The sequence below is a fragment of the Podarcis bocagei genome (assembly GCF_964188305.1).
Source record: "Podarcis bocagei genome assembly, chromosome: 15".
Classification (NCBI taxonomy): domain Eukaryota; kingdom Metazoa; phylum Chordata; class Lepidosauria; order Squamata; family Lacertidae; genus Podarcis; species Podarcis bocagei.
The window spans coordinates 21861982-22004353 of NC_138141.1; the positions used below are offsets into that span (position 1 = coordinate 21861982).

General features: G+C 47.9%; 3 protein-coding genes across 11 annotated transcripts; all 3 read right to left on the reverse strand.

Annotated features, from left to right (window-relative positions):
* Nucleotides 1–958: 958 nt before the first annotated feature.
* MFRP (membrane frizzled-related protein) lies at nucleotides 959–26290 on the reverse strand. 3 transcript variants are annotated; one of them, XM_081172563.1, is made up of 14 exons: nucleotides 26273–26290; nucleotides 25223–25603; nucleotides 17322–17472; nucleotides 15502–15633; nucleotides 14178–14342; nucleotides 13411–13639; nucleotides 13085–13215; nucleotides 12304–12429; nucleotides 10646–10722; nucleotides 8990–9138; nucleotides 7478–7608; nucleotides 4734–4868; nucleotides 4246–4373; nucleotides 960–2192 (listed from the first exon to the last, which is right to left on the reverse strand). In XM_081172563.1, the coding sequence occupies exons 2-14, from the start codon at nucleotides 25355–25357 to the stop codon at nucleotides 1968–1970; spliced, it is 1914 nt and encodes a 637-aa protein (XP_081028689.1). In that variant the 5' UTR covers nucleotides 25358–25603; nucleotides 26273–26290; the 3' UTR covers nucleotides 960–1967. The 3 variants fall into 3 exon arrangements, with proteins under 3 accessions (XP_081028691.1, XP_081028689.1, XP_081028690.1); XM_081172564.1 differs by lacking the exon at nucleotides 26273–26290 and having other exon boundaries at nucleotides 961–2192; nucleotides 14178–14339; nucleotides 25223–25797; XM_081172565.1 differs by lacking the exons at nucleotides 17322–17472; nucleotides 26273–26290 and having other exon boundaries at nucleotides 959–2192; nucleotides 25223–25799.
* A 1643-nt stretch (nucleotides 26291–27933) lies between these two features.
* USP2 (ubiquitin specific peptidase 2) lies at nucleotides 27934–106111 on the reverse strand. Of its 7 annotated transcripts, none has more exons than XM_081172581.1 (15): nucleotides 105966–106110; nucleotides 102711–102782; nucleotides 94471–94554; nucleotides 77426–78183; nucleotides 45286–45336; nucleotides 39673–39796; nucleotides 38080–38191; nucleotides 37139–37249; nucleotides 36216–36280; nucleotides 33816–33919; nucleotides 33590–33670; nucleotides 32942–33020; nucleotides 32047–32154; nucleotides 31003–31123; nucleotides 27934–30307 (listed from the first exon to the last, which is right to left on the reverse strand). In XM_081172581.1, the coding sequence occupies exons 4-15, from the start codon at nucleotides 78140–78142 to the stop codon at nucleotides 30220–30222; spliced, it is 1761 nt and encodes a 586-aa protein (XP_081028707.1). In that variant the 5' UTR covers nucleotides 78143–78183; nucleotides 94471–94554; nucleotides 102711–102782; nucleotides 105966–106110; the 3' UTR covers nucleotides 27934–30219. The 7 variants fall into 7 exon arrangements, with proteins under 7 accessions (XP_081028707.1, XP_081028708.1, XP_081028706.1 ...); XM_081172582.1 differs by lacking the exon at nucleotides 105966–106110 and adding an exon at nucleotides 105807–105959; XM_081172580.1 differs by lacking the exon at nucleotides 94471–94554 and having other exon boundaries at nucleotides 105966–106111.
* An 11298-nt stretch (nucleotides 106112–117409) lies between these two features.
* THY1 (Thy-1 cell surface antigen) lies at nucleotides 117410–128704 on the reverse strand. Its single transcript, XM_081172800.1, has 4 exons — nucleotides 128579–128704; nucleotides 120627–120700; nucleotides 119480–119818; nucleotides 117410–118352 (listed from the first exon to the last, which is right to left on the reverse strand). Exons 2-4 carry the CDS (start codon nucleotides 120661–120663, stop codon nucleotides 118240–118242), a joined length of 489 nt encoding a protein of 162 aa, XP_081028926.1. The 5' UTR covers nucleotides 120664–120700; nucleotides 128579–128704; the 3' UTR covers nucleotides 117410–118239.
* Nucleotides 128705–142372: the final 13668 nt, after the last annotated feature.

Here is a 142372-nt window from a genome sequence, read left to right on the forward strand (position 1 = left end):
ACCTCTACGCCACACTGTTGGCAGTGGAAGAGAAATCAAGTGGTTAAAGCTAATAATCCCATTTCAGAGAGCAGGTGGAGGGATAGCATGTATGTAGGAAAGTCCTTGCATTAAAAATTCCTTTTAACTGGAAAGCTAGCATAGGAAGACATGAAGCTCTTTCCCTTACACACTAGCTTTCTTGTGGGTTGTTTTCCACTCCTCTTTTGCTCGGGGATTATTTTTTTAAGGGGATCAGCCGCCACTTGCAGTCTGAAGTAGGGCAGTCTTTTCTACCACATTACCACTTCATTCCACTAAGATCAAACAAATAAATTGTGCAGTCCTGTCAATTATTGGGGGTGTTGGAGGGGCAAGCCAGAGTAATTCCATATCACCCGCAGGTCTGAAGCATCTGCTTTCAGCTACAAGGAACACTGGAAGCTCCCAGAAGTTTTGTCTGTGTTGTTTCAATCACTCCTTAGCTGCTATAATAGCTCGATCTCTAAATGAGGCATCTCTGAAGTCTTCATAATCTTTGCATAATCATAATTAAACCAGATGTATTCTGGAAAGGAATACTTTCAGCAGGGCTTTGCCGCAAGGGCTGGGAGCATTTGACAATTACATGCAAGCACAGAAAACTCACAGGATGTGGTCTGGGATGGAGGATTCAGCTTCCTGAGAATGGCAGCTTTCATTAAACAACAGCAACAAGCGCCTAGTCCTTAAGATATATAAAAGCCCACTGAAATCTCATAAGTCACGTGGGTGGCTGAATAAGATTTGCAATGTTCCAGGAACAGGAATTCAGGGCTCTGCATGTCTCTGCCCACACCCGCTCATGATGAGCACAGACGGAATGCATTTTGCAAAATAAGGAAAAGTCTTGCTTGATTTGCATGGTTTATAGAGGATGCTAAATTCAGCTGTCTTTGACAAATAATTCTGAAGGGTGGTTTTTTTTTGCTTTTTTAAAAAAATGCATGCACAGTTAACTCATGAGCGCAGGGCAGAGCTGAAATGGGAGATTAATGTAAAATCACAATCCATTAAACTACAATCTGAAGCTGTGTTAACTGGAACAAGAAGATGTCCTTCTTTGCTGGTATATAATCAAGAATTATTAGGGTTGTCACTCAGAGAAAGGAACTTTTTGTGGATGAATTGTATGACTTTTAATCAGCGAATCAATCAACTTCATTGCAGGGGGCTGGACTACATGACCCCTGGGATCCTTTCCAACCCTAAAGTTCTATGATCTGAATGAATTAGCATTTTAACAACATAATCCTGGTAGGCAAATCTTCCTTCTCCTTCCTTCCTTCCTTCCTTCCTTCCTTCCTTCCTTCCTTCCTTCCTTCCTTCCTTCCTTCCTTCCTTCTTTCCTTCCTTCCTCACATGTGCTGCTGTAGGCATAATCTCACAGGAGGCTTTTGCTCCCACGTAAGAGAGAAGAAAGAACTCCCCTTCTAAGAAAGGGCTCACAAGCCATGGACTTGTCATTATGTACAGTAAAAACCATTTACATTAATCTTTTCTTTTTTAAAAAATGCCTTTTAAAACCAACCACAAAGACTTAAAAACAAATCAGCTAAATATTACAGCTCTAATTATGATGGAAGCCCCCTGCAGCCTCTGATGTATCATTATCCAAGTTATTTATATGGGCACCATCAAGGCGCATAGAACTTTATGAAGGGTACGAGGACAGGCCTCTGACCCAAGGTGCTTACAATCTAAAGACTCAACCCCAAACTGCAAATTGTCCTCCTGTTGCTCAGATTCCACCGATTCATTGGAGAGACGTCAGTGGATGGCCTACAAAGCATTGCAGCTCAGATCCTGAGGCCTTCTGGTGGGGGATTTCTTCTGATGGGAAACTTCTGCTCGGGAACTGGCAGCCTCCAAAGGGTCTCCCACCAAGCTGGGCAGTGAGAGGAGCGTTCAGCTACACGGCACGTGAAGTAGAGGTTGCGGCAGCCCCTTTATGGCAGGAAGCACTCCAAAGGGTTGTTGGAATCTAGCAGGACGTTGCAGTTCAGGGGCCACGGGAGACCCAGAAGGCTGAGGGATTGCTGGCAGCTCTGCTCGGCTGCCAGGCACACGGAGCGGCACGGCTGCAGGATGCCCCCATCCGGGGTGCACTTGGGTACAAAGAGGCTGCACAGGAGCAAGCGCAGAGATGGGTAGCAAGAGAAGTCCTTCAGCATCTGAAAAAAGAACGAGCAAGGGGCAGCAGGGAAAGGCAGTTGTCAGGTGTTGGATTAGCCCTTCTCTCACTACTCCTGGAAAAAAGTGAATGGTTTACTGCAGGCTTCCTCAGCCTTGGCCCTCCAGATGTTTTGAGACTACAATTCCCATCATCCCTGACCACTGGTCCTGCTAGCTAGGGATCATGGGAGTTGTAGGCCAGAAACATCTGGAGGGTCGAGGTTGAGGAAGCCTGGTTTACTGTACCTAATACTGCGTTTGATGGCCCATCCCTGGAAGTATCCCATGCAGAGATGGTGGTCTCTTGCCCTAGCTCAGTGGTTCCCAAAGGGGGCGCTAATGCCCACTGTGGGGCAGTGGAGCTGTAAGTGAGCATCAGACTTTGAGAAGCTGGTAACATAGAGTTATGGAATTTGAAGCGGTCCCAAGTATCATCTCGTCCAACTTCCTGCAATGCAGGAATCTCAATATCACAGGATCAAGTGGAATACTGTGTCAAGTTCTGGGCACCACTATTTAAGAAGGATGTTGGCAAGCTGGAACATGTGCAGAGGAGGGCAATCAAGATGATCAAGGGTCTGGAAACTAAGCCTTTATGGGGAACGCTTGAAGGAGCTGTGTATGTTTAGCCTGGAAAAGAAGAGACTGAGAGGAGATATGATAGCCACCTTTAAATATCTTAAGGGCTGTCACGTGGAGGAGGGAGCAATGGCTTCATGTTTCAAGAAAGGAGATTCCGACTAAACATTCAGTAAAACTTTCTGACAGTAAGAGCTGTTCAGCAGTGGAACAACTCCCACGAGATGTGGTGGACTTTCTTGGAGGTTTTTAGACAGAGGTTGGAGGAAGAGGAGGAGGAGTTTGGACTTGATATCTCACCTTTCACTCCCCTTAAGGAGTCTCAAAGCGGCTAACAATCTCCTTTCCCTTCCTTCCCCACAACAAACACTCTGTGAGGTGAGTGGGGCTGAGAGACGTCAGAGAAGTGTGACTAGCCCAAGGTCACCCAGCAGCTACATGTGGAGGAGCAGAGACGCGAACCCGGTTCCCCAGATTACGAGTCTATCGCTCTTAACCACTACACCACACTGGCTGGCCATCTGTAATGGATGCTTTAGCTGAGATTCCTGCATTGCAGGGGGTTGGACTAGACGACTTTTTCCAACTCTAAGATTCTATGATTCTAAGTGCATCAGTTTTGCTGAATCAAGAAAACTGAATAGTTGTAATTGGGTTTTGAATAAATGTGTAATTAATTGCTACTGCTTCGAATTTTTACTGTGTTATCTTCCTTAGCGGATTGTGCAAACTGCTGTTCTGAACAATGTGTTATAGGGCAGGAGGCACTGAGAATGAGTTTATAGGGTGGGGAAAGTCTGGGAACTACTTGCCCTAGCTGAAAAGCGTCTGCAAAGAAAAACGCCAATGACGGGTGAAAGCAGGAGGGACAAATCTGAAGATCTGTGGGACCCCTTGTCACGTGACCTGTCAGAGAGCTGCAATACAACCGCTGCTTCTCCAAAAATTATTTCAGTTAGGTTTATTACTGAGACACCTCTTTGGCTAAGCACTCCTGATGGTCGTTGTTAAGTGGATGCATTTAGTGCATTTGCGAATTTTCTCTTTTAACACATAGAAAATGGCTGTGCACTGTGTGGATTATGGTTAAGTCAAACTTCTTTTCTATAATTGTTGTATGATGTTGTGATGTCATTGATTTATAAATAATTTTTTAAAGAATGATCCAAGGGCAGAAAGGGAGTTATTTTCCTGGTTCTGGCTCCAGCTGGCCTAGAACCAAGGACAGGCAGTGGCCAACAGGCTTGGTGGGGGGCATTTTTCAGGGCTCCACATGCCTAGGAACCAATCTATCAATTTTTCTAAAGTGGTGGGAGGGGTGTTGTCCTGCTGGGCCAGATCTTTCTCTCCTGCTCCCCACTCCATGGCAAGGTGCTTTCTGTTGATGTTCCCTGCCTTCCTCCCAAGCCAAGGGTCCAGTGCCCCCCCCATCGCTCTCCCTCACCCCTTTCCCCCTTCCTCCTCCAGGCTCACCATATAGTCTTCGAGATGCTCTTCTGCTTCTTGCTGATCCATAATGGTCAGCCAGATGTTGGGGAAAGAGGTGGTATTGTAACTGAGACCCAAACACATCTCCACCTCAATCGGCTCACAGGACGGCTCTGTAGGTAGAAGGAAAATGTGCAGGTATATGCGTGTTTGTGTGGCAATGTTTCAGATTCAGCTCAGGTACATATTAGACAAAATTGCATACAAAAACAGGTATATTGGGATAAATGTGCAAGGAAATGCTAACAATTTAATGTAAGGGTGTTTGTTTTAAAATTGCAAACTAATGCAGAAATCTAAAGTGCTGAACTTTAGGTTAGGGGAAATGAGAAACTTTGGGGCACCACAATGGGCAAATTTGCCCATCCTTATTTATGACTCAGTCTGACATGAGAGGGCAGCCCTTTTACAACAACTGGTGCAGGACCTCAACTTTGGGAATCTTGTTTCACGAGGAAAGAATTGCTGCTCACCAAAAGATGCATAGGTGAGGCTGGTGCAGTTGAATTCGTCGCTCCCATCCGGGCAGTTGTGCCAGCCATCGCACACCAACGCCTGAGACAGGCACTCGCCATTTCTGCAGGAGAAATCCAGGGGGCTGCACGTTTCTGGAGAGGGGTTGAGAAAGGCGAGAGAGAGGACAGCAGAAGTATTAGGCAGATAACACCCTGCTAAATGGCAGCGTCAGCCTTAAGGGATGGGGAACTTCTAAAGCAGAATGCGACTGCTTTAACACAAACTTATTTTAATTAACCTCTGCAAGGCTCATTCTTTCCCCCCTTAATCTACATGTCAGCACAGATAGCATCATTATATAGTTTTGTCACGAAGTGGCCACTAAATCTGGGTAGGGGAGCCTGGAATTCCCAGTTGCTTTTCTTCTTTCAGGGAAACTTGAAAATTCTTCCAAAGAGTAAAGGAAATCATTTGGCCCAAGAGAAGCACTTGGATGGTACTCTGTCCTGGAACGCCTCATCATTTGATGAGGTAGCAAGGAACTTTTGGGGGGGGGATTAGATTTTGTTTGTCTCTTAATGAGAAACTACCTGATTTGCACTTCCTGAAGCAATGCACAAAATGAAACACAGCTATCCTGTGAAATTCACCCTTCTCCGAATCTTGCGATGCAGCTCTCCAACCAAAAATGTGTCCAAAAATGAATATATTAAAGGAAAGTGTTCATAAAAGACACGCCTTTATGAAGACATTTAATTGCATTAGGAAAAATTGCTTGCAAAAATGTGCACGTTAGTCAAAACCGCATTTATTGGGGGAAATTCGCACTAAAATACTGATAAATTTCCACGAGCTTTTTGTTCTTTTAGTGCAAATTGCTGTGGAAATGTGGTGACCTTTGCATAAGATTATAAGAACGAGAAAGTGAAATTGACAGATTCATCCATGCCTAGTGTGTGCAGTTCTACAGTTTAGCAGTTCATAAGTTTGGCCTGGAGTCAGATGTGAGTTTTCCTCTAATCACATGAGAACGAAAGCTTTGAGGTCAGTGGCATTCCCGCTTAGAGATTTCTCTCTCCCCCCCCGGACGGAATTTTCCTGCTGTAAGGCTAAGTAGTAATTATGGAAAACAACAAACACACACAGAAAAACCCGAACTGCCAAAATGTATGTAATCCCAGGAGGACTAGAGCTTGAGAACAAACAAATGTAGTCCTTCCCAAGAGGTGACCCCCCCGCCCCCGCCCCCAGATCCAGCACCATCAGTGCCACCTCGAGGCTTTTATGAATGAGGCCCCTCCTCAAAGCTCCATGGATGATGTGGCAGAAAGCAGGAGTTTTTCTGCTATTGGGGAAGTAGCTGTTATGAGTGGCAGCTGGCCCCCTTCATAACCCTCTGCCCGAATCTTCCTTCTTTCATCCACACCCCCCACCTTGTTTTCATTTTAAGAAAAGGCATGCTTTTGGTCCTTTTCGTTAGCAGAGGCAGAAGAGAAAATGTGTGGATAGCAGTGCAGTGCGGACTGGTCCCATTAGGGCAAATGGGAGACGACCCTATCGGCCTCAATCTGACCTCAGCTAGCCCCTACCCTATGCTGGTGAGCCAGCGTGGTTAGTGGTTCAGAGCGGTGGACTCGTAATCTGGTGAACCGGGTTCGATTCCTCGCTCCTCCACATGCAGCTGCTGGGTGACCTTGGGCTAGTCTCACTTCTCTGAAGTCTCTCAGCCCCACTCACCTCACAGAGTGTTTGTTGTGGGGGAGGAAGGGAAAGGAGATTGTTAGCCGCTTTGAGACTCCTTAGGGTAGTGATAAAGCGGGATATCAAATCCAAACTCTTCTTCTTCTTCTACCTGCCTGCCTTCTTACTTACAAGCAGTCCTGTCAACCTCCTCCTTAGTCTCAGTGCTGCCCTTGTAGAACTCAGCAGAGAGGAGGATACAGACAAGACTAGAATGAGCTGGATCTGCTCTGTCTCTTATCCGTCATTGGCTCTGGCGCCACCAACTGTTGGCCTCCTTTATTGCTGCCCTACCAGTCACAGTGGGGACCAGCCACTGTGACTTCTAACACTTTCTGTTAACAGAGACAGAAGGGAAGGTATGTGGCCAGCAGTCATTCGGGGGAGCAGGGATGACGTCCCACCCCCACTTATTCAACAGCAAGGAAAACATTTCCCGACCCTCCTCTTGCCAAATCAATTGGATTTTCTGAGAGAAAAAGCCCACCCAATATGCTGTTAAGGAGAGGAAGAGTGGGAGGTTATGCCAGCATTCACAGCTAAGGGTCAAGCTACCATTCTTAATTCGAAAGATACCAAAGTCCCTTTACTGCAAACAACCATAATGTTACAGAAGAGTGTGCAAGCTTCTGAGTGCACCAGAATGCTTCACCAGGCTGGATATCAAGGCTGGGACTGGTGGTGAGGTAGGGGGGGGGGGGGAAACATGGCTTAGTTTTAAAACCACAATGTCTTTATAGTTCAACCTCCCCCCAAATTTAAGGAAGTTTGGCTGGAATCCCAGAGCTCTGGAAAGGTGTCTTCTCTTTGTAATGGGAGGTAACAATTTTAAAAGGAGAGGGTGCCTCTGAGGATGGGCAGAGTGCTGCCCCTTTCTGAGGCCCATGCGGGGAGGGGGGAAGCTCCAGGAGATAATGTGTAAGCAGGGGCTAGTGGTAAACAAATGTTGAAGAGAGAGCTGGCTGGCCCATTCTACCTCAGCTGGCGGTAGACAAAGGTGCCAGGAGCCACCATCACCTACTTTCCGTGGCGTTGTGGGCATGGTAAGTGGCAAAGAACCCGTTGTCAGCTATTCCTTCATCCGCCACAAAGAGGACTGTCATGACGTGCTGTGAGGAGGTCAGGACAGGGGGCAAGTTAGAGCTGCAGAACCTGCAAAAAGAGGAAGGGGAAACTGACTTTTAACAAAGCACCCAATTCTAAATACAGGGACACACACACACAAACACACCTGCTGTTGTTTGGGGCTGGTTATCTGGAGGCAAAGCAAGCACTGACTGAGCAGACAGACTATGGATGCCCAGCCAGAGAGAGAAGTCTGGCTTTGCATGAAGTGATGAATCACTCCAACTAAGGACCGGATCAGAGGCTTTACAACTGGGGTCTGTAGTAAAATGTTGCTGCGTGAAATGCTCCTGCTCAGGGTTCCAAATATAACACGTTCTAGAGTACTCTATTCCATTCCCCTTCCACCTGGTTTTCCATTCCTGTCCATACTCAGCATTCTGTTCCCACTGAGCATGCTCAGTATTCTTGAGTGTGTTTTATTTTGGAGGGGTTCTCCTTTAATTTCCTCTCACCCCTTTAAATACATCACACCCTGCAAGTGCCCTGGAAAAACTAGGACATCCTAGGTTTCCCCATGAGAGCTTGGTGGCCATTTTGGGTGCTGTGATATCACACAATTTCACACAGAGATATTGGCCCGAAAAAATGCTTTTATTGGGGTTATGATCTCAATGTGGCATCTTTTGGCCTCCGTGATCTCGCACGGATCACATGACTTGGTGTGGAAGCACAGATGGGAAGATGTGCATCCCAGTTTGAGGACTCAAGATGCTGGAGGGATATATATGGCAATTCTGTGCACCTTGGGGTTTCCCCCCGAAAGACCTGATCACCCGCTCTTGAGAGCAGATGGTGCCATTGGGACTACAAAAGGATCAACACTCAGAAAATGAGTTTGCTATTTGCATATAGGATAGAGAAAGGAAGACCTGATTGGTCCCTTTGTGTCACCTGAGAGCTGCCACACTGTGCTAGTGGTTTCTGGCTTGCAGCATAGACCTAGGCCAGAGGCTCCCTCTTCTGGTGAAAACCTTCCATTGAAATGTGTATACATTATTCACAGTGGACAGGGAATGGCATTGTGGGGAAAGCAGAGAGGAAAAAAAGCATTTCTCCCTCAGTCAAAATATTAGAACCTGTGGAAATCTGATGAAGTCAAAGGTTGGAAGACTCAGGACAGGCAGAAGGAAGGACTTCGTCACATGGTGCAGGGCTAAATCACAGAATTCACGGTGACAAGATGTAGTGATGGCCATCAATCTGGATGGCTTTAAAAGAGGACTTCTCATCTGGTTGACCATGGAAATAGGACACTGGATTGGACTGGCCCCCTTTGGCCCGATTCTGCAGTCAGGCTCTCCATATATTTTCATGAAACTTCTGGGAATTGTTGGGTTCTGACCATGGTAACAGTTTGAATTCGCTAGTGTTACTGGGGGGTGGGTGGGATGAAAGACCACCATACCTGCCCATGACGCTGGTTGCTCCCATCCCAGCGCTGTCGTACACCTCCACAAAGTCATAGTTGCACTCCTCCTGGGACTCGAGGCTGAAGTTGTGGAAATGCAAGTCCACCACGTGGCCCACGGGCACTGAGATATGCCAGAGGCAGAGCTGGAAGAGAAAGGAAGGTCTGGGAAGTCTACTGTACATGATAGGGGAGCTCCTAGCGTGGCTCAGCATGGCAGTATAAGAGCTGGACTATGGAGGGTTTCTTTCTACTCAGATCTCAGGTTCCTAGGAAGCCATCTTATTCTGAGTCGGAGCACTGGACCATTTAGCTCAGTATTGTCTGCTCTGGCTGGCAGCAGCTCTCCTGGGACATCTCCTGTGTTCTCAGAGACATGCAGGAAACTGCCTTATCCTGAGCTCAGTGTTGTCTGCAATGATTGGAAGCTACTCTCCAGGGTTTCAGGCAGGGAGTTCTCTCCCAGACCTTCCTGGGGATGCTGGGGAGACCACCAATGGCTGGGGCTCATCGATTCTGGTGGGGAAGGTGGCAGAGTCTGTGAGAGGCACAGACAACTATTCTCTAGTTCTGCCTCCATCCTCCCTGCTGCTGACTTTCAAAACTGAAGCCAATCATCAGTGAGAAAGATGGGGAGCTCATCCCATCAGCTTTGCTGTAAGACCAGCTGTATCAGGCACCTCCTGCTGCTAAACTGTGCCAGCAGGTCATTACAGAGCAACCAGAATCAGTGCTTGAGTTTTAGTTTTTCTTGTTCCTTCCCTGTCCCTTTCTCTTTTGTGTCATGTTTTGTTTTGTTTTAAGATTGTAAGCTTGCAGGCAGGGACTGTCTTGCTTTAATAGGCTGTATGTAAGCCACTCTAGGTGTGCCTTTGGCTAAAGAATGGGGCACAAATGCTCTAAATAAAATAAAACAAAAAATAAACAAACAGTGAGACTAAATAGGAGGAAGCTGATAGTCCGTGCTGTTCACTGGGCTGGAAGTAAGTAAGAAGAGAGGAATATGGGGGTTCATAAGGAGCAGGCTGAGGTTGTTAGGACAATGCCCCATTTGCCCCAATGGACAAACCTCCATTGCTGGGGGCTGAACCTACCGGGGAACTTCTACATGCAAGGCTGAAGCTCTGCTAATGAGCTACAGTCCTTTCCCCCAAGCACAAATTTAGGTTCTGGAACTTTGCTACATTTTGAACTTGTGTGCAAATGTCTTCCAGCCCAAGGGCTGGGTCGAGATTCTTTTACATGTGACTCTTCCCCTCTCAGCAGTGCAATAAGCCTCTAACAATACAGAGGTGGAGAATCTTTTTCAGCATTCCCATGCAAACATTCTTCCAGGAGCTACATTCTGGCACTAGGGTGGGCCAAAGCCACATTTACACATCCATCCCCCCACATGCCCACATTTATTATTAGAGGATTGCAGGGTCTGAACTACCACACGCTCTCTACTGAAAATTTCTCAAAAGTCCCACAGTTGCAGCGGCTTTCCAAGAACTGACACTGGACTGCTTCAGATTCTGCCACTTATTAGGGCATTGAATTGCTGCAAGGTAAAAGCATCACTGCCCAGCTCTGTTGGGTGCATGCAAGGTAGTGTGGGGCAAGATGCGTCCCCCTGCTCTGGTCCACAATACATCTCAAGTCGCCACTCACCTGCAGGTGTGGGTATGGCTGTGGGTAATTTGGGGAGAATAATTGCCCTTCCATGCTGGTGAGGGTCCCTCCACAACCTGTAAGGAAAAACACATATTGCGGTGATGGATGGGCTTGCATTATTGGCACCAGAGAGAAGGATATCCAAGTGATTTTTCCCTCTGCACTCTCTCTCTCTCTCCTTCTCTCCCCCCTCCTTTTCTCTTTTCCTATTGTACTTTCCTTCTTCTCACAATGAGAGGCAAATTCTTTGCAACTCCCATCGCTATTTCAGATGAAAAACAGGATAGCGGTCCTACACTCTTAATAGCTGTGCAGCGATACTGCTGAACTAATAATAATAATAATAATAATAATAATAATAATAATAATAATAATTTATTTATACCCCGCCCATCTGGCTGAGTCTCCCCAGTCACTCTGGGTGGCTCCCAATCAAATGTTAAAAACAATACAGTATTAAATATTAAAAACTTCCCTAAACAGGGCTGTCTTCAGATGTCTTTTAAAGATAGGATAGCTGCTTATTTCCTTCACATCTGAAGGGAGGGTGTTCCACAGGGTGGGCGCCACTACCGAGAAGGCCCTCTGTCTGGTTCCCTGTAACCTCACTTCTTGCAATGAGGGAACCGCCAGAAGGCCCTCGGCGCTGGATCTCAGTGTCCGGGCTGAATGATGGGGGTGGAGACGCTCCTTCAGGTATACAGGACCGGTGCCGTTTAGGGCTTTAAAGGTCAGCACCAACACTTTGAATTGTGCTCGGAAATGTACTGGGAGCCAATGCAGATCTCTCAGGACCGGTGTTATGTGGTCCCGGCGGCCACTCCCAGTCACCAGTCTAGCTGCCGCATTCTGGATTAATTGCAGTTTCTGGGTCACCTTCAAAGGTAGTCCTACATAGAGCGCATTGCAGTAGTCCAAGCGGGAGATAACCCCTCATTTCCAGCATGTCCACTCCGATTCCAGTAACAGATTTGGGAACCTGGCCAAACCACTTCACATAGAAGCCCCCTCCCCAGATCTATTCTGAAACAGACAGTGCTAAGCCCCCCCCCCCCGTGTCTGAACTACTCTTTTAGAGTAGTATCATATCACTTTAAACTGCTGTCATGCCTTCCCCAAGAGAATCCCAAGAACTGTAGTATGGTAAGAGCGCTGAGAGTTAAGCAACCCCCTATTTCCCTCGCAGAGCTACCATTTCCAAAGTGGTTTAACAGTCAATCGCTCTTCTGAAGGAACGCTGGAAATGGTAGCTCTGAGAGGGTTAGAATTAGTTGGAATGCCCTTTCAGTAATGGAAGCAGTGGGGTAGATAGAGCGCCCCCTCTTGTACTTCCGCTGCCTGAGGTGGCTGCTTCACTTTGTGTCCTGGGTGGGCCGGCTCTGGTTGGAGATTAGCCCTGGGGACAATCTCATGCATTTACCTAAGAGGTGCAAATTAGGTCAGCTCCAGTAAAAACGTGGACCAGAATAAAGAGAAATTCTGGATGTTCTTAACTGCTCCACCCATAGAAAGGGAAGTTCACAATAAGGTTTGGAGCTCATTTCTCCAGTATTGGCATTCGCCTCCCCTTTGCAATGCCTTCCCACCAATAATTCTTCTGCCACTGCCCCACAGCAACATTTGGGGTCAGCTGCGCTGGCTGTTGCAGACTGTACCTTTGTGCTTTGTGCTACAGTTGGCTTCATCTCTCTTGTCATGGCAGTCGTGATAACCATCACACACGTAGGCCGAGTGGAGGCAGAGCCCCTGGTCACAGAGAAACTCATCCCAGGAACAGTTCTCTGGAACAGACAAAGACGCCTGGAGGACAAGAAGCTAAGGATTCCAACTGGCTTGAAACTTGTTTTGGAACTGGTCGAAAGCGCCATGGCTTCTCCCATCTCCTTGAAATGAATGAGCCTAACTTAGGTTAGGTTCATCACACTGAAACGAACAAAGCTAATTTAGTCTTCTCCATTAGCTTCAATGGGTCTAGGTAAAGGTAATGGGAACCCTGACCATTAGGTCCAGTTGTGGCCGACTCTGGGGTTGCGGCGCTCATCTCGCTTTATTGGCCAAGGGAGCCGGCGTACAGCTTCCGGGTCATGTGGCCAGCATGACTAAGCCGCTTCTGGCGAACCAGAGCAGTGCACGGAAATGCCGTTTACCTTCCCGCTGGAGCAGTACCTATTTATCTACTTGCACTTTGACGTGCTTTCGAACTGCTAGGTTGGCAGGAGCAGGGACCGAGCAACGGGAGCTCACCCCATCGTGGGGTTCGAACCGCCGACCTTCTGACCGGCAAGTCAATGGGTCTAGCAACCAAGTAATAATACATTCCCCAAATCACCAGCACTACCCACTACGTGGAATAAAACGTTTGGAAGGATCTCTTTCAACCCCCTAAGAGAAATGCTCTCTGCCCATGCCCTCTCCACACCACCTGGATTCACTTACTTTCACTGGGCAGAATGGCCCGATACCAGGCAGTGAAGCCCGAGGGAGCAATGTTGTCATCTGAGACAAAGATGACCTGAAGCTGGCTGGAGTTGGTGTTGATCGTTGCCGGTGCCACGGAGCCACAGTACCTGCAAAAGCCACCTGTTTAAAAAGGGAGCCAAGGGAAAAATAGCTAGCTCTTTCCCATGGCCCCCTGGGAGGGAAAAGGGGTGGGAATGGTCAGAGGATATATCCTGCCCTTCCTCCCAAAGGACAGAGTAGCAAAACAGTGCACTTTAAAAAAAAGTCAATTCGAAATAAACCATAGGATGATTGCACTTTACCTGGTACTCCCATCCCACAATGAGGAAGCGTCCTGCTCCTTGAATATCTCCAGCCGGTCGTACAGGCAGGAGGCAGAACTCTCAATGTCTAGCTCCTCCACCTTCAGCTGGATCGCCATCCCTGCCGTCACCCGGATGTGCCACTTGCACAAGATGTTTGGGGGGTAGGGGGCTGGGTAGTTGGGGGAGCTGAAGGTGCCCTTGGGGCCAAGCAGGATCCCTCCACATACTGCACGTGGGGAAAACAACAACAACAACAACGATGACGCTGTTAAGTTGTGGGTGAACATATCAGACGACACAGCGATTCTTCAAGCAGCTCTTGTTTATTCACAGACCCAGAACAGAACTGAACTGAAGGGTTCAGCCAGCCTGCTTATATAGAGCTCCACTACAATGCAACAGTAACAACTTTCTGTAACTATCCAATCACTGAATGTCACTTTCAATTCCTTATTTGTATATGTGGACCCGAGTGAAAATTATCTACAGTATCCCCCTGCTGGCCCAGGGTGAGAACTTCAGTATGTAACAGACATGTCGAGTGGATTTACAGTAGGAATGAGTAATCCTTTGAAGGCTGAGGGCCACATTCCCTTCTGGGCAACTTTCCAGGGGCCACCTGTCAGGGGTGGGTAACAGAGTCTCAACTCTGTGGCTGTTCATTGTACCAAATGGAAAGCAGGTACCCCCCCCCCCACAATGGGTAGGGCTCATGCTTCTAAAGGCAGGCGGGAAAACAACTCTGGCATCAGCTGTCTACTCACGAGGTGCTGGCATGGTGGTAACAGGTGACTCTCCTCCCAGGGACAGCGTCCCTGTGGGCTGGGGGCTTGGTGAGGTCCTGGTGATGGGAGCTGAGGTAGCGGTGATGGTGTGGGCATGAGAAGCCCCGAGCGAGGGTTTGACGGGATGGTGGGACTTCAGCTCTGCTGCCATAGAAAGAGAATTTACAAGGGATGAGAGTGGCTGAGGTTTCCCTCTCCACCCTCAAGCAGCTTTATTCAGAACCAGACCTTTGGCCCATCTTCTGTGGACCAAATAAACATTCAAAGCACATCCAACATGCATTTGAAGCACATTGCTTCCCCTACAAAGAACCCAGGGAACTGTAGCTTGTTAAAGATGTTGAGAACTGCAGCTCTGTAAAGGGGGAAACTACACTTCACTGGGGGGTGGGGAGCAGTGTGAGTCATTATATCCCTGTCCAATCACTGAAGACTTCAGGACAGCCACCATGGCCCTGCCTGTGCTATAAATTTAAAATGGTATTATACCACTTGGAACAACCACGGCGTCCCCTAGATAATCCTGGGAATTGCGGTTTGTTATGGGTGCTGAGAATTGGAAGAGACCCACAATATGGCTCAGACACACAGCTTATATCCAATGTTGTGGGCCTACTTTTGTGAACCTCCTTTCTAGCTGAGCTCAGACAGACCCCCTCTCCCTGTTGAATCTACAGTGCCTACTGAAGACTTCCTTAAAAACCCCAGAAGGCATTTTAATTGAATTTCATATTTGTGTTTTTTTTAATTTTAAAATTTTATTGGAAATTTTACTTACAACATAACATAACCCCGCCACCCCCCCAATACAGAAATCCTCCCTCATTAAACGTGAACATAACATACAATAAGCATAACACACAACAATACAAACAACCAAATAAAAGACTTCCTTCATCATGTATCTGGCTATTTAAGTTATATTTAGAAAAATCTTAATAATTATTCATAAAGGAAACAGGAAATAAGAAGTAAATAAGGAGGCCAGATACTGAATTTCATAGTTTTAGCTGATTTTCATCTTGCACTGAGTCCTTGTACACGACTTAGAAACTGCCGCAACTAAACAGGATGTGAATTGCCAAGACAAATGTGAATTGCCAAGACAAATGCAAAACATCTGCAGGGCACCATGTTGACTACCCCTGCTTCTATTAGATCTTCCAGCTCTGCCTTAAAAGGTGTGTGTGTTGGGGGGGGGGAGCTGGTTGGTTAGGGCGGAAAGAAGTACTTTCTGGGGAAAGCAGGAGGGGCCCACCCCCTCTGGAGGAATTCCGGACAGGTCTTGGTGCCTGGAACTTACGGGATGCGATGATGATGCCCACCAATAAGGCCAGGAGGAGGAGAAGCACCGTGCTGAGAATGGCCACGCAGAGCCAGGAGAACTTGCAGTCTGGCTTGAACTTCCTGCTTGCCATGTCCCGGACCTGTTGGGCTGCAGGCACAGAAGCAGAGAGTCACAGTCATGGCACAGAAACCTCCCAGCATCCTCCCCTGTACCACCACCACCACCACCACACTACCCTGAAACAGGAACATAGGAAGTGGCCTCAGACAAGTGAAGCTATTTGGCCATCTAGCTTATTTATTTATTACTTATTCATTCATTGCATTGCTATGCACCCAAGGCAGTTTGCAGTTTTTAAAGTGGTCAGATGCTAAATGGTAGTGGTGGGTGAGGAGCAGGCAACAGTTCTGACTGGAGCAGTCCCTGATGTTATCTATGACTGCATCCTGCACACGCTGCTTCTGTAGCTTTGTGCTGCCATCTGCCTTACTGCAGGGCAGATTTGAGGCGAAATCATACGCAAAATGAGTCTGCCCCTGCCCCTTGATGGGGGCAGAAACTGCCTTTCATGCCTTGTTTTGCTGCCGTTTCTACGGGGATATACGCTCGGTATTTATTACCCCTGCTATGCAAAAATCTCCAAATGAATCCAAACTTCAATGTCTAAAATCCCTGGTAGAGGACAAGGATCCTGAGATCACGTTAAGGGGAGCCAAATTCTGTGCAACTGCCATAAAACGTAGGGGACAAGCTGTGCTATCATAATGATTAAGGCCTCAAATGATAATTTTAGTGACTAAGTTTTAATTTATATATTTTTAACTGTTGCTATATCTGTATTGTCCCTGTTATACCTAATTGAAAATTCAAATGTATCCCTATCATGTTTTATGATTCCTTGATATGGTATGTGGGCTGGAAGTGGTCTGTGACCGAAATTATAAATTCATTCTTCTGTAGCTTAGCAGCAATGCTTGCTACTCTCAGTCAGCAGTTTCTCTATCATCGACTGTCCCCTGGGAATCTCCCCAGACACACCCCTTGTCCTCAGACCACATCCTTCATTGTCCCTGCCTTGCACCCTCCTTAAGTGCTTCTGCCTGGCTGGAATGTGTCCTTGAACTCTGATGGTGATTCTTGCTTGCTTTGATGTTGGAGGATGTAAAGGTAAAGGTAAAAGGAACCCTGACCATTAGGTCCAGTCTTGACCGAATCTGGGGTTGTGTGCTCATCTCGCTCTATAGGCCGAGGGAGCCAGCGTTTGTCCGCAGACAGCTTCCGGGTCATGTGGCCAGCATGACTAAGCCGCTTCTGGTGTACCAGAACAGCACACGGAAATGCCGTTTACCTTCCCACTGGAGCGGTCCCTATTTATCTACTTGCACTTTGATGTGCTTTCGAACTGCTAGGTTGGCAGGAGCAGGGACCGAGCAATGGGAGCTCACCCCGTCATGGGGATTCGAACTGCCGACCTTCTGATCAGCAAGTCCTAGGCTCTGTGGTTTAACCCACAGCGCCACCCGCGTCCCGCGGAGGATGTAGAGGAGTGCTAATCTACAGCACAAAGGTAAAATTCACACCTGAGCCTCTAGCCCTTCCAGCTATTAGCATGTAGCCCCTGAAAGTTTGCCCAGAAGGGAATGTGCTCCCCCCCCAGCTGAAAAAAATAATCCTCTATTCCTAGCCTCCCCAATCACCTTTGCCCTGAAAGGATTCCCCCACTGGACCACTTGGCTCTGTTTCACTCATGCTAACACCCTCAAACACAGATCTGCCTAGTGGGGCCTTGCCAATGTCTTCACCCGCTCCCTCCCTCCTTCCCCAGTTGGTGATACCAAAGCCGTTGGCGGAGAGTTTGGTGCTGTTTCTGTTCTCAACGTCCGGCTGACTCTGGGCTGGTGCCTCGCCGTCCTCCTCAAACACGGGGTTGGAGAATTCTGTTAGCAAGAACCGCGGCAAAGGTGGAGCCAGGGAGCTGGCATTTTCCTGGGGGAAACCAAGCACCAGTGAGATGTACATATATATTGCTGCAAGCCACACCCCAACCTGCAAGCGGAGGAAGAGAAAAGGATAGCGTCCTTCCTTCTTGTCTTCTTCTAAGATCCCAGTAATGATCAGCTGCCCCCATCTAATATGATTTGCATTTTTTTTAAAAAAACAAACAAATGAACAAACACCTGCACAGTTAAGAGCAAAGACAAATTTATTAACATCATCTCCAACTTGGGTCTCAATTGCTTTTCTTCCACCTGCATTCACCTAAGACACCTCTAGTAGTAAGTGGTGGAGCAAAGAAGAATAAGATGATTTTGTGAAGCCTAGATTACACAGCGCCTTATTTAGGAACATAGAAATATGCCTTTAATACCGAGTCAGACCACTGGCCTACTGAATCCTGTGAGTGGCAGTGCCTCTCTGGTGCTTCCACAAGATTAATTTATACTTTTATGATCAACATTAGGAAGTGGAGACCGCAATGACCATTTGCCACATGGGATTTGTTGACGATTAAGCCTCACTGAATAAGTTTGATAAAGTTGTAATAGTGTATATGAATGTAGATGGGGAATACTTAACATATTAGATTTCCATCGGTTGGGTATCATTGCGATTAGGTCTCTTTAAGAATATTTAATTCTAACTGCCTGCACCTGCCCCATTGCAGGGATTGCTCCTATATAACTTAGTTTCAATGATCATTGATACGGAGCGTCTCTGACTGGCAACTTCTGCCTTCCTGTGGACTATTTCAGCTGAAAACACCTACTGAAAAATCTCCTGGAAACTTTGTCGCTGAAGAAGCCCAATGTGCGAAACAAGGGTGTATCCTGAGAAGTGGTCTATCACCAGCTGCCTTATTGCCAGTAAGTAGTTCTGTTTGTTACACTCTCAAGACATAGGACTATGTAGAAGGCAAGTTCGTTTGTTACACTTTTAAGACATAGGATGATGCAGAAGGAAGATATCAGTATGAAATGGCATTGCCAACAGGAACTGTACATTGTAATTGTTGGTCTTGACAATCTTTGGACTTGACTATCCTTGGACTTTATGACAATAAAAACATTGTTGTTGTTTAGTCGTTTAGTCCTCTGTTGTCCCCTTCTCTTTGTGCCCTCCATCTTTCCCAACATCAGGGTCTTTCCCAGGGAGTCTTCTCTTCTCGTGAGGTGGCCAAAGTACTGGAGCCTCAGCTTCACAATCTGTCCTTCCAGTGAGCACTCAGGGCTGATTTCCTTAAGAAGAGAGGTTTGATCTTCTTGCAGTCCATGGGACTCTCAAGAGTCTCCTCCAGCACCATAATTCAAAAGCATCAATTGTTCGGCTATCAGCCGGAAGGTTAATAGTAATATGATATGTATTGCCACCAGGAACTGTGCTTTACAATTTTTTGATATGACAATTATAGTTTTATTATATATGTTATGTTACTTTACAGCCAGTTATGTGTGTGTTGTGGTATTCTCTGGTGTTTCAGGCATGAGTTTTCTCCAGTCCTACCTGGAGGCATCGAGGATGGCACATGAGACCTTTTGCATGCTCTTCCACTAAGCTGCCGCAGGGGATTGGGGCCTCCTCATCTTCACTATGCCAGCTTCTTTAACATCGCATAGCCTAAGGGTGGGCTGATTTTAGTCTTTTATGATCCAGGTGCTTCAAGGCTGTGTTTGGGGTGGGGCTTAATACTGTAAACAGTTCATGCAGGTATCACAAACAGGATCTTGATGAAAGGTTTTTCATTTATCTGATCTCCTCCAGAGAAGGTAAATCTGGATTAAATGGGGGCAGTAATAGAGGCTGGCATTTTGATGCCAACTGTTTTTTGTGGGTACTGCAAAAATAAAAATAAAATAAAAATGGCATAGGTGGGGAGCACCTTTTCCATAATAAGCACCTACCTGTCTGGAAGGCCCTCTACACTGTTTTGACTCTAGAATCCAGCTATATGTCTGCATACTTAAAACACACAACCCTTTCCCAAGAATTTTTGGGAAAGCAGTTTTTAAGGCTATTGGGTGCATATGCCTGTCTTAATTTCTGTTCAATCAGTTCAGATCCTCTGCTGCAGCCCTCTGGTTGCATTATAAGTGACCCCTTATTGGTAATAAAAATATTTGTCCTTCAACCAATCAGTCTCTGTGGTGCTGGATTTCCATCCAAATCTTGTGAAGGTTATTTCTGGTGGTCCAGGATAGTTAGATTTGCATCAGCCCCTGCTTTTCTGGCTTTGGTCAAAATTATCTTAGCTATTTTGATGGCTGATTCAGTTTTCCCCTTGCTCTGGGGATAGGCAGGTGAAGATGTCAGATGATCAAATTCCCACTTCTTTTGGAATGCCCTGAAACGTCCCAAGACAAACTGTGGTCCATTCCCAAAAATCTTTGGACTCAACATCCATAGGTCTTGGCATCATCCAGATTGCTTCTACTTTTGCTGTGTCCTCTTTCTAACCCTCTGCTGTCAACAGGTGGCCAATAAAAGGCTCTTCCTTTAGTCCTAACCTGACTTTACCAGGGTTTGGTTTCATATTTCTTTTTCTGCCCCTCTCCAAAACACATGCTTAACTTTTTTGTCATGGTTTTTTGTCACCGCCTTTCCATTATCTCCTTCTCCCACAATTAGTATGTCATCAGCAATTACTTTCAGTCGACACAGAAATAGTTCAGGGGCGAAGTTGATGCCCATTGGCATTCACAGCCAACAATATATGCCAAAAGGAGTTGCCAAAATGGTCAAATAGCTTGACTCTGTGTCAAGCTCTACATGCCAGAATCCATTTTTTACATAAAACCTTGGCTCAGGATAGGTCACATACTGCAGCATCAATGGCTGGTAGCGGGTAATGGCTGTGATTTAGTGCTCTGTTCAGAGGTTTAGGATTGATACAAATGCACAGCTTTCTTGAGGGTTTCCAGATAATAACTAGGCTGCTGATCCAAGCTTTATGTACATCAAATTGGGGCTACTCCTCCGAGGTCACCATTTGGGTGGGTGCTATGCTTAAGGTGGGTGGGGAAGCCAGCGTCTACTGAGGCTGGGTCCTGGGTGCAGCTGGCTTTTACAGCCAGGGAGTGGAATAGAGGGAATAAGTTTTCCCTCTGGTCCACTCCACCATGCCACGCCCCTGGGCTCACCTACGATTGGCTGCAACCAGGGGCGAGCCCCAGCAGCCAACACAGCCGGTGGAGGAGGAAGTGATGTCCTCTCCTGGCCACGCTGAAGTCAGAAAAGACCACCAGACACTGACACGGCTGTGCTGGACTGCAGCCACTGCTCCTCTCCAGCTGTCATTAAGTGGTCCTTATGCTTGTCTTCCTCTCTCTCCAAGGCAAGATCCAGATCGAATTCAAACTGTTCTCTCCAGCGCCTCCATGCCTGGGCTAGATTAAATGCAGTGAAATTCAGTGGTGCTGGAGGTTTCAGGCTTCTCCCCATGATCTAAAAATCCTTGCTTTTTTCTGTTTATTTTCTTTGCTGCTTCAACTGGCTTCTATTTCTAAACCGCTGCCATCATGTTTCAGTTGGTGTTGATTATCGTTAAGGATCAGGCAGGAGTATTACAAAACAAAGAACTTTATTTAAATAAGCTTTCTTTAATTCCAAACTCGCTCTGAGCCTCCTGCTCAATGCTGAATCACTGTCTCACTGAGTTTCTTGCCCCGACTGCTGTTCTAATCCTCTTAATTAGTTCCACGTACATTGATAATGACAGCAGTAGAAGACCCTGGTTGGATCACACCAAAGCCCAGCTAGACCAAGGTCTTTGGTGAGAATTCTGGCATTAGGCAGCCATTGGCCACTGTCTGACTTCAGCTGATGTAGTAGACAGAATGTCAAACTCAGATCAGGGCAGACCTGGGTTCGAATTCTTACTCAGCTATGTATCGTACTGGCAGCATATCCTTGTTTATGTGTCCTTGGGGTTCAGGCCCACTGAGTTCAATGGGACTTACTCCCAGGAAATTTGCACTTGTACTTAGGCTTGCAATCTGGGTGACGTTGGGATGGTTATTCCTACTTCATAGGGTTGTTGTGCTGCTAAAACAGGGCAAAGGGAGAAAACAGACACCCTTCGAGGAAAGGTAGAGCAATTTTGTTTTTAAAAAATGTAACTAAGAGTAAAACAGCTGTAAATACTTAAACAAAAATGCGGCTCTGAGCATTTTTCCGTGTCTGATGCAAAACCAAAATATAGCTCAGAATTTCCCTCCCGAAGTTTGGAATCTCTGGTTACAAAGCAAGCCAGTCTGGCCTTGTGAATAGAATACAGTGGTACCTTGGGTTACAGACGCTTCAGGTTACAGACTCTGCTAACCCAGAAATAGTACCTCGGGTTAAGAACTTTGCTTCAGGATGAGAACAGAAATCGTGCTCCGGCAGCACGGCGGCAGCAGGAGGCCCCATTAGCTAAAGTGGTGCTTCAGGTTAAGAACAGTTCCAGGTTAAGAACGGACCTCCGGAACGAATTAAGTACTTAACCCGAGGCACCACTGTACAGTTGGAGTGTGTTGATGCTAAACTACACCTCCATCTCACTTTCTCTTCTTTGCTGGCAGATGTTCTTCAAACCGAGGGATTGTGGCTTTCATCAGGGAAGGAACGCACTGGATCCCTTCCTGCATGCTTTCACAATGTGATAATTGGGTTTATTTTGGGGAATCAGAATGAGAGCAAGCAAGCGCTTTTACATAAGCCTAGCCCATAAGGAATAATAATGTTGCTATATCAGCTATATCCACAGGCACAATCCCCTCCAACCAGTAACAGCACTTGTAAGTCAGATTTCTGAGTTGTTCAAAGAACTAAGCCTCCATGATCTCAGTGGTCCTTACAACCGCTTTGCAAGGAGGGTCAGTATTGGCACAATCATGTCACAGGTCGGGGGGGGGGGGGCTGAGGCTAGGAAACCATGAACTGAGGTATAAACTAGGCTCTTTCCAGTCCACTTTTAGGAGCTATGCTAGTCTGGCATATGCTAGTGTGTACACCAGCCTACTTGTGTGCATAATAGGAATGGGTGATTCTGTCAATTTAATCTTATCTTGGTTTCTCATTTATCCAATTTTAAATTCAGCTTTTCACATTTCCACATCAGTTGGCAATATATATTATATATATATATATACTGTATATATAGAAAAGTCCTTCTGAAAGTTAATCAGCATTTCAGTGCAAATTTCTTCTAATATATAAATTTTTGCATGCAATTTTGCTTCATATACACATTTATGCAGAACAATCTTAACACAATGCATTTTTGTATGTTAATTTCATAAATATATGCATTTCTATGCACACTTTACTCCAATATATGTCTTTTTGTATGCATTACTTGGCTGGAGAACTGCACTGCCAACCTAGCAGTTCGAAAGCACGTCAAAGTGCAAGTAGATAAATAGGTACCACTCCGGCGGGAAGGTAAACGGCGTTTCCGTGCGCTGCTCTGGTTTGCCAGAAGTGGCTTAGTCATGCTGGCCACATGACCCGGAAGCTGTATGCCGGCTCCCTCAGCCAATAAAGCGAGAAGAGTGCTGCAACCCCAGAGTCAGCCACAACTGGACCTAATGGTCAGAGGTCCCTTTACCTTTACCTACAAATTTCAAAGGATGACTGTGTTTCAGTTGTGCATTAGGCAGGTTTGTTTTAAATGCAAACTGAATCAAATTTATCCCTATCCCTAAGTATAATGCAATGAGTAATGTCCTCGCTCCAATAAATTGTTATGATCCCACTGAATTCCAAAAGACTTTAAACTCCCTTTAAATTGCCTACCCCACAACTCCTGAGAATGCATAATTAGGAAATTTATTTGTTAATTAGTTCACAATATTTATATACTACTTGATTGTAATCAATCCTCAAAGCAGTTTACAAAAAACACTAAAATTATCAGAGAAAAGAAGTCAAGAACAACTACTTAAAATATCCAAACAATAATTAAAATCAAGTTATGAGCTACAAACCAGATTAAAGCATGTGCCAACATTCTATGCATCTGGACAGGCTTGGTTAAACAAAAAATGGTTTTAGTAGGTTCTCAAAAGTGTACAGTGAAGGCACCTGCCTGATGTCAATAGGCAGGGAGTTCCAAAGTGTGGGTGCTGCCCCAATAGAAGACTGATTTCTTAACCAATGCAGAATGGGCATTACAAGGCACCTGTAACAGAACCAGTTATGCAGATCGAAGTGTTCAAGTAAACTGATCCCAAGCTGTTAAGGTGAGTCATAAGAGCATAGGAGTCCCTGTTAGACCAGACCAATGGTCTATCTAGTCCAAAATCCTGTTTTCTGGAGTGTCCAACCAGATATTTCTGGGAAGCCCAGTGTGGGAAGGCTGAGTGGGAAACCAGAGCCCGCTTCCTACTATTATTTCCCAGCAACTGGAGCACAGTCTTCCAAATATCTTTAACCTATTTCGTCTAATATTCCACAGACGTAAACAGGGATGTACTTGTTAACTTCCCAATTCACCTGCAGCTAGACCGTTTTGTACCCTGGACTTACTGGTCTCATGCCCCTCACCCTTTAGATCAGAGTTCCCCAAACTTGGGTCTCCAGCTGTTTTTGGACTACAATTCCCATCATCCCTGGCCACTGGTCCTGCTAGCTAGGGAGGATGGGAATTGTAATCCAAAAACAGCTGGAGAACCAGGTTTGGGAAACACTGCTTTAGATGGTCAGGTGTGTTACTTCAGTTGGGAAATAAACATTTAACATGTATCTTTTCCCACCACTTCCCACATTCATGTTTCACATCTGCAGGGTTAGCCAATGTGGTGCCCTCCAGATATTATTGGACCTCCATTTCCATCAGTACAGCCAGCAGAGCCATTGATCGGGGTAATGGGAGATGTCATGCAACAATATCTGCAGCCATAGTGTTAGTTATCCTTGTGTTAGAGAAACATACACACACACCCTCCAACACTTGATTCATCTACATCTTGCACAGATTCAAAAACACAAAGGGGATTTGCTTTTGATCTAAAGATCTAGAAAATAAAAATAGAATTTTAGAGTTTGAAAGGATCCTGGAGGTCATCCGTTCCAACTCTCTAGTCCATGCAAGAGCCATGATCTACATTTTCAAAATGGACCTCACAAGCACCAGTGTGCAACACTGCACCTCTTGCACTACACAATGCCTTCGTGCTCATGTGTGTACTCTTTAGAGACCCAGGTAGTGGGGAGGAGGGGGAACTGAAAGCGGGAATCAAGGCAGCTTCAACAACTCATGCACTAGCAAAAGCATGTTCTTCATGAATGGCAAGAACAAGAGCACAGAAAAATATAGTGTTTTTTTTTTACTAGGCACAGAGACCAACTCTGTATACCTGAGGGAGCATCTCTACTCCCATCATTCAGCCTGGACACTGATATCCAGCTTCGAGGGCCTTCCGGCTGTTCCCATGTTGCGAAAAGTGAAGTTACAGGGAACCAGGTAGAGGGCCTTCTCGGTAGTGGCACCCACCCCGTGGAACGCCCTTGCATCAGATGTCGAGGAGATAAAAGAACTATACAACTTTTAGAAGACATCTGAAGGCAGGGAGGTTTTTTTTTAATGTTTGAGAGTTTTTGTGTTTTAATATATTGTTGCCCAGAGCAGCTGGGGCACCCTAGTCGGATGGGAGGCAATAAATTATATATATAAGGGTGATGTCCTTGGTAAATAAGAGCTATTGGTGTCACTGGCAGTTCCCATAACAGTGATGCTCTGACCTCCCTTTGTACATACCTGGCTCTGATCCAGCGCCTCTGGCTGGAAGATGACCTCTGTGTAGTCCTTCATGGTTGTGGGAGAAGGCGTGGGGAACGTGGACAGGATCCCTGCCCGTCCTAGGCTGCTGCATCCCCCGACCTCTTGCGGCATCCGGTTCGTGGCTGCACACCAGCTCCCCTTATTTTGGCCTTCTGATATTCACATTTGCAAGGAGAGGACAGTGGTGAGGTTTCCCTTCCAGGACCACAGTGGGGACTGTGCCGAAGGCTTGATTTTTCTAACACAGAGAGCCTGACAGGGCACTTGAACCAACGGCGCTTGTCGTAGCCTCCACCACCAGCAAATACCATTGGCTTCCTGGCAGGCAGGCTCATGGGACAAGAAGCCTGCCAGCTCCTGGGAAGTGAAAGAATTTACAAGCATTAAAGTCACCAACCTCCCCCCCCCGCCCCCCACTTCTTAATCCAACTCAGCTGAGGAGGACGAGGTCAGAGGCCCTGGCATGGACAACTTCAGTTTTAAAGGCACAGGATTGCCAAACTCTTTCTCTCTGTCCAAGGCAGCCTGGAACTGAACAGCGAGAGTCTGAAAGGGTCACTACCCAAAAGCAGGCTCTCTCGCTTTCCAAAACAGCAGCTGTGTTAAAAGTGGCAGCGGTTGTGCTCCGTTCCAGAAGCGGTTGCATCCCTGCTCCTGCAATGTACATTACGGGTGCAAGACACAAGCACAGTTATTGAAGCAGCTGTCTGCTGAGTGCCAGCAGAAAGGACTGAGCACTGGCTTCTTTCTCCTGCTGTTCAGAGGTCTCCACTTTTATTCCCTTGGTGTCCTGCCCTGCAGTGACCTCTGCAAAGTCCTTTCCAAACAGCAAAGCCAGAGAGCAACCACTCTGAGCATGCAGTGCTCATTCCCAGCACACTCCCCCCTGGAGATGTCTATCCTCTATCACAGAAGTAGACAGAAGATCAGGATCTGCTGGAAGATCTCTAGGTGACTTGTAGAAGATGGACTTCCAGTTCCTTAGCAGCAATGACAACTTGATTTTTGCCACCTAAATTTGCCTACCGGAAGCAAGGAAGATGAAGAGTGGACTTGCAGATATCTCTCGCGTCTCTCCCATACTCTCCCCAATAACGGCAACACTACAGCCGGCTTTTGTGGAGTCTCTAGGCCCATTGCTAAGTCGTGTACATTCCAGGACACTCTTAGCGCAAAATCTCTTTACCCTGTTACTAAAGCAGAGGAGAAAGGGGGCATTGTTTGAGCGCTGGGTTGCTGGGGAGGCAGGGAGGGACTTGGGCCTCTCGGCAGCCAGAGAAGTGTGTTTTTTGAGGGATTACTCGGAAGCCTTGTGGCACATTCCCCCCGCGGCCTTAGAGGCAGCCTTGGGGATCTTTCATAACATGGAAAGTGGCGCAGTGCGCCACTGAAAGAGATCAGCTGCGCTGCAGGAAAGAGAAGCAGCTCATGGTGGCTTGTGGAAGTGAGCCAGGCTACATTTAGCAAAGACAATACAATAGGGCGTCACCAATGTGGTGACCGTGGAGGCTGTGGCGCCCTCAAAGTCTTCCCTTGGCACCCACACACCCTGCCCTCTCAGGTGTTGAGGGTAGTTAACTTTTTTCTCCACTAAAAAAGGAGGAAGTTGGAAGCTCTTTCCCGCTTGCCAATCTATGTGCTCTTTGAGGCTCAAGACTTATTTTGCTGGATCCAAGTTTTACCCAGAAAAATCAAAATATGTACATGCACAGTTTCTCTTTTTGTCTGTTAGGGGAACAGGGACCTGACCAGGGGGAGGGAGAAGCGACCAGACGAGGGTGGCACCTAGGGCACTGCGTCTATGGGCCTTAAAATGTTGGCAGCTGCTTCAATACAGCCTCCAGCTGGGTCATTGCCACTAGGTCTGGCCCAAGGAAAGGCAAGACAGCCCACGTCGGAGGTCAGATTTCAGGCTAAACTTGGACCTCATTTATTTATTTTTGGCCTTTTCTGTGTGCAATAAACACGTGAGCCCAGGACCCTGTGGACGATTATGCTAGCTCTGCACTCCAAATTAGCATCCACGTTTCCTTACACAAGTTGGATAGAGGCTCCCCTCGCATTGCGCCCCCCCCATGTGTTTACCTTACAGTTAGGTGACATGTTTAGAGAGCTATTATAGTATTACGGTCACCTTACTATATTTTTTATCAACACTGGGGGGTGGGTGCAATTTGGATTCTCTGTCTCAAGCTTCCAAATGTCTTTGAGCCATGCGTTCTACCAGCCTTACTTGGAAAATGAGTCAAGTTTGCTTGTGTATGAACTCCAAACTGCATTTAAAAATATATATACAGTGGTACCTCGGGTTACATATGCTTCAGGTTACATACTTCGCTAACCCAGAAATAGTACCTCGGGTTAAGAACTTTGCTTCAGGATGAGAACAGAAATCGTGCTCCGTCAGCGTGGCAGCAGCAGGAGGCCCCATTAGCTAAAGTGGTGCCTCAGGTTAAGAACAGTTTCAGGTTAAGAACGGACCTCTGGAACGAATTAAGTACTTAACCCGAGGTACCACTGTATATGGAGAAATGTGCACTTAAATGCTGATGGAGTTACATGTGGATTTCTTTAAAAAATATCTGCTGAAATGTGGAGAACTGAAGCTAAGGCAGGAAGAACATGGATGCAAGATTCGTCCACCCCGAGTCACCCACGCGTACACAAACATAAAGAATCCATGGAAGTGTTCATCAAGCTACAATTTTTATTTCTGTACAAGTCTCCCTTATGAGTCACAGGAAGTCCCTCCCCTATCATTGCTTACACAGTAAACAAGCCATTAAGTCAAACTGGGGGGGGGGGGGGAAAGCACACACAAAACAACAAGAAAGTCCTCCTCACACGAACCATTTACATCTTGCATTGCCCATCCAGCCCCCTCCCCACTTTGGGGCCTTAGCGTCAGCCATCTTGAAATGGAGTGAAAATTGCTACGAGTTTTTAAAAAAATGTTTTTTTAAAAAAGGAGCTTCCCTTTGAATGTTATGTGGGGTGTGACTGTGTGCGATTCTGAGGGAGGACTTCATAGGAAAAAGGAAGGGTAAAGGGATTTTCAATGCTACAAGCCATTTGTGGTTTGGCATGGCCAATAATTTCATTCGGTATGCCTGGTTAGGCATCTAATACTCTGCCTGATTCAGTATTGTGGGGTGGGGTGTTAGGTTGCCTCCTTACTTTCCTGACCAAGATTTGTTGCCTTTAAAGGCTTCATGATAGGAGAAACTAAAAATAAAGTGCAGGTCCAACACTCAGACACAACAAAGAGCACACCCCACTGAATTTCTGCCTCTCGTGAAGGTGTTAAAAGGGCCCCTTTCGGTTCCTCTCATGTACATCATATTTTGAACATGGGTTGAAACACCTGTGCATGTGTGTGTGCATGTGAGAGAAAGAGTGTGTGAGGAGATAATAAATAAAAGTTTAAATAAGGTTATTAACATCTGTAGGCTGACCAAAGGCTGTTATCCAGTCCTTTGCCTCCTTGTGAGAAACACATTGCTGGCAGGAGAAGCCGCTGCCTTCACGCAGCCTGTGCCGGGGGCTTGTTACCTCAGAAAACCAAAAAAACTTAAGCAACCGCGTTCCTGGAAACGCAGCACTAACTTCCCAAAGCATTTCTGAACAGGCCTCACTCTGACCCAGGACAGGAGAGAGGGGTACGCGTGTGTGTTTGCACGTGGGCGTTTTGTGGAGGGGAACTGCAAAGAAAGCATTACACCTCACGCTCCTTCGAAAAGGGAGTTTGTTTGTTTTCCGTCCACATAAAAACACCTCACGTTTCACCCGGAAGGTTTTAAGGCACTGTTGTGAGAACGGATAGGCAGGAATCTACCACCCATCGCCCTTTGCTGGAGCCCGTCAAATCCAGCCGGAAGTGCCCCTGGGTTTTATTAGGAAGAAAAGAAAGCTCGTTTCAAAATAAAACAAAAACGGAACCAAGAAGCGTCCCTCCAAACGAGAGCCGGGAGCGAAGGAAGAGTCACTCGAGGTCCTTGGTTGCAGCAGGAAACCAACTCCCGTGCGCCGTGTGGGCTTGCGATGAGCTGCAGAGCTGCCCTCTGTGGTGAGCTTGCGTGGCATGAGCGCACAGTCCCAGGCAGCAGGCATCTCAAGTGGTTAACCAGTCATTTTGTTCACAGCTTTGGAAGAACGGCCTCCTTTGCCTCACACCTCCAACAGGGTAGACAATACGGTGCTGGGAGGCGGGTGGGTGCAGAAACGCCAAGGCTGGGTTCCATAACCGTAGTGCAATTAAACAGTTCCCCGAGGTGCAATGCCTGTCTCCGGGTAGCGCCGTTTCACGGGGAGGAGAGAAAACAGGGGCGCCTCCTTCCGTTGCCCAGGTCCAGCACTTGAGATCCCTTCCCATCACACTTTTGAACCCGGCGAAGGGGTGCAAGCCGTGGGGGGTTGTGTGGATAAAACGGGACAGACAGATTTCTGCCCCATCAAGAGCTGCTGTTCACGGTTTATTATTAAAGCGGGGAAAGGTGGAAATGAAAGAGAGAATCACACACACGGGAAAGGGAGACAGAGAGGCAGGAAGAGAGGGAAAAAAGGAAAACGTTAAAAACCACCCCTGACAACACTAGGGGAGTGATGGAGCTGTGGGGTGCCCCCTGGCCCTCCATTTCCGGCGTTCTCTCCCCGGCGTCTGTGAGGCTGAAGGGCACGCTACTCTTCGACGACAGCCCAGGAGCAGGAGAAAGGCCTTCCCGTAAAAGTCGGCAGCTTTAGTCAATGCTTTATTAGGACTTTCTTTCTCCCCCTTTTTTGTTTGGTTTTGGGTTTTTTTTTAAGAAAAAAAAAACAAAAAAACACCCCGGCTTTAAAAAATCCCTGGAGTCACCATTGTCCTGGGTTCTGTCCCTCCCTCCTTTTTTTCTTTTCTTTTTTGCATCAGAGAGCTGGTGCTCGGCTCTCTTCCTTTTTTCCTCAAGGGTTTGTGATGGGGGGGGGGCATGTGGAAGCTACATGCGCGAAGACGGGCTGGCCAGCTCGTAGAAAAGCAGGTAGGCGTCGCTGCTCCGGACGTGGCTCGAGGAGAGCGGTGTCACGCTGCAGGGGGAAAGAGAGGAGAAAGCAGTTAGGGGGCTGAGGTCTGGCACTGGGGTGGAACCCCAGGGAATGTATATAATAAAAGAACGTAAAGGAGGGTTCTGCTAGACCAAGGAACATCGAGTCCAGCACCCCGTTTTCCAGTACGGGCAACTCCCCGTTTATGCGGGGATTACGTTCCGAGGCACCACACGCTTAAGTGAAATCGCAAAAATTGGGATCACCATTGAGAAAGCCTGCAAATGCCCCCAAAACCTCTGGAAACCCTTGGGAAACCCTTTAAAAAACAAAAACATCTGCCCACCAAACTCCACCACAATCGCTTCTCCAGAGGCCTCAAAGGTTGGTGCAAAGGCTCCTGGGATGGCACTTGCAAAGGTTTGTAGGATTGCTAGATGCTACTTTTGCACTATTTTTTGCCATTTTTGTGCTCCTTTTCATGTGCCTTCTGGGTTTCTAGAGATTGCGCATGCGTGCATAAGAAGCATATGCTCTGCCACTAAGCATGGATGTCCACCGGTGGTGTGGGCAAGGGAGAACCATAATGCTCGGATTCCCAGTTTTCATTTTTTTAAAAAAGACAATGTTTCTAGCATTTGTAGAACCTAAGATTTGAGATACAGGCGATGCTAATCTCCTGCGGGCCCCCATGTGAAAGCTGCAGCCCCCTTCCAATAGAGAAGAACTAGACATACCGTGAGTCATTGAAGGCATGCCACTCTCCGGACACAGGGTTTTTGCAGTAGGCTGTGTAGTGACCTCCCATTGTGGTCCCGCTGTGATTGGAGACGGCGTACAGGTTGTAAATAGCATGATCTGCAAGGTGAGAACAAAACAGACACACACGCCGTCACTTTCATGTTCTGTGCTCTACACATTACTTATCAATTGTGTAAAAAAGGGAAGAAACACAGGCATCAGGACTTCATGAATAACATAGGCAAGCCCTGGTGAAATTTTGCTATAGTCTTATTGAAACACCTCCTTTTTGCTACTCTCAAAATTCTTTTGGTGCTGGCTCGAAATTTCACTTTTGCAGAAGTTTGGTAGGGGGTTAGCTCTTCGCCACCTCTGCATTTTCAACTGGACATCCAGAACGGATGAGAGGTGGCTGCAGGGAGCCTGCAGCATTTTACAGTGGTACCTCGGGTTAAGTACTTAATTCGTTCCAGAGGTCTGTTCTTAACCTGAAACTGTTCTTAACCTGAAGCACCACTTTAGCTAATGGGGCCTCCTGCTGCCGCTGGAGCACAATTTCTGTTCCCATCCTGAAGCAAAGTTCTTAACCTGAAGCACTATTTCTGGGTTAGTGGAGTCTGTAACCTGAAGTGTATGTAACCTGAAGTGTATGAAACCTGAGGTACCACTGTATACATAAAATGCTACTCACTTAGCGCAGCAATAAAGATTTGATTTACAGTGTATACAAGAGGACTAAGAACTGCTTTGCTAGAATGGACCAAAGTCTATCTAGTCCACACTTCTGCTTTGAACAGCTGCTGCCAAGTCTTTGGATGCTTTCACACAGGGCATGGTGGTGATGGCTATCTTGTTTGTTTGTCTCCAGCATCTGGCACTCGGAGATGGACTGCCCTTGTATATGGAGGTTCCATTTAGCTGCAGTTGATAATGTGAAGTCCTATTGTTGATGAAACCTTCCCACCAGTGCCCACCTTGCTCCTCTCAGGCTCCTCCCACCCATTCTAGTTTCTGCAAGGAAAAAACAAAAAACCACTCACTGCAGTTTTGGGATGCAAATTCCCTCAGGTCCAAGTCCTTGAGTGGGAAATTAACGAACGTGGTGAGCTTGCTGGATCGCATCCTTGCTTCAGAGAAACGCTTCAGGTCTGGGATAGGAAGTTAAGGAAGAAGAGCAGACGAACTAACAGGACAGATATATTATGGGAAAGAAAGGAGGCTATTGGGCAACTTGTCCGACTTGTTTCTCATTGTTGGAGCAAAGGGTCTGGGCTCCCTGGAAGCTCTCTGCTGAGGCAACCTGCTACCCACAGAAAATGGGCTACTCCATCATGCATAATCAGGGCTGTGCGTATGCCTTACTGTATTTTAAATCAAAGTTCTAACAAAGCTGGATTCTGTGACCTACACGGCCTATTCCAATCAAGTGCATTTGCTTAGTTTTGAATTTATTCCAGTGCTGTTATTAAAAATTTAATGGCACATTTTTATCCTGCCCTTGTTCCAAGTTGCTCAGGGTGGTGTACAAAGTTTGCTTCCTCTCACAACAACCCTGAGAAGTAGGTTAAGGGGCTGGAGAGAGACTTGCAAAGGTCACACAAGAAGCCTCCCAGCCAACTGGGCATTCGAACCCGGGTGCCCTCATTTGATAGATCCAACAAACTGGATTTCAAGATACAGGAAGCAGCACTGGAACTCCATCCCCCTTCACCACCCCAGCTCAAACTTCCTTGCTCTAGCATGAGGGCTAGAATCTTGCACATTTAAAATCAAAACATTAAAAGCTGAGATCCTGAGATGCTGAATTCTATGCCCAATACAAAACCCCTGTGTGATGTTATTGCAGAACAGTTGCCCCCACCCCCACCTGTGATTCACTTGCCGTCTATATGCTCTCTAGAATAAGGACACAGCCACAGGGAAGGCAAAGGATACGCAACACTAAAATCTTTGGGAACCTCTGGATGCTGAATTTTTTCATGCATTTTGTTCTGGCTTTGCAGCGGCAGCAGGTCTGGAAAATAAAGGGACTCCTGATTAGTGGGAAGATATCATTAGAGTGCTGTGTCACAGGGATAAGGCTGGGCTAGCTCCTCTTCCTCTCCCTTCTGGTGGCCAGGGCTCCTACCCCTTGAGGTGGCAGCTGCCTGCATTCCAGTCCACCTACGCCTATATGCACACAGGAGTGCAGTAGAACCACTAGGAAACATGATCAACAAGTCTGGGGGCACCAACAGGCACCAAGAGCTAGGGAGAAAGGGAGAGCTAAAGAGCAGCAAATGGCTGGATTTGCTTGGAGTAGGAAGTGGGTGGCAGGATTCATTCAGTTTGCCTTTTAAAGAAAACCTACCAAATTTGCACTTCCTTAGCCAGTAAATTAAAAACAAGGGGAAAAACCCCCACAGTTGCTGCTCAAAATTCACTCCTCTGAATTTTTGTGATGCAGTTCTCCAACCAAATATTGTGTATTAAGGTGCATATATTAGCAAAAATCATGTACAAACCCGCGTAAGGTTCAGGGAAACTGCTTGGGAGAAATGCAAAAAAAGAAAAGAAAGGGGGGGGCACATGAATATCCCTTACTGGTTTCTCATCTCCGTCTAGGATGTCCTCCTTGGTGAAGAGATACATGCAGTCAATCAAATTCACCTCCCCGTAGCTCTTCTGCAAAAAGAGGGAAGACACACCAAAGAGGTGGGAGTTAAGAGCGTTCTGCCAGAGCTGGCATGCCGGGGATGGGGAAGGGTGGGGGTGCGGGAGACAAAACAGCACCAAGGTGGCCAGGAAGTAATGGAGAGCACATGGTTACCTTAGCAATGGGTAGTGACAGGTCCCAGAAGGGATCGAAGGCTGTTGAGCAGTAGCCACACTCACTGCACGTCAGAGAACTCTTGAGCTGCCCAACAAAGAGATCTGAAGAGGCAAAAAGTTGGGGAAAATGAAGAGCGGGGGACACACAAAGGAGGGATGGTTCACCGTTGTTGGCTGGACCCAATCAGCGAAGGCTAGCCAAACACTCAACCTCTTTCCCAAACAAGACCTGGCAACTGGTAGCCTGAATGCTACACCTGTCCCAGAATCCCATTCTGCGTGACACTTGGCATCTCTACCAACTCATCTGCCTTACTCACAGCAGAGGACTGGTATTCTGTGTTGGCCTCTGGGTGGAATCTTGCTAGTCATGTGACTACTGCCTCAGGTGGTAGATGCAGTGGCGTAGCGTGGGGGGTGCAGGGGGGGCCGGCCGCAACATCTGGGGGGGCGTGCTCGCACTCGCAGCTCTCTGCCCCCTGCTAAAATCCACGGGTTAGGGGGCGCAAATTACTTGCCTTGCCCCGGGTGCTGACAACCCACGCTACGTCACTGGGTAGATGCAAAGGGGTAGGGAGAGCTGTGTGTGTCACAGGGCCTGTTCTGCCCACCTGCCTGCCAAGCTATCCTGCTGCCTTCTGGGAGCGGTAGAGGTCCACGTCCTGTTGCCAGTTCCAAAGTAAGATTTAACTGCCAGCCTGGTAGAGGCACTATCTAGTCCTTCGCCTCAGGCAGAAACATATCTTGGATCCACCTGGCAGCTAATCTGTGGCTTTCTAGCCAGGTGGAATCCAAATTTATGGGGTTCCATTTTGCACTTCAGATGCCAGCCTGGGGAGAGGGCTTCTCCCACATGCCTCTTAACGGCTGAGGTTTTGATCCAGCCTCCCCAATTAGCTTTAATGACTCAGAAAGCCTTCTGGGCTCTATGATGGACCATCAAAGCCTTCTCAACTCCTGGGCCTGAATCAGGTCACCTTATCTTTCTATGCAAGCTTTGAAATCCAAGGCCTTCTCAAGCTGCTCTGATAAAACAGCCCCACTAAGCCAAATCACTACGGATCAAGATGAAACCGTAAGCCAGCCTTTGTTCTCTGTGTGCAAATTTTAAATAACCACATCAAGGCTCAATTTTGCGCAAAACTGTACTTGAAAGGGCCTCTTAAGGGACAAACTAGATGCTGAGTACAGTTAACCTATCTTACTTTTAGCATTTAAATAGCAAATGTGTGTGTGAGAGAATGAGAGAGCGTGATAGTTGTGAGATCATTTTTTTAAAATTTGGCACAAAATGAAGCTTTCCTCTTAGGCTAAGATCAGCTTCATTGGAATGGGAGAACGGCAGGTAAATTTATTGATTGCAGTGAAGGTGGAAGGGTTAACTCCCCACCCCCTGCTACTTACATACCATCTCCTGTGGCCTGCTATCTGAGGCCACATCTGCACCAGACATTTAAAGCAGCACCATTTGTTAATGGCACCGAGAGTTGTTAGGAGACCAATTTCTGCCCCAGAGAGCTACAATTCCCAGAATTGTTTAACCATCGACCTCTCCCCCTGGGCAACTCTGGAATTATACCTCGGCAAGTGGATTAGCAGCCTCCTAACAGTGCTCAGAGGGACTCGGGTGGCGCTGTGAGTTAAACCACAGAGCCTAGGACTTTCTGATAAGAAGGTTGGCGGTTCGAATCCCCACAACGGGGTGAGCTCCCGCTGCTCGGTCCCTGCTCCTGCCAACCTAGCAGTTCGAAAGCACGTCAAAGTGCAAGTAGATAAATAGGTACCGCTCCGGCAGGAAGGTAAACGGCGTTTCCATGTGCTGCTCTGGTTCACCAGAAGCGGCTTAGTCATGCTGGTCACATGACCCAGAAGCTGTACGCCGGCTCCCTCGGCCAATAAAGCGAGATAAGTGCCGCAACCCCAGAGTCGGTCACGAGTGGACCTAATGGTCAGGGGTCCCTTTACCTTTAACAATGCTCAGAACCCTCAAAAAACTACAGTTCCCAGGATTCTCTAGGGAAGCCAAGACTGCTTAAAGTGGTAGGATGCTGCTTTGAATGCATGGTGCAGAGATGTGGTGTAAGATCTAAAAATAATTAAAAATGTTAACTGAAATCAGAGTTAGTGCAATGCTTGATGCTGTGGGGAATGTGCTGAGTCATGGAATGCCAGGACAAGGCTCCTGTCTCATTCAGAACTCTGAGCTGAAATCACCACCACCTCTACCTGGGATCCTGATGCCTTCTCCTAACTCCCAATTCATCCTGTGGTGGCTCTGGAGTCTCACAGGCTGCACTTTAAATCACAGGTGGGGAACCTTTCGGCCCTTCAGATGCTGGGAGCGGCTGCTGGAGGCCCACAGGTTCCCCCCTGCCCATCTCTCCTGGCAAAGACTTACCCCCAATCCGGCTGTCTTCTCTTGCCAGGTATTTCATCCACATCTGCCTGCCCTTTTCATCATCGCTGCAAAACAGGAGATAGAAAAAGTCCATCCAAGGCTCTTCCAGGGTCAAAGGGAACTCATATGAGAGATTGAAGGGGTGTGTGGAGATCTGGATTACAACTGGGGAAGCTTAAACCCCCAAAGCTCATGGGGCGACCTTGGGCTAAGTCACTCTCACCCGACCCTAACCTACAGGACTGGTGTAAATATACATTTAGGAGGTGTGGGGGCAACTGTGTACAGTGATACTTTTGGTTAAGAACTTAATTCGTTCCAGAGGTCTGTTCTTAACATGAAACTGTTCTTAACCTGAGGTACCACTTTAGTTAATGGGGTCTCCTGCTGCCGCCGCACGATTTCTGTTCTCATCCTGAAGCAAAGTTCTTAAGCCAAGGTACTATTTCTGGGTTAGCGGAGTCTGTAACCTGAAGCGTATGTAACCCGAGGTACCGCTGTATCTTAAAGTATAATTTTATCCTGCTCTTTGGCAAAAACAAACAAACAGCCAACTGCTCCCAGAGCACTTCACAAGTGTCCATAATAAGACATTCCCTGCCTTCAAGCTTACTATCTAATAGGCACAACACAAAATGAAAAAAGGGATTGCGATGGAGAAAAAGCAAAGCAAAGCCAGGCACCATATCCTAGTTACAATTTCTCATTTTTCCAATCTGAAGCCACATTTCCCACATCAGTTGGCAGCTTTTATTTTCTTTTAAAAGCCCTTTTGCACATAGTTTTGATCAATATATACATTTCTGCAAGCAACTTTCCCTAATAATATAATTCATTTTAGGAGCCAGTGCCATCCGCAATCCAATGCCCACCCCCTTCTCTGCCTGCTCTTCCCAGTTCCTTCACACTCTACTGCAACTCACGTGAGATGGTCTAGGTTGTCTTGGTTGCCTTTGGGCCTCACCAGCACTCGGTTCACCTCACTGTGGAGCCCATCAAGGAGAAACCGCAGGAACTCCTGTGCATCTTGCTGGCTGCAAAGAAGAAAATGGTAAGCGTTAACTGATCCCCATCAGAGATGAAGGTAAGGTCTTCCAGATAGGATCATGAGAGCTGGAAACCTAACTCCCACTTGGCTAGTCAGCTTCCTAGCCAGCTTTTGAGACCAAATTCAGGGGAAACGGAGGACTTTTTCAGGAAGAACTGGTGGGTGCAGGCAGGGTTAAATGCCATGGTTCCTAAGCTTGTGATCCTACCTTGCAAACACCCACCCGCTGCCTTTCACATCAGCTGACACTAGCTATGTCTGCATTGAAGCAATTCCTACTATGGTAAATGAATCTTACTCCAACTCTGCACCAGGTTATTTTGGGTGGGTGGATATAAAGGAACCCAAAGCTCAGTGCAAACTAAAAGCATATTTGAGGTTGGGTTTTTTTGCAGGTGTATTCTGCAACATGCCATTGACACATTAATACTGCATTAGTGGTCAATTTATACTGGAATGTCTGCACATCATTCCGCTTTATTATTTAATGCGTTTCCCCAATGCTTATGTATTATTGGCACAATAAAAAGTAGGAACATTTGTGGTAGGTCCCAGGATTTCAGCCAGAAGTAACGGGACACGCACCAATTGGAAATGAACCAGGATAGCCGCTCGAAAACCTTTTGCAGGCACAGACAGTATTGAAAGTGGGATTATGTATAACTACCCTGATACCATCACGTGCACAAAGCATCACAAATGCACAACAAAAAGGACCAGAGGAGCTACATCTGGAGACCACTAATTAACCATCCCCCTGCAACCCAACAAATAATTTTGTCCATTGGAAAATGAGCAGGGGGTAACATTTCTTACTTGTAACCCACAAAGCGGGGCGCGTATCTTTGAATCTGTGTCTTGAATTCAGAAGGACTCACGGATTCATTGGGGGATGATGTCCACAATGCCTGGATGAGCTTGGCAAACTCTGGACAGTGGAGGGGAGAGGGCGATTGGGGAGGTGGGGGCAGAAAGAGAGAAAATACTTGAAGGTTAGGCTTGTCAGAGAAGGGCAATGGCTTTGCCATGGAATCTATTTCACCAAATGTATCTGAAAGACCCTAAAGTCTAGTCTGAACAACTATGCCAACAACAATTTCCCTATGCCAAAACTGGATGGACAATTCCAGCTGGGAGCGTGAAAACAGAGGCAGGTGGTGAATTGGAAAACAAACAAACCAAGAGGTCATATAATATGGATAAGTGGTTCCCAAGTTGTGCAGTACTATAGGTGCAATGATATGGAGAGACAGTGTGGTGTAGTGGTTAGAGGGCTGGGAAACCAGGGTTCAAATTCCCACTCGACCATGAACTTGATTGGGTGACCTTGGGCTGCCTCTCTCAGCCCAGCCTACCTCGCAGGATGGTTGTGGGGGTTAAATGGAGAGCAAAGGGGGGAGGGAGCTCTTTGGAGAAAAAGGCTGGGATATAAATGCAATATATTATAAATATATAGGCTGCCTCCGGACTATTTTGTGGAAGAGAATCAAGTGCACGCTGGAAATTTAGGTTTGCACAATTAAAGTAGATTAAAATGGCCTCTCTTTCTCTTGGTCAAGTATAACAAATTCACTTTGCAAAAAAAGGATCAGACTGCTGTTTGGAAGGTGAGAGGGGAAAGTGCGAGATGAACAAATGACTCATGGGAAGATGCATAAAACCCTACAAACAAATCAGGATGAATGTGGGACAAAGGCTCATTGCAATATACCGCCCGTAATCCCGCAAACAAATTAGAGCGAATGCGTAATACATCAGGATATAGTCTAACCTCAGTGTAAGCTTTGTGCAAGCAAATCAAGATGACTGGCCAGTGAATAGGTCATCTGGGAGGAGACCATAGATAAACAGAGGTCCAACTATTGGTCCACTGAGTTCACTATTGTCTACTCTGGCTGGCAACAGCTCTCCTGGGTCTGAGATGGAGATCCCACATTAGCGAGAGATGCCCCCCGTCAGATGCCTGGCTGTCCACCCCCATTTTGGCACTCCTGGGTAGGCAGGAAATGCATTCCGGAGACTCATCAAGTCCACCACACATGACTGGAGTTTATCTCCTGCTGCAGAGGAGACAGAAAAACGAAGAGGGTAAAACTGAAACCCAGAAAAGCCATTTAGCTTTTCATCAGAGTTCCTTATTGTTGTATTTCTGTATCGTTTTGAGGCTTGCTTCTCCTTTTGGTCAGCTGCGGAGGAAGCACTGAATTTCCTTCTGCCTCAAGAACCAACCCACCCTTCTCGGGGGTTCGGGGGCCTTGAAGTCAAATCTGCCCCTGTGAAAGACCCTGGTTTGAAACTTCTGGGGAGAGGGCAGCTGCCAGTCAGTGTTGACAATATGGGGCCGAGCGGACCAAGGGCCTAATTGGTGTAAGGCTGCTCGCCCTGTGTGTGAAGTGTCACGGTCCTTACCAGCCATGAGGGCCATCTGCATGCGGCTTTTGTTGTTCAGGTCATGGGCGTACTGGTTCTGCAAGCAGTAATCTCGGAGATCTTTGGTGTTGCTCAGACACTGCAGGATTGAGTTCATAAAACACTACAGGAGGCAAACAAATGAACATGCATGAAGTGTAAGGACAAATAGGTCAACTTTCTTTTCCTTTCCCCTTTTTCTAATTTCAAATTCAGCCGGCCACATTTCTGCATCAGATCGTGCCCCCCCCTCCCCGGAAATATCATAAATATCTGTCCGCATTTTAGTGCCCATTCATTCTAACGTGCGCATTCTGGTATGCAATTTTGCCTACTATACACATATTTGCAAGCGATTTTCCCTACTAAGAACTTTATTTAGGTATGTAAAACATTTATACGTCTTGCCGTTCATCACCAAGGGCTCTGTTAGGTGGCTAACAGAAACGAAACCATAAATTAAACCTTTTTAACGTATCGCTTGCAATTTTACAAGCCAAAGCACCGAAACAGAAGGCAGGAACTGGCATAATCCAGCAGCAGTAAGAACCATAAGAAAATACAAGAGAATGTTAGAATCAGGTCAGTAAAGGAACCCCAGCTGTTTGCAGTCTAAATGTCTTCCCCAAAAGGAAAGAGTTCTTTTTAATATATATATATATATATATATATATATATATATATATATATATATACACACACACACACACACACACACACACACACACAGGCCATTAAAGAGATGGTGGGAGCGATGAGCTTGCTTCTCTCAGGAGAGAGCTCCCAAGCATAGACAATGTATGTTTTATTATTGCTAAAGCTCCCTTGGGGCCAGGGTCCTTTAATGGCTGAAAAGTATGCTACGAATAATTTCATATAATTCTCTGGAGTCTTTTTTTTTTTTTGCAATGTGTGTGTCTTTCAACCAAGATTCCTCTTTCTGGGGTGAGGAGATACAAATCTGCATTGCTTTTAAATGCAAATAGTGGCTGAGGCTGACCTGGTCATTAACCAGACTGATAACTTAATTCTTCCTCCCTCCACTTGCTGTGATCCTGGCTAATAAAAACCCTCTTCTGCAGGTGCTGTATGAATGGAAAAGAAAGCTATCATCTCTCCTAGTAGTTGGATTCTGTCTCCTGCTCCCAGTGTAGCAAACAGCAGCTTCAGATGAGGTGTGTCCCCCCCCCCGGACTGCAGCGGGGGGGGGGGAAGGGTTAAAACTCCCCTCCATGTCTGCTGTGATTCTGTTAGCAGTCAGCCTTGCCCCTCTACCCCTATCCTCTATTACCACCACCCTCTCTGAGTTTGAGGCCAGCACCAAAATCTGTATAAGTCCACCTGTACTGTGATGACATCTATACCATAAAAGTAAAGGTAAAGGAACCCCTGACCATTAGGTCCAGTCGTGGCCGACTCTGGGGTTGCGGCGCTCATCTGAATGGAAAAGAAAGCTATCATCTCTCCTAGTAGTTGGATTCTGTCTCCTGCTCCCAGTGTAGCAAACAGCAGCTTCAGATGAGGTGTGTCCCCCCCCCCGGACTGCAGCGGGGGGGGGGGGAAGGGTTAAAACTCCCCTCCATGTCTGCTGTGATTCTGTTAGCAGTCAGCCTTGCCCCTCTACCCCTATCCTCTATTACCACCACCCTCCCTGAGTTTGAGGCCAGCACCAAAATCTGTATAAGTCCACCTGTACTGTGATGACATCTATACCATAAAAGTAAAGGTAAAGGAACCCCTGACCATTAGGTCCAGTCGTGGCCGACTCTGGGGTTGCGGCGCTCATCTCGCTTTATTGGCCAAGGGAGCCGGCTTATAGCTTTTGGGTCATGTGGCCAGCATGACTAAGCTGCTTCTGGCGAACCAGAGCAGCAGACGGAAACGCCGTTTACCTTCCCGCTGGAGTGTACCTATTTATCTACTTGCACTTTGACATGCTTTCAAGCTGCTAGGTTGGCAGGAGCAGGGACCGAGCAATGGGAGCTCACTCCGTCATGGGGATTCGAACCACCGACCTTCTGATCAGCAAGTCCTAGGCTCTGTGGTTTAACCCACAGCATCCCTACTGTACATTAAAAGCACATTAAAAGCACATGGCCTCCCCCAAACACTCCCGGGAACAATAGTTTCCTATAACCCTCAGAGGGGTAAACTACAGATCCCAGGATTCTCTGTTCAAGTGTCATAAATGTTCTGTGTGCATAGGGTGTGGGTGTCTGAGATGGCGAGGCTGTGGAATAAAAAAATTCCATGCAAGACAGGCCCTTATATTTCCAAATGGGCCTTAACAGTTATCACTTTACCTAAAGGTGACTAGGGATCTGATAGTGAGGCGGTTGCATTTTTAATGTTTTCTTCCTAGTTTTATCAACGGGGAACATTTTCAAAAACGCGTTTATTGCCATTTGACGTTGCGCTTTCATACATCATGTGAACTGCCTTGAGAAAATGTTCTTCCTCAGCTGCTCAGGCCCAGACTAGGCCTTGTGAGGTTAAATGCTCCTCCAAATTCAACATGTAGGTGTTTGCGCCTGCACTTAAAAACAACTCTAAACAAGCACTGCATGTTAAACCTAAAAGAGCATTGAATTTCATGAGTTTGGGCCTGAGCGGTTGAGGCTTGGTGGGGTGGGAGGGTGACACACTTCCTGAGACTGCTGCAAAAAGGCCCTTCAGAAGGGCAGGGGATTCCCACCACAGCAAAGGGGAACTGAGGGACAAACAGCGGTGGAAAGAGCTGTCGAAATTTCCTGCGTTGGCGGGGTACCCACCCACCGGGCACGGAGAAGTGCCACACCACTAATCCAGCCGTGACCGCCGGGCTGCACTGGCTCAGCTGGCGTTGTGTGTGCACGACTTTCCCACATATAATGTTCTCATTACAGTGCCAGAGGCAATGTGGCCTCTGAATGCCCGTTGCTGGGGCGCACGTGTTGGGAACAGCGCTGTTGCGCTCAGGCCCTGCTTACGATATGATAATCTTTATTGTCATTGTCCCATACAGAACAACGGAATTGAAAAAATCTACATCAGATATTCAAAACCAACAAGCCTGCCATCCCAGCTATCCCAGCCTGGTTAGCCCCCTAAAAACTCTGATACCCCATAATTAAATACAGTGGTACCTCAGGTTAAGTACTCAATTCGTTCCAGAGGTCTGTACTTAACCTGAAACTGTTCTTAACTGGAAGCACCACTTTAGCTAATGGGGCCTCCTGCTGCCGCACGATTTCTGTTCTCATCTTGAAGCAAAGTTCTTAGCCTGAAGCACTATTTCTGGGTTCGCGGAGTCTGTAACCTGAAGCGTATGTAACCTGAGGTACCACTGTACAATATACTCCCATAGAGGCTACATTACACTGCGTTTAAAACCAAAATTGCATTTGGATAGAAACTGTTTCTCAGGCGGTTGGTCCTAGTCTTTATAACCCTGTACCTTCTTCCAGAAGGCAGAAGCTGAAAGAGATCATTTCCAGGGTGCGCACTGTCCTGCACTATCTCTGCAGTTTCTTATGGCACCTTGCAGGCTTTCCCTTAGAGCAGATGGGCCACTGGCCTGGTCTAGCAGGCTCTTCTTACGTGTGTGTGTGTGTGTGTGTGTGTGTGTGTGTGTGTGTGTGTGTGTGTATGTGTATGCAGTGCCTAGATAGCTCAGTTGGTTAGAGGGTGGCACTGATAATACCAAGTTGCTGCAGGTTCGATCCCCATGTGGGGACAGCTCCATATTCCTGCATTGCAGGGGGTTGGCTTAGATGCTTCTTACAGTCCCTTTCCAGCTCTACAATTCTATGATTCTGTACACAAGGAAGAGGCATGCAAATCACAATGGCTGTAATTATGCCATACAAACTAGCGCATGCATGCTATCCCCCTGGGGCTCCAGGCGCCGGATGTGCGAGGATCTGAGAGGTAGCAGCATGGTGGTGCGGTCATGCCACGCTCTCTCTGCAAGGTGAGCCAAGCAGTGTGAATTTGGCAAGGAGGCAGCAGCAGCAGCAGTGCCCGGCAATGAGACCAGCATCTCTGTGCTTGACCTGCCCAGAGACTAGGTTTAACCTTGTGCTGCTTTTTAAATTGTTCATTTCAGAGAGCTTTGGTTCGGACTTGCGATTCAGAGGCTCAGCTATATGAATCGGAGAGCTCTCCCTTTGAATCTTGCTTCCGCCGTGATCTCACTACGACGTGGGCTTCAACAAGCCACTCTAGCTCTGCCTCAGTCCTGCCATCTGCATTATGGGGCAATAGCTGAAATAAAGTGAGGAGGAAGACGAGGTGGTGGTAGAGGAGGAGGAGGAAAAACAAAGTTTTCCCTTTGCCCTGCTCCTTTTCCAGCATAAACCCGGTCTTTAGTGATAAAAGGTAAAGGGACTCCTGGCCATTAGGTCCAGTCGTGACCGACTCTGAGGTTGTGGTGCTCATCTCGCTTTATTGGCTGAGGGAGCCGGCGTACAGGTTCTGGGTCATGTGGCCAGCATGACTAAGCCGCTTCTGGCGAACCAGAGCAGCACACAGAAACGCCGTTTACCTTCCCACCGGAGCGGTATCTATTTATCTACTTGCACTTTGACGTGCTTTCGAACTGCTAGGTTGGCAGGAGCAGGGACTGAGCAACAGGAGCTCACCCCATCGTGGGGATTCGAACCGCCGACCTTCTGATCGGCAAGTCCTAGGCTCTGTGCTTTAACCCACTGCGCCACCCACGTCCCACTCTTTAGTGATAGATCAGAACAAATGGCAATCTGGGGAAGACCCAGATTGTCATTTGCTCCAACTGAGCATTAAATAGCAGTTTCCCCAGGTGGGGGTAAGGAAGTGTGGGCAAACTGAAGGGGTGGTCTGGATCTATCACTGCAAGTGCAATGCAAACAATCCATATATCTGGTTTTTATTATGTTGAAATGCCACACAGCTCGCCAACAGAAGCCAAGGGCAAACTAGTGACCTAACTGGGTATACATAAACTAAGAATTAAGGAACAGGGTGTGCCGCAGAGTGTAGGCTCAGCCCAGGAGCGTGTGATCGGCACCACTATCAAAACTCACAAATCCTTTCATGTGAAAACCCACTTCTGGTTCACCCCATCCCAAGTGTCTGTCGCCCCCCCCCCCCAGCAATTTGCGGTTTAAGCTTTTAGGATCTTGCTGTTCTTAGACACTAGGCGTCAGAAGCCCCTTTCTGGTCTACTCAAATCACGCAGAGGCCTGTCAGCAGATCTCAGGATGCAATCATACCATACCGTTAGAGCAGCACCATACCACTTTAAACAGGTCCATGGCTTTTCCCAAATAATTATTGGGAGCCGCAGTTTGTTACGGGTGTTGTGAATTGTTAGGAGACCTCCCTTTCCCGTCCTCTCCTCGACAGAGCTATAATTACTAGTGTGGTTTAACAATCAGTTCCTCTTCCCAGAGAACTCAGGGAATTGTAGCTCCCCTGTGATGGGAATCTCAGGGCCCTTAATAAACTACATCTCCCATAATTCTTTGGGGGGAACGCCATGGGACTGTTTAAACTGGTACCATTCACAGTGTGAATGTGGGCTCAGTTCTCCCGCCCCAGTGCAGATATACCCAAGTGGAGGGGGGACGGGGATGGAAAGAGGAGTGGACTCACAGTGTTGCCGAGGTTCCGGAGGCCGGTCAGCCCCTGCACAGTTTTGGAATTCTGTCAAGAGAGAAGAACATGCATTGGTTGTGAGAATGCGGTAACTCCGGGTCGGGTGGATATGCAAACACAGCCAAATCCAAGGGTGGTGGTGGTGGGGAACAAACAAAGGGGGTTCATCCTCCCAAAGATTTGGGATAACGGGCATAAAGATTTCAGGCCATTAAACCCACAGCTTGCAGGGAACCTCAAACCCCTGACACATCCCTTGTCAATATTTGCTGAGCAGGATCAAGGCTTAAGGGGAAGGTTCCCTACTGGGGGGATAGTGGAGGTGGTGGGGTCAAGAAACAGAGCCTACAAAGCGAAGCCAGTGCCCTGCTTTCCCCTACTCTCAGCGCCAGAAACGAATGAGTGCCAACTCTAGCAGCAGCTGACAAAGCCTGTGGGAAATTTCTGCTATCACAACATCAAAGGCTCTGTAGTAGATGTGGGTATTAATATCTTGCGCTCCGCCAATAGATCTCAAGCGTTCAGGTTCAGTCCTAGAATATGGAAGTCATGGCGAAGGGAGTGGGGAAGAGACAGAGAAGGCGCTTCTGTGCATGTGCAAAGAGCTTTCATTTTCCAAAAGTAAGTTAAGGCAATCAGACTCTGTCTCATCTAGAACTGGGCACCCCTGGACTTCCAGCATGACCCTGAGTTTCCCCTCACCTATTAAATGAATCCAAAGGGCTGAATGAATGAATGAATGAATGCAAACTTACTGTATTTACTTATTACCAGTGCTTTCCCCCCAAAAAAAAACATGTTTAGGGGTACTCTAATTTTGACTCAAGAAAATCACCATTTTATAGTTCAAATCGGGAAAAATAAATACAGTAAATGGACAAAAGTACAAAGATTCACAAAATGTTTAGGGGTATGTGTACCCCTGCGTACCCCCAGAAAAAAGCACTGCTTCTTACTGCGTATGTGCCCCAACTTTTCTCCAAGGATCTCAAAGTGGCATAATATGGTTCTCTCCCACACCCCCATTTTATCCTCACGGCAACCCTGTGAGGTAAGTCAGGCTGAGAGACAGTGACAGACCCAAGGTCACCCATTGTGGGATTGGAGCCCGGGCCTCCCAGGTCCTAGCCTGACACTCTAACCATGATACTACACCAGCTCTCCTACTTGGGAGAAAGGCGCGGCAGACAAATTAAATATTAAATAAGCAGGCAAACAAACAAATAAATTCAGGACTGTCTAATGTTGCATATAAGATCATAATGTCGTTTGTAAGAAGTACGGATGAAAGAATCTGTCAATTGCAGTTTCTCACTTCTCTCGTCTTAAATTCAGTTCTCCACAGTAGTTTGCAAAAAGTCCTCATAAAAACCCATGAGGCGTTTTAGTGCAGATTTGTTAATTACATTTTTTTCTGAGCATTTGCATCCCGCTATTCAGCCAAAAAAAGGCTCCCAGAATGGCTTATGTACAATCTTAAAAAACAACAATAGCACACAAGGGGAAAAGGCCAAGGAGAGAAAAAGGGAACGAACGAACGAACGAATGAATAAAACTCTGTCACCAATTTACTCGAACACACACACACACACACACACACACACACACACATATTTCGGCATGAAACTTTGTCTAATACATGTACAAAGCAATTTCCCCTATATAAAGCATTTTTTATGAATATATGCATCGTCGTGCGCATTTTACCTTAGCAGGTGGGTTTTTGTACACATTTGTTGGCTGGAGAACCGCTTTGCAAAAACCGCTTTAAGCAAACAGTAAGACAGGGAAGGCAAAGGGAGGCCTTTGGCAGAAGAAAAACAAGAGAGGAACATACAGCAGAGAGAGCCACCCAAAGTGTTGCATCAACCCCTTGCCCTCCCATGGAGGTGTCTGCAAAGCACTCAGTTGACCTTGTGTTCAGGAGGGCAAAATCCCGGGAAGCCAAAGTCCCATTTCCTGTACATGTGGTGCCCCACACATGGCAGTGTAGCAGCCAGGGGAGTAACCAAGCTTGGCAAGTCCCCAGCAGCAGCAGCAGCAGCACCTTGGCAGTCTGTTGGGCCTGGAACACAGAACCCTGCCCAGAGGGCCTGGAAGGGATCCAGCTGGCACCCAGCAGAGGGACAGAGGTCATGTGGGCATTGCTCAGGGGGGTGGGGAAAGAGAGAATGGAAAAGCAGGGAGGACAAACTTCATCTCTGCATTTTGCATCTCTGACATAGGTAATGCAAGGAGTATCTGCTTTTCAATCTCCAGGTGGGCAGGGAATACATGCCACCCCCCGGCTGAAACCCTAGGAGAGCCACTGTCCATCAGTGCAGGAAATATTGAGCTAAACAGAACAGCGGTCAGACTCAATATAAGGCAGTTTCCCATGCTCCCAACTTGGGAAAAGCAGAACTTCATTGTTCTGGATAAAGGCCGCCTACTGAAACTGCAGACAGCCACTAAGAGCTCTCTGCTTGCTGCGTGGCTTCAGAGACCTGTCGTAAGGAGGCGAGACACAGGGAGAAAAGGTGGCTTGGAAGCACTGCACTTGATGACAGCCTTCATTCTGCGCTCCTGGTAGAGCATGTGCTGTGGGTGCAGAAGGTCCCGGGTTGAATCTCAAGGATCAGGACATAGCATCTGAAGCATTTCTAGCCTGCTCTCCAGCCAAGAAGGCTCTCAGAGTGGGCACAACACATGAGGCAAGAGGGATGGGGAGGGAGGAGGGGAAGATCAAGGTCGGGCGCCAGTTCTTAAAGTTACAGGTCTAATAATGCAGCTATATAGTTCTATTGACGTACAGTGGTACCTCGAGTTGCGGACGTAATCTGTGACGGAGGCACGTCCGCAACCCGCAGCGTTCGCATCCTGAAGCACCGTGTCTGCATAGGCACAATTTGGCGCTTCTGCACATGTGCAAAGCGCGATTTAGTGCTTCTGCGCATGTGCGAGTGGCGAAACCCGGAAGCAACCCCTTCCGGGTTTCCCACAGTCTGCAACCTGAAAACACGTAACCTGAAGCGTCCGTAACATGAGGTATGACTGTAGATTATGCCTGTCTTGGAAAGCAACTCTGCTCCAGAAACCTCCCCTCCCACACCAGATCAGGCACAGAGGAGAGCGGGGGGGGGGGGGGGGGAGAAGGACCCAGAATCGTATATCTAATTCTATTCTCATATAGCTGACTAGAATCCTCACCGGAGGGAGCTCGTTGAAACTGCCCAGCAATGTCTGTGTCAGTTTTGGTTGTCTTGGATTGGACAAAGTCTTGGAGGTTGCCGCCTATTAATGGCTATTGACCATGATGGCAGAATAGAGGCTCCATGGGCAAAGGCAGCATAGCCCTGGGTAACAGAAATTAAGGCAAAAGAAGCAGGGCGATGAGGGCTTCTTCCTTCTAGTTCTACTGCAAACCTCCCCCGATCGGATCGGTGCCCCTGTGGGGCATCTCTGCTGCAGACAGAGCCCGTTGGACTTGAAAGAGCTTAAAGAGCTGGTGCCTGATCTTGCCTTTTCCCCTCTGCCCTCCGCTTCCTTCTTTCCTTTTGTCGCTTGTCTTTTACAACGTAAGCGTGAGAGGGGGCAGAGACTGCCTTGTTTCAACTGATTGCATGCAAGCTGTTCTGGGAGCCTTTTTTGGGCGAAGAGTTGGGGTGTGTGTGTGTGTGTGTGTGTGTGTGTGTGTGTGTTATAATGCACTACAGTAGTACCTCTGGTTGCGAACGGGATCCGTTCCGGAGTCCCCTTTGCAACCCGAGAGGAATGCAACCCGCGTCTGCGCATGCGCGGGTTGCGATTCACCGCTTCTGCGCATGTGCGTGGCGTCATTTTGCGCATCTGCGCATGCGGCGAAACCCGGAAGTAACCCTTTCCGGTACTTCTGGGTCGCCACCTGAAAAGACATAACCTGAACCGAACGTAACAAGAGGTATGACTGTATATAAATTCATAAAATGGTTTAGGGCTGCAGGCTGAATGGAGGGATGCCCCTGTCCCCCCCCGCCCCGCTGGACTGGGTTTGGGGTTCAGTGGGTTAAAGCATCAACGCTTTTTCTTACCTCCTTACATTTCTGGCACCCCAGAAACTGAAGAGGAGGAGGAGGAGAGGGGAGGAGGAGGTCCCTGCTGCTTCGCCAGCTCCAAAATAGCAGCGCTTGGCATGTGTTTGTAGGAGGGAAAGCAGCCTCCTCTCCTGTTCCTGACAACAGCCCAAAATAGACCGGCTCAAACAGCACACGTTTCTGCTCTGGCAACACAGCCTTATGTCACATCGGGGGGTGGGATGGGGACAGGGATGGGGACAAGTGGACCCCTATTCTCCATATCTAAGGGAAGACAGAATTGCAGAGGAGGGGAGAGAGAAGGAAGGGGTTTGGGGCTCCTTAATGAAATAACAAGCCCTGATTAAGGATGGTGGGGAAATTCAATTTGGTTTGCATTGAAAGGCGATTCAGCCCAATTTGTGCATGAGAACCGAAACACACACCCAACCTTTTGAAATTTGCACTTCTCTCAATTTCGCAGTGCGGTCCTCCGGGCAAGTCATGTGTACAAAAATGCATGAGCTAAGGTAAACACTGCATTTAAAAATGCATATACTGGTGAAAATAACAGGAAAAAACTCATTATCTCAGGGAAAATACAAATACAGTGGTTTATTGGTTCTCGAGCGTAACAACAACAACAACAACAATAATTTATTATTTATACCCAGCCACTCTGGGCGGCTTCCAACTAAATATTAAAAACAGTACAGCATCAAACATTAAAAACTTCCCTAAAGAGTTGTTTATTGCTTTGACTTTGCTTTGACTTTCCGTTCGACTTCCAAAATGTTCGAAAACCAAGGTGCAGGCGTCCTGGAAACAATAGCTGACAGCTGCATTGGATGTTTGGCTTCCGAAAAACATTCAAAAACTGGAACACTTACTTCTGGGTTTTCGTGGTTCGGGAGCCGAAATGTTCGCGTACTGAGGCGTTCGAGAACCAAGGTTCCATTATATTAGGAAAAGTATACATTGCTAAAATGTGTTACTACCCAAAACATATTTACATAGAATGGGAGCTGATGTGTTGTGGTGCAGTGGTTAAGGTGTTGCAGTAAGGCATGGGTTCAAATCTCCACTTAGCTGTAAAGCTCATTGGGTGGCCTTGGGCAGTGACAGTCTCTTAGCCTAACCTACCTCCCAGGGTTGTTGTGAGAACAAACTAGAGAGGGGGAGAATCACGTAACCACCTTGAGCTCCTTGGAGAAAAGGTGGGATACAGATAATAATAATAATAATAATAATAATAATAATAATAATGGTAATAACACATAACATTGTAAAAAAAAATATAGGAGAAATTTGAACTATATTGCTGCTGAATTTTCATGAGGACTTAAAAAAATCACAAACTGATGAGAAAGCGTGGAGAACTGAGCTTAAAATTGGGTTTTTGGTTTTTTTAAAGAGAAATTTAAATGGACATATGCCTACATCCCTAGCCCTGATTCCCTAATTCCACAAATATTAGCTGAATCCCACGCACCTACGCTCTTATTATTATTATCAACAATATTTTTATTATTAACCATGCTATTAAAAATCGCTGACACAGCCAGTTTGGGTGCTGTGGTTGGAGCGTTTGACTCAGCTGGGAGAAACCTAGGTTCAATCTCCTCCCCTTGAAACATTCTGGGTGATCAAAGGCCAGTATGTATTTCTCTTAGCCTAACTCAGCTGTTCTCAACCTGTGCGTCCCCAGATGTTGTTGGACTACAACTCCCATCATCCCTGAGCTCTGGCATTGTTAACTAGGGGTGATGGGAGTTGTAGTTCAACAACATCTGGGGACCCACGGTTGTTGTAAGGACAAAATGTGTGCAGAAAAACACACACTCACACATACCCAATAACCCAGCCCTTCCACTTTGAGGACAAGGTGGAATAAAGATAAATTAAGATAGTAATTACAGTCACTACATTTGCTTTGATGCAGAGGATTTTGGGCTTCTGTGGTGGAAAAGTAGCCACCCCGCTATCCTTCTTCAGCTGTGATGCTTACCTGTGAGACAGGCGAAGACTAGAAGTGATGCTAGGAACAGAACAGCCTCAAATTTAACCCCTCCATCTAGTCTAGCACCCTGGTGGAGGAGAACATCTCCCTCCTCTCTACTTGTCAGATCAATGTGAGAGCAATGTTGTCCTCCGGAATGTTGCTGGACTCCAGTTCCCATCAGCCCCAGGCAGCATGGTCTGTGGTCAGGAATGATGGGATCTGTAGTCCAAAATACCTCTTGAGATAAAACATCTGAAGAACTGAGAGCAGGCAGTAGCCCTCCCTCCTGATCTGGTCTGCCTTGATCAGCTGAGGTTGTGGTATGTGTTGAACAGCCACACGCAAAAGTGTAGTGTCCCTTCGTGATCCAGCCACACCCTTTATAAGATTGTGCAGCTTTCCAAGTTTATACAGTAATCTTATAATTATACAACAATAATAATTAGGGATGCATTGCATCGCTCAGTGCAGATCTCCACGTGTTCCATTTGAGCTAGATCTATTTTCTGTGCACGTACATTGGCAAATGATTTGGAATGCTCCAATATCTTATTCTGGAGTGGCTTAAGCTGCACATTTCATTGTACACAACAGAACTTGCGCACCATTCCCTTGAAGCTGAAGCACCTTGAGTTTTCAGTGCTCCTAAACACTTAGCTTTGGAGCAGATAGCGGCTAAAAAAATCTCCCCTTTCTTGCTGACTGGGTGGTTTTAGGTCGCTGGAGACAGGGACCTTGCTGCTGAAAGAGTAATGGGTCTTTGACCCCAACCCACCCTGCTACCTTGGATCACTAGATCACTGGTGAGACCCACTGCAAGCATATGGCCAGAGGGTTGGCAGAAGCTGAATAATGGTTAGCCACCTCTACCCTGGTTGAATAACTAAACCTGGAGGCATATGCTAGCTGACAGGTGGCCAGAGAAAGAATACTAGTTTTGAGAACTGAGTTGTTCCTGCTCTCCCATCCTTGCATCAAAACCTTGCATTTTTTTTGTGCTGATACAATGGGATGCATCCTGGCACCATAAGCACAGTTTTTCAATGACCACGTCTAGATCTTGAATGGCAACCAAGCCACTAAGTGCCACTCAATTATTACACTGAAAGCAAGCACTGAGTTAAGCATCCTGATAGCATCACCTTAGGGTTTGCACCCTAAAGGCATTTCCTTGGAAGTGTGTTTGGTGGCCACCTAAACAAATTTAGCTGGATCTGGCCATCACAGAAGGTCCAGAAGAACTGTGTTCTCTTCTGAGCAGTGACAAGGACACGAGAGGTGCCTACAATGTGTGTCAAAGGGCAAGGAGGTTTGGAGAGGCTGTGACGGAGGTGACCTGATGCTCTGAGGTCTCTGGGGGTGGCCCAGCCCTGCTTAATCTACGTACATCCTTCCCGAAACATTTCCCAGCCCAAGGGAGTAGACAGAAAAATCTCGGAGGAGAGAACAAGGAACCGAGAGTGTGCTGGGGAATGGCGCATCGCCAAAGCATGCGGGACCAGCCAGCCGGCATTCCTCTGCTATGGAGAGGAAGAGGCCGGCCCCAGATGAACAGTCAGCCCACGCAAATCCAGAGGAAGGAGGAGAGAGAGGGGAAGAGAGAGAGATGGGGAAAGCCACTGCTTGCCCTTGAGCACCAGAACCTTGTTCCAGGAAATTCCTCACAAGCAGTGCTCCCAGTCTGACACAGGCACAGAAGGAACGGGTGTGCATTATCTGGGACCTATCCAGATGCCTCCCATTCTGACCCAGAAACCCAGGTCTCCATGGGAGCACAGGCAGAATATGCTTTATAGAGAGTTAGGCCACTGGGTCCATCTAGGTCAGCGGTGTCTACATGGCAGTGCTCCTGGGAAAGGCGCTCTGTACATGTTCATCAAGCGGAACTCTCTTGTTTCAAAGGCCCCAGGATGTGCCAGGGCATTGAAAACCGGTTTGGAAGCCAACAAACCTTGGAAAAATTAAACCCTGCAGCTACCTTTCCTGCAGCGTCACTGGGCTGGGAAAGGACTCATGATGCCCCAACTCCCTGCCCAAGTATGTAGGCAGTTCCTTGTATTGGGAATGGTTTTGACGCAGACCGCGGACCCCATAATCAAGATTTATCCAACTGTAGGATGCAGGGCAAGGGATGCGGTTGGCGCTGTGGGTTAAACCACAGAGCCTAGGACTTGTCGATCAGAAGGTTGGCGGTTCGAATCCCCGCAACGGGGTGAGCTCCCATTGCTCGGTCCCTGCTCCTGCCAACCTAGCAGTTTGAAAGCACATCAAAGTGCAAGTAGATAAATAGGTACTGCTCCGGCGGGAAGGTAAATGGCGTTTCTGTGCGCTGCTCTGATTCTCCAGAAGCGGCTTAGTCATGCTGGCCACATGACCCAGAAGCTGTACGCCGGCTCCCTCGGCCAATAAAGCGAGATGAGCGCCGCAACCCCAGAGTCGGCCACGAGTGGACCTAATGGTCAGGGGTCCCTTTACCCCTTTACCTTTAGGATGCAGGGCATAATGTAAAACCAGCTTGAGTTTCATTGCCAGGGGCTGGACAAGATGACCACTTGTGTCCCCCTTCTGATTCTACTGTTCCATGATTCTATGACTATGGGGCAGCTCTGCAACTCGTGGTTTAAAAACCAAACACTGATTAATTTAATTAATAATAATAATAATAATAATAATAATAATAATAATAATAATAATAATAGACATTTCCTTGCAAAATGAAACCCACTATGGCAGCAGCGAGGAGAGAAAAGCTCTCTCTCCAAACATGCCGCCAGCAGCAGCCACCTGGTTACAAATGGCTTTTCCTCCGTCTCCCTCCCCTGTCCTGACAACTGAACTCTCCTTTCCCTTCCCCGGTCAGCTTGGATCACAGCTCCCTAGCTGGCCTCAGCTGCTGGAGCTCAGCAAGCGGCGCCAAGGAGGTTTCAAGCTGCCTGTGGGGAGAGAGGCACGGACAACTCTTACATAACATGCCCAGCTCCATTCATCGACCGAACAAAGGGGCTGACCTGCCCTGAGCCACAGGTGCCGCGGCGGAAGGGAGTCTGTTACGTAACGGCGTGGAACAAAGGCGCTCCCCGAAGGGCAGTGGCCCAACGAGGTCAAAACGGTCCCGGCTTCGCGGAGGGAGCGAAGCCACGTGGAGAGGGGGAAAGACCTGGCGCCTGTCTGTCCCTCCCCCCCAAACATCCCATGAGATCCTTTTTGCATGCTCGGCTTTTATTCACTCTGAATAACTACCAACACTCTCCCAGCATTCAGAATGCAGATTCACTCCTTCTCTCTCGCACACACTTTCACCCATAAATAAGCACTGAAAGGGTTTGAGCATGGGAGGAAAGGTCAAAAGGTGAAAGGTTAACTTCTCGGTTATCTTGAGAGCATGCCCTTTAATTTACTGGGGCTCTCTGTCCGGGGGTGAGATGGGGGGCAAAAAAAACCAGAACGCAGCAATTTCCAGTCTCCTCCCCAACTGTGCCCCTTCTTAGAAATGGAGACCCGGTGAGCAACACCCAAAAGGTTGCTCCCACAGCAGAAAACTCTTGGGACCTAAGTACCAGGAGTTAACAGCTTATTGCTTAATATCGTAGGCTGCTCTTGCAAACTCCATCTTTTAGAGGAAAGGCGGAAGGTCTCCTTGTCACCTCTAGTTCTTGCAGAACTCCTGCTTTTTGACAGCGGGCGTCTGCACCCACACAACCGTCTTCTGCTCTAGCAGATAGTTAACTACCTCCCCACTTTTAGCTTCTCCCACCCATCCACCCATCTTTAAAGGTGCGATAAGAACAGGAAGGAGGCGAATTCTGGCTTTGCTATGGGGTGGGCAGCACTCACACTTTTTAACCCCCTCCCAGGCTGAAAGCTGGATTCAGCCTCCACACCAAGTCCACACAGTGATATCAGGAGCAGAGCAGAGACAAGGACCCAGGGCTCCTGCCAGGCAGCAACAGAGCGGACTGCTAAGATTGCTGAACTCATGCCCACCCAACACATGCGGTGCGAGGCCCACCTACCCACCCTGCGATTTGTGGCCGGTCCACCCGGCAAGGCAGGGGAAACCCCTAGCCAAACCCAGCTTAGAAAATGCCATGAGGATGATGTGTGTGTTTGGGGTGAAGCCGAGCTGTACCTTGGTTTTATTGAGCACCAGACCCACAAAGGCAGAGACCAGCAGCGATCCTGGCATGGGCGTCTTGGTCCGCAGCTCCTTTGGCATGCCAGAGAAAGGCGAGACGGGGGGCTCTTCGGGGAGGGTGACCGTGTAGGAATTCCGCATGCTGCGAGGAGGCACCCCTCGCCTCTCTCCCCCCACAAGCTTCCTTCGGTAGGAGATCCAGGTGTGGAAAAAGGTGAGACTCAGACGGGTCTGATCCTCTCAACCCCTTGCTCTGCCTGCTCAGACAGCAAGGAAGCGTTCCTCCAAAGCAGAGATGGACCCGGTGGAATAAAAGAGGGAGAGGAGCTGCTGAGTTTAGCGTGCCTTCTGCCCCAAGCGGAACCACAAGTGCTTCTTCTCCAGCAGGGAGGAAAAGTTTGGCAGGTTCTTCTGGCTGGACATGGAAGTGTGGCAGAGCGCGGGCGACCCTCCACACTGCGGCTCCTGCTCGCGTCTTTAAAATCCAGGGTCCGCCTCAAAGCTGTCACTCCAGGCAAAGCCGCTGCTGCTGCTTTCGCCTTCCCCGCTGCTGACGGCACCTGAATCACTCTGACATCAAGCAGGGGAGGTGGAACAGACGCCCAGGCAAGGCTGCACAGAAGAGGGCTCCCTCCAGGGAGGTACCGACGGCCAAGGCTGCAGGCAACTTTCTGCGCCGGGTGGGGAAGCCAAGGGGAAGTGTGACGGGTGGCTCTGCCTGGTCCTGTTGGGGTGCTCGAGTGTCGTAGCAACCCGGCTATGCAGGCCCAGCGATTTAAGGCACACACATACTCAGAGCAGGCACTGGGGGCGTGTAGAAGCCGATGAACTTTTCTTCCGGGTGGAACTATGACTCTCATCTCAGCCAGACAGAAATACTGTACTCAGTGCTATCCGTGACCTGTCTGTCTGTCTGTCTTTTTATTGGAGTCAGGGCCATAGCTGTCAATGTTTTCCTTTTTTAAAGAGAAACTCCCTTATTCCAAATAGAATTCCTCGCAGGAAAAGGGAAAAGTTGACAGCTGGCAGGGGAAGTATGTCGAAAGAACCCGTTTTTTTCACACGTCCCACGGCGAGGCGAAGTGACTTCTCTGAGTCCACATGGTGAGGCAATGGTGAATCTCAGAAGGAAAGTCGGTTGCCCTGCACAGAGTTGCTGCCAAAAGTGAGCCAACCGAGACCCCGCAGTGCCTCTTCCCCAAAGTAATGCCCACAGGTGGCATAGCTTCTCCCAGTGGCCCCCTCTTTCCCAGGCAGCATATGAAACTACCCACATCCCAGTAGCGGGACAGAGAAAGAAGGGAGCTCTCTTGGTGCATTCTGGTTGTGCATTCTGCTGGTAGCCGAACTCCAATCCTGCCAAGGTGTCTAATCTTTGAAGGGCAGAACAGTGGCATTGAGAAGGAGTACTCAAGAGACCACCCAGTCCAAACCATCTTGCACCCAAAGGCGTTCATTCACCAAGCCCGCCACAGATTAATTTTCCACACCACAGTGTGAATACTGCAGCAAGAGTGCTGAGGCGGCTGCTTTGAGACTCTTTTGTGGCTAGTTCCTCCGAACCTGTGTTCCCCACCCCCACCCCCAAACCACTTTGCTGATGTGGGTGGGAGAAGGAGGGGCAGAAAACTAAGGGGAAGAAAGAAAAAGGTTGTATGTGGGGAAACTGGAAGGAGAGAGCCCTGCAAACTCGAGGGAGCGCCTTTGTGACACCGGCAGCTGGCATGCCAATCCCCACCCGCCTCTGAGACCTATTTGCATGCACAGCAACCAACACACCTCACTTTTATTTCTTTTATCATTGAAACTTTTCAATAAAATATCAACATCGAAAATAAAAGGAAAGGAGCGATAGCCACTGAAGTACAAAAGGACAAGAAGGAACGCAGGGTATCCCAAGGCAAGCTATGGCCATTGGGTGGCATTTTACCCACTTTGTGTAACACTAGCTGACCTCCAGATAATTTGCTGGTGTCAGCACTCTGCAAGGGGCTTGAGGTCTGATGCCAAATCCAGCACTGGCTTGGATTTCAATGACAAATATTTCCTCTGCAATGAAGCACCCTTAACGGAGTATCTACTGCCTGACAAGCATCCTTCTTTACACACAGAGAGAAACTGAGGCACAGAAATAAAAGGGGAAGCTCCGTGAAGGCGCAGCAACTACGTTGCCTAGGAACCCAGACTCTCCTGCAAAACCACATATTCCCCACAGCCATCGCAACAGACCCATTGTCTGGTGACCTCTTAAAATTTCCAGACGGGACTGACCAAGCGCCTGACACAAATCTATAAATCCCCCGGCCAATGGTCAGATTGTCCCGCGGTAACTTTCCATTGTTTACGTCAGATGCTTTCAAGAGTCAGGATGAAGTTTTGGAAAGTTGCACTCGAGGTTGTTATTGCCACGTATCTATGCAGCCATAAAACCAAAGCATACGACCATAGGAAGAGTCTGCGGGATGAGGCCAGTGGCCCGCCCAGTCTAGCATCCTGTTCTCACAGTGGCCGACCAGACGCTTGTGCAAAACCCGCAAGCAGGATCTGTGCACAAAAGGACTCTCCCCTCCTGAGGTTTCCAGCAACTGGTATTCAGAAGCGCTGCTGCCGCCAACCGTGAAGAAAAGAATGAACAGCTTTCCTTTCCTCTTTAATAAACCAAGCACCGTTCGTTCCTTTTTGCACTGTTTCCAACCTTCTTCCATCCTCCAACCAGATCTCTTTGTGCAGACGCTGCAAGGGAACTAACTTTAGCCTGGATGAGGTAGGGCTATTTTTGGTAGCGTTAAAAATAAACCCAGGGAGACATACATACATACATATATTGCAGCACTATTTATCTACAAGATTTGTAAGCCTTTCATCAGCATGACACTGTCACTCCAGGGAACGCAATCTGCAAACGCAGAGATAAAAGCACACGGGAATAGTAAGGAACTGCAATTGCTGACGCACGAGGATGGGCAAACGCTCCCATGCGTGCCCGGGACAGAGGTGATAGGAACGGCGCATTGTTACACCGCACACAGACCCAGGCGACAGCAGAAAACGTAATTACGGTTCTATAACTGTACCCAAATTGCTCTGCGCTCAGCGTGTTTTTGCAATCATGAACACAGTTGGAACGCAGGCAGGCTGCACACCCACACAGAGTTGAGAGTCCAGAAGTACACAGTGCCAACCCAGCGTTCGGATATCAGGAGACTGCGCAGGAAGACAGACAGAGGCGGCGGCATTGAAATAACAGGGTCCAATCACCTATGGAAGCCCTTTTTGTATGCAAGAGTGAGAAGCGTTCAGCTAGAGCACCTCGGTTAGAGAGTTGACTTTACCTCTCGCAATCACAGACACAGAGAAGCAGTGGCGTAGCGTGGGTTGTCAGCACCCGGGGCAAGGCAAGTAATTTGCGCCCCCTAACCCGTGGATTTGCGCTCCCTAACCCTAACCCCCAGATGTTGCGCCCGGTGCGGACGGCCCCCCCAGCACCCCCCACGCTACGCCACTGCAGAGAAGACACTTGTAGGGAAGAAAATAAGAAAGCTGTTTACTATAGGAAATGCCTAACTGGGCACACAATTTTTGAGGAGGTGCAAACCAGGCGCCCCCAGTGGGCTGGGGCTCTTCTCCGCTCGCCAAGGGCTGTATCAGCTGCCCAGGCTCCCCCCTGTGTGAGCAGGCAGGCAGTCCAGCTTGGCCCCACTTTGGTCCTGCGGGGGTGGTTTGCTCCGGTGGCAGGGGTTGGGCTGGCACCCCTGCCTGGCACCCACCCACCCTTGGCTCCAGCAACTGGCACAATGCCATTGTGTCTAACGTGAATAGAACCGTTTCTCGCTCTAGTCTGATCAACTAGTCTAGAGGACAGCATGGCAGCCATGCTTGTGCCTTTCCTTTCTCAGAGGATAGCTACAGATGACCTCTCACCTTGAGGTCTGAGAGAGAAGAGTGAGGAGGAGGAGGAGGAAACGGCAAGCAGGATGCAGCCTAAGACTTATCAGTCCAATCAACAAGGTGATGGAGAAGTAAGGCACTAGGTTAAAGGTACAGAGATAGTCTGGGGACCTGCCTTAACCATATGCAAACCCCTCTTCCGCAAGCTGAGTTGCACCCAAACTTCCAACAGGAGGTTTCCAGGTTATCACTGTTTCCAGATGGGGTTCTGAGCTCTTCCGCAATTCCTCTTGTCCTGGGCCCTAGAGAGCGCAGATCCAAGTGTCTTTTGTTCTCCCCTGCTTTCTGGGAATGGCTTCGAGTGGTTTTGCCTTTGCTCCCTGGAAAACCCGCTCCTTAGCGCTCCATGAGAACTTACAGCGGCAATCTGCAGAAAACCAGATTGTTGTTTCGTTCCGGATTCGGCCCAAACTGTGGGTTTTCCCAGGGTGGGGGAAAGAGGTGAGGCAAATGGAGGTGTGGATAAGCCCTCAGTCCTATATTGGCAAACCCTGCTTCTGAAATTTTAGATGACTGGGAGGTTTTGCGCAACAAACTCGCTTTCCCCGGGAGATTGGGCTTTTCGCAATAAGGGAAGTGACATGGGAATATACCAGAAAGCACAGGTAACACTTGCTTTGACGCAACGCCATCTAATTTCTCACCATCGACAAATCAAGGAAGAATGTTCATTAAATAGCCAACATCATCTCATCTCTCATCTCCCTCTCATCAGAATGAGTTCCCTGGGAAGAGGGGCTGCTTGTTAAATCATGCTGGGAACTTTAGAGGGGAATAGGCCCCTTCGAACAACTCTCAGCACCCTTTACAAACTACAGTTCCCAGGATTCTTTTTTTTTGGGGGGGGGGGAGAAGCCATGACTGTTTAAAGTGGTATGATACCGCTTTAAATGTATAGTGCAGATGCGGCCTGAACTGATTTTATAAATGTGCCACTGTTGCAGCTATACTCATTCATGAGAAAGGCAACGGGTGTAAACACAAGGTAAAATCCGTACCTGCTGCCTTGCAGGAACATCTTCGGGAGAATAAAAGGCTAAGGAGTAAACCATACACAAATCAGAACAGACCCATGGAAGTCAATAGGCACGAATAACTTAGGTACATTCATTTCAATGGGTCTACTCTGTGCAGAACTCAGTTTAATGCAACCCATTGCTTGTATATATGTAAATGTTTCATTAGCATTTTTAAAACGAACACAATTATTTTGTGTGTGTTTTTTCTGTACTGTAAATTGCTTTTAGGAAGCCTCATGTGAAACCTATCCAATCAATCAATCAATCAATCAATCATTGCATTAATGCCCCCTAAGAGTATACCCACTGAAATGAAGAGACCCAAGTTAGCCATGTCTATTAATTTCAGTGAGTCTGACAAGCACCAGAAAAAAACCCGGTGTCAAAAGACACTTCTCTATTTTCTGATTTTTCTTTTCTTTTTAAAAGGGCATTGAAGAGTCCTGTGTGATATGAAAGCTGCCACAGTTGGAGAAATGGAGGAAGGGGAGAGGGAGATACTTACTTTAATGGATTTGTGGCTTCTTTAAGTAGCTGCTGGGATGGCTCTCTGACCACCAGGGAAGGAGGAGGAGGAGGCCTCCTCCAAGTGTCGGATAGCCAAGAATTCCTAGAAGCCAGTTTATGGATGGAGCATGAGGACAGCTGAATGCCTTCCTGCGGGCAGCAGCGGCCAAGGCAAGTGAGGGTTAGGGCAGACCTCAAATGGCCCCGGAGAGCCTGCGTGGCACGTTGCATGCCAAAGGTGCAGCCCCAGTTGTGCAGAAGAGGGAGTTTCAGCAGGGAGAAAAGTTCCAGCTGCTCTCAAATGACAGTTCTGAGGTTAGATTGCTGCAATATGCTCGGTGTGGAGGTGCCCTTGGTGGTAATTTGGAAACTGCAATGGGTTCGGAATGCAGCGGCCAGGGCGACCGAGTGGAGCCAGCAGTTCGGATCACATTGTCCTGAACTTGAGCTGGGTTGTAGCTCAGCAGCAGAGCATCTGCTATGCAAGCCGAAGGTCCCAGGTTCAGTTCCTAGCATCGTTCTGCCCGGACACTGAGATCCAGCGCCGAGGGCCTTCTGGCGGTTCCATCATTGAGAGAAGTGAGGTTACAGGGAACCAGACGGAGGGCCTTCTCGGTAGTGGCGCCCGCCCTGTGGCAGGGGGTTGGACTCGATGGCCCTTGTGGTCTCTTCCAACTCTATGATTCTATGAATACCCTCCCTTCAGATGTCACTTTAAAAAAGGGATACAAAAAAGGGAGGCGTGAGGAAGTCAGGAAAATAGGTTAATTAAGGAGGAGTTCTAAAAGAGAGAGCTTTGTTGTTTTTTTCATGTGTTTCTCACTTTTTATTTTTTGTGCTTAATGTTTATATTTTGTATTTTGTATTTTGATTTTGTATTTTCCTGTTTTTGTATTATCCTCTTTGTTTTTCTGTTTTTGTATTTTTTCTTTGAACTTTTTTACTGAGAAAATCTAATAAAATATTTATAAAAAAAAAAGAACGGACCTCCGGAACGAATTAAGTACTTAACCTGAGGTACCACTGTATATGATTTCTTAACTGTCCTTCACCTGTCCTAGGACAGACTACAACAATATAATATACAGATACAAAAACTATCTCTGTTCCAACTAGAGCAGAATATTATAATGCATACAATCATGCGAGAATTATTTGCATTTTCAGCAGAACATGCCAAAACCAAAACCAAACACCAAAACCACCCAGCCTTGATTCTTGTCGAGATCAAGATGGGAATTAGAAAAAAGGCAGTGTAGTCAAGCTCAACATTGAGGTTTTCAGAAAATTCTATCCCGACTGCCAATTATTTTATTTTATTTTTTGAAGCGGCTTTGGTCATTTTATAGAACGAGAGGGTGGAAAATGTTAGAATTAAAAGTAAATGATTAATCAAGGCAAGCTGGCTGCCATACAACTCCTGGGCAGCCCCAGTGCGGAAACTCTCAAAGCGGGGGGCTTCGTAGTGGAGCACACCCCTCTTGCATTGGTGGTGGGGCGGATGCAGCAGTGACCAGGTGGTCTCAGGTTGCCCAAAGAACAGGCTGTGATCTTCCTACTTGGCAACGGCCACCAGGTTCACCAGCCTGGGACGATGCAGATGGGTGATTAATGGGGCGAGAAATTTCCGGAAATTCCAGACGTCAGGAAGCAACGGTGTGGAGAATTGCAAGCATGGGGGTGAGGTGAAGAGCTATTGGTGGATCCAAATGGGGGCTTGGCTCAAAGGCCAGATTGAGAGAGAGACCCCAGGGAAACATCAGAGAGCTACCCTGCAATGGGGCTGAGAAGCCATCCAAAGGCAAGAGAAACCTGAAGGCTGCTTTGCTTAACCCGTTTTTTCTTCCTAAGTTACATGTCTCCTTTCTGTGTGTTCTCTGTTCCCACATTCCCAGCATGTTCGTACTCCTGTCTCAGCGACTTCTACACAGGCTTGGTTGTGCCCACAGGATGCAAGAGGGAAAGATACCCCAAGGAGGCGCTCTGTGGAGAGCTGGCGTCCAGCACCAGGCCCGTTGGTGGAGCAACTCTGCGTTACAAAGATGTTTGCAAATGTGGCACGAAGGATGGCACTGTCAACCCTGCCTTGTGGGAATCCGTTACAGGCAACTACAGTGCCTGGAGGCAGGCAGTTAAGTCGTGTGTCTGAAGTGAGAGCTGGACCATAAAGAAGGCTGATCGGCTGATCGCCGAAGAATTGATGCTTTTGAATTATGGTGCTGGAGGAGACTCTTGAGAGTCCCATGGACTGCAAGAAGACCAAACCTATCCATTATGAAGGAAATCAGCCCTGAGTGCTGACTGGAAGGACAGATTGTGAAGCTGAGGCTCCAATACTTTGGCCACCTCATGAGAAGAGAAAACTCCCTGGAAAAGACCCTGATGTTGGGAAAGATGGAGGGCACAAGGAGAAGGGGACGACAGAGGACGAGATGCTTGGACAGTGTTCTCGGAGCTACCAGCATGAGTTTGACCAAACTGCGGGAGGCAGTGGAAGACAGGAGTGCCTGGCGTGCTCTGGTCCATGGGGTCACGAAGAGTCAGACACGACTAAACGACTAAACAACAACAAACAAGCAGTGACCGGAGGAGAAATGGCCACTGGGAGGAGGACAGAGAGAAGAAATGCCATGGTGCATCTGCAGTGGAACAGCCGGACGCCTTCATCTGCCCCAGCTGCAACAAAACATGTCTCTCCTATATCGGTCTCTACAGCCACAGCAGGTGCTGCAACCGTCCAACAGCTTGACCTTACCCCCAAAAGCGCACTCCTCCATCGTCTCCCAAGATTGACAAATGTTAGCAAAAAAACAAGGATCTCCTCCCCTCTCACTTAGGAATGCAATTCTAATGTTATTTGCATCAAGATTGTTTAACGGTTTGTATGGTATTATATATCGTATAGACCCACCTACTCCAGCACTATGCTCCCACAATACCCTCTTGCCTCTCGGAATCCTGCAAGTGGGAACTGAGATCTTTCCCAACTTGTCATTCCCAGATATTGGCATTCAGAGCCATGATTCCTCTGACAGCATCTATTTTCATTGTTTTTTCTAAGCTGCCCAGAGGACTTTGGTCCATAGGCAGTCCAGAAATTAAATGAAATAAATAAATAGGAAGGAAGGAAGGGAGGAAGGAAGGAAGGAAGGAAGGAACACTACAAGTTATGTAGCTGCATGCTACAACTTCAGCAAACATCTAGTTTGGCCCTGAACAAAAATGAGGTAGAAACGGTGGTGTAGGACCTGTGATGGATCTTGTTCCCATATGCAGGTCATCACTTGATGTTGCAAGTCAGGGCGGAGTATCTAATTCATACTTTCCAACATCATACGTGAAGTGACACAGAGCCATCCTTAGAAATTCACACTTTCCTGACTTTCGCAGTGCTTGCTCTCCAGCCAAGTAACGTATACAAAATAAAATAAAATATGTGTATGTTAGGATAAAATGCGCTTTTGTTAGTGAAAACAGCGTACAAAAATGCACTCTTATCGGAAGACACTGCTTTGCACAGATGAGTGCAAAAGGCGAAAACAGTGCACCAGCATGTGTACGTTAGGAGAAATGGGCACTGCTAGCAAGTTTTCATGGGGATTAAAAAAATAAATAAAATTGCAAACTGATGTGGAAACAGGGAGAACGGAACTTAAGGTTGGAACTTAAGTCTGGAACGTGAAATTGGCAAATTTGCCCATCACCAAAGTGATGAACACACCCTGCACACATCGGCCCCGACTGGCTACTTGGTGTATACTTGGTGGTGTGTACTTGGTGGCAGTGGTGCAGAGAATAAAGAGGGCAGGGATAAGAGGAGCTGAGGTCTTGGAGGTGCAGCAGAGCACTAGTGGGTTGAAGGAAAGCTTTGGAGACAAGACTGTGTGGCAAGCTAAGCCCTACTTATTTACCAAGGCCTTTAAACTCAATTTGGGCGCCATTTGGATCTATCCGTTTTTATGGTCAGCAGGCTTACTGATTTTAGTCTTCTGCTTGTGCTGTCGGTTTTAACTTTTCCAGTGGTTTTATCTATTTTGTTGTTTCAATTATCTACTGTACACCAGCCTTCCCTCACTAGGTGCCCCCTGGATGCTTTGGACTACAACTCCCATCAGCCCCAGCCCCGAAGCTGATGGGAACTGTTGTCTAAAAAAATCTGGAGAAGCCTGATCTACAGAGTGGTATTATTGGAATACCTGACCTGTCAATGGGCTCGGTGACCTTGTCAAATGAAGAAAGGACCTTGCCATATGGTTAAACCCAGCTCTCTTTTTGACAGGGGTGGGGAACTTTTTCCAACCCGAGGGCCACATTCTCTTCTGAGCAACCTTTCAGGGGCCACTTGCCCCTGGGTCTGAGGCTGCCTGCCCCTGCCTTACGAGAACAGAGGCAACCCATGTGTGCTGGGCTGGGAGAGCAAAATGGCAACATTCCCTCCTAGCTCAGATCAGATGCAAGAAACAAGCCTAGGCTGACACTGGAAAAGTTTGCTCCTCTTCAAAAGTGGTCCTGTTTTCAGCTGCGGAGTCTCATGCCGACAAGTGCCTCTCGTTCTGCCCCACCCCAAGATGGCAAAGTCCCAGCCTCCCTCCCTCCCTGGGGTGGCTTAATATAGGAGCAGCTCTGCAAGGCAATTCTTCTGGGTCACTTGGGGTTATGGCAGCCCAGTCCAAATGCCCTCTGCATGCTTCTTGGTTGAGCTATTTGGTAACTGAATACAGGCATGCCCTGGGGTTACAGAGAGGGGAGCTTAATGATCCCTGCTGCTATTTGCTGGTCTTGGGTTTTAAGAGTCAGGCAGCAAAATAAGAACCGTTACAGAAATGGATTGGTTAAGTTGCAATGCAAATTCCCGAAGAGCGTGTGTGTGTGTGTTTTATGGGAGTGTGTGGCCGGGACTGTGTTCCGTGCCATTAAACTGACAGCGCTGTGGGGTCACACCAGTCACATGGGATTTGCAGTGCGTTCACACTGCCAGGTTACTACAACCACCGGATGTCACACATGACTGGCTAAAAATTATTCCTTCCCCCCCAAAGATACTTGAAAGAGATGATGCAAGAGCTTAAGAAGAACACTACAGTATCTGGCTCTGACCTCCATCTCCCACAAAGACCCAGGCAGTATGGCCAATGGTTAGGGGATGATGGGAGTTGTAGTCCAATAACACCTGCAGGACAGCAGGGTGGGGAAGACTGTCTGCACCATATGAAGAAGGAATTTACAGGATGTGTGTAGAGATGGGTGTGACTGCTTCTGGGGTGAAAAGTGAAGGAAGAGGGTCCTTTTTATAACAACGGCATCCTCCAAAGGCTCCTCTGTTCTTGAACCTCATGTCCCACAAAGGCACAAACCCAGGGCCGGGCCTGTTCGTGAGGCAGACTGAGGCAGCTGCCTCATGTGATGGAATCCAAGGATCATCTCTGCTGGTACCCGGCTGCTGCCGCCGCCAAGGAAGCGAGGAGATGTGGCTGTGTCGGCTTCCGGGTTCCAGTGAGAGCCCTGCGAGATCGCACAGAGGCCTTGCGAAATCTCACCAGAACCCAGAAGCTGCAGCCATGGAACCCTAGGAAGTGGTTTCGGTGGAAGCAGCAAGGGGTGGTACACACACTAGGCAGCAATTTCCTATTTTGCCTCAGGTGGCAAAATGGGACATCCTACCCCTGAACACACCTGTATCTATTAGGGCAGGGGGGAAGGAACATGTGGCCCTCTACTTGTTGGAAGCTGGACTCCAACTCCCCCAGCCAGCATGGCCAGTGGTCAGAGCAACATCTGCAAGGCCGCACGTCCCCCATGTACATAGCTGTCAACTTTCAGATTTGAAAATAAGGGATCAGCAGCCTCACCTGTCCCGGGGACAATCTACGGGATATCTAACAATCCGGGATAGCAGCGGGAAACGGTGCTGGAATAAGGGGATTTCTCGCAAAAAAAAGGGAAGGTTGACTGCAATGCCCATGTATCCCAGCATGCTTCAAAAACCAGGCTTCTTCAAGACAATGCATGTCGTCTTCCAACTTATCCGCCTCTAAATCAGTGGCTATATTTGCATGAAGGTTCTGGTAGGCCCATCGTGCTAGGGAAGAATGCATTGGGTTTTCCTCCTATCATCTGGGACTCTGCTCTGCTGATTCTTACGTTGCATGCCAGGCACGCATATAGGTAGGAAGGGATGACAGAGAATTCCAACAAGAACAGAAACGTTGAGTGGAAACGGCCGATGTTTGCTTATTCATCCCGTGTCCACAATGGAAATCAACCCGGAGAACATGACTAATATTCGCTGATAGCTTGGGTCGCTTTCAGTTCTCAAACGACATGTAACAGATTGCCTCCAATCCTAAGTGAATAGGCATACCAAGTCAGTGGGATATCGGGGCAGACAAAATCCCCCGTTATCCACGCTGCCTCATACTCTTGCGCCTGCTTCCGTCTCGAGGCTGTGCATGGGTGAAAGAAATAACCGCTTGCCCGGGGACCCTCAGGAGCACCCCAGCTGCTTTGCTGGCCTTCTCGGTGTCTGTCCCAGACGGAGCCAGATGGTGCGCTGCGTGCCCATGTGAAGGAGGCGTGTGCAATGCCAGCTGGGAGGCCGACAGCCCCTCCCACCCAGCAGCCAAGCCCAGTGTTTGGTCAGGGCCAGCTGACGCCAGGCCAGCGGAAGGAGGAGTAGAGGGGGAGGAAGAGGCAAGAATTTCTGAGTGAAGGAGAGAGGAGGGATTTAGGGATGGGAGAGGGGAGAGTAGCTCCCTGCCCCCCTAAAGAATAGCTGCCTCCTTAAAGAAGATATGTCTGCAAAAACTGACTGATTTGGAGGATTAGACCCCAAACTGGCATTTATTGAAACGGTAATATTCAAAAGCCAATGGAGGGAACGTTTCACCTTCCCAGGACATTCTGGGTCCTTTTTGTGATGATTTGTGCTTTCAGTACTGCTTGCAGCTGCAAAAGTTCCAGGGCAGGCATCCTGCTTTGCTTGCAATTGGTCCATCTCCTGCAGCTCCCAGCTGATATTCCATGACATTTCATACCACCAACTGTTACAGTGCTGGCTGGGGCTGGTGTGAGCTGTGGTCCAAAACTCTAGGTTTAGGAAGGCTGGAATAAGCGGTGAGCTTCAAAATCCTACACCCCCCCCCAAATTAAATAATAATAATTTTGGGTTGTTCTCAGAGTGCTGGCATGGGGTGTGAAGAAGAGGAACAGCGCTGGCATTTGGTGGGCGGTTAGCGACAGAGATTTTGCCAGGGTTCAGGTTTGGCTTAGAGTCCTGCCACCAGTCCCTGGAAAGACCACCTGCTCCTTAATTTTATGTGATGGGGGCCAGGTTGCATTTCCCCCAGTAGTGAGAGGAAAGGCACTCTGCACATGCTCAGAGGTACTTTCACCTTTGCTATTACTTCATACCTGCACCTTCAATGGTGGGGAGGGGCATGGCTACAGATTGGGATGTGGGCAGGGAGGCGTCAAGTTGGCAGAACTAGAGGGGCCACCCGAACCAGGAGCAATGGTTGCTTCTGGACTAGAGGCTACAAGCTCTAGGCTTCAGATACACATTGCTTGAGAAGTGCTGCAATCTCTGCCCATGCAGAAGATTCATGCATTTCAGGGGGTTGGACTACATTGACTCTTGGGGTTCCCCTTCCACCTCTACGATTCTATAATTCTAAGTATCGCTCCCTGTTCTGTCTTGCCTTTGTCGCACGCAACACGAGTTCACCTTCGAAACAAAAGCTACGTTATTCGTCTCACGGTCTGCTGTGGTGAAATGACGTGCCGAACGTCGTTTACGTGATTAATTAGCATAAACGATATTATTCTACCTCATTCATTTTACCCAATCTGTGAACCAAGGTAGTGGAGCCCTAAAACGAGGGGGGAAAGAACTGTACCACTTCAGACTGTGTGCATGGAATGGGGGCGGAGTAGGAAGTTCCTTTCTCACTTAAAAACAAAGTGACTGCAAGTTAGAAAACAACTACTACTCACACTAATGTATTAGGGGGGGGGGTGAGGTTCTAGTCCAGTTCATTCCCTGTTTGTTTTAAATGAGGGAGGATTGAGAAAATGGTACCCTCCGCTGGCCTGACACCTCTACCATGAAGTGGTACAGTCCACTCTGCCATCCTACCTCTGGATTCCACCAACTCAGTGTGCCCAGCTGTGAAGCACTGGGTCTAACCAGCAGTAAATCGCCATGCAGCCCACCTGCTTTGCTCAGGCTGGAGTGGAAAGTTACCGGCTGTGGTGTGAGAGAGTTCAAGAAGGCCACGCATGCATGCAAGCGCACGTGAACCTTTGCAAAGCAGGCGTCTCCCAGAATGTTAAGTGCTCTCTGCCACCCGTTTCTAGTCTAGCTGAGTTTACTGCAAACATGGAAAACTTCCCTGAGCTATGGAAGTGACCGGCGACAGCCAAGCAAACAAACAAGCCCTCCTTGCAACGCTGTCTACTGAAGGGCTTAATCTGTACAAATAGTTCTCCAAGGCTTAGCTCTCAAGACATTTCTGTATACCTTGCATCCACCTGCATTGCAACGGAGCGAGCCCCTGAGCATGTCCCGAGTGGCTTTCCACACCAAAACTGGCGGCACTGAAGAGCTTCTGAGATTGCACCTAGCCTGACCCACACAGTTCCAAGCGTGCATTTTCCATCTTGAGGACCAGAAAGTTGCTTTTCACAACACTGAGGTTTTCTGGATTACTTGATGCCAGTTTCTGTGTCTGCGCAGAACCACAGCACACACTCGGGTCCTGGTTATGCCCTCTCACTTACATACCCTTCGCCCCAAATAAGTTGCAGCTGGTTGCTGCCCAGGGGCGAGGGAGTGGCACTCCGCACGTGCTCAGAAATACACCCACTGACTCGTATGATAACCTCAACACTGGAGAAAACAGGGTTTGGAGGACAAACTCTGGTTTGTCTTATGATGAAGCAGGCATCCTCTCACCCCCATGAGTGTCTATGCTACCTTTTAAAATGGCAGCCTTCAGCCACTCTGTGGAGACAGGAACAAGGGGCTGGGCCATGGAGGAGGGATAAAAACAAGTGCTGCAAGACTGGAAGGGCACCTTTGTTGCTCCCAGCGAGTGGCACGCCAGCTGGATCTGCCATCCTTGGCATTGCCCATCCCTGGTTATGTCATCTCTGCTGTGTTCACAAACAGTTGGTGGCGGCGCAGCACTGAATGTACCAGCGTGCCAGCCGTGGCAAGCGAGCTCTTGCAGCCGACTCTTCCTGCTTCCACCCAGCCAGGACCCTCCTTCTTCCTCTAAGCTGCCAGCTCTGGGTGCTAGTCAAACACAGCTGAATCCTGAATCACAAAAGGAGTGGTGATGGAGGAGGAGGAGGAGGAGGAGCAGAAACTTCTTTCTGTTCCCAAGCCATGGTGTGTTTTTTTCCAGCTGCAACTCGCCAGAACTCAGTTCTGGCCCTTCTCAGGCGGGCGCCACGGCCATCAGAAGAGAACAACAGCACAGTCCCGAGCACTCCTTCCAATGCCAATCTGGGCATCACCGCTGTGCCTCCTTAGCTCTGAATCTGCCAGGGTTGGCAGCAAAGATCCATCTTTGCCCAACCTCCTGCTTCCCACAGTGACCCATCTGATGCCCCTGATAAGCTCACAAAAAGGGCATGCGCTGCCACTCCCCTCCGCAAGTATTACTCTGCTAGACTGTCTCCGTCCACAGAGATTCCAAACCATAGAAAGCAACATTATTTAGGGGATTTGTTTTCGCACACAAAACTGCATTGCACAAATAGAAGGATGAAGGCTTCGACGAAATGCTTTTGCTCGTCTTACTTCACTTGGGAACGTAACCAGGAAACAAGCTTAGGAAATATGTTTTTAAATCTCTCCATGGAGATTCCAAACCACAGAAACAACATTCTTTGTGGAGGTTTTGCTTACAGACTCCACTAACCTGGAAGCAGTACCTCGGGTTAAGAACTTTGCCCCAGGATGAGAACAGAAATTGCGAGGCAGCGGCGCGGCAGGCTCCATTAGCTAAAGTGGTACCTCAGGTTAAGAGCGGTTTCAGGTTAAGAATGGACCTACGGAACGAATTAAGTTCGTAACCCGAGGTACCACTGTACTTAGATTAGCTGGGCTGTCCCACTGATTTTTTAAAATAAATAAATAAATAAATAAATAAATAAATAAATAATAATAATAATAATAATAATAATAATAATATGACCCCCTCATTTTTCTCAACCGTCCTTCCCTATCAATAATATTTATTTGTGAAAAGGGGGTGAGCACATGACAGGCTCTTGAAAGCATGATGTGAAAGTCCTGCCCTCCAATCTTAAACACGTGGAGACCAGTTGCAGTTACTTAGGCGAGAAAGGAATTCACTCTGTGCGTGCTCAGCAGCACCCTCAGCCATCACTCTCGCACTTTGAATGGGTATGCCATTCAAAACTGAAAATGTGGGCCTGAAAATGGTGAGAGTCTGCTTCAAAGGGGTCCCTGCCTGACACCAATCTAAGGGCAATGACTTTATAGACTTACGGACGGGGAAATAAATTGGGAACCTTACAGTGTCACTATTTGGGGTCCTCTGCTGAGGGCTGGCTGTGGACTCAGTGGGAAGCCACGAATATTTAAATGCGACACAAAAGCGCTCTGACGGTGTGCTGCGGGTGTGAGCTCATGCGCCAAACATCCCGCGCGCGTCGCATCCCTAAAGGCGAACTAATTGCACATTGCTCTATCATGCGCAGAGGAAGAACCAGGGAAGCACGCCCTTGAGGCGCCTGTGTGCATATACACATGTGCACACACACCTCCATGTGCTGAGACAGCTGTCTGGGTCCGTGACACACTCTGGGGAGCACCTCTCGGCGGGCCCCACCCCAGACCTTCTCTAATCTGCTCCACGGGGGCCTATTGACATAGCAAGAGTTTGTGTGTGTTCTTAAGCGAGCATTAAACAATTATACCTGTTACATAAACTCAGGGGACTAGTGCCAAGCAGGGAGGGAGAGACTGACAGGGAGACTTAATTACACAGGCTCTGAGCTCTGCTGCCAGATCACCTGTTCGCTGCCAGGACTGGGAGGAATTGGTCCTCCCGGGAGACTCAGTCCCAAGGGCGAGAAGGCCTGAGAATCTTGGCATTGAGGGGGCCTAATCTGAGGCAGGGCTCCATGCCTAGGGCTTGTGCCCCAGGATGTGTTTCTTAGGCAGGTCACCTCACCTTTCTCCTTTCTCTCCGCTTTTAGGAAGCTCTCACACACGGCACGTTAGATAGGATAATGGAGCGACCCCCAGAACCTGCCCTCCTAGGCGTAACAGGTGTATTATCCATTTATAGTTAATAACTAACCACGGTAACTATGTCAATATCATCATGCGCTGTAGTATCTCGTTGCACTTAGCTACCTTGGGAGTATTGTGCTCTAGAAGTCATGTTTGCGTGTGTCGTGCGATGCACACAGATATGTTCATTTAGCTTTCAGGGTGCAAGTCACTGTAGGATAGGAGGAATGAAGCAAAATAATACTCTGCAGTGGCTCTCCGTCTGTGGAATGCTCTCCCCAGGGAAGTTCGCCTGGCGCCTTCATTATACACCTTTAGGTGTCAGGCAAAAACGTTCCTTTTTAGCCAGGCCTTTGGTTGACCTGATGGACATCCTATACCCTTTTAAAATGTGGCTCTTTTTTGCGGGGGGGGAGGAGTTATTATTGGGTTATTGTTCTTGTTTCGATTTTATATATTGTGATCTTTTCTGTGAACTGCCCTGATACCTCTGGGTATAGGTCAGTACAGTGGTACCTCGGGTTACATACACTTCAGGTTACATACGCTTCAGGTTACAGACTCCGCTAACCCAGAAATAGTACCTCGGGTTAAGAACTTTGCTTCAGGATAAGAACAGAAATCGGGCTCTGGCGGCGCGGTGGCAGCAGGAGGCCCCATTAGCTAAAGTGGTGCTTCAGGTTAAGAACAGTTTCAGGTTAAGAATGGACCTCTGGAATGAATTAAGTACTTAACCCGAGGTACCACTGTATATAAATCCAATAAATAAAATAAAAACTGCACTAACATTCCTGCAACAGAGATTAGTCTGCGTGTTGGGCAGGAATGCCTGTGCAGGTTGCTAGTTCAATTCCCGATGGTATCTCCAGTTAAGAGGGAAGACAGCCTGTCTGAAAGTCTGGAGAATCGTACCAAGTTATAGTAATCCAAACCATGCTGAACGAGATTATCTCGCGGCAGATTCCTATGTTTCATTTGCTCCCACCAGCCACAAGCAGAAAGATGGCAGCTGTAGTCCAGCAAGAGCCACAGGTTCTCCATCCTGACACGGGAAGCTTGTTTTACCTTGGAACCAGTGTCTGAAATTTGTCAGCTGAACTTTGCACCTGGCTATCGGCCACTTGCGACCGAGTGAAGATGCCCGGGTGCCAGGATGGCGTCTGATGTCTCCGCCACCTGTAGGCGCATATCTGGGGATCCTTGGATGGATATTGACTTTTTTTGGCACACACCAGCAGCACATCCTGTAGAATTCTACCCATTACATTTTATCTGCACAATCAGAATGAATTTCAGGAATCAAAAAGTCATATTGAAAAAATTCGACTTTCGAGCAGTCTGCCTCCAAAATAGCAACTAGGTATTCTGTTCTAGTGGCCATAATCCTCTTTTAAAGGAGCGATTTGGTGCTCAGCTTATATATCTGAGTTTCTAACACAGCTTGGAGCCCACCTCCCGTGACTTCTGAGAAAGTCCTGCCTGTCAATGTGAATAAGAAGTGTGAAGGAAAGGCATTTGTCACGCAAATGAACATTCTGGCCAATGAACATGATATGAGAGAGAGAGAGAGAGAGAGAGAGAGAGAGAGAGAGAGAGAGAGAATGAGTGAGTGTTTTGGACTTGATACCCCGCCTTTCACTCCCCTTAAGGAGTCTCAAAGCGGCTAACAATCTCATTTCCCTTCCTCCCCCACAACAAACACTCTGTGAGGTGAGTGAGGCTGAGAGACTTCAGAGAAGTGTGACCAGCCCAAGGTCACCCAGCAGCTGCATGTGGAGGAGCGGAGACGCGAACCCAGTTCACCAGATTACGAGTCCACTGCTCTTAACCACTGCACCACACTGGCTCTCAATATAATAATATGGCTCTCAATAATATGTCGCATTACAAGAACCAAACCTGAACAGGCTTTGCTTAAGCCTGCCGTTTTGAGAACAGGAACCACAGAGAGTTAAATCCATGCCCGGCAGAACTTTCCATTCGCTCCAGACAGTTGTCGGTTTCTCCTTGGCCCTGCATCCATGAGGGCACGTTGGTGACCGACATTGCTCTTTGCAGAAATATTTCGCACTGCGGCTGCTCAGGTGTTTCTGATCCAGGAACACAGAGAGCCTGGGGCAAAGGCTGGTTGTGGGAACAAGTGACTCAAGTTTGGCCACGTTTGACCTGACCCTGGCATGACAAAACCGGGTCGCCGTGACATGACCGCATTTCCTGGTGGCCCCAGGTGCAGAAAAGACCCAGAAGCGCATGGGAAGTTGAGACCAACATAGACCCAGAGCTGAACGTGAGCCAAGATTTACCTAGTGCTCAGCAATGAGTGAGTTTCAAAATGACCAAAACTTGCATGCTCCCACCCTACCCAGCAATAATTCTGAAGTAGGGGAACAGGGCTGTGGGTACCTGGAACTAACCTCCATCCCTGCTCCCTGCAGAAAAATATCACAGTATGCTAAGCCAGCGAAACCTGTTATTCCACACACAGACAGCCTGGAAAGGAAAGCAAACAAAAACAACCAGATCTCTTCCATTTGACAAAAGCTCCTGCTTGGTGTGTTTACTCGCTGAAGCCAAGGGGCAACTTCTGTGCCCGAAAAGCAAAGCAAATCCAGCAACCGTTAAAGCAAACTTAAGCCTGCAAAACGGAGCAAACTGGTGCTGAATCTGGAAGAGTGACACGGGATGCACTGAAGGATGGGGAACCAGATTAAAGGAACCGTAGGCGATCGATTGACTCTGCTGTGCCACAGCAAAGCGCCATCACCTTATGAACTTAAGAACTTAAGAAAAGTCCTGCTGGATCAGGCCAGGGGCCGATCCAGTGCAGCATCCTTTTTTCACAGTGATCAGCCAGAGATGTCATTGCGAAGCCCTCAAACAGAACCTGAACACAAGAGTCCGCTCCCTCTCCTGTGGTTTCCAACAGCTGGCATTCAGAAACATTACTGCCTCCGACTGCAAAGGCAGAGCATAGTCATTGTGGCTACTAGCCATCGATAGCCCTCTTCTCCATGAATTCGTCTCATCCTCTTTTAAAGCCGTCTAGGTTTAGCTATGCGCTGTGTGAAGAAGTGACTTGCTTTTGCCCATCCTAAACCTTCCAACATTAAGCTTCTCGGGGATGTCCGCAAGTTCCAGTGTTAAAAGCAGCTTTCCCCAACCCGGTGCCCTCTGGAGGTTGTTGGGCTCCCGACTCCCATCAGCCCCAGTCAGCACAGCCAACAATCAGGAATAATGAGAGCTGGAATCCGATAACAACACCTTAAGGGCTAGAGGGTGCCTTTAGAACAGGTGTGGGGAAGCCTTCTGCCCTCCAGAGGTTGAACTACAGCTCCCATCATCCCTGGCTGCTGGCCATGCCAGCAGGGGCTGATGGGAGTTGTGGTTCCCACACACTTGCCTCACGAGCAGCATTCTCACCCCGGAGGGAATGCTCCTTCTAAGATGTCACTAGCCGCTTGCCGTTTTAAGAGGAGCTGTAGAATTGTAATTATTTTAAAGCCCACAGCTTGATGAATCAGGGCATCTTTTTAGCCTACCGAAAAAGAGGTTTTTAAGTTTGTTTTTAAAGAAATATCTTACCAGTGGATCAATTAAATGGCTACTTGTGCTCTTTAAGCCCTGGTGGTACATGCATTTTTCAAACTGGAGGTTTCCCTATTGGAGAAAGGCTGTAGCTCAGTCATAGAGCATCTGCTGTGCAGGAAGAGGGGCCCAACTTCAATCTCTGGTATCTCCAGGCAGAGCTGAAAATGTCCCCTGCCTGAAATCCCAGAGACCCGCAGCCACACAGGGCTAATCCACACATCCGTTTCTCTGCAAGCTTTCCCCTGGGAACCCAATCTCTAGTGCAGAATCAGAACAAACAGCAGCTGGGCTTTAAGTGGATTGCTGTTAATAATAATAATAATAATAATAATAATAATAATAATAATAATAATAATAATAATAATAATTTATTACTTATACACGGCACATCTGACTGGGTTGCCCCAACCGCTCTGTGCAGCTTCCAAGAGAATACAAAAAAACGCACACTACACCAGACATTAAACACTTCCTGATATAGGGCTGCCTTAAGATGTCTACAGAAGGCCATATAATTGTTTATCTCTTTGACATCTGATGGGAGAGTGTTCCACAAGGCGGGCACTACTACTGAGAAGGCACACTGCCTGGTTCCCTGTAATTTCTCCCAGGGAGTGAACTTCCAGATGGTCCTTGGAGCTGGATCTCACTGTCCAGGCTGAATGATGGGGGTACAGATGCTCCCTCAGTTATCTGGGCTGAAGCAGCTTAAGGTTTTAAAGCTCGGCACCAGCACTTTGAATTGTGCTCGGAAATTTACTGGGAGCCAGTGAAGATCCTTTAGGACCGGTGTTATATGGTCCTGGCGGACACTCCCAGTCACTAGTCTGGCAGCCACATTCTGGATTAAGTTTCTGAGTCACTTTCAAAGGTAGCCCCACGCAGAGCACACTGCAGTAGTCCAAGCGGGATAGATAACCGGAGCGTTTGCCACCCTGGTGAGACAGTGGGCAGGCAAGCAGGGTCTCAACCAGCATACCAGATGGAGCTGGTAGGCAGCTGTTCTGGGCACAGAATTAACCCGTGCAGTTCTCATGTAGCACTAAAGAGCAGGTTTGCCAGAGGAGAAAGGCGGGGGGAAGGCAAAATTGCTCAAACCCATGCCTAGAAAGCACAGTGGAAAACTGGTCAGACCTGTGCTTTCTAGGCACAGGGTGAGCAGAAGTGTCCCCCCCCCCCAATGTAGACACAATACAGTTGTACCTTGGTTCTCGAATGCCTCGTTACTTGAACGTTTTGGCTCCTGAACGCCGCAAACCCGGAAGTGAGTGTTCCGGTTTGCAAATGTTTTTCAGAAGCCGAACGTCTGACGCGGCTTTCGATTGAGTGCAGGAAGCTCCTGCAGCCAATTGGAAACTGTGCCTTGGTTTTCGAATGTTTTCGGGAGTCGAGTGGACTTCTGGAAAAGATTGAGTTTGAGAACCAAGGTACAACTGCACTGAGTTAAAAAGGACCAATGGCCTGGCTAAGAACGAGGCCGCTTCCTATCTTCCTAACTAACCCCTTGCACAGGCCTTGTTCAGGCTGGGGCTGTGCCCTGCGACACACGCAGCAACAATGCCAACTCCCTTTTCCCTGGCACCACAATGCAAGGCCTCCCGCCCCACTTCCATCCCCGAAGCCAGAGCAGAGCCCTACCTGGGCCTCCTTGGCCAAGATGTCCGTCCGACTGTCTGTCCGCTCCCATGGTTGAGTCGAGGAGCAGCTGGTGGGGCGCAGGGTGGGCGTGATGACCTCTGGGGTGGAGCCGTGGAGGCCGGAGCCTGGGGACCGCCCGCCTTTGCGCCTGCTGGACTCCAGGTAGTCATTGACATAATCCGACCGGTAGTAGCTCTGCAGCGGGCACAGGTCCTGGCGGCTGCGGGCGATGTACGAGGCACGGGCAGGGGGCGGGTCGGCGCGGTACGAGTCCGACAGGTGCATGGAGGTGATGTCCCGCGCCAGGTCCGAGTGGCTACTGGATTTCTTGCGGCCCAGCGTGGCGCCGTAGCTGGTGGATGGGCTGTTGCCATAGGAGTAGCTGGGGGCCCCTCCGCTCAGCCCCCCGCTGCCCGGGGTTCTCACCGGAATCCGTCCATAGCTGGGGCTGAGCCTGGTGCTGGAGTCCGGGCGTTGGAGCAGCCGCCTGTCGTAGGTCAAGGAGGAGGAGGACGCGGTGGTGCCCGATGTCCGGAGGTAGCTGGAGGGCGCGGTGGGCTTGAGACTGATTTTCTCCTTGTCCGGGTAGGAGGAGGACAGGTTGGAGGAGTAGGAAGAATAGTTCCCATAGCTGGTGGAGGCCTTGCTGTACGACGAGGTGTCCGAGTAGCGGGGAGTGTCGACATAGCGTTTCAAGGTGGAAGACAGCTGGGACATCCTGCGGGATGGGGCACTGGGGGCGGCGCTGGTGGCATTGGCTAGAAAAAAAGGAGGACACGATGACAGCGGTTAAGCTAAGGACGGCCCACTACTATTATCAGGGTTGGGCCCAGGTTTCCTGAAAGAGCGTCTCTCCCTATATGAACCTGCCTAGGTATAAAGATCCTCAGGTAAACACCTTCTCTCTCCCCCCCCCCCCAATCCTTTATTATTTTATTCACATAATATACCTTCTTTACAACAAACAACTCCAAAATAAACAGACAACTCCAAAATAAAATCATATGTAACAAAACCGTAAGTCTCATGTTTTCATTTATACTGATCGCCTTCTCTCGGTCCCATCAACACCAGAAGCATGGTTGGTGTGACATGAGAGAGCCTTTTCTGTGGCTGCCCCCACATCATGGAAGTTTCTCCCAAGAAACGCTAGACTGGCTCCCTCTTTGCCCTCCGGGTATAGGGCGGTATATAAATTCAATAAATAATAATAATAGCCTTCCACTGGCAGGCTAAGACCTTCATGAGACATGCTTTTGAAAACTAAGGTGCAGATGATGTTGGCCACTGCATCAGGGCAAATTGTGCTTTAATGCTGGTTTGAAATGTAGTTTGAGGAACTTGACCTGTTGTTTTCACGTATTGCGGGGGATTGTCAAAAGATAACATTATCTTTAATTATATACCTAATATATGGGGCTTGATTATTGATCGATGTGCCCTTACACCTCCAAAAGATTGATCTTGATACATTGGAAGGACAAAAAGACGACCGCTTTTGATCAATGGATAGATGACATGGCAACTCTTGCAACCCTTGAACGGATCGTTTTCAGACAAAGATTATGTATAGATAAATTTAATGATCTTTCCAACACATTTACTGAAACCATAGTGACCTGTGAATCAGTGTATATTTGAGGGAAACAATAAGTTCATCCATCTACATATGTTTTATATAGTTCTTTAATCTTAATTAAATTCCACTGTTCTATTGTTATTGTTGTTTTCCTCTATATTTTCCTTTCCTTTTCCTATAACTCATTCTAATATTCTTAATAAATAAAACAAAGTAATTTTTTAAAAGGAAATAGTAATGCTGTGTGTGTGTGTGTGCAGATTCAAAAAATGCAACCACATAGGTGTCCGTGGGAAACTAAAATCTCAATGGGGCAGTGGGTGCGAATCAACCAGCCCCGGAGGCAGGTGTCGCAGAGTCAGAACACCAAGGAGCCAGCTCCAAAACAGGAACAGCAGGTGGCATAAACAGAAACTCAACCCTTGATTCCTTTGCTAAGGTGTGTTTACATTTGCAAACCCTGCAGCCCTACATAAAGGCCACCGGCGCCCTCTTCTGACCAAGACTATCTTTGCAACAGAACAGCAATACGATCATATCACGGAGGAGCTCTCTTTCAAACTAGAATTTCTTGCAGATCAACACCATCAGCGGGTTTTTTTTTACTGGGTGATACCCAAGGGCACATAGTAGCGGCACCTTTTCTTCTTAAAAAAGAAGCAGCAGCAAGCACTGCACACCATTATACATTTAAAGCGCATCCAATGAACATTTAAATCAAATGACTTTCCCTCAAAGAATCCTGGGTGCTGTAGTTTGTTAAGGGGGCTGGGAACTGTAGTTCTGTGATCTACCTCAGATAATAGAGTTGTCTGGCCCAGATCTTTAGAGCGCTCTGTGTGTGTGTGTGTGTGTGTACGGCCTTTATCTTCCAAGGAGATCAAGGTTGTGTATATGGTTTTCCACCTCCCTATTTCCTCCCCACACCGACCCTGTGAGGTAGGTTAGGCTAAGAGATGGTCACCCAGTGGGCTTCATGGCCGAGTGGGGATTCAAACCCAGCACTCCCAGGTCGTAGTCCAACACTCTAACCATTACGCCACTCTGGTACTGTTGTGCCTTTAACACAGCTGAATTAGTGGGGCAATTCTACGAGGAATTCTCCCATCCCTTAGAAACTCAACAGGGAAAAAGTACGGCTTGCACAATTCAATCCCTGATGACATCTCCAGATAGGTTTGGGAATGTCCCCCATCTGAAATTCTGGAGAGCCCCTGCCAGCCAGTGTAGACCAGTGTTCTACAATCTTGGGGCCCCAAATGTTGTTGGACTATAACTCCCATCATCCCGCACCACTAGCAAAGCTGGCTGGAGATGATGGGTTTTATAATACAGCAACACCCGAGGACCCATGGCTAAAAAATACACCGGTGTAGATAATAATAATAATAATAATAATAATAATAATAATAATAATAATTTTATTTATACCCCGCCCTCCCCAGCCAAGACCGGGCTCAGGGCAGCTAACAACCAATAATAAAAACAAGTTGATTGAAATATAACTTAAAAACAAGATTAAAATACAACATTAAAATGCAGCCTCATCACAGGAGGAGAAAGGAAAAAAGAAAGAAAGAGGGGGAGGGAGTCAAACTGATTCTAAGCCAAAGGCCAGGCAGAACAACTCTGTCTTACAGGCTATGCGGAAAGAAATTAGATACCGTAATAAGATACTAGTTGAGACCACTTTTTTACCAGGCTGGCCACATACTATTACTGCATGAAGATGGCAGGGGGCTTCACCTGTGGGATTTCTGCCTGCCACCCAGCTATTCAAGGCACAGCCTTTCCTATCTCAGGAAATAAAAATAGCATGGCCATTTGCCAAGGGAACTGCCTCCAAAACACAGCTCCCTGGGAACGACATGTTCTTTCATGAACCTCTACACTTGCAGCACACCTGCAGACGCCTTCAGGTAAGCTTTTCCCAGCAGCGATAGGCCTCATGCCCGCCTGCCTTAGCCGCTTCCCAAGCGCCTCATCGCCCAGGGTGACCCGCAGCTGCCCGCACTTGACCCATCATGTGCAATCACGAGGTGCGCCGTGCAGGTTGCGTTGTGCGCGATTGCCGCCACTACCTCCCAGGGCCAAACAGACTGCTTTGCTCATGCAGAAGCACGACCCCTAGTGTCGCTTCTAGGAAACGCAATGCTGGGCCTAAGATTAAATCTCCAGCTCTGCTAATAAGAGGCCTCTGACAGCCCTGTTTTCCACTTCTGCTCTCTACCTCGCGAGCACCATCTTCCCACGCCGTGCTCGGCTGAGCCTTGCAGGCAGATCCCGGTGCTTGCTGGCTTTTAGGCTGCCCAGAAAAAGCTACACTTGCTTTTCTTGCTTCCTTGTTCCAGCAGCCTCTTGCTGAAACCTGAACTCTCCCGGGAACCCGGCACAACCTGATCACAGCCCTTCCACAACCTAGTACCTGCCAGCAGCTCTGGGCCACAGCTCCCTTCGTCCTGACCATTGGTCCAGGCAGTTGGAACTGACGGGTTGAGCGCAAGGGAAGCCCCACACAGAGCACATTGCAGTAATCTAACCTTGGAAGTATCTGCTGCACAAACTGCTGCCGCCATCTCCCTCTGTGAGGGATTGTGCATGCTGTGCTTGCTCTTATTCAACCATCTCAAACTCCACTTTGCTCTATTTAATCCAAACAATAAAGGTTATAGTTACTAGCAAGTCTTATGTAAGCCCTCCATTCCAGCGGGATGATTGTTGGGACTGACTCTCCACTACCATTTGCTTTGGGGAGTGACTCAACGACTGCCCTGCTCGTGGCCTGACCAATTGTCACGTCTAGGGCAATTATTTCCCAGCCCCCCCAGGTCAAACTGGCTAATGACTCCGTGGGATTTTATTAATCCTGTCGGCGTGTGGCCTAGACTCACTTGCCTGAGTCATTCAGAGCTATTTTGCTCTGCATGTATTTTACCCCATAACTGCACTTGCTGGCGATGCGTCTGAATCACAAAGGCTGTTCCTGGAAGCCTCTCTCAAGCTAAGGTGACTAGAAGACACTGGACTACAACTCCCATCATTCCTAGCTAGCATGCCCAGTGGAAGAGGATGATGGGAGTTGTAGTTCAAGAACATCTTGTGCCCAGTTCTGGGCATCACATTTTAAGATGGACATTGACAGGCAGGGACGTGTCAAAAGGAGAAAGGCAAGTGTGATAGTAATGTGTCTGTATACCCAGGCCACATCTTCACCATACATTTAAAGCACTATTATAATAAAGTCATGGCTTCTCCCAGAGAATTCTGGGAAATCTGGTTTGTTAATGTGCTGAAAGTCATTAGGAGGTGCCAATTCCGCTCACAGAGCTACAATTCTCAGAGTTCCCTAGTAAGAGAACTGATTGCTAAACCACTCCGGGAATTGTAAGTCTGTGGGGGGTACCAGGGGAGTTTCCTAACAACTCTCAGCACCCTTAACAAACTACAGCTCCCAGAAATCTTTGGGGGAAGCCATGACTGTTCAAGAGTGTTTGAAATGTGCAGTGCAAATGGGGCCCAGCTGTGAGCAAATTTACTTCTGGGTAGATGCTCCAAGTTTGCCATTAAAAAAAAAAAATATTCCATTTCAAGCATTTTTAAATTCAAGAGTGCTTCAAACATATGGTTCGGATATGTGGCCCAAGTCCTATAAAGAACTGGCTAAATTTAATCTGAAGAGAAGATTAAGAGGAGATATGATAGCAGCTCCCCACATATCTGAAGGACTGTCATGAAGAAGATAGAGCAGGCAAGGGCTATGTATACAGCTATGTATTTAAAGCACATTCAAAGCACATTTCCTCGCTCAAAGAATTATGGGCCCTGTAGTTTGGGAAGGGTTGCTGGGAACTGTAACTCTGTAACTCTGCTAGACTACAGTTCCCAGAATCCTCTGAGGGAAAGAATGCGCCTCAGGTGTGCTTTAAAGGTATAGAGTGCTCTCTGCGGACTTGCAGACTGAAAAAGGCTTCGGGGTGGGGAAAAGTTGGCTTCGTGTTTAGCAAAAGCTGTCGAGCGAGCAGTGGCACCACCTGCAAGTTCAGGAGCTCTGTGCCACATTCTTGATCTGTGCCCGTGCCTTGATTTAAAAGCACAGACAAACCGCTCAATCTTTTCAAAATCTCGAAGCAGTGTTTGGAAGGTGGGGTTGTGGGGCTGCTGGAACAGAGGGAGACACCGTCTCCTACACCGCCAGGTCACTAAGTCTGCCTAGCTAGTATTCCATGCTCTGACTGGCAGCAGGTCTTTCCCATCACTTGATCCTTTTTTTTAAAAAAAAGTGGATGATTGAACCTGGGACTTTCTGCAAGGAAAGTGCTTGCTGTTCTAGAAGAAATTTAAAGACTATCTGAATAAATATTGTAATATTAAAGATATGTAATCACTTGAAAGAATCAAATAGGCCTAGGACTAAACTGGGATTAGATAAACAAGTAAGAAAATGTATGATAGGAAAAGTTAGGAAATATGATTATGACTGTGATATGGTTTTATGAAATAATGATATTGGAAACTGCTACATATAATTACTAAGAAATTCAGATGGAATTTAATTAATTAATTCAGATGGATTTTAATTAATTAATTAATTGTTAGTGTAGTGACGATTTGTTCTATTTTATGTTTCATATTCTTTTTTCTTTCTCTTTTTTATATTTCTCTTTTTTCCTTTATTATTGTCAACTTTTTCTTTTGTTATGTCTATGTATGGAAAATAATAAATATTATCGGGGGGGGGGGTGCTTGCTGCAGCCTGGCCTTGCCTTTCAGCTGCGGGGTGGGGATTAGAGGAGCTTTGCAAGCAGCCCTGCCCCCTCTACTCCTTTCAGCTCAACACAAGCGGCTTCTCCATCAATAATTCAGGTGCACGGATCGACTCCAGTTTGATGCAAATGGGGAAGGGAAAAGTCTTCCCTGATCTAGCCAAGGAGCTGGGCCTGCTGTTCATGTCAAAGTCCCGCCTCTCCTCCTACCTCACCTGCAAAGTGGGCAGGGGATTGGGATTTGAGGGGCATAGGCTGTTGGAACCCAGGGGCGAGGCAAGCCTGGCTGGTATCTCAATAAATGAAGGCTTTGATTGGTGCAGGAGGAAGAAAACTGGACCAGCTACACCTCTGGGGTCCTGTGGTTGGTAGGGTTCCCCGTAATTTCTAGATGAAATACTCCTATTTCCACATGAATCATTAGATAAACCTGTTGTTTTGTGGCAAACTGCTTCTACAGTTTCCTTTTCTGCATTTGTTTGTTGCACAAATTACTAACTCTCTGGCACTTGCTCACTGAGAGGCCTTGGGAAAATCATCACCCGCCAGTATCTTCAAGAACACCTGCAGCCCATTCCCTACACCAGTGGTTTCCAGTAGCACCCTGGGGTGCCTTGAATGATGGTTAGGGGTGCCGCGGGCAACACTGGCCTCTGTCCTTCTTTCCTTCCCTCCCTCCTCCAATGCCCTCATGTCTCTGCCTCCCAAAGGCTTGCACAGCTGTTTGTTGCACCAGCCCTGGCTATAAGCTCCCCAGGTGAATGGTGTCTCTGGAACTGGCCAGGGGGTGCTGGTTGCCAGAAGCTGAAGTGGCCTCAGAGTAAGCAAGCAAGCAGGCCGAGTCCAGCCAGCCAGTCCCCCAGCCCTTGCTGTTAGGAATGGACAGCCAAGTCCCAGGCCCCTGTGGGGCAGGGTGAGGAGGTACCTCTCTCTGGGGCAGGGGGGTGCAGCTCAGAGACTAGAGGTGGCAGCTGTGGCTGCCCGGAGGACTCCCAAGGAGAGAGGAGAGGAGGCTGAGGGAACACTCCAGAAGGGAGGGTGTTTGAAAAAGGACAAGAGGCTGCCAGCTCTGCAGGCAAGGGGTAACACAACTGGGCTCCTGAGCCCCACAGGGGTGCCGCAGAAAGAATGCAGCTGATAAAGGGAGCTGTGGACTCAAAAAGATTGAAAACCTCTGTCCTACACAGAGGGAACTCTCCTGCAAACTATGCCTAAACTATTGTGGTAGCAATTGCAGATGGAGATATTTCATGCTGTATTCATGCGTAGGAGCTGGGGAGCTGTAGAGAGCTGCAGGTCTGCATTGAGTGTGCCTGCAATTTCTCACATGCATGATTATCCGCCCTGAGATTTTTTGATAAAAGGTAGTAAAGGTAAAGGGACCCCTGACCATTAGGTCCAGTCGTGGCCGACTCTGGGGTTGTGGCGCTCATCTCGCTTTATTGGCCAAGGGAGCCGGCGTACAGCTTCCGGGTCATGTGGCCAGCATGACTAAGCCGCTTCTGGCAAACCAGAGCAGCGCACGGAAACGCCGTTTACCTTCCCGCCGGAGCGGTACCTATTTATCTACTTGCACTTTGACGTGCTTTCAAACTGTGAGGTTGGCAGGAGCAGGGACCGAGCAACGGGAGCTCACCCCTTCGCGGGGATTCAAACCGCCGACCTTCTGATTGGCAAGTCCTAGGCTCTGTGGTTTAACCCACAGCGCCACCTGCGTCCCCAAAAGGTAGTATATAAATTTAAATAAATAAAATAAATAATACCCAAAGCATATGCATGCTCTGCACTAAAACAAATTATCCATTAACAAGATAGTGGCTCAGTCTCAGTTTCCCATGTGTAAAATGGGAAGAAAACACAACCTTTAGAAATTAGGAATAAGGCTTTGGCACAGGGGAACACAGCTGTGTTTGCAAACTTTTTTACTTTTTAAAAAAAGAAATTGATATAAGCTACAGCAGAATAAAGTGGCAGAGTGGGGAGATGATTAGGTTGCACAAAACCCCACAACTTTCCACAATACTGCTTGGTTTTAGGCAGATGACCTAACAGATTTCAATAATAACAATAACAATAATTTGACTCAGCTTTGGTTTGGGACATGGCTTTTAACAGAAGCGCTGCAAGAGGCAAAGTTATCCCAGAGCATGTGCAGAGTGCCTTTCCCTCATCATTCAGAAAGTGAAACCAAAAGCCTCCTCTCAACCCTGCCCTGCAAAAGACGTCACAAACACCTCAGCAGCAGCAGTGCAATTAGGTAATTTTAGATTCTGGACTTAATGAGTTGCATTCAACATTAATCATACTCAGAGTAGAACTACTAAAATTAAAGGACTTAAATTAGTCATGTCCATTAATTTCAATAGGCCTACAATGAGTACACATGACAAATGCTGAATACAACCCAAAGGGGTTTTGTTAAGATGATAATTGGCAAAGCTAGCTTTCCACATTTTGACATGAGTGAATTAATCAACACAGGCTATGTACATACCATAAACATACTTATAGCACATTCCTATCCCTCAACTCCCCGGGAACCATAGTGAGTGCTGGGAACTGCAGTTCTGTGACGGGAAAACTTAAGTTGCCAGAATTCATTTTTTTTTTGTTTAGGAGAAAGGGGTAGTGCGCTTTCAATGTACGATGTGTACACAGCCAATGCTGATTACTTCACTCATTTCAAAACGTGGCAAAGCCATCCTGGCTCAGTTTTGGGGGGGTTGGGTTGGGGGGAGCTCTCCTGCTCATTCCTTTCAGTGGGGTCCTGTCCTTCTGCCCCGAAGTCTTGCCCTGACGGCGAAGCTGCCTCTAGAGTTACAACCGAAGTTCTCTTGAGCTGAAGGGAATAAAGTCCAAACAGACGGGAGCCCTTTCCTTCGGAAGCTAAAGGGATAAAAGCAGCAAGTGTACAAAAAATAAAAACATCCGTCCGCAACGGGTGCGCAAGTGCTCAAATGGGGCTTTAAATGGTGGCTTCATCGGATCCCACCACTAAGAGCCACAGGTGGGAGCCATGGCCTAAAACTTGCAGCTGCACAGAGGAGAAAGACTTCCCAAGTCTTACGTACCTTGGTGGGGCTTGGCTCTCCAATGAGGAGAAAGAAGCTGTCGTCGTCCCAAACAGACACTCTGAGAGGGTTTCTTTGGGGGGAGGGAAATAGTCTGGTCAACTTGAGGGGCAGGTGCTGTTCTGCTACACCCCTTGAGTCCAGAAACGCCAACCGCCCCCCTCCACAGGGAAGCAGGAAACTTTGGGGTGGCCTTACGGTTTGCCCTGGCGTTTCTCCAAGGCTAGCCGCCTGTTGGTGTCTCCCTCCTAACTTCTTCCTTTTTTACTTTCGAGTTGGACAGCTCTCGCAGGGCTGAGAGTCGCTGGTTGCTGGGGAAACAGCCCTCTTTTCCAAAGGCCTTTCAAGATGCCCAGCGTAAACTCTGGGCTTGGCCGGCCGCCCATGGCTAGGAGCCAGGCAGCAGGGAAACAGGCGGCCGAGGGAAATGCTCTCTGGGGAGAGGAACCAGCCGCATGGCTTTGGGGCTTGGAAATTCCCTTCCAGAGGGTACTGCTGGGCAGTGGAGGCCAGCCCCTTAGAGGAAATGGGGCAGTGCCCCACTAACTGGCCTTGGCTGACCCCCAATCTGCCTGCTTCTTTACTTACAACCCATGCAGGGGTTGGTACTGCCTTCCACCTTCCTCCTCTCCCTCCTGAATCTCAGGGTTTCCCCTTGCAGAACTCAGCAGAGAGGAAGATGGGGACAAAACTAGGATTTGTTGGCTCTGCCCATCATTGCCTCTGGCTCTACCCAGGCCTCACCTGTAGCCTCATGCCCCTTTAAACAGCCACAGTGCGACTCATGCAACACGTTGGCGATTAATATACACAGAATAATAAATAAAACATTCTTTACCAACCTTCTGATAAAAATACAAAACAGTAAACAAAGCCACAGAGACTTGAGAACTACCCAACCCAAGATGAACTTATAATGTCTGGTTTCAATAGATTGTTCAAATGCTTAACTCAGTCTTTTAGGTAAGTTCATGAAGATACCAACAAAAGGTAAGTTCGGTGTTATTCACAATACTGAGAGATGCTAGTGGAGTTGGAGACGGATGTTAATGAAGTTGTAGACGACAGGATGCCGGCGTTTTGCACCTGTTTTGCCCTGGCAGTCCAAGTAATCAAGAGGTCGCTGTTCGCCCCTGATGGAGCCCTTTAACTGGGGCTTGCAGGTAGCACACTCCCAAGATAGTTTTCCGGGCTTCTTCAGTGGTCTAATCTCAAAGTCTTGATACATATATTGATATTCAATCTTAAAGAGAATACTCTTTCTCATAGCTGTCAACTTACAGATTTGAAAATAAGGGACCAGCAGCCTCGGAAATAAGGGATCAGCAGCCAAAATAAGGGATTTTCCGGGCACAGGTATGTTCAACTTCTGAGCCCCTTCGAGCCAAAGGCAGAAAGCCCAGCCAGCAGCCAAACGAAGCCTCAAGCGGTGGTTCCCACAGCGCAGCAACCCGGCAAAGGGGATGCAGCAAGGAAAACCACCGTCACCTCTCCGCTGGGAAGCGCTGAGCAAAGGCGAGTCCCCAGGCAACGCGACCGATTTGATCGGCACAAGGCATGCAAGCTCCACCCCCCAGTCATTCTTAGACTCCTTATTGGGTGAGCAACGCAGCCAAGCAAAACAGTTGGAGCCTCCCTCCTCCCTGGCCGGCAGGGAGGGAGAGGAGCTGCTTCCTTAGAAACCCAGGAAATTTAAGGGACATCATCAATAAGGGACAGCAATGGGACATGGCGCTGGGATAAGGAAGTTTCCCGCCAAATAAGGGGCGGCTGACAGCTATGCTCTTTCTTGGCTTAAGCTTAAGAGACTGGTTTGCTTAGCATTTGTCTACCTTTAAACAGCCATGGCTTCCCCCAAAGAATCCTAGGAACTTTATGGCGAGAGTTGTTAAGATGCCCCTATTCTCCTCACAGAGCTACAGCTCCCAGAATTCCATGGGAAGGGGGATTGATTGCTAAACCACACCGGGAACAGTAGCTCTGTGAGTGGGGGGGGGGGGATAGGCGCATTTTAACAACTCTCAGCACCCTTAACAATCCTTTTCCAGCTCTTTCCACCCCACTTTTGCGCAGAATCCCATCTTCTACACAAGTATCTTTAAACAGAAGGTACAGAAGTCCCATTCTCCTCCTCCTTTACAGCCCCTCTTTTCTGAAAACACCTTAAAATGGGAGATCTGTTTGCTGTCTCTGCTGATTTCTTAGATCTTATGTGTGTATTTTAAAGCATTTATATACCATTCAGTATATCAATAATATCTAAGTGGGTTGCTTGCCACCGGAGTGAAAGTATGCAGAACACCACAGACTGGAAAGACAACCTGGGAAACTCCATGAGGAGAAATCAGGAGCAAAGGCACCACAGCCTCCCAGGCTCACCTAAGGCCTAATCTGCTCTATACATTTAAACCAGCACCATGGCACTTTAAACAGTCACGGCTTCCCCCTAAAAGTCCTGGGGACTGCAGTTTGCTAAGGGCCCTGATAGTTGTTAGGAGTCCTCAATTCTCACAGAGCTACAATTCCTGGAGCATTTTAATGGTCAATCCCTCTTACTCAGGGAACAATCCCAGGGAACTCTGGGAACTATAGTTCTGCGATGGGAGAAGGGGGTCTCCCAACAACTCTCAGCACCTGAGGCAAACCGCAGTTCCCAGGATTCTTTGCCTGTGTAAAGTGGCATGATACTGCTATGAACCTGCAACACAGACGGGGCCTAAATTATCTCCTCTCCAAGTGCATCAAAGTTGGATTCCCATGTTCACTTGCCACGCTGAAGCTTCGTAACGAGTTTTAGCACGGCAGCATATCTACACAAGACCTTTGCCAATGGAGTTAGTGCTGGATTGTTCCAGAAACTCTGTGGGCCACTGGAAAACCATCACAGGAACAAACCGCAACGCCGTGGCCAGAACACTACAGATGCCAGAGAAGACAACCATCACTTCATCTTGCAGAGTCATCTCCAGGCTACCAATCACTGTTCACTCCAAGCAGGCCCCATTTGGCCCCAGAGGCCCAACCTGGAAAAGTCTCGTGCTACCTCAAGTCCTGCAACTCCAACTGAGGACTGCACAGAGTTTTGACTGAACAACTCAAGTCTGAAACGGCATCATGCAACCCACCCGTGGATGCTGCAGTGATGCAGGCAGGTGCCTTCAGCCATCATCAAAGGACCGAAATGCTTTGTGGGTCCAAAGAATGCTCAGCACAACTATCCCACCAAAATCCAAATTGTAGTGCTCTACATTTTGAGACCTTTTACCTCTGCAACTTTTTGGACCTCTCACTGTGGAGCATCACCCGCTCGACTCTCAAAGAGATAAATTTGTCTTAACCACACACAGACATCCACACCCTCGCCTGCCACTGCCCTCCTGCAGTCAACAGGTTGGCCCTGGCAAGGGGAAAAAAAGGGCCTGCAAGGATATAAATTACCGTTTGTGTCGCTGGGGGTCATGTCTTCTTTCCTAGCTGTGAAAGGCAGCTGCTTCTGGGGTGGAACACGCTCTAACCGATCGTTAGCAGTAGAATGAGAACAGGTTTTGCCAGGAGAATCGCCAAGGCAGGATATAATTAAGTGGGATGGAATTTGGCACGCGCAGCCCAGCCGACACCTCAGAGCTCAACGCCGGCGCGTCACTATCTTAAGTGATTCCAGTGAAATCATATGCTTAGTTTTGTGCAACGAGAAAGCCCAGAGCTCTTTCGCGTGGTTGTGCGTGTGCGCACATGACCGCACGTGGCCAGAAAAGCATCCCTGTGGCTCTTTCTTACAGGGTTGAATAAACAAACAAACAAACAAACAAACAAATAAATGAATGGAAAAGAAAGGCAGGTGCTCAAAAATAAAAACGCACAGGTGTCCTAAGGAAGAGCTGGAGCTCAGGGATACATGCAAGTTCTGCTTGCAAAAAGTCCTGGCAAATCCTAGCTATGACCCCGGTTTCAAACGACAGAAGGTCACTGGTGGTCAGCATGGAGCAGCTTTTGCCTATGCAGAGGGCAAACATAGGGAAAGGCTGGTGCAGACAGCACTGAGTTAGGCTGCACCCACACCAAACATTTAAAGCGTACAGTGGAACCTCGGAAGCTGAATGCCTTTGAATGTTTCGGCTCCTGAATGATTGAAAACCGGAAGTGATTGTTCTGGTTTTTGAAACATTTTTGGAAGCCAAATGTCTGGCACGGCTTCCGATTGGCTGCAGGATGCTCCTGCAGTCAATTGGAAGCGGCGCCTTGGTTTTTGAACTGTACCGGGAGTCGAGCGGACTCCTGGAACGGATTAAATTTGAATACCAAGGTAGACCGTATTAAAGTTGTGGTTCCTGCATTGCAGGCAGCTGGACTGGATGTCCCTTGGCATCCCTTCCAACTCTACCGTTCTATGATTCTACAAAAGCATGGTCTCCACAAGAATCCTGAAGAAAGGTCTGGAAAAGCCATTTTCAACCTGGGAGGAGAGGGGGTTGCGGGCAGAAATCCCTCCCACATCTCACACGCGGGGGCTGGTCCTTACCCCTGTGTGATCAGGGAATTCCCGGGCGTGTCGGCGACCCGGCCCGCCAATCAGCGGGCTGGGGAGGTGTGGCCTAGCCTATTTAAGGCTAGGCATGCCCGGGGACCGCCCTCTTTGCCCCTTTCCAGCTGAGCGGTTTTCCCATCCCACTCTCCCTTTAGGTTTAGCTAGATTTGACCTTGCTATGGACTTCGGTTGGTCGGTTGCTATGGACTTCGGTTGGGGCCTGGTAGGAATTTTTCTAAGTCGGCACACTTCGAGCCTTTTGGTTTTTTCGCCTACCTCGTAGCAAACGTCACAACTTATTTGGTATTGGCGGTTAGGCATTGGCAGGGGTCAATTGTTATGCAAATGAAGGGGGGAAGGAAGCGCCATCACCTTCCCCAAAAAGAAAGGGTAGTCCGGTAGAGGACTCCGGGGGGCGTTGCCTTGTCTGAAACCTAGGGAGGTAAGGGCCTCCGGCACGCCCCAGAGCTGTGACACCCGTGGGATCCTAGTTGGCGTACTTCAACAGGACTCCCACGGCTTGTGGACAACCCTTCCCGGTCCCCATGCCGGGTAGTCGATAGGAGCCAATGCCTAAGGCCAATACCTTCCAATTCTGTAATCAATAAAGTTGTGGCCTTTTTTATGTCCATTAACCTTAAATACTGTGTCCAGTGTCTTTATTTCACATGGGGGAGGGGACTTGCCACGCAACCAAGCCTTATGAGGAACAGTTGAGGGAGTTGAGTATGTTTAGCCTTGGAAAAGAGGAGACTAAGAGGAGATATGATAGCTATCTTCAAATATCTAAAGGGCTGTCACATGGAAGATGGAACAAGCTTGTTTCCTCCTGCTCCGGAGGGTAGGACCTGAACCAATGCTTCAAGTTACAAAAAAGGAGGTTCCAGCTGAACATCAAGAAGAACTTTCTGGTGGTACAGTGGAACAGACTCCCTTGGGAAGTTGTGGACTCTCCTTCCTTGAAGGTTTTTAAACAGAGGTTGGATGGTCTTTGGTCATGGATGCTTTAGTTGAGATTCCTGCATTGCAAAGGGGTTGGACTGGATGACACTTAGGGTCCCTTCCAACTCTATAATTCTGTAACTTTAGTTTAGCAACCACAAAGCTACAGTTCCGGGACCCTACAGTTCCCAGGGTTCTTGGGGTGGAGGTGGTGGTGTTTATGCAGCCCTAGGTGGTCTGATTTGACCAAACTGCGGGAGGCAGTGGAAGACAGAAGTGCCTGGCATGCTCTGGTCCATGGGGTCACGAAGAGTCGGACACGACTAATCGACTAAACAACAACAACAACAACAACAAGGTGGTCTGAATGCATGACTTCAGGCTCGCTATGTTCCACAACGGCCCCATTTATTGAGAGTTCACTCCAATTTACTTGCAGAGAGATTAGGTGACCTCAGTTATTTAACCAGCACTCATTTTGTACAGAGGTCAGATGATGTTGCATCAAAGCAACAGGCCCCTCACACTTTCTAGTGCATCTCACCACTACTTTCTAAATCACAAAAAGGCCCAATCTTTTGGGAAAGCAGCTGTGCAGGCAGCTAAAACTGCACAACTATGCCTAGGATAATTACAGTGGTGCCTCGCAAGACGAAAAGAATCCGTTCTGTGATTCTCTTCGTCTAGCGGTTTTTTCGTCTTGCGAAGCAAGCCCATTGACGGATTAGCGGATTAGCGCTATTAGCGGCTTATTGGATCAGCTGATAAGCGGCTTAGCGGCTTAGAAAAAGGGGGGAGGGGGAAAAAACCCCGCAGGAACTCGCAAGACATTTTCGTCTTGCGAAGCAAGCCCATAGGAGATTCATTTTGCGAAGCACCTCCAAAATGGAAAACTCTTTCGTCTAGCGAGTTTTCCGTCTTGCGAGGCATTCGTCTTGCGGGGCACCACTGTATCTTGATTTAGTGTGATTTAGTTTGCATTGTATTTGTTTTTGTTTCCTTTTTGGATTTTTAAAAATAATTTAACAACAACAACAACAATAATAGGAAGCCTGCAACTTATGTGGGGGTAACATTCCAGGGATCACGCCTAAAGCCAAAATCGTGTATAGTCAAAATACATTACGTGCAATGGCAGGTGGGGTTGCCGAAGTCTTTTTCCTCAGAACCTTGCCCCTTTAATTTTTTATAGTACGTTGCCCCATGCATAGAGCTGAAAGTGTGCAAATTGAACTTGCGTAAGTTGTGGGCTTACTGTATAGCTGTGAAACTTCAGTTTTCCAGTATGTGATTAAGTCCCACCTCCAAAAAAAGTGACGGTCCGAAGCACCTCAAATTCCTCAGTACATGCCATACTTTTAAAGTAGCTTCAAAAGAATTCTGGGAACTGTAGTTTTCACCTCACAGAGCTATGATTCTCAGCACCCTTAATAAACTGCAGTTCCCAGGATTCTCTGAGGGGAAAGAATGTGCTTTAATATATACGCAGCCTCAGTCTATGTCAGGCATAGGCAAACTCGGCCCTCTAGATGTTTTGGGACTACAACTCCCATCATCCCTAGCTAACAGGACCAGTGGTCGGGGATTATGGGAGTTGTAGTCCCAAAACATCTGCAGGGCTGAGTTTGCCTATGCCTGGTCTATGTGCTCCCTAGGACACCCTCACAGCAGTCAATGGCTGTATATCCAGTATACAGTGGTACCTTGGGTTACATACGCTTCAGGTTACATACGCTTCAGGTTACAGACTCTGCTAACCCAGAAATAGTACTTCAGGTTAAGAACTTTGCTTCAGGATGAGAACAGAAATCGTGCTCCGGGGTGCAGCAGCAGCGGGAGGCCCCATTAGCTAAAGTGGTGCTTCAGGTTAAGAACAGTTTCAGGTTAAAAACAGACCTCCGGAACGAATTAAGTACTTAACCTGAGGTACCACTGTATTTAAAGCACACACACCCCTCGAAGAAATCTGGGCCCTTGTAGTTCCCTTTATAGAGTCCTGATTCCCAGCTGCCCTTAACAAACCACAGTGCCTGGAATTATTTGACGGAAGCAATGTGCTTCGAATACGCTTTACAGGTGCACAGAACCTTCGCCCACGAGGGCAGAGAAAGCCCATCTTAAAAAGGCCAGCTCCCGGCCCCAAACCCTCCCCGTGGGACGCTTACCGTCTGTGACTGCCACGTCTATGAGAGCTTCGTTCCCTGTGATGTTAGAAGCAACTTAGCATCATACCATTGTGGCTGCTCCGGCTGCAGGAAGGAGGGAAGGAGACAGCAGGTGAGACACACACACACACACCTGCATCCCGTGGGAACTCAGGCGCAGGCAACTGGCAGGAGGGAGAGCGTGGCAATACTGAGAAAGTCCCTGAGGGTGGAAGAGGGAACTTGGGCCATTTCCTGGACTTGGCGTGGCTTCTTCTCTCTCCCTTCCTCCCTCTCTCTCTCTCCCAGGCGTCACCAGGATCAAGGATGCCTGCCACATTTTTGGAGCGCCTCCTCACCTAATGGCTTCAAAGGGCTTGGGAGGTGTTGCGGTTCACCCCGGCCAGGTATGCAATCATCATTCCCACACTGCAGAGGCCAGGATTCGGGAGGCGCTCAAAGGGGAGTGGCCGGCTTGCAACTCCCGCAGCCCATTAGGAGGGAGGGGAAGCCAAGAGCGACTCAACAGCTGTAGACTCCATTGCCTTCCACCATTGGAGGCAATGTGATTCTGAAGACCAGTTGCTGGAAACCAAAGGAGTATTTAGGGGGCATCTGCCTGGCCACTGTAAGAACAGGGAGCTGGACCAGACTGGCTCCCTTTGGCCTGACCCAGCAGGGCTTGTTTTAAAATCAAAGAATTGTAGAGTTCGGAAGGGATCTTGGCAATCATTTAGTCCAACCCCCTGCAATGAAGCTGTCCCATATGGGAACCGAACCCGCGACCTCGGTGTTATCAGCACCATGCTTATGTAACTCTTGGGGAAGTGCTGTAGCTCAATGGTACAACACAAGGTTCAACTTCTGGAATCTCCAGGCATGGCTAGGAAAACAACAAACCTGGTTTAAACTCTGGGCAGCTACTGCCAGTTGCTGTAGACAATACTGAGCTAGGTGGACTTGGCCCATGGCAGCTTCTTACATTCCTTATTCAATCAATGACTACAATGAGGACTAGAATATTAGAAAGGCCTTTTCCTCAGCACTGGGTGACATCAGCTGGACAGCTGTTGTACTCAGGTCCTGTTTGCAGGTTTCCCATCTGGTTGGCCACCATTAACAGGATGCTGGATTTGACGGCTACCCTTATGTTCGTCTTCTTATGAAAGCCCATGTGAAGAAGAAGAAGAAGAGTTTGGATTTGATATCCCGCCTTTCACTCCCTTTAAGGAGTCTCAAAGCGGCTAACATTCTCCTTTCCCTTCCTCCCCCACAACAAACACTCTGTGAGGTGAGTGGGGCTGAGAGACTTCAAAGAAGTGTGACTGGCTCAAGGTCACCCAGCAGCTGCATGTGGAGGAGCGGAGATGCGAACCCGGTTCCCCAGATTACGAGACTACCGCTCTTATCCACTAAACCACACTGGCTCCACTACATGTGGTGTAGTGGTTAAAATGTCAGACTGGAACCTGGGGGTAAAGGTAAAGGGACCCCTGACCATTAGGTCCAGTCGTGGCCGACTCTGGGGTTGCGGCGCTCATCTCGCTTTATTGGCCGAGGGAGCCAACGTATAGCTTCCGGGTCATGTGGCCAGCATGACTAAGCCACTTCTGGCGAACCAGAGCAGCGCACAGAAACGCCGTTTACCTTCCCACCGGAGCGGTACCTATTTATCTACTTGCACTTTGATGTGCTTTCGAACTGCTAGGTTGGCAGGAGCAGGGACTGAGCAACAGGAGCTCACCCCGTCGCGGGGATTCGAACCACCGACCTTCTCATCAGCAAGTTCTAGGCTCTGTGGTTTAACCCACAGCGCCACCCACGTCCCTTGGAACCTGGGGGACCAGGGTTCAAATCCCCATACAGCCATGAAGCTTAAGGGGTGACCTTAAGGGGCCAGTGGCTGCCTCCCAGCCTAACCTACCTCACAGGGCTGTTGTTGGGGTTAAGTAAGGAGTGGCAGAACCATGCACACCACCCCAAGCTCTTTGGAGAATGCAATGAATAAAAGCGTTCTTTGTCGTACAAGGTTCTCAGCAATGCCTCTGAACAACTCACTCAGGATTTCAAGACTAAGCCATTGGTTTTAAGCTTAACCCAGACTTGAATAGGTCCACGTGGTCGCCTCTCCCAGTTGGGTAATGGTGCATTTTGCTGTGCAGACATTCTTACTGACAACCACAAACAACTGCCCACCTTCTAAGACTATGCAGGAAGAAGAAGCTTTTGGCAGGTGCAGACATCAGCGTTTCAATATGGTCAGCATGTTTTCTCTGCCACTGCACCCCTGGTCCCAACCTTGTTTAACAGCCTGATGAAGAGTTCTGGTGGACTCAGAAGCTTGCTTGCTATATTCTGACATTTTGATTGGTAATAATAATAGGACCTGGGGAGCTTTTGTGTTTCTTCTTTAAGGGAAGTGGTACTTGAACCCCTCAGCCATGCATGCTAATATAACCCCCTGTCCCTCTGCTTAACAACCTGTTTGATGGGTGTATCTCTGAGAAAGGCTTTTTTTTTGCCATGCAGAGGAGTGGCAAACAGCGACATGGAAGATTGCATCACTGGCCCTGCTATGAAATAAGTAATAATAGTGTTTCAGCATCGCTGCATTACACCATTAGCCTCTGCTAAGTAACTATCATCTTCAGCTACCACGCTTTCTAGAAAAAAAGGGGGGGAGGGATCTATTTTTTTGGAAACACTGCTGTGAACAGGAAGAGGGTGATCTTTTGAATGCTTCGGACCATCAACACAGACTGTTGACTTAAACAGGTACTTGTGGGCAGGTTAACCCTCGAGGACTAGTAACTTCCTTTGCTTTATTTGAGAGGGAGGCATAACCAGCCTGGAAACCATCATGAACGGCAGCTATTTATTATTCTACTTAAATGTCGCTCGACTACAATTCCCATCATCCTTGACTATTTGGCCATGCTGGTTGAGACCAGTGGGCTACCAGTTCACAACTACAGGTTTAAAGTAACTCTAAACTATTGCTTATTATTGAACAGAAGCCTGCCTTTCCTACGGCTCCCAAGTAAAAGGACCAGAAACGTGGTATGTGTGTGCATTTGTTTTTCTTTTTAACTCATTGTTTCCCCCTACAACTGTTACTACTGAATATGTAGACTGATAACATGAAAGCTTGGTTGCTCTCAAGAACTTCTGACATGGATGCTAGCCGCAGCTAGGATTTCAGTAGCCCAGCAATGGAAAACCTTGAAAAATCTGCATTTGTCTTTGTGTTATAAGAACTTGTGGGCTCTGGCTATTGTGGAGGAAAATAACACATAAATTGCAGGTCTCCAGAGGGATGAAGAATCCAGAATGCTTCTAAGTCACCTGGTGGGATTTTATTTCTTATGCTTCAGACTTAAGATGCCCAGCATTCACCAGGTACAGTACACCTGATGGGGAATATGGATGTCTTGAATTATAATGGAGTGTTACTACTCCTTCCTCTTATTATTTTTGGCTTGTTTTGTATAGGGTAGGGTGTAATGAATACCCTGCTACTGCACCTTTGGGTTGTTAGTAAGTGGTCATTATGCTACAAAAAATAAAAATAAAGAAAAAGAAAAAATAATCTAGCCAGTTGCTGAAAATGCAAAGCTAGCCACTTTCGGGCTCTTTCAACTCTTCCTGATTCCTCTGGATGGGAGTTTTCGCCTCAGCTGTGACTCAAGCGTCACAGATCACGCCTTGGTGGCTGTCCCCTATAATTAAGTGTCCCAGCAAAGGGGTCAATAGTCGAAAAGGCCACTGAGGGTGAGGGAGAAGGATGAAGAGAGAAAGAAAACCTTCAAGATGTTTTCCGTCCTCTGTGATCAGAGAATAGGCTGTTTTCTTCCCCCTTTCTCTTTTCCATAACAGCCTGGAGGGTTTTCTCGGAGGCCCTCTAGTCAGGAGCACTGTTGTTGTACTGGCATGGCTGTTTTGCAACAACAACAACAACAACAACAAGCCTCGCAACGTTTTGACCTGTTGCTGTTTCGAACCAGATATTTAGGGCCGAACTCCACAAGAAGCAGGAGATCCACTATCGGATCTCCCCGAGTGGCTATTTTTAGTGAAAAACAGCTGCGGAGGCAGGCCCCGATTTGGATGGGGCAGCAATAGGGGCTGGAGGGAGTTTATTCCTTTCCCCCCTAGTGAAGTTTCCCTGATCTAAACATTTACACCTCTAACCTTGAAGCTATTATTTACCCGGGGGGGGGGGAGCTGGACAGGGTAAGAGTTAACTCCCCCTATGCCATTTCACCTGTCTACATTGGCTTACACTCAGGTAACAGGGACACAGGACTCCCTGAGGTACACTAGAGACAGTCAGGGCCAACCCAAGACATTTTGTTGCTTGAGGACCAAAGGATGATTCCTTCCCCAATTCCATGTACAAAAGCCCACAAGGCTGGCAACTGAGGCCTCACCAGCACTATAGCAGGATCATACCACTTTAAACAGCTGTGGCTTCCCCCAAAGGGCACTGGAAACTGTTTAAGGGTGCTTAGAGTTGTCAAGATGCTTCTATTTCCCTTGTAGAGCTACAGTTCGCAGAGTTCCTTGCGAAGAGGGACTGGGTTGTTCAACTGCTCTGCAAACTGTGGCGCCCAGACGAATCTGATTCTGGCTTTAACTTCACGTCTACTCAGCCCTATTGAATTCAACAAGGCTTACTCTCAGGTAAGTGGGGTTAGAACAGGTGTAGGGGACCTTTGGTCCTCCAGCTGTTGTTGCTGGACTACAACTCCCATCAGTCTTCCAAGGGATGATGGGAGTTGTAGTGCAGCACAATCTAGAGAATCAAATGCTCCCCACATCTGGGTTTGAAGTTCAACTGGACTCTCTCGCAGATAAAAGTCATTACAGACTTTAGAGGCCTGCAGGATAGAAACTGGATGAGGTGAAGGGAGGTGAAGGATTGGGAAGACTCTCAAACAAACCCTGCTTTTGCTGCTGTTTACCATTTGTGCTGTTGCAGCGGGAACGATGTTGATTTATTTGTTTAATATTGTTCACTGCCATTGTGATATTGACTCTTAGCTGCACTGAGAACCCTGTTTCGGAGGGTGATGCAGGAATATATATTCCAGAAGATGTTATGACTCCCAACTGACAAATGTCTGTGCTGGCTGGGGCTTATGGGAATTGTAGTCCAAAAAACAAAACAAAACCTCCAGGCTGCGTGCGCGAGTTTGTGCAGCAAAGGATTGCTAATAGAATTCTCAGTGCCCTCAGCAAACCGCAGTTCCCAGGATCCTCTGGGAGAAGCCATGACAGTTGAACTGCTATAGAACTGACTCAATTATCTGGCCTAGCTCTTTGCAAAGGATGGCGATGAAACCCCAGCAATGGAAAACCTTGCCGCCAAGCTCAAGACAACTTGGGCCAGCACACAGCACTCTGCACATGCCTAGAGTACACTCCAAGGAGAGCATGCTACAGACCTTTATGGTCATGGCATACACTCTAGGGCTGGCATTAAAAACAGGTTTCTGTGCACTAGGAGAGGGGCCAAGGGCCAAGTGGCTAAGACTGGAGCTGGGATCAACTGAAGGGAGAAGGACAAAGAGATGGTTTGCCCAACATGAGATGGGCATGAGATGGCATAGGAAAATGCCTTATACCGCATTTGCCCAACTGCTGCCATTTACCAGCATTCATGGCTGGTCCATTAGGGCAAATGGGGCACTCGCCCTATTTGCTTCCTTACAGCCAATCTGGCTGTCACCTTCCTCCACCTGAGCCTCAATGTTCTCCTAGTGAGGAGGAGGAGGATGGGAACAAAACTAGGCTGTGTTTCACATTGCATTTGTAGATCACTGTACACACAGGAGGCGGGGGTGTCTTCACTCGAAGCACATGACCCGATCGTTTCCCGTGAAACATCCCACACCCCACCCAAACTCTGATTCAATGAAGCTGCCTGATGCGCATGCGCAAGGGCTATTTCACCTGCACATGCTTCATCTCAACTGCAGCTTATGTTTTCAGATTGGATGGAGGCTGGTTTGAGAGGCAACACATCAGTCAGCAGCCTTTCTCAAGAAACTACAGGATGAGGCGGATTGTGGCCAAAGTTATGCATACACAGCTTCAAACACAAGTGGCAAAAGCTTACTGGAGTCAGAGTAAATGGTAATATTGGCTCTAGCTTCACCTTCTCTTGGCCTCCTTGCCTTCTGCCATAGTGATCCTGATAGGCACCAGCAACCATCCAGTGACTTTCAACCCTGGGTCCCCAGATATTTGTTGGACTACAACTCCCATCATCCCTCACCACTGACTAAACTGGCTGGGGATGATTGGAGATGTAGTCCCAACAGTGTGTGAGGACTAGGGCTAGGCGATATATCGTCCAAAACCAGTTTGAAGCCCATATTGTGATATCGGTTTCATGACTGTTGACCTGGCAATACATTGCAAATCATGATGTGTGTTTGTGTGCTTTGCAAAAATCACAATGTTGGAAAAACCATGCAGACAGCCAATGCCTCTACATGCATCCTTATTTCAGACATATATCAGTATATATATATCCAATATATATACCAGATATCACCCAGCCCTATTTGGGACCCAAAATAGAAGAATGATAGCCTCATCTGACTGGCAGAGCTTCTCTGGGGTCTCAAGCAGAGAGAGAAATCTCTCCCATCATGTGATCCCTTTTAAACGAGAGACTGATCCCGGGACCTTCTATGTGCTGAATTATGGCCCCTACCCTATCCTATCCATCTGGTCCAGTACAGTGTACTCTGACTGGCAGCATCATCTTTTGTCTTTTCATTCAACTGCTACTTGATCCTTTTTTTAAATTGGAGATGCCAGGGACTGGAACTGGCACCAAGCAGGCACTCTCCCTACAGAACAATGGCCCCTACGCAAAAATTTAAAGCCATAGCCGCTCCTCCCAACCACTACCCCCCAAAGCACAAGAGCCCCTCACTTTCTCTGCACTACCACTGGCTCCCAATGACCACCAGGGCACCAAGGAAATTTGCAGCTGGGCTCTTTAAGGTTGTGGGGGCCTCTGCCATCTAAGGTCAGAGAGCACCCCCAGCTTCTGAGCTTTCTGTCGGCGACGGGCATTTTCTTTTTGCCAAGCGTACACCAGGGGAACGTCGTGACGCTTCTCTGCATTGCAGCAAATTTCAGCAACACCCCCAAGCAGACTAGATTTCCATCAAACACCCCAACACCCCACTACTTTCTGGGTGTGCTGACTTAAAGGAGTGAGCCTCACAAACTTAACTTTACAGTGACAAGGGAACTGACAGCCTCAGGAAGTGGTGGACTCGCCTTCCTTGGAGGCTGGATGGCCACCAATCAGAAATTCTTAATCTGTGGTTCTTTCATTGAAAGGGGTTGGACTAGATGGGTCCCTTCCAACTCTACAATTCGATGAATTCCATGACACCATTTCCTGCACTTTAATGCCCCAGCATACACCCTCCTGAACAAGTGGGGTGTTTTGTTTTGTTTAAGTTATGACTTCAGCCCAGGTCGAAAGCATGGACATTATAAAGGCAGCAGAAACAGGAAAGGGGGAAATGGACTCTGCAACCAGTGGTTCAGAACAGAGGCTGACCAGGCCATTCAGTCTGCTGAGCCCCTACTATGCCTTGATCTCCCATCAAGCAACAACCAACTGCTAGCCCAACCAGCTTGCTGTGGACCAGTGTTTCCCAAACCTGGGTCTCCAGCTCACAGACTTGGTGAGCAATAGAGTTCCACATCATCTGGAGGGCACCACGTTGGCGATCGCTGCTCTTGACACAGCTGGCTGCCTGCTACCTTTCTGCTCTGCCTGAGATAAAGCACTTTGCACATGCTAATAATAATAATAATAATTTATTTATACCCCACCCATCTGGATGGGTTTCCCCAGCCACTCTGGGGAGCTCCCAACAGAATATTAAAAACACGATAAATCATCAAACATTAAAAACTTCCCTAAAGTTTGCCGATTCCTACAAACACCTATAACCGGTCCGAAATAAAGAGGTTTATTAAAGTTTTTTTAATAATAATAATAATAATAATAATAATAATAATAATAATAAACCCCACACTTTGGATTGCTTAACAACTGCATTAAGCACACTGGGAGAGTAATTTGAGTAAACGCATAAAACTCCCATCCCCGCAAAACATCTCAGCCTAGGAAGAAACAGAGTTGTTTTGGACTTGGTCGAGCTATTTAAGGGTCCCTCTTTAAACAACCCTCCAGCCTTCCTTCCGCCCCGGTTTGTACCCACCTGTGCGCATGGAACAACGGGCCTGAGGAGTAGTGGCATGGGGCTCAGTTCTGTCTCCGCAAGGTGCTTTTTCTGCGGCAGGATCGGGTGGAGAGAAAAAAAGGTAGGTTACAGAGCCAGTAGGTACTAACCTGTTTGTGAAAGTCAGATTTGTGGGGGATTTCTGGTTGTGTTTTTTGGCAGTTAAAGAGAGGTGGGAGGGAGGAGATCTCAACAGGCAGCTCAACTTCTCCAGCACAGAATGAACTCGAATGCCTTTCAGTAGTGGTGTAGTCCACAGCAGAAATTCACAGCTCAGGTTACCAGCCAGATAAATATAGTGTCTTATCTGACCTCACAGGATGGCTGGAGCACTCTCACATTCCAGCGTGGGGAGACTTTAAAGGGGCAGCGCAGGAGGGGGCCAGCCAGGCAGGGACAGGGGCTCATCTCTGATAGAAAGGTGGGGGCAGGTGGGCCAACAGGACTCGACTCTTGGCGAGAGGTAGGAAGAGGGCATTGGGCATAGGAAGTGAGTAAGCTGTTACAAGAAAGAGAACTAAGGTGAACAGAAGGATATGATTGGAGAGGAATGGCTGAGAAACGGGATTCTTCCCAGTCTGAAGTCAAGCTAATTTATAAGGACAATAAGCTCACCCCCCTTTTTTAAAAAAAATAAAACTGTTATTCACTGGGTGCTGCAGACTGCCCTCAATATCAGTTTTTGGAGCAGCTCGTGCTGTTCATTTTAAGCTTTGTTTTCGTACGCACAGAGCCTGTTTTGTTTTTGTTAAAAGCACTTGTAAAACAATCATTGAAATTATTATTGTAATAACTCCACGTTCATATGAGGAAGTGAGCAGCTCACGCACAGAGCCTTAATCAACCGGCGTGACCCCCTTAGGCGCAGATAGTATCTCTCAGCCTCAGTTCCGTCATCTGTGAAATGGGAACATTAGCACAACCTGCCTAGCAGCGTGACGGGCATTGTCGCAATGACAGACGGGGAGACAGAAAGGGGCGTTACAATGTCCTGAACTCTGGGAGCAGAAATCTAGAGCAATCAACCAACACGCTTCCCATTGGGTAAAGGAGCTGCAGGGTGTCACAGTTAAAGGAAGGAAAAAGGGGAATGCTTTTAACTCACTTGGAACCGTTTTTCAGAGGGATGAGAGGCTACCCCCTGGGAAGTCTTTAGAGAAGGGGCACCTTCCAGATTCTGCTGTACTACAACTCCCACCAGCCCCAGCTGATGTAGCGCAGCAGCATTATTTAGAGGGCCGCAGTTGGAGAACGCCCTAAGATGCAAACAAATCCACATAGCAACACAACACAAGAGAGTCACACTCTGGGAGGCGGAGCCACTGCTTGGGCCGGCTGCCCCAGGGCTTATTCCAGGCACTGACTCAGCCTGCAATAACAGGGAGAGATTCCTCAACGCCAGCTTCATCATTCCTGGTGTTAACAACAGCTCTGGCTTCTCGGTCACATGCACTGCAGCGCAGACAGAGAGCCCAGGCAGGGCTCAAAAGGGCTTGAGGCTGCTGCTGAATTTCCGTAGAGGAAACCACATTTTGCCCCAAGAGCTCCAGCAAGCAGCTAATAGAGAACGCTGCCTTGCCCGGTGAGGATCTGCAATGTTTCCTGACATCCCAGAGCTGGAGTCTGGCGATGGAGGTTAAGCCAAACTGTCTTTCACCATCTGGCTGACCATGCACAGCTCTCCGGAGTACAGGGAGCAATCGCATGAGCCACCACCAACAATAAAGGTAAAGGGACCCCTGGCCATTAGGTCCAGTCGTGACCGACTCTGGGGTTGCGGTGCCCATCTCGCTTTATTGGCCGAGGGAGCCTGCGTACAGCTTCCAGGTCATGTGGCCAGCATGACTAAGCTGCTTCTGGCGAACCAGAGCAGTGCATGGAAACGCCGTTTACCTTCCCGCCAGAGTGGTACCTATTTATCTACTTGCACTTTGACGTGCTTTCAAACTGCTAGGTTGGCAGGAGCAGGGACCGAGCAACGGGAGCTCACCCCGTTGCGGGGATTCGAACCTCTGACCTTCTGATCGGCAAGTCCTAGGCTCTGTGGCTTAACCCACAGCGCCACCCGCGTCCCATACCACCAACAATACTTTTCTTCAAAAAAGAGAAAACTGAGTTCTATTTAAACTCCTAGGATGCATTAAAGACAACTTCTGGAACTTGCAGCGTGCAAGAAGTTGGGGGGAAGAGTATACACACTGGATGGAAGGGGATAAACTCGTTCCTTCTCCTGATGCACTTGTTTTATTATTACATTTATATTCCACTTTTTGTCCAGGATGGTTAGGTTCCCTGTCATCCTCACAAACATGAAAGGTAAGGCAAGGCTAGGAGTTGACGGTGGGCATCAAAAGCCCAGTGGGGATTTGAAGCCCGGTCTCCCCCAAGCCTTGGCCTGACACTCTGTTAAGTGACTCCCTGCAGCTCTTTAATCTCAAGGTTGTGGGTTCGAGCCCCACGCTGGGCAAAAGATTCCTGCATTGCGGAGGGGCTGGACTAAATGGTCCTCATGGTCCCTCTTCCAGTTCTACAATTCTATGCAACGAATCTGAAAGGAAGCTGGATAAATAGACGATTAAGTTTCACCTCTCCACAGACATAATGCAAAAGCAAATCAAAATGAAGGCTCAATTAAAAAAAATAATTGCCTGGAAGTGACTAGCAAGAGAGAAATGAAAAGTAGTGTTCTGTGATGCTTCTGAGCATGTGCAGAGAGCCTTTTCCAGACCACCTCGGTGGGTGCAGTCTGTCGCCATACTCAATCAAGAGTCCGTATCCTGGGGAAGGTCCTTTCACATATGGGACTGGACCCCACCACACGCTATCTTAGACCCTGAACTTGATACTATTATTAATAATAATGACGGCGATAGTGCTTTTAATCTCTATGCCGGTTGCCTGCCGTTGGCTACCTCCCCTCCCCACGTACTTTCATTTAATCTGCCAGAGCGTAACCTGGGATAGGTCTGTATTCCCGGGTGAGATGGGAGCTAGTAACTTGGGAAAAGGCGAACGCGCGTCGGGGAAGGCTACCGTAACGGCGCAAGAGTTTCTCCAAGCCACGGATATACACACCGGGCCCCGATGCTTCGCCACGCCTTCAATCGCGAGGAGGGGCCCAACTCCGGAGTTGCCGCGGGCGGCGGGCGTCTCTAACCCGGGCGAAGGAAAGCGCCTCCCCCGCCCCGCCTGCCCGTGGTTAGGGGTGGGGATCGGGGCGCGCCCCGCACTCACCTGGCTCTCTCCTGGGGGGACGAGCCGAACCCGGCCGGCTCCATGGAGCCGCTTTCCCAGCCGCCAGCACCTGATGTCACAATCCGGGCGCAGCTGACGCACCGCGGGGCCAGAAGCGACACCCGCGTCCCGGAGAGCGCCGCGGGGCGGCGCGCGCGGAGAAGGGAGAAGGCAGGACCGGGAGCCGGAGAGAGGGAAGGAACGGAGCAGGGGGACCCAAGCTTAGGGTTTTTTCCCCCGAGCTGGCTGCAGTAGCTGCACGCGAGCTAGAAATGCACTCTGCACGCGCTCAGAAAACGCGCAGCTCCTTATTGCTTTAATAGCACGCCTTTCTCCCAGTGCAGGACCCCTAGCGGCTAATGGCGTAAATAAACTAAAAAAACACACAGAACATATATATTGAAAATGTAGGTCAGCCTGTTTAAGAGCGGCACCCCCTTGAAAGCACAAAGAAGTGTTTTGCTGTTTACTTTTGAAACGAGTAATCTCTTAAGCTTTTCGCGGTTTTTTGTTTTCTTTTTACAACGGCATAGCAAGCGACCCGCCTGCTTCCGAACAAACCTGCTGGCCCATTTTTTTTATGGATCCGGTGCGCTGCTGGCCATTTACGCACACGCGTAGTGGCAACGACTCGCAACCTGCTGGCGCGAACGCTTTCCTGGGGAAGTAAATAAACCCGCATTAAACTAAGCCGGGATTCCGGCTGGCCACGTGGTCGAGCTCGCCACGCGTATATAAAGCTTCCTTGGCCTTTGGCGAAGTTGGCGGTTTTCTGGAAATAAGCCCTGGTGCAGGAAGGGTCGGGAGCGGATCGTGAGTGGAGGAAAGCGTCCTTACCGCTCTATCCTATATATGCGTTTCCTCGGAAGTAAAGGCCGCTGTGTTCAACTTTGGATCGGTGCATCAGCTTTGGAAGATCGAACTACGCCGCAGGGGGATGCAGCAGATTGCTGGAGTGAACTTTGTCGACAGAGAGCTTCTGGAGTTCAGGCCCGGACTGGAATCCAGCCTCTCGCATCTGCTGCTTGTTTAAAAGGAGATCTTGAAATGCAATCCCTTAAAAAAACAACACCCCGCTAAAAGTGCCAGATTTATTATTGCAGTTTTTATAGGGTTGGCATTCATTTTTCACAGTGGCCTAGCATGCAAAAATGAATTAAGTGGGTGCAGGTGTTTATATCTTCCGGCAGGACATGAAATGGCGGGAGAAGCTACAGCTTCCTGTTAACTATGCATGATATGCAGAGATAAATTGGGGCTGGTAGAAAGGTTTGCCAAGCTGCCTTCTGCTCACCCTCAAAAGACAATAGCAGCTCGACCGCATTCAAGGCAGGCCCATCTGAAAGCCAAACCCTGATCTAATAATCGGACTCCATACCAGATGCGGAATTCAACAACGTAAGGATTTATTGTGTGCAGACAGATCATCCAAGGGATGTGCACATAACAACACGCAGCAATCTACTTGTTCATTTGAAGCAGCACAACAAAAATTTAACACATTAACAACTCATTTTGCATTTTCAGTTGCTGGGGTGTAAATACTGGAACCCTCCTTTTTTAAAAAAAAATATAGTGCTGCTATGTATGGGGATGTTAGAAAACTCCTCTCTCCTAGCTAGAGCAGTGTCTACATTAAAGTGCTGTTCAAGTTTCATGGGATGGAGGGGCATTTTGCACACCCGTATCCTAGGGATGGGGAATTTGGCTGATTGCATTTAAAGACAAATCTGTCAAAGTCACACTTTCAGAAACAGCCTTAGAACTGAAGCACAGCCATTGAGATTGGCTCTTATCTGATCTGTTGCAGCACAGTTTTCCAGCCAAACCATGTTTATGAAAATGCCTACGTTAGTGAAAAAAGCCGTACAAAAATGCATTGTTTTAGGGTAAGTTGCTTGCAAGAATGTGTACGTTAGTCAAAACTGCATGCAAAAACCCAAGCTCTTTAAGGGGAAATTCGTGCTAAAAATGGTGAAGGATTTCCAGGAGGATTTTTGCTTTTTGAAATTGCTGCAAAATGTAGACAAATTCAGACTGGTAAAATGGTAATTTGGTTTGGCCCAGATGATTGCCTTCTCAGACCGCTAGATGGCAGTGCAAGGCAGCCCTTTGCAGTAATGTTTTCTATCTGTCGGGAGGACTTAAGTGCTAAAGGTGGATCTCATCTTCCTCTTTGGTGAAATCTAGGAATTGGAAAGGCACCTGGTCATCTGGAGAGGGCACTGAAGGTGAAAGGCAAACTCCCACCCCTCTTCGCATACTCCAATCTGAATAATAATTGTGGCATCCCCTAGGGCACTCTGAGTTTTGGCGCCCAGCGCAAATGAACAGGTTGTGCTCCCCTAAATCCATCCCTGCCCCCCTAATCCTGGCCTGCCTACCAGTAGTTTGATTTGCAGATGTCAGCAGGTGAAACTGTATATTCTAATCCATTATCAGTAAGGCCAGCTTCAGGTATGCAAGGGTGTGGCCTAAATGGGCACTGCAGAATGTAAGGTTTTTGCTGCAAAATTATTGCAAAGCTTTGGCACTGGTTGAGATAAAATTGGACCATGTTGGATTTTTGGGTGTTACCTACAGACACCTATTTGATGTATCAATGACTGTTGGGCAAGGCCCAAAAAAATGCAGGTTTCGTATTGCAAAATGCTGCAAAGCAACTGCGAAACATTGGCACCAGTTTGGAGTGGATCCAGAATTGTGGGATTTGTAGTTAATGAAGCTCACAAAGTGTCGCAGGTCCACACCGTCGTTGGAAACACCAGTGCAGAAAATGCAAACGGCTGTTGATTAAATACTGAGGGGACAGTGCCTATTGGTTTTTCTTGTCATCGGGGTTACCAGTCAGGTTGGCATGGGGAAACTTTGGCCCTCCAGATGTTACTGAACTACAACTCCCATCGGTGTGAGGCAGCATGGCCAATGGTTGAGGCTGATGGGAGTTGTAGTTCGGCAACCTCTGGAGGGCCACAAGTCCACACCTCCATTAGAGCAAGGGTGGCTGAAATCTTGGCAATTGATTTGCCCAGTGCCCACCCCTCCCTGCACATTTTTCTGGACCCCAGGAGCTCACCAATATGGAGGCAGCATATGTTTGCAGGCAGCCACCACATCGACTGGTGACTGGGAGCGGCCGCCGAGACCATATAACACCGGTCTTGAAAGACCTACACTGGCTCCCAGTACGTTTCCGAGCACAATTCAAAGTCTTGGTGCTGACCTTTAAAGCCCTAAACAGCCTCGGTCCAGAATACCTGAAGGAGCGTCTCCACCACCATCGTTCTGCTCGGACCCTGAGGTCCAGCACCGAGGGCCTTCTGGCAGTGCCCTCGCTGCGAGAAGCCAAGTTACAGGGAACCAGGCAGAGGGTCTTCTTGGTAGTGGCACCCGCCCTGTGGAACGCCCTCCCACCAGATGTCAAAGAGAAAAATAACTACCAAACTTTTAGAAGACATCTGAAGGCAGCCCTGTTTAGGGAAGCTTTTAATGTTTAATAGGTTATTGTATTTTAGTGTTCTGTTGGAAGCCGCCCAGAGTGGCTGGGGAAACCCAGCCAGATGGGCGGGGTATAAATAATAAATTATTATTATTACTGCTATTGTGGGGTCCCTTAGGTCAATCCTACTTGCAACAGAGGCTGGCAGATAGCTAGGAGATATTATCTCCTATGCAGACAAGTAACTTGTATCTGATGAAGACAACCAGGCAATGTGGTGCCTTCCATGGTTCCAGTTACAGATAGGTAGCCGTGTTGGTCTGCCATAGTCAAAATAAAAAAATTCCTTCCAGTAGCGCTGCTGAATTGCAACTCATTACCAAACTTAAAACCATGGAGAGACCTGGTTTGAACAAAGACATTGGATTCTTATCTCATTATACATGACTAAGCCATTCTTCACCTTCTCACCCCTTGCCATTTCCTGTAATACCTATTACAGTTGTTAAGAGTCGTCAACAGGCTCATCTCAGCTATCTGCCAATCTCCCATTCCCACCACCCTTCTGAGTAATACCCCTCCCCACCTTCTCACTATATAGAAGGATCTGGCAACTTCTGTTTCAGTGTATCTGAAGAAGTGTGCATGCACACAAAAGCTCATACCAATCACAAACTTAGTTGGTCTTTAAGGTGCTACTGGAAGGATTTTTTTTATTTTAACCAGGCAATGACAAGGTCTGTTGGCCCCAGAGCAAGAAACGACTCGCATCAGATGAGGAATTCAACAATCTAAGGATTTATTGTGTGCAGACAGATTTTTTTTTGTTTGACATAATTTTCTTTGACAATAAGCTGTGGAAAACACGCTACAAATGTTCACAAAACAAGACTAGGACAATGAGCAGTGTTGGGTTCTGCCTCCCCCCTCCCCTCGCCAGATTTCCAATCCTCAGATGATGAATTGCAGTTAAAAATCAAGTCTGGCTGGGCAAAAGATGGTTACGGAGAAGCTACCTGAGCAGTAAAATCGGGGGAGACAAGCCAAAGGCGTCAGCTTGGAAGGGTCAAGGAGCAAGCCTTAGCCGAGCACAATGGCAGGGGCTGATGAGAGGCTGGGCACTGGCTGGGTCTGGTAAGTGCTGAGCGAGGCAGGATAGGGCACCAGGTTGCTGAGGGCAGGACAGAAGCAAGGAAAGGGGCCAGCTCATAACCACCCATGGAATCTGTATTTGTGGAGATCCACCTAACCAAACATCTCACCAATAAACCTCAGCTTCCTGTTTGTTTCAGGCCTCAAACAACAGCCTGTAGCTCTTTCACAATGGATCTACAGTATCGAGATGCAAGTTCTCTATCACCCTTTCTCACTTTCTTATCCAGCAAAGAATTGCAACAGCTGTAAGCGCATCGCTCTGTTTTCAGTTGCAGTCCCACTCACTCTCTGTGTTTACAAAGCCTGGTTAAAAAAGGGGGGTCCGTCCTCCCCCCTTTTTAAAAAGCACACATTTTACTCGAAATCCCACAAAACGTGCATGTGACATGCAGATATCCACTTGCCCATTTCAAATGGCATAACAAAAATACAGCACATGAGCAGCTTATATTTTGCACCCTCAGTTCTGGGCACATAAATACTGGAAATTTATGGTTTGGTTTGGGTTTTTTTTAAAAAATAGTGCCATTATGAGTTGGTGAATGAGGTGGTGGTGGGAGAAAATTGAGAAAATTGCAGGTGCACAGTGTTTTGCAAAGTCAGCCAAAGGTTCTAGTCCACAGTTTTCTAGTAGGCTAGTAAAGCAAATTGACTTTGGCCATTTGCAGTTCAAAGAAAACTTTTGCTTTCCTTCATGCTACTCAGAAAGCAGCTTAGAAAGAAATAGTTGCTGATATGGCTAAAGCAAAGAGTGGTACTGGTGTGAGAGAACCCACAGGATATAGCACCTTGCAAAGTCTATTCAAGGTACTAGTCCACAGTTTTCTACCAGTACTGGTAAAATAATCTATTTTCTCTCATTTGCAATTGGCAGAGTTGGCTGGGTACATTTGCTTTTCCTCTAATATCTCCTGGAAGCAACCTTCTGCTGCCAAGAAGTGACCAGGGAAGGTGGCTTGCTCCAAACGTGCTCCAGGAATCCAGACTAGAATTGCTTTGAAGGCATAATGAAAAGCACTTTATATTAAGCAGATTTTGCTGGAACGACAGAAATTAGGAGGGCCTGTTTTGCTCAGCTGCGATGCAGCAAGAGAATGTAAAGAGTGGACCTTTTGAGAGTCAGGTAACGATACCATTAGTCAAACAAGCCCTGTTTCTGGGTAACAGCCTGTAGACTCACGCCACTTAACGTTTGGAGGTGGACTCTGCATCAATCTGTCCAAATCTTTGAGAACTGGGAAAGTGAACTGTTTTTAGCTTATTTATCAATGCAGGGTGGGAGGGTTCTGAATGCAGCTTTGAGGCAATTTAGATCTAAGCAATAGAGAGGAAAACACTGCAGATTTAATTCCCATGGTGATTTTCATGGAGCTGTGGATCAAGAGGTCCTCTCCTTATGCTCTATTACTCCAAGATAATTTCTCCCTAGCCTGTTGCAATCCAAGGTATTCCCCGCTCCCCACTCCCAGCTAGCTCTGACTGAATAAGTCCACACGGTTCCCCCACCAAACACCTACTTTTGGCCCTTAATTCCAGTAGCGCTGAGAATCCAAGACGGCCTCTCCACTTAGGACTGAGCCAACTCTAGGACTTTCTAGCCGCAGGTGGGCAACTGGCGGCCAAGGAAAACATTTCACACTCTTTACAGCTGAACACTTTGCTTGCTTACTCAGTGGTAAGACTCTGTGGTCAATGAGGACACTCAGATTAAGGGTCACTTCCACTTCTATTAAGAGTAAACCCATTGAAATGAATGAAACCAACTTGGGCATGCCCATTAAACTTCAGTGGGTCTACTCCAAGCAGGACTAGCATTGGTAAAGCCCTGCAGCAGTGGCGTAGCGTGGGGGGTGCAGGGGGGGCCGGCCGCACCGGGCGCAACATCTGGGGGTTAGGGTTAGGGGGCGCAAATCCACGGGTTAGGGGGCGCAAATTACTTGCCTTGCCCCGGGTGCTGACAACCCACGCTACGCCACTGCCCTGCAGGACTGCAGTCATCTTCTTGGCACCCAAAGAATTGTGCAACCAGAGGAATATCTACAGTACGGCTGTTTTATACCCAGCCAGATCATGGGCTCATCTCTCAGTCTTGCCCTTTCCTATCTGGACTGGGAGGGCGTGGCCCTGGTTGGCTCCGCCTACAAAGGCTGTTCAAGGTTCCAAGAGACCACCAGGGTGCAGATTGGCTAGGGGTTGTTGCTGGTGGTGAAGATTTAGGTTTGGAGATGCATGGATTTGGTCACAGCACTACATGGCAAGAAAGTGGCAACTTCCAGAGCAGAGGGGAGCAGGGAGACTCTGCAGCTGATTTAGCACACCCACCCACCCCGTTACTGCCTTCATACCCCTATGCTAGACATCTGCAGCTGCAAACTGGGGAGTTGGGGTAGACAACCACACTTAATGGTGCTTTCCAGCCTGGTTGCCCAGGGGTCATTTCTCCTGGCCCCTGGTAAAACTGTGCTCCCTTTCCTTCCTCCACCTGAGGGCTGGGGGAAGACCATAGAATGAAAGAAGGGTTGGAAGGGAACACAAGGTCCAAGCCTCTGCAATGCAGGAATCATTTGCCCAGCATGGGGCTCAAACCCACAACCCTCAGATTAAGTGCCTCGTGCTCTACTGACCGAGCTATCCCATGCAAGCAAGCTGCTCAGCTATGCTTCCCAGCTGAAAGATGGAGGGCTATGGCTTAGTGGAAGAACATTTTGCTGTGCATGGAAAGGTCCCAGGTTCAATCCTTGTCGCCTCCTGGAACTGTTGCCTGAAACCCCTGAGAGCTGCTGCCAGTCAGTGCCCATAATACTAGGCAAGGTGGGCCAATTGTACAAGGGGGTTTCTTTGACACACTAGGCTTTTCTTCAGAGAAAAGACCAAGATCTGTTTTGCTGACAGACTAAAAACTGGTCACCTTGGGCTGGGTTAACCGGAAAGCTTTGCCCTGATACTTGATAATGTTATGAGTTATGGGTGCCAGAACCTCTCTATTCCCTGGATCCAGTAAGTGTTAGAATTTAATCAAGGCTTGGAGTATTAAACTGAGCACTAGACACTTCTAATCCCTGGATTCTGCAAGTGTTAAAAGCTAATTGAGATAAGTTAGGCTGCTGGGTGATGGGCCATTAAGAAAACAAAGGACCAAAGGGCTTGTCCTCAATGAAAAATGGGTGGGGGGCCTTTTTCAATGGATAAAGCCAGAGTTTAGAGTAGAGAGGTGAGAAGGAATGTGCCCTAGAAGCAAAGCAGCAAGCTGGAGAGAGAGAGAGCAAGAGAGCGCAACATTAGAAAGCCATGTTTGATGTCCGTTTGAATCCAAGGCTGTAGGTATGGAAGAAACAAGACCCTTTTGGGGTGCTGATGCTGTGAACCCCTCCATCGTAGTTTAATAAATAAACAATATATCATAGATAAATAAACCATATATATATTAAAGGCAACACAGTCTCTGCCAGGCCTCATTTCCTAAAGGAAACACAAACCCTGGATAAGCTCCTGGAACCCCGGAATCTTGAATTGGATTGGTGTGCAACACTGGCGTCAGAAGTTGGGATTCGGGTTTCCTGGAGGAGGACCTATGAGAGATGTGTGCCTGAATCGGAGGGAACAACAGCAACTCTCCTTGAGTGGCTTAAGAGAGTGAAGCAGCAACAAAGCAGGCGGTTGGATAAAATGGGTCAGCTGCTGGCAGAGTGGCCCCGAATTCCCCATGGAGATGAAAGCATGACTAGGTGCGAGGTGAGAGCCCTGCCTCATGAGATGCTACAGGGGTTTGGAAGTGACACAGGAGCTCAGCTACAAGACGCCTAGATGGAAGGGTGGCCAAACAGACCCACTGTGTGGCTGGGCAGCTGAGGGGCTTGGACCGCAAAGTTAGTAGCTGAAGGCAAGGGGAAAGACAACACCTCCAGCTGGCTGGAGCTGAGCAGCTGCTGCTGACTGATTTCTCCACTCCCTCGGAGCCTGCTGTGGAAAAAGGAGAGTGCAGGAGACAGGGACACACTGCAGGATGGAAGTGAAGAGCTGCTGCCTAGAGATCTCTTCACTCCATGTGTGCCAGCAGTGCAGGGGGAAAGACACAAGGTGCGCGTGTGTGAGCAAGGGGAATCGGCACTTGCGGAAGGGCCAGAAAAAGAGAGGTGTGAATATTCGTGCGCAAGTAGAGCAGCGGTGTTTTTCTCAGTGGTGGAAAAGACACCGGAAAAGCTAGAGGCATAAGTGGCCTGCCGAGGTGCCAAAAAGAGAAGAGATGCAGCAGGAGAGAGGTGTGAGAGAGCATGCAAGAAGAGCAGCTGGTGTCTGAGGAAATGGATGCGATAACCGCCCACAATGATTTTGCCCCTTGTGGACTTGCACAGTCGGGACCCATCACTATACAGTGGTACCTCTGGTTGAGAACGGGATCTGTTCCGGACCCCCGTTCGCAACCTGAGAGGAACGCTACCCGTGTTTGTGCACGCACGGGTGGCGATTTGCCGCTTATGCGCATGCACGTGATGTCATTTTGCGCATCTGCACATGCGCGAGCAGCGAAACCTGGAGGTAACCCTTTCCGGTACTTCAGGGTCGCAACCTGAAAAGATGTAACCTGAACCGAACGTAACAAGGGGTATGACTGTACTGGGTGCAGCCCAGCACTCTCAGTCACCCAGGATCCCATGGGTGTTGGAGGAAAGAGCCACTGGGAGGATTACACCCCTTTGTTTAGGCCCATGAAGCATTCAGGAGATGTTGGGAGTAAGCAGAGAGGGGGATGCCTGGCTGTTGGGAGGAAACAGAGGGCAATTTCTGGCCACCAACTTAGGGAGTCTGATCCTAATGAAGGTATCCCCAGGTAAAGACTTTGATTTTCAGTTTGGGGGCAGGGGATGAAGTGGACTGGCCCAGGGTTAGCAAGAGGAAAAAAGATGAAGGGGACCATCAGTGTGCCAGTGCAGAAGCAGATGTGTTCCTGGGAAACCCAGCCAGATGGGCATGGTACAAATAATAAATTATTATTATTGTTTCTTGAAGCCCTGCATGCCGCTGCAGAGACTGTTTGGGGACTGGAGTTTGGAGCCTCCGATCCACAACCAGAGGGGAGGGGAAAGAGAAATTTGAAAAACAAACCCTGAATGTGTGATTAGAGCCCCAAAGTAACTGTTGATCTACTTGGAACTGAGAACTCTGAAATCCCAAGACAGGCAAATTGCTGCCGGGGACCATCCTGGAAGTTTTAGTAAGTTTTATTTATTTTCTGAATGCTGTTGATTTGTGTTTTTTGCATGTTTGGGGCTGTTGAATGATTTGTAGGAACTGTTCAGCTAACTGTATGTTTGAAAGCTGCCTTGTGCAGCAAGAGCACAAGGGAAAGAATGAACAAGGGTGCTGAGAGCTGTATCCTGGCTTAAACATGTCAAAACTCACTATCTTGGACATGCCAAGTGTGGAACGCAGAACTGACTCAGAGTGTGTGCTAAGGAGAAAGGAGAAAGCCTGACTTGTTTGAAAGGAATAAGCTGTTACTGTACTCAGTACTGGGTTGGGTTAAAAGTGTGATTGTGTATTCTTATCTGTTTTTAACAATGTGTGTTCTAATGCCTTGGCTTACTTGTCTGTGAATTTTCTACAGGGAAGAGATATTTTGCTGTTTGTTGAAAATGTGTGGACAGGTGTCTGATTTTTTTTTTTGGGGGGGGGTAGTGTTATGAGTTTGTGGATGCCAGACCACTCTAATCCCTGGATCCAGTAAGTGTTTAACCAAGGCTTGGGGTGTTAAACGGAATGCTAGAAGCATCTAATCTCTGGTTTCGGCAAGTGCTCAAAGGCTAATCAAGTCAGGCTAGCCTTCTGGGTGATGGGCCATTAAGAGAACAAAAGACCTAAGGGCTTCTGCTAGATTGCAAATGGGTGGGTCCCCCTCCCTCAACAGATAAAGCCAGAATTTAGGGTTGAGAGGTGAGGAGAGATGTGTCCTAGAAGGAAAGCAGCAAGCTGAAGGAAGAGAGGGAGAGCAATGTTAGAAAGCAATATTTGATGTCTGTTTGAATCCAAGGCTGTGACTATGGGAGAAACATGACCCCTTTGAGGTGCCGATCCTGTGATCTCCTCCTTCATAGGCTCAGGTTGTATATATGTGTAAATAAACCATATATATTAAAGACAACACAGTCTCTGCCATGCCTCATTTCCACAAACCCTGGGTAAGCAGCTGGAACCGCTGGAATCTCACATCACTTGGAGACTGGGGTGCCATGCAATAACAATAATTTTAAAATCTTCCTTGAAAAACAAACAAACCAGGGTTAGCATAACAGTTGCTTGGGCTAGGATTGATTTTAATTCTCCTTCACGGAACCCAGCCAATTCGAGGATCCTGTTACGCAGAGCAAATGATGGGCAAGTTTGAAGCTCATCCACCCACTGCTGCACTCCAGGCTCTCCTAAATGTAAGAAGAGCACTGCTGGGTCATTTGCACCTGAGCTCAGCACCCAACTTTCTGAACTTGCCCACACTGGGAAGCCCACAAGCCGTGCATGAAAACAAACAAATGAAAGTCACAGCATACAACTCTCTCCCTCACTGCTGCTCCCTGGCAAACAAACAGTGACAGGTTGGCAGGGATTGAATCTGGAGCCTTTTGCATGCAAACACATGACTTCCATGCCACTAAAGCTATGACTCCTTCGTTCAGCAGCCAGCGCCCACCCCCGGTAGTGAATTTGAAAGCTTCTGCTATTCCTTTTGCAACCTAACCCTGGGTGCAAGAGATTTCCCATTCTCTCGCGGAGGATTCCCAGCAGATAAGGAGGCCACGCTGCAATAAGGACCGCTGTGGACTTCAGAGGGGAAAGGGCACTCTGCGTGTAGGCAGTGTGGCTGTCCTCCAAAAGTTAATTTATTTCATTTAACAAAATGTTTACACTGATTGTACTTAAACCTATAAGTGGTTTGCAAGAAATATGCAGGCTCTCAATGCATGCTGTCTCCCTCACAACTCCCATGATGCCTGGTCAACAGCCACGCAGGCTGGGCGCTGATGGGAGTTGGAGTCTAAGATCCCGTTGGCTACCCCTGCTCTATGCCCACATGGGGCTGAACCCCGCCTGCCTGCCCCCTCTACGTTTTGCTGCGCACCTCTTTGGTTTAAAATTTTAAAAGCATGCTGAGGCTCACTGGCATTGCCTCCTTCCCTCGATTCTCTAAGACAAAGCTGCGGAAAACCAGCAGCGCCCTCAAAAAGCAGGCCACATTTGGGGGAGTTGGGCAAAAAAAGAGAGGAACCAAAATAGTCAAAGTTGCCATGGGACAAAACAAAAAGAAAGGGCAGTGGCACATAAATTCTGCCATGCTTGATTTCCGGATGATGTGCTGAGGATTCCCCCCCCTCCTTTTCCTGTCCGTCCCCATTGGTGACCCATTGCTTGAATGTAGCGGCATGATACTGGCTTTTAGCGCAAATCAGTCACTTTCATCAGCTATGCGGCTATATAGAGATATAGAGAGATAATATTAAGAGATACAATCGGGGTTTGGCGTCAAACCGTCCTCCTTATCGGCTGCCTCTTTCTGGAACAAGAACAACAATGAAAAAAGGAAAGGGCCACGATGCTCTGTTGGGTTGAAGTCCGCTCCGAGCCGGCTCTCCCCATCCTCCCCCCCTCCCTCCCTCCCTCCCTCTCCCCATTTTGCTCGCTTCTCCTTCTTTACAGGGACACAAAATCCACAGCTTGCAGGAGAGGCAACGAGAGCAGCAGCAGCAGCAGCCAGGAGGTGTTTTGGATCAAGAGACTGATTCCTGCACATTTCTCCAGCCGGTCTGTAAGAAACAAAGGGCGCATTCAGACGTGGGGAAAGGGCTGCATTAGTTTTCCAGATGAAAACACTGTGCCTGGGAATCCCGACCTTCTCTTTTATGCCGTCTACTTGTTTAAGCATTTTTTTAAAAGGGAAATCACCTTAGGAATGGCAATCAGTCTATCAGAATCATTCAATAAAGTCATAGATAGATATGACAACTCTTGCAACCCACAAACGGATCAAAGACGATGTATGGACAAATCTAATGATATTTGGAAAGTATTTATCAAAACCATAGTGAGCCATGAGTCAAGGCAGACTTGAGGGAAACCATAAGTTTATCCATTTACATACATATTATATAGTTCCGTAACCATAAATATATTTCCTTGCCATATTCTTGCTGTTGTTTTCCTTTGCCCTTTAAAATGTTTTTTTATGTATCCTTTTAATTTTTTTCTATTTACTTTAACTCATTGTGCCATTCTTAATAAGGATGATAATAAAATAAAGTCACGAACCCAAAATAAATCACCAAAAATGTGCCTACCTGATTTCTACCCTCCCTTCCACCCCCTGTGAATTTGGGTTGGCTACTTTGCTTCCTGTCTTAAATCTAACCCAATAAACATCTTTGCCTGCATTCACACTTCACCACCCTTATGGATGAACAGACCCATCCATTTTTGGTTCTGCGAATTTCTCATTCTTATCCAGCCTTAATATCAGTTCTCCACAATTCTGAAGCAATTTGCGCTTAAAAAAAGAAAAGTTCATCAAAGTTTGACAGCAGTTTAGTGTGAAATTCTCCTGCTACACCATTTTGACAAATATACACATTTTCGCCAGCAACTTCCCACAATACAATAATTTTGGTCTCGTTTTCACTAAAATAGGTGCCTTTTTTTGCATGTTATCCCCAGGATTTCCATTTCTGTGCACATTATTCGGCTAAAGAACGGCACTGCAAAATGTGGAGAAGTGTGAATTTTGAAGGTTAGCTGTGTTCTGGTCTAATTGTGAATTGGGAAGTTTCTTGTTAAGATGGAAACGAGATTGAATTTCTCTCCCACCCATCCACCCCATTTCAGGACCAAGACCAGCTCCTCTGAGTTCTTTTCCTGCCTCGCATCTAGGCCTCCTCACCTTTGAAAACTGAGATGTTCTTCATCTGGTTATCCTCATAGTCGTTGGTGATCTTCAGCCTGCACACATAGGTCCCCTCATCGGCGGTGGTGAAGCCCGCGAGGTGAAGGCACACCAGGTTGTTGGACACAGTGACGTTGGCCCGGTTCTTGTACATGGCGTTGGGGACGTTCTGGTTGCTGGCAACAACAACCCCCACGCCGGTATCCCTGCTCAGGCGGAAGTCGTAGCTCAGGGCATTCGAAGTCTTCTTTTCGTACGCACAGTCCAAGCGCAGGCTTTGGTCACTCATGCAAGCAGTCAGGCTTCTAATCCTCTGGCAGCGGGCAACTTGGAGCACTGAGGAAGGCAAGAGGTTTTCACCAACACAGGGAGAAACAATGAGCTGCAGAGCTGAGCTGCAATCCCTGCAGCCTCATCAGTTGGGAGGTGAAATTAATACAAGAGCATTTTTAATCCATCAAGTTAGGTTAATTAACTCATCAAAGGGGAGAATCCCTTTCGGGTCTCTCTTTCTGGGTCACTGCAAGGACACCACCTCCTTTGGGAGGGGGCTGGTTTCTATTGTTTTGATTCATTTACAGTGGTACCTTGGTTCTCAAACTTAATCCGTTCCAGAGGTCTGTTCCAAAATCAAAGCGTTCCAAAACCAAGGCGCTTTTCCCCATAGGAAGTAATGCAAAACGAATTAATCCATTCCAGACTTTTAAAAACAATCCCTAAAGCAGCAATTTAACATGAATTTTACTATCTAACGAGACCACTGATCCATAAAATGAAAGCAATAAACAATGTACTGCAGTCACACAATCAATCGATCGATCAGTAGCTGAACTAGGTTGCACACAGTCACAAAAACAAAACAAAAAAGAGCTGCAAAAACGCAAAATAAACTGCGAAAATAGGCAGACCTCAGTGTGAAACTCGAAACAGAAGCGTGGCGCTCAAAATGGAAGCGTAACACTCAAAACAGAGCATGTTCAGCTTCTGAAAAAAGTTCGCAAACACTTACTTCCGGGTTTGCAGTGTTTGGGTTCCAAGCTGTTTGAGTACCAAGGTGTTTGAGAACCAAGGCATTTTTTTCAAAAAAATACTTTTCATGTAAGGAAGTGGCACCCTTGACATCAGTACAAGGAAAGAGTTTTACCTGTCACGAGGACTGCAATACCAATGGTGGACTTCATCTTCCTTTCGGTCTACGGTGTGGAGCGTGGGAGGAATCTAGGAGTAGAAAAGGCACCCAATCATATAGAGATGGGACCGGGAGGGCAAAAGGGGAATTGTCAAAAATTATTCTGGCTGAACACAGCTGGTCTCGTGGTCTGAAGCTTATTAGAAAGCAGGAGCTAGATTTGGGGGAGAGGGCCTGCAGTTCTCTAGACAACACACGCCACACACCCCTTGCTTCCCGCCTCAGGCCCTTGATTCCCCTCCACCTGGCCCTTCTCCCCCTGCAGCGGAAACCATGACTCAGCGCTGGGTGAGCTAAGTTGGGGATGAGTCATCCTAAGACTCCTGCAGTGGGGAAAGACGCCAAAGAGACGGGTGAGGAAGCGGAGAGCGAGACAGGCAGATGGAGAGAGTGTGCCTTTTTGGCAAAGGAGGTGCTTTTGGATAGATAGAAAGATAGATAGATAGATAGATAGCCTCTTCCAGACACTTCTGGGGTACATGGGAACAAGGAACTTATAAATTATTTTAGCAGAAATCTCCAGCCTGCTTTTCTATGTCCCCACCCACATCAACCCCTTCAGCTAGGCTCTAGCAGACAGCACGATGCCTTAGAAGCAGCACAATCTCTCTCACCATCCCTAAGTAATAAACCACATGAGCAAAGCACTGCCATCTCAGGCGTATCTGCTCAGAAGCAAGCCCTGCTGTGTTCACCAAGTAACATTTGCATTCATTGCCCCATCTGCTTTTGTCGCTGGCCCTGCCCACCCATGTCATGTGGCCTCAGAGGTCAAAACGGTTTCCTGCTCCTGCTATAGGGAATCGCTGCTGTGCACGTTCTGCCTCCCAGCAGCCTTTGGTGCCATGCGGTTGGCTTTGTGAAAATCCTGCACCCTCCTCAGGTCTTTTCCACCTTTCCTCCCAAGTCTCCAACACAACACAGTTTGGAACCAGGAAGACCCCAGACTGGGCTGCTCCACACTTGCCTCTGGCCCACAGAGGGAAGGACACTGACTCAGAAATATGTTCTCTCTCTGCCAGCCCAGACCCAACGTTCCTAGAGGTTACTCAGCCTTCAGAGAGCGTCCAGAAGAAGGAAGCCTTTAGTCGTGGGGCAGCCATCAAAAGCGTCTCTCAGTGGGATATTATTGCCCCTTCTGGCATGGCAGAAGGACGGCCCAGAGGAGGGGAGTGGAACCTCAGTCCTAGGAGCTGAATGAGGCCCTCCAGGATGTCTATCAGGCCTTGGGGTTCTCTTCAGAGTGCATCAGTTGCTAGAGCATGAGTCTCTTAATATCAGGGTCAAGGGTTTGAGCCCCATGCTGGGCAAAAGATTCCTGCACTTCAGAGGGTTAGACTAGATGAGCCTCCAGGGTCCCTTCCAACTCTACAATTCTTTGATTCTATGATTCAACCTCCATCTCTTCACTAACCACTCCCCTCTCCAGGCCACACCTCTTGCCAGCCCTGTTCCACATAATCTGTGAAGGCTTTTGCCTGGCTGGAATTTGTCCTTGAACTCTGAGCACGCCTCTTGCTTGCCTGGATGCAGGTTAGAGAGGGGCGTGCAGCCTGCTGTACAAACATAAAACTTAGATTTCATTGCATCAGTATTTTTCATTGCATCAGTATTGGCAGATCCATCAAGGGTTGCACAGCTGCTAGCAGTTGGCTTGCTCCTTTGGCAAGGAGAACGATTTCAACTCCAGTCTTTCATCTGGCTTTGAAAAACCTATTGTCACTTGGCTCCTAGCCCCTGCCTATTCTTCTCGTTTCAGGAAGATGGCAAAAAAGCTTGGTTCTCTCCCCACCCCAATTCACTTTCTTCTTCATCATCATCAACATCATCATCATCTTATTTGTATGCTGTTTTTCCATAGTTAAAACTATGCTCAAGGTGGCTCACAAAGTGGTTTACAAAATTACAAATGTAATAAAAGTACTCATAAATAATAAACAAAACACATTCAAAAGTACACAACCAGATTTCCACACAAATCGTAAGATCTAAAAATCAAGATACCGAAAGATTGAGATCAAAAACAAAAGCCTCAGCTTTTGTAGCTGGAGTCAGTCTGGGCCTCAAAAACACCCCGCCCCTGCCCAACTTTGTCTTCAGAAAGACTCTCTGGAGACTCCAGCCTTTCTTAGAAAGTTGCACAGTCTGAAAGACAGTTCCTCATACTCCCAGATACATCAGGACTGGAGTGAGCAAGGAGCGGCACTCTGCACATGCACAAGGGCTCTCTGCTTCATGCTGTCCCCTCCCTGCAGCACTGAAAGCAGGTGCCTGAATAAACCTCCCTGAGCTTTACAGCTCGGTTGCTTTAGAAGGCACAGGTCTGACAGGTCCCTGAACCCAAGGGGCTTACAATAAGACACAGGGGAAAACAACAGCAGCGGGAGGGAAATAGAGGCAGGGCAAAGACGCAGAAAGCTATGCAGTTATTTCAAGCCTATGCCCTTTTGCTGTGGCAATCAAACAGTTTTGGGTCTTTTGCCTCCTTCTACACCTTCCTGGTCTCTGCTGCAAGCGGAGGGAAGGAGGTCTTGACTCACTGCACACATGCCTTGTACCAAGGCCTCAGGCTTGAAAGGCCACAACTCTAGTTAAGAGAATCGAGTAGCTAGTGGTGCAGAAGGCCTTTCTCTGTTGGAGATCCTGAAGAGCTGCCAGTCAGTGCAGACAATGCTAGGCTAGAAGGACCTGATAAGGAGGCAGCTTTCTACACTTTTATTTCACTTGTTTCCTCGTTCAAACCTGTATGAAGTTTTGCTCTGGGAGGGGCAGATTTACAAGACAAGGTCCTTTGGGTGTTGCCTGTTTCAGGGTTTTGATTTTGGCATATGGGTTTTGCTGTTTCAGGCAGGCTGGAGTGTGTGTGTTTGTGTGGCTTGCCTGGCTTTTAATGTTTTGTTGTTTTTTAGAGAGCGCATTGTGCATTTCCGGAGAGCGGGGGGAGACAGGGTGTGAACACGTGTTTTGCTTTTTTGCTTTGTTTTCCGTGTGCCTCCATCTAGGTGACCCATATTTTTTTGTCTTCGTGATTTGTCAAGCCCACATGGCAACAGTGCCCATGGCCGTTTCTCATGCTGCCAAAACATGCCTCCCTTGAAACCCTCAAAAGTCTGGGGACCCCTAGTGGCAGAATGCATTGGCAGCTGATCATGGAGAGGATGTGCAGTGCAACGGGGGTAATTTTCTCTGTAAAAGGTCTGTGCTGATGTCTCCCACTCTGATTTTCTTTCTTTCTTTTTTTTACCCAGAGTACTAAGCAGTAAGAAGGGATGCGGGTGGCACTGTGGGTTAAACTACAGAGCCTAGGACTTGCCGATCAGAAGGTCGGCGGTTCAAATCCCCGTGACGGGGTGAGCTCCCGTTGCTCAGTCCCTGCTCCTGCCAACCTAGCAGTCAAACTGCAAGTAGATAAATAGGTACCACTCTGGCGGGAAGGTAAACGCCGTTTCCGTGCACTGCTCTGGTTCACCAAAAGCGGCTTAGTCATGCTGGCCACATGACCCGGAAGCTGTACGCCAGCTCCCTCGGCCAATAAAGCGAGATGAGCGCCGCAACCCCAGAGTCGGTCACGATTGGACCTAATGGTCAGGAGTCCCTTTACCCTTTACCTTTACTAAGCAGTAAAGGTTACCTCCCACTGAGTCAGAGCACTGGTCCATTTATTTCAGTATTGTCTGCAATTATGGGGGTTTCAGGCAGGGGCCTCTCCCAGCCCTACCAGGAGAAGCCAGGGTGAGGGACTGAATCTGGGACCTTCAGCATGCAAAGCAGATGCTCTCCCACTGAGCTAAAGCCATTTTGCATAACAAGAACACAGGAAGGTGCCTTATGCCAGGCCTGAGGTTTCACCACCTCTATTCCCGAAGGAATCACTGGCCATGCCCTCTGTGACTGATGGAGACCAGTAACATCCAGAGGGTGACAGCGGCCACTTCCACAACCCAGAGCCTTCTCAAGGGGCTAACTTCATACAGTGGTACCTCGGGTTACAGACGTTTCAGGTTACAGACTCCGCTAACCCAGAAAAAGTACCTTGGGTTAAGAACCTTGCTTCAGGATGAGAACAGAAATCATGCTCTGGCGGTGCGGCGGCAGCAGGAGGCCCCATTAGCTAAAGTGGTGCTTCAGGTTAAGAACAGTTTCAGGTTAAGAATGGACCTCTGGAACAAATTAAGTACTTAACCCGAGGTACCACTGTATTTTTAGGATTTTGCATTTGAATCCCCACTTAGCCATGACGCTCCACTGGGTGACCTTGGGACAGCCATCCTCTCTTAGCCTAACCCACCTTACAGAGTTGTTGTGAGGATGAAACGGGGGAGAGGAGAACCAATGCACATCACCTTGAGTTCCTTGGAAGATGAAGGAGGGATATAAATGCAGCAAACAAATAAATAAATTGAAATTGAGCCGATGTGGCTCATCAGCTTGCAAGGGACCCCCACCCCCTCTGTAGCTGCAGAGGGCCCCCTCCGTACCCCAAAATTATCCCTTCTGTTGTTTTGAGTAGCTGCTGCCCATGCTGACTTCCGCGGTGGGAAGATATATTACAAGATGACTCACAGGCACAAAGCAGATTTAATGCTGGAGAGTGAGGATTAGGACACAACCCATTATTTTTAAAAAATTAATTAGCAGTTGGGCTGTGTATGTGAGCGGCTGTTCTGAAAACCCAGGAAGGTCTGCTGTGGGGAAGGGGGTTTAATTGAACCCTTTCCCTCAGGGTGACCTTTTGCCAATTCCTCCCCACCCCTCCACCACTGCTATTAGCTCTGTGGAGTAAAAATACAGATATGAAAAGGTGTGTGTGTGATTTGCATCAGAAAAGGACGCAGAAGGTTTTAACTTGCTCCAAGAGCACCATCTACCTCCCCCCCTTTCAAAGCAGGCCCACCGGGTTGCTAATTAGTAAAACTAAAGCTCATGGAAGAAGGGGGATATAGGATGCTGCCTTATACTGAGTCGGACCATTGGTCCATTTAGCTCAGTACTGTTTACACTGAGTGGCAGCAGTTCTCCGGAGTTTAAAAGACAGGAGATGCCGGGGATTGAACCTGAGTCCTTCTGCATGCAAAGCGGATGCTCTACCACTGAGCTATGCTCATAGTTGAGCAGCAGAGCCTCTAATCTGCATGCAGAAGGTCCCAGGTCCTATCCCTGCTTCTCCAGGTACGGCTGGGAGGCAGCCCTGCCTGAAAGCCTGGAGAGCTGCTGCCAGTCCAGGTAGATAATACAGAGCTGGATGGACAAATCGTGGGACTCAATATCAGGTAGCTTTCCAAGGTCCCTGAAAGGGGATGTAAGAGAGGAAGGGTGGAGAAGAGCCAGTGTGGTATTTCTGGTTAGTTTGCCCGACTAGGACCTGGGATCAAATTCCCACCATGCCATGAAGCTTACAGGGTGTGTGACCTTGGGCTCGTCATCGTCTCTCAGCCTAGCCTACCACGCAGGGTTGTTGTGCGGATAAAATGGGGAAGCAGAGAAGCATGTACGCCACCTTGAGTTCCTTGGAGGAATGGTGGCATAACTAAATAAGAGAAATAGGAATTTGGAGGAGGCAGACATGGGCTTGTCAGACGGGCATCTGTTGTTATGAACCGCTTCCATCTACTGCACACCCCAACTCCTCCCCTTTTCCTAATGGTCATGCCTTAATTTGATATCAAGCCTGCCTTTGTCTTGCTGCTTCCTTCCCTCTCCCCGCCCTACATCAACAGGCACGCTCCGTATGGAGCAGACTTTGGTAATATGGCGCCCTGAGCGAGGACAAAATTTGGCAGAACCGGCATGATTGGTTAGCTGTGCCCATGTTGTAAGAATAGCACCACTGGGCATAGCCTGAGTGCACTGTTTATGCAGAAGCAGCCCAGTGAACACTCGGAACAAATAAAGTCTTTCAAGGCAGACAGTAGGAGAATTCATAGCCCTGCAATTAGTTTAGGGCATTTCTCTCGAGCTGTGCGATGTCCTGGGTTTGTGGGGAAGTGGCACAGCTGAGTGGCAGAACGTTTTCTTTGCATGCAAAAGTTTCCTGGCATCTCCAAGCAGGGCTGGAAATGTCCCACCTGAAAATCCACTGCAAGTGACTGTAGCCAAAACACTAATCCTATGCGTGGTTTTCTGCCTGCAGAACAGACGATACGAAACTAGACGGACCAATGGTCTGGCTGATACTGAGCCAGATCATTGGTCCATGTAGCTCTTTATATTCCACACCAACTGGCAGCAGCTCTCCAGGATTTCCTGCCTGAAACCCCCGAGAGTTGCTGCCATTTAGTGTGGGCAGTACTGAGCTACATAGACCTATGGCTCATTATAAAGACCGCTATATGTTCCTATAAAGGAGCTGCGCTGACATGGAGAAGGTTCCTCCCTGGTGACCAGCTAAAGAGACAGACCAAACTGCTGTCAATTGCAGCCAGCCTGCAGATCTGCAGCCTGAACAACAACAACAACAGCCTGTGCTGATGCTTCCTTACCCCCCACTTTAACGCCTACCCCACAGGAAATCGAAGGACCGGTCTAGACTGCACCAGCAATGCAGTCCACCATGCTGCTGCTGCAGGACTGGCTAAGGTGCTGCCCTTGCAGAACAGGCATCTGCAGAAAAAGCCTCGCCAGCAGAGCGCTTGGCACAGGGTCTGCGGCACCGCCATGTCCCGCACCCAGCCTTCCCAGACTGCACCTGCGTTTTCCACATTCCTAGACCTTGGCGCGGTGACCGCAGCGCTCCTGACACCCAGCTGGACTCTTCCACCCAAGGAGATCAGGTTACTGGTTCGAGGGCAACGGCTCTCTACCCTGTAGGCGATACTGCAGCAATCCCCCCCCCTCCCCGAAGCCATGTGGCGCTGATACAGCAAGTATGCCTGCGTTAGGCAGTCTTGGAAATCGGATGCCGGATCCGTTCCATCAATACAGCCTCTCTTTCACACACACGCATTTCTGGGCAGGCGACGAATTTCTCCCCCTCCCTCCCAGCACTTTCTGCATGTGGCGGTGGGGTCTGTAAGGCGGAAGAACGGGCAAATCTGCAAGAGGAAGGGCGGGGTGGCAACCCCCTCCCACAGGGAGACCCTCCTAAGAATACCAAGAAAAGCTCTAGGGTGCTGAGAAAGATGGCAGCGCCCAATGGTGTCGCCCTCCGGGGCTGCTGCTGCTGCGTCAGAGGGGACCCGAGAGGGTCACTAAGGCAGAGGAAGCAAAAGCGTAAGAGACCCAACCTTGCCCCCTTTGCCGTCCTTTTCTCTGGGGAAGCGGAGTCTGGCCCACAAAAGCGCAATAAAAGGGTTAGTCTCTAAGGTGACAGGAGACTCCTTGATGTTTTTGCTGCAAGAGTCCCACCCGACGACTACGTCCCTCTGGAAATCCTGCTCCCTTGCAGGGCATCGCTCCCCGCTTCAAGCGAGATCTCCATCCCTCTTTCCATGCCCTTGCCTGCATTCCAGATCTATTCTCCTCCACCTCCGTGGCTCCTCCACTCGCCTCTTTCCTCCTTCCTGCTCATCTCTTTCTTCCTCGGCTCTGTCTCTCCCTAACAGAGCAATCTTGGGCACGTTTGCTCACGAGTAAGCGCTGTGCTTGTACCTTTGCGCAAAGGAATGCAGTCTTTTTTTTATTCGTGTGTTCATTTCCCCCCGGGCGGTTAGCCGCTCCTTTCCTCCATCCCACCTTTCCTACTCCATCTTCTTCCACCTCTCTTCATCGCCCACCCCACCCTCCGCCTCCGGTTCTGCGGCCTCACGTCTCCAAAATTTCCCGGGGGTGGGGGCAAGAAAATATGAACAGGAGACAGCGGTCTCCGCTTCCCGCCGAACCCCCTTTCCTCCCTGCCCTCCTCCTGCAGCCGCCCCACCCTGGAGATGGGCTCCTCCGGCGGTCCCCTGGCGAAAAGCGAGCCCCGTTACCTGCGTCCGGAGCGAGGATGCTGCGCGTCTCTGTCTCCTGCAGTCTGGGGCAAGGCGAGAGACTGCTGCACGAGGCGACAGGGAGGAGGGGCGGGGCTCCGGGACACGCCCCGCCCACGCAGCCCCACCCCCTGCGGTACAAAGCGGACTTCTCTGCAGGGGTGGGGCGAGCGCCTTCAGCAGCTTCTGGAGCCCGCTTCCACGCCACGTGGTACACCGCCGGGAAGGAGAGGCGGAAGTGACAGCCGTGGTGGCTGGGCTGCGTCTCTCAGGTGTGCCTCAGTATTAGGGACTCGCAGTTGGGGAGAGGGCTCAGGTTGGTTGGTGGGCGCAGGTTCTACTTGAGGGCTTCACAGAAGACATTTGGTTAGGCTGATCTCCACAAATACAGATTCCATGGGTGGTTATGAGGCAACCCTTACCTCTTGCCTTTCTCTCACAAACCTGGTGCCCCATCCTGCCTTCCTCAGCTCTTACCAGGCCCAGCCAGTGCCCATTCCTCATCAGCCCCTGCCATTGTGCTAGGCTAAGGCCTGCTCCATCACCCTTGAGCCTCCCAAGGACCCAAGCTGATGCCTTTGGCTTGTCTCTCCAGTTTTACTGCTCAGGTAGCTTCTCTGAGAGCTGGACCACGAAGAAGGCTGATCCCCGAAGAATTGATGCTTTTGAATTATGGTGCTGGAGGAGACTTGAGAGTCCCATGGATTGCAAGAAGATCAAACCTATCCATTCTGAAGGAAATCAGCCCTGAGTGCTCACTGGAAGGACAGATCCTGAAGCTGAGACTCCAATACTTTGGCCACCTCACGAGAAGAGAAGATTCCCTGAAAAAGACCCTGATGTTGGGAAAGATGGAGAGCACAAGGAGAAGGGGACAACAGAGGACGAGATGGTTGGACAGTGTTCTCGAAGCTACCAGCATGAGTTTGATCAAACTGCAGGAGGCAGTGGAAGACAGGAGTGCCTGGTGTGCTCTGGTCCATGGGGTCACAAAGAGTCGGACACAACTAAATGACTAAACAACAACAAGCTTCTCTGTGACCAGTTTTTGGCCCAGCCAGACTTGGTTTGTAACTGCAACTCATCAGCTGAGGATTGGAAATCTGGCAAGGGGGAGGGGGGAGGCAGAGCCCAACGCTGCTCAGTGTCCTAGTCTTGTTTTGTGAACCTTTATAGAGTGTTTCCCACAGCTTATTGTCAAAGAAAATCATGTCAAAGACCAAAAAAGGAATCTTGTCTGCACACAATAAAACCTTAGAATTCCAATAAAACCTTATTGAATTCCTCATCTGATGTGAGTCTTTTCCTGGAAGCTGTGTGTTAGTTAAGCACAATGAGCCTGGCTGTTTCGGCAAATCTGCAGAAGTCGTTCGAAAGGAGACCGTATGGTGCTTTCCAGTTCTGTGTGTGTCTCTGGGAAAGCTTAAGGACTGAGTCAGCATACATTGCCGGCACCTGCCAACCAAGCCCAGCCAGGCTTGCTAACTGGAAAAAAAGACACAAACAGCTCTGCTCACTGTTCCTTCAAGAGAAACGTGGTCCACAGATCTCAGAAGGGGTGCAGATAACCTTGCTAACGTTTGAAAATCAAATCTCCTGAGAAAGGCACAGCCGTGGGGGCCGTTTGAAAAGTTGGCAACCATAGCATTGGCACATTTCTGTGGATGAGCACCAAACTGGATGTGCAGCACCTCATATGAGACATCACCAAGGAGTTTGGGGTGGGGTGGGGCTCAGACCTCTGCTGGGAACCCCGAAGAACTGCTGTGTGCCATCATGAAGATCTTCAGCTGTTTGAGACCCAGCACCCACCTCTGACTCCCAGCCATAAAGGTAAAGGTAAAGGGACCCCTGACCATTAGGTCCAGTCATGGCCGACTCTGGGGTTGCGGCGCTCATCTCACTTTATTGGCTGAGGGAGCCGGTGTACAGCTTCTGGGTCATGTGGCCAGCATGACTAAGCTTCTGGTGAACCAGAGCAGCTCACGGAAACACCGTTTACCTTCCCGCCTGAGCAGTACCTATTTATCTACTTGCACTGTGAAGTGCTTTCGAACTGCTAGGTTGGCAGGAGCAGGGACCGAGCAACAGGAGCTCACCCCGTCGCGGGAATTTGAACCGCTGACCTTCCGATCGGCAAGTCCTAGGCTATTCCCTATGTATTTTTAAAAAGCACTATTGTATATCTATATTTTCCATTTTGTCTTTATATGCAGATACGGTTCAAGCCTTGAAATAAAATTATTTGTCAGCATAACTCTTGTGAAAATTGTTTATATACTTACTTATTTATAAGACTTCAGTTATCCCCAGGGTAAAAAAAGGGGGGGGCCATTATCTACCTAGCCCGGGCCTCTGCCTGGTGCTGCAAGGCCCTGGTGCAGAGTTAAACTATGGAACTCACTGCCACAAGATGCAGTGGTGGCTACTAACTTGGATGGCTTTAAAAGAGGAATAGACACATGTGCAGAGGGGTGAGGCTACCAATGGCTACTGGCCACAAGGGCTTTGTTCTCTTTCCTCTGCTGCAGGCAGTATGTCTGTTAATGCCAGCTTGCCTGGAGTCAGAAGTGGAGAGAGAGAGAGTGGGAGCTATTGTGCTGTTGCCTTCATGCCCTGCCTGGGAGCACCTTGGAGCCATCTGAAGGAGCGTCTCCACCCCCATCGTTCTACCCGGACACTGAGGTCCAGCACCGAGGGCTTTCTGGCAGTTCCCTCATTGCGAGAAGCCAAGTTACAGGGAACCAGGCAGCGGGCCTTCTCGGTAGTGGCGCCTTCCCTGTGGAACACCCTCCCACCAGATGTCAAAGAGAACAACAACTACCAGGCTTTTAGAAGACATCTGAAGGCAGCCCTGTTTCGGGAAGCTTTTAATGTTTGATGTATTATAGTATTTTAATATTCTTTTGGAAGCCGCCCAGAGTGGCTGGGGAAGCCCAGCCAGATGGGCGGGGTATAAATAGTAAAATATTATTATTATTATTATTATTATTATTATTATTATTATTATTATTATTATTATCTGATGGTCCACCACTGTGGGAAGCAGGAGGTGGAACTGATGGGACATTGGCTTGATCCAGCAGGGCTCTTCTGATGTTCCTAGAATCTTAACATGGTGAACTTCAAAAGTATGAAAGATGTGGGTGGATGGAGTGATGAGATTTGGAGGGGGAGAGTAATAAATTAAAATTTTGTCTAAAATGTATAAGCTGCTGCTCGAATGGCATTTGAAAGATGAGGAGGTAAAGTTGGTTATGATACATCGGGCCAAAGACTTTGGATATAATGTACAGTTAGAGGATTGGGAAAAACTGTGGAAAGATGGATTAAAATTTACTGCATGCAATGCCTTAAAAGAAAATGTGATGAAAATGATGTATAGGAGGTATATTATGCCTGTGAAATTAGCTTAAATGTATAAAGTTAGTAACAAATGTTGGGAATCTAAAGAAAAAGAAGGAACATTTTATCACATGTGGTGGGAATGTAAAAAACTGAAAAACTTCTGGGAAATGATTTATAATGAGATGAAAAAGATGTTGAAATATACATTTATTAAGAAACCAGAAGCATTTTTACTTGGCATTGTAGGAGATGATATAAATAGAAAGGACTGTAAGTTGTTTTTATATGCAATGACGGCAGCAAGAATATTACTGGCACAAAAATGGAAACTACCGACGAAAGAAGAATGGAGAATGAAATTGATGCAGAATTAGATAAATTAACAGGAAGAATTCGAAACTTGCGGGACCAGAGATTCTCAGAAGATTGGAATAAATTTACAGACTATTTGAAAAATAATTGTGATGAACAGATTACGCTAGTAGGTTTGCAAGAAGTTTTGTAAGGTGAATTATCCGAAATATTGCAAAAAAGACAATGGGGAGAATTATTAGTTAAGGGTATTCAAGGTAATATGAAATTAAGAAATGCATAATATGTGATAAATAATGGAAAATCACCAGAGGCGTTGATGGAAGTCCAAAAACATTGTGTAGGAGGAGAAGTATGTTGTATGAATGTTGGAAATAATATGTTAAAAAATTAATAAAAATGTATATATATTTAAAAAAGAGATTTGGAGGGGGAGAGAGAGGGATAAAGAGAGAGAGATGTGGGTGGCTGTCACCATGTGGCAAACAGATGCTTCTGGCAGCCACAGGAATTCAAGCCCTTCTCTTCTCCTTGGACACTTCTTTTCTGGGTCCTCCAGCAATTTCAGGAATTCAAGATAGAAGGGGCCTCAGTTCCCTGGAAAAAAGATTCCTGCCCATCCCTGATTCATCTCTCTCTCCATCCAGGACACTGGCCTTCTTTCTTGCTGCATGAGAAGTTTGGCAAAAACAGCCCTTTCCTTCTGGAGAGTGATCACACTAGGGAGGAGGGGAGGAACTGATGATGCACACGGCTGGCCTTGCATTTTGCACCACCAGAATCTGGCTCCACCTCTGAAGGATGCCAAAAGCAGGAGGTTTTTCCCTTCATTGTTGAAATGATCCTGCAAAGTAAGTGTGTGTGTGTGCATTGCCCTTTCAGCTTTCTTCTTCCCTCCTTCATTCCCCAAGACATTTTGACAAGCCCCAGATCACACGCTTTTAATTCTGTGCTGAAAATTCCTTTGCCAGAGTCTTGTCCCTTCCTGATTCATCTTCCTGTTCTAGCTAACAACCCCTGAGATGTTTGGCAAAAACAGATATTTCTCACTAGCAAGAAGCAGACTCAGCCTCCTCATCACCATGGAAGCAGCAGTCTTTGCAGAAATGTCACAGGCTTAGAGAGCTTGAGATAACTTGTGCATCTTGCAAAATGGGGGTGGGGAACACAAACAAGTAAAAAATGAGAGGGAGGGCAGGTGGTATTCACAAGTCCTCTCGGAAATGGGGTCTGTGCCTTTGGACAGGTTCCTGCCCTGTGTTACTTCATTCCACATGCATCCCCTCCATGTACATTGCTGACAGAATGGGTGGCTGTCCCAAACATCTGGATAGCACCAGGTTGACAAAACCTGGCTGGCTCTTTCCATTTCTCTCTTCTCTTCCCCTTAGGCTGCAGCACACTGCTCTGTTCTGTCCCCGCTTTGTCTAGCATCTGCCTCTCCCAGGGGCAGATTTTTTAAAAAAATAATATTTGGTAATATGGCCCCTTGAGCAAGGCCAAAATTTGGTGCTCCCAAATGGATCTTCTCAATTACGTATCTTCTCAATTTTGTGCCCCCTTGACTTGGCTCTCTGTGTGGAGGAACCGACTGCACCATCCCAAAACCAACGCTGTTTCCCCAACAACCCAACAATTCTGCTCATTGGTGTCTGGAGCCCATTGGGACCGACAGGACTGGTTGGATGCAGAAGAGTGGTGGGAGGCACCAGCTGGAGAACCCCCAAGGGAACCTCCAAAGGAAGAAGGCTAAGAGCCAGGGGATTGGTGGTGGGACAACACTGAGTGGTCGGAGGGAGAGGAGGGAGAGGTGTCAGAATCTGAAGAGGCAACAGGCTTTAGTGAGCAGGGTAGGTCTGTGGCAGAGAGCAGTTCAGAACCAGAGGCAGAAGCGGAGGCTGGAGAGGGCGTGGGGTCAAGAAGCAGAGTGGAGACTGGCTGCTCCAGGGAGTCTCCCCCTCCTGCTGCAAGCAGCTCCCTTCCTCCCTGGTCTTCCAGAACACCCAGAAGAATGAAGAGAATGGAGCAAAGAGAGTAAAGATGAAGCAGCCTTAGGCTGCTGGGGAAGGAAGCCGGGAAGGAGGAAACTGAGAGTGGTGGGATGGTGAGGACCTTCAGTCTTCGCCACTGCCTCATTGGGGCAAGTCCACCACAAACTTCAGAGTTGCAAATGTTTCCCCATAGAAGAAGAAGAAGAAGAGTTTAGATTTGATATCCCGCTTTATCACTACCCTAAGGAGTCTCAAAGCAGCTACCATTCTCCTTTCCCTTCCTCCGCCCACAACAAACACTCTGTGAGGTGAGTGAGGCTGAGAGACTTCAGAGAAGTGTGACTAGCCCAAGGTCACCCAGCAGCTGCATGTGGAGGAGCGGAGACGCGAACCCGGTTCCTCAGATTACGAGTCTACCGCTCTTGACCACTACACCACACTGGCAATTTTAATCTGTGATTTGCCACCCTTGCAGATGCAAGGCAGAAAAGGCAGTGCTTTCATCTGGGTTGCTGCAAATCTGCATTATTTTCAGAAAACAGAAGAACAGTGTGGTCATGGAGAAGTATTCTATACACAGAGCAGGTTGAGAGATCCTTACCACTGCATCTGCCCAAGAAGAAGGAATGGAATGGCTTCTCGTGCCCCATCTTTGGCAAGATGCAGCTCACGAGCTCTCGTGTTTCTCTGTGACCAGCTTGAAAGAGTCTTCAGGAGAAAAGTGTGCTACCCTGATGTGTATAATAGAGACCCCTGTAGAGGCAAATGCTTTGTATCTGGGCCATAATGATCTGAGAGGGGGCTGGACTTCTGAGTGAGGAATCTGATTTGCAGTTATGCCAGTTGTGGGTTCGATGGACACGCGCGCGCGCGCGATGCACCAAAATTATTCGGATTCTGTTTCATATCATTCCAAATATTGACAAAAGCAACACCCCAGTCCTTGTGCATCCTCAGCCCGGTCTCTGCCATGCCAATATTTCACCCCCACCCCTCCTTTTCCATATTCAGTATTTATAAGCTGCCTAGGCAAGGACCATACCATTTTAGCACTCTGCACAGCACCTATTATACAGCTGGCGCTATGCATCAGCTGAGCAACAGACAGGATTTGGGCTTTGATTTATATCCTTGAGCCTACAGTGCTTGGGAAGCAGATTTTCAAAGGTTTCTGAGCCCTTTGTAACCCTGAAAAAGCTGCAGCTTTTGTTGAAAACCTAATATTATATCTGTTTCATGAGTCCTTCAATGACATTCACGTGGTGAGGTTTTTTTTTTTTTGTCTCAAAACTACGAGTTTTGCTATATCTACAAAAAAAGTCTTCCTGCCAGCTGCTTTCACCAGGTGGTGCCTCTATATTTATGTAGTTCATAAAGTGTTTTTTTAAAGAAGGGATAAGAACATTATCAATAAGGCTGAGACAAACCTACTCACTTTTCTTTTTGTGAACAGTTTCAAGAGTTTTACAAGGGTACTTCCCCCCCCCCCCCCGGCTATTTGGATGCGTGCATTTTTATGAATGCTAGTGTTTTCATTCATTTATGTTGCCCTCACTTGTTCTCACTTGTAGTAGCCTTCATTTGCCCCCAGTGACATAATCAAAAAGCCAAATCTGATTTGCTGTTTAGTCGGGCTTCTGCCTTGAATTGCATAGATGTGTGAATTAAAATAAAACCTTTTAAACTGGTGAAAAAGGCACCATTGATTATTTGGGCATGATACTTAAAATAAATAAATAATTGCTTAAATTATTTTAATGTTAACCCTTATTAAAACTATAGATGGCAAAGAAAAGGCATTTCCTCCTTTATGAAAACGAAGGAGGAATATAGTCCTTCTTAGATGGTTCCTGGTATGACATTCATGCATGGTCTAAGAAAATTATGCTTCCCACCCACCATCAAAGACTGTGACAAGCAGTGCCGGATTTACATTTAAGCTAAACAAGCTATAGCTTAGGGCTCCACTCTCTGGGGCCCCCAAAAAATTAAAGGGAAAAAAATGCATATTTTGTTATGTGCAAATGGCTTTAGATTCCCATTAGGTCCACAAATTACCATATAACATATATTCAACACAAAAACCAGCGTCAATTTGTTGTTGACAAAGGACAGCTGGACATACAAAGGGCCTCATTACCTTCAATAGCTTAGGGCAGTGTTTCCCAAACGTTTTTGGGCAACGGCACACCTGTTTACCGGAAAAAAATCTCGCGGCACACCACCATTAAAGCCCCGCCCCCGTGACGTCATTCGGGGAGCCGGCGGCCCGGGCCTGAGCTGGAAGGAGAGGCGGTGCTTTTCGGCACAAGGCAATCGGCCTGGAATTGTTTCCCGCGCGCTGCGAAAGGGAACAGCTGCGGTCGCGCGAACCCTCCGGCGCTGGGAGGGGAAAGGGCGGAGTCGCAGAGCACCAGCTGGCCGAGCGGTTGCGCGCAGCGTTGCGCTTTTGGAGAGCGTGCGGCTGCTGCTAGGGGATCCGGGGACGTGAGCAGGCCTGGCCCGACCCGGGTTGAAGGAGGACAAGCCGGCAGCGCGCCAAGTGAGTTCGGTTGCGCGCGACGGCCCCCGCTCCCCCCACCCCGCCGGATCCTCGCCGCCGCCGCCTCTCGCCCGCCTCCCTCCCACGGCACACCAGCCGATGTCTCACGGCACAGTAGTGTGCCGCGGAACACCGGTCAGGAAACACTGGCTTAGGGCCTCATCAAACCTGAATCCGGCCCTGGGGACAAGCAAAAGTTGGGGTTTAGTGACAAAAAGCCAGAGTCGGGGACCGTAATCACACAATTGCACAGGCCACTTTGGTATTTGCAGAATGAATGGGAATGGGCAAAGGCTACTTGAGCTGTGCTCGTATCACAGGCTCTGCATCACAAAAACATTCTTCTCTCCCAAGGCAAAACACCAAGTGTCCTGGAGACACCCATGGCCACGCCACTGGCATCAGATGGACTTCACCGTCTCCAGGCGATCAGCGGTGAACATTGTTTGTGTCAAACGGTGTTCCCACAGTGCAACCAGTGGTGGAGCGTGGGTTGCCGGTGCCCAGAGCAAAGAAGAGTCGTTCCGTTGACTGGGGAGGTCACTTCCTGGTTGTAACGGAGAAGCTGTTTTCATTTTTTTTAAAAAAGATATTTATTAAAATTTCAGCATATTACAAAAATAAGAGAAAAAAGTAAAATAAAAAATAAAAAAATAAAAGTACAAAGTAAAAAACAGTTAAAAACAAATCAGTCTTTCCATATCTTATCTTTCATTTGCTTGTTTCCCTGACCTCCTCACACCTCCCTTTTTTGTATTCCAGTTCAATTAGTTAATTCAGCAAATCCCTTCCCGCTTTGATTTTATCTTAATCTTTTATCTTAATATATTATAACTTTAGGTTATCACCTGTTAACAATCCATTTTTACATATTCCTTTATAATATTGCTGCTAAAAACCACTTAGCTTCAATCCAACATCATTCTAACATTCATTAATTTTGCAGTATTTCTGTAAATCTTTAAATTTCTTCCAATCTTCTTCCACCGACTGTTCTCCCTGGTCTCGGATTCTGCCCGGAGAAGCTGTTTTCAACAGAGCCCGGCAAAGCAACAAAAGTGCACCGAGTACCGAACCTTTGAGCCCCCTAAAAAATTTGCACCCGGGGCAGCTGCCCCTGTGCTCCCCACCATGCTATGCCACAGGTGCCGCCTGTGACACAGATCACTCCCTGGTGGCAAGCAAGATGCCTCTCCAGCCAACCTCAAATCAACACTGCCAGAACAGTCACACCCGAACGTTGCAAACGTTTCTCAGATTCCAAGCTTGACCATTGCCCTTCTTGATAGAGTCTTGCAGTGCAGGCTTGAAGAGGTGCCTTGCAAAAGATCCTGAAAAATGAAATGGAGAGAGATTGAGATCTAGATGACTCGGGTGCGTGAGCCACAGTGGCGTAGCGTGGGTTGTCAGCACCCGGGGCAAGGCAAGTAATTTGCGCCCCCTAGCCCGTGGATTTGCACCCCCTAACCTGTGGATTTGTGCCCCCTAACCCTAACCCCCAGATGTTGCGCCCGGTGCGGCCGGCCCCCCTGCACCCCCCACGCTACGCCACTGGTGAGCCAAGCCACAAAACTGACACAAAACGCCTTTATTTCTAGGAAGTTCTTTACCCCATTAGAACTGTGGTATCCCAGTCCATTAATTCCACAGTCTGTGCTTTTAGATATTCTCTGCAATTTCCCTTTGGAAGCCCACAAGGCAGGCCTAGAAATGGCTATCAGGTTTTGCTTCCAGCTGCAAAACTGTGCATCTGATTTGAGGAATGCTGACTCTAGCTGTCCTCTGCCAAGTGTGGCAGTTTGAGGGGAACCCCACCCTTACCCCAAATCTTAGGCTGGGAGGGGATGATTTGCCCTAGAGGGCTGACAATATTTCAGTTTGATCCCTTTCGCTTGGGATGCTTGAGCAGACGTTTATTATTTGCACTGTGAGTTCCTTGGCAAAAATAAAAATAAAATCTCCTCCCTTCCAGGTTCCTCTTTGCATCCTGGATTTCTTTCCTCCCCCAAACCATCTGGCACAAACACACATTTTCTTTGAGAGAGAGAAGCAGACTCATCATTCTCAAAACCACCGCCACCGCAGAAGTGTTTCCCCTGAAATGTCGCAGGGTTTTTGAGACACTTTCTAAGGGCCTTTCCCCAGCTCACCCAGAGCCATATGCCAGGGAAGCAAGTTTTGGTTTGTGAGATTTTGCTGGTGTTGGAAGCTGGAGAATACAGAGGCTTGTTTTGCTCTGTGCTAGATCCAGAGCTGTGACTTGTTGTTTAGTCATTTAGTCGTGTCCGACTCTTCATGACCCCATGGACCAGAGCACGCCAGGCACTCCTGTCTTCCACTGCCTCCCACAGTTTGGTGAAACTCATGCTGGTAGCTTTGAGAACACTGTCCAACCATCTCGTCCTCTGTCGTCCCCTTCTCCTTGTGCCCTCCATCTTTCCCAACATCAAGGTCTTTTCCAGGGAGTCTTCTCTTCTCATGAGGTGGCCAAAGTATTGGAGCCTCAGCTTCAGGATCTGTCCTTCCAGTGAGCACTCAGGGCTGATTTCCTTCAGAATGGATAGGTTTGATCTTCTTGCAGTCCATGGGACTCTCAAGAGTCTCCTCCAGCACCATAATTCAAATGACACAGAAATGACACAGTTGAGAGATCGAGAGAGAGAGGTTTCAGAATGAGACAGGTTTGACAGTGGTTAAGAAAGTGAAATACCTGGGGATTAATATGACAGCAAAAAATGGGAATTTATTTAAAGACAACTATGAAAAATGCTGGGCCGAAGTGAAAAAAGATTTAGAAATTTGGTCAAACTTGAAGCTTTCACTGCTGGGTCGTATTGCTGCGATAAAAATGAATGTATTGCCTAGAATGCTGTTTTTGTTTCAAACATTGCAAATTGTGGACAAAATGGATTGCTTCAAGAAGTGGCAGAGAGATATTTCTAGATTTGTCTGGCAGGGCAAGAAGCCCAGAATAAAATTTAAGATATTAACTGATGCAAAGGAAAGGGGTGGATTTGCCCTGCCAGACTTTAAACTTTATTATGAATCAGCAACTTTTTGCTGGTTGAAAGAATGGCTGCTTCTTGAAAATACAGACATTTTGGATTTAGAAGGCTTTAACAACGTATTTGGATGGCATGCATATCTGTAGTATGATAAGGTCAAAGCACATAAATCACTGAAGAATCATATTGTTAGGAAAGCATTGTTTAATGTCTGGATAAGATATAAGGATTTACTGGAAAACAAAACCCCAAGGTGGTTGTCACCGACGGAAGCAAAAGCACAGAAAAAGCTCAATATGGAGGCCAAGTGGCTGAAATATTGGGAAATTCTGGAACAAGAGGGAGATAGACTGAAATTGCAGAGTTTTGAGAAACTAAAAAACAAAGTGCGAGATTGGCTTCATTATTATCAGATAATGGAGGCATATAATTCGGACAAGATAATTGGTTTCCAGGTGGAAAAATCAAAATTAGAAACAGAACTGTTAGAACCCAAAACTAAGATTTTGTCAAAGATGTATAACTTGCTGTTGAAATGGAATACTCGGGATGAAACGGTGAAATCTGCTATGATTAAATGGGCACAAGATGTTGGACATAACATAATGATGGCTGACTGGGAACAGTTATGGACCACAGGTATTAAGTTTACGGCATGTAATGCCTTAAGAGAGAATATTATGAAAATGGTATACAGGTGGTACATGACCCCAGTCAAGCTTGCAAAAATCTATCATTTGCCCGATAATAAATGTTGGAAATGTAAAGAAACTGAAGGTACATTCTTTCACCTTTGGTGGACGTGCCCAAGGATTAAGGCTTTGTGGGAGATGATATATAATGAACTGAAAAAGGTATTTAAATATACCTTCTTGAAGAAACCAGAGGCCTTTCTCCTGGGCATAGTTGGCCAATTGGTGCCAAAGAAGGACAGAACTTTTTTTATGTATGCCACAACAGCAGCAAGAATACTCATTGCAAAGTATTGGAAGACACAAGATCTACCCACCCTGGAAGAATGGCAGATGAAGGTGATGGACTACATGGAATTGGCCGAAATGACTGGCAGAATCCGAGACCAGGGAGAAGAGTCGGTGGAAGAAGATTGGAAGAAATTTAAAGACTATCTACAGAAATATTGTAAAATTAATGAATGTTAGAATGATGTTGGATAGAAATTAAGTGGTTTTCAGCTGGAATACTATAAGGGAATATGAAAAATGGATTATTAATAGGCAAAAATTTAACGTTACAATATTTTAAGATCAGTGATTAGGATAAACAAAGAGGGTAAGGATTTGCTGAACCAACAAACTGAACTGGAATACAAAAAAGGGAGGTGTGAGGAGGTCCGGGAAATAAGCTAATGAAAAATAAGTAATGGAAAGAATGAGTTGTTTTTAACCATTTCTATTTTGTATTTTATTATTATTATTATTATTATTATTATTATTATTATTATTATTATTATTACTTTGTAATACTTTGAAAACTTTAATAAATATCTTATAAAAAAGCAACAACAGAATGGATAGGTTTGATCTTCTTGCAGTCCACGGGACTCTCAAGAGTCTCCCCCAGCACCATAATTCAAAAGCATCAATTCTTTGGCGATCAGCCTTCTTTATGGTCCAGCTCTCACTTCCATACATCACTACTGGGAAAACCATGGCTTTAACTATACGGACCTTTGTTGGCAAGGTGATGTCTCTACTTTTTAGGTTCTCCAAAAACCTAATGGGGAGGCAAGGTCTATTGGAATGTCAAGGCAGTGAACCCCTCTGTCCTATGAACAGGCTGTAAATAAAATGAGACAGCCTAAAGACTCCATGGTCTTCTTTTTATTTTTTATTTATTGATACTTATTCAAAGATATACAAAAGTTCAAACCCAATGCAAAGTATCTTTTTTAAAAATAATGCACCAAAATAAAAGAAACGTTTCTAAAATCTAACCTAAGAAGGACAGAGGAAAGAAGGGAAAAGGAAAACAAAGGAAGAAAGCATTCCTGCTCCACACCTTCAGCTCCACAATTCTACGAGTTCCCAAACATAATGGAATTATTAATTCACCAGACTAGGTTATTTAGTTCTCTGTGTTGTGAATTTCCCACTACAGGAGAGGTAGTTAGCAGTGCAAGCCTGACACCTAGTGGTCAGTTCTTTGAGGTGCAGGCTGGCCACCCCACACCCGTTGAGAACTCTCCCAAAGGATACAGAAATCAGATACCCTTTGGGGAGAGAGCTAATTGCAGAGACTAGATTGACCTCCACACCCCCTGCCACAATGCAGTGGAAGTGTGGGGCTGCTGGCCTCTTTAGCTGTCGTAATTTACCTTCCTCTTCCAACAAGCCTTTTAAGCAGAGATTCGTATCTGTCTTGGGATTGTTATTTAAAAACGTCTTATCGCTTGGTCTTTGCTGACCTGGGCTACTTTCGGAGGAAGGGTGGGATAATAAATAGAATAAATCAGAAACATAATAAATAAACAAATAAATTGTTGGAACAAACAAACAAACAGCGGGGCTGTGAGGGCACCATTTGCCTGATGCCTCTGTGGCACAGGAGGTCCAATTCCCTTGATGATGATTCCAAA

What these genes read in the sequence shown, in the direction of transcription:
- USP2 (XM_081172580.1), bottom strand. An exon ending in CCCCGCTTTGTGGGTTACAA is followed by an intron (nt 37,250 to 38,079) that starts GTAAGAAATGTT and finishes TCTTCTTTGCAG; the next exon opens with CCAGCAAGATGCACAGGAGT. An exon ending in TAGACGGAGATGAGAAACCA is followed by an intron (nt 33,021 to 33,589) that starts GTAAGGGATATT and finishes TTTATTTTCCAG; the next exon opens with ACCTGCTGCCGCTGCAAAGC.
- THY1 (XM_081172800.1), bottom strand. Translation starts at nt 120,663, where the DNA reads ATGAAGTCCACCATTGGTATTGCAGTCCTCGTGACAG. An exon ending in TATTGCAGTCCTCGTGACAG is followed by an intron (nt 119,819 to 120,626) that starts GTAAAACTCTTT and finishes TGCCTTCCTCAG; the next exon opens with TGCTCCAAGTTGCCCGCTGC. An exon ending in GAACATCTCAGTTTTCAAAG is followed by an intron (nt 118,353 to 119,479) that starts GTGAGGAGGCCT and finishes TGTTTCTTACAG; the next exon opens with ACCGGCTGGAGAAATGTGCA.
- MFRP (XM_081172563.1), bottom strand. Translation starts at nt 25,357, where the DNA reads ATGCCGCAAGAGGTCGGGGGATGCAGCAGCCTAGGACGGGCAGGGATC. An exon ending in AGGCGCTGGATCAGAGCCAG is followed by an intron (nt 17,473 to 25,222) that starts GTATGTACAAAG and finishes GGTTTCCCCCAG; the next exon opens with GAAAATGCCAGCTCCCTGGC. An exon ending in ACTCTCCGCCAACGGCTTTG is followed by an intron (nt 15,634 to 17,321) that starts GTATCACCAACT and finishes CTGTGCCTGCAG; the next exon opens with CCCAACAGGTCCGGGACATG.